Here is a 144,179-nt window from a genome sequence, read left to right on the forward strand (position 1 = left end):
TCCAACATTTGCCTAACTTGAGGAATCCTCAATTGTCCATCACCACTAGCCCTTCTTGAGGTGATCTCACCCCAAACACTTCAGATGGTTTCCATCCACTCAGTGTGGTCATGCCCAGTTGTACTTGAGGCACTTCCACAGCAATCCCCCTCAAGGCACACTACATCTCTCTTGCACCAAGGTAATCACTTGTAACCCAATTCAAGACAATGCTACATCATCTCTTGAAGTAGTTCCTCCATTGGCACTCCAGGCAGTGCCACATAAATACTCAAGGTAGTTGAAATGTTCACTATACCCACCTCCCTTTGGGACAACCATTGCCATTGCTTTCCTCGAGAAAACTAGCCCCTCCTCAACATATACAATACCACCACCAATGCTTGAAGAAATTGCTAGCTCAAGCCAATCCATTTAAACTATTGTTGCAAGCACAAGATATGCCCAACAAAAATGTATTAGAGAAATATATTTATTGCAATGCCAATCTCAAAGGACAAGTGAAGGAGATGATATTTCTTTTAAAAAATGTTTCCAAGCTCATTTACGGATGCTGGAAATGTGCCCACTAGAAATGCAATAGAAAAATGTGTTTGCAATCCTAATCTTAAAGGATAGGTGAAGGAGGTGAAGTTTTTATATATCCACCCAAAATGCTAACACACCATTTGCTCCATAGTTGATGTCTACCATGGCCCATATGTTACACTACTCTTGACACATGTATCCCTCCTCTATGCAACATGGTGCCTCAGTACCCCATCAAACCTAGTCCCCCTTCTTGCCACCCCACCATGACCTTCCCCCCTAAGGCCCTTGTCACTTTGGCAAATAATTTCTAATACTATAGTAACCATTAGTCTTGGCTCATTTTGCTCTTGTCTCTACTCTTCTTGGTATTCCCTTTGCTCTTTCTACTATTTTAGTTCTTTCTTTATGAATTTTCAAATTCACACATAGTAAAAGGTGTAGAGAATACTCTCGATTAGATCAATCATCCCCTCTAGTTTTACTCTTCGATGTCCTTCGGGCTGTTGCCTTGGTTACTCTCATATGTTTTTTATTTGCTTTGCTGAATGTACATAAAATAATAGAGGATGAAAGGGAAGAGGAGGAAGAAAATAAAAGATAATTTTTTAAAAAGATGAAATGGATGAGGAAGAGGCATCAACATATGAAATTGATTTCAAACGTGGGCATTTGTGTGGATGGAGTGTGAGATGTTTTCCTGGGTGAAAGAGGTATTGGGAGGAGTTTCACATTCCCCTATTTTCACTACCATTTCAGTGGTAGCTCTAGCCCAATGATTTCTTGTGTAGTGACTTCGAGGAATAAATCCTAGAGTCTCTTCTCCATATTTTTGCATTTGCCTTACTCCACCATGCATATTGCTACAAGGCAATGAATTTTCAGCCACTTTCTTCTCTTTTCCATATGCTATCCATTGTTTAGTAGCATCCTGCATAAACAATCATGTACTTACTTCATGCTCATATTCAACCCGAATACCCAACAAACCAGTTTCCTCTTTAAATTGTAGCAATACACTAGTGGTATCACCAAGAAACTAACGCTTCCTTTTAATTATGTAAATGATCTCATCATGAAAGTCTCGCTTGGCAATGCCAAGCACCTCTCCCAAGGTAAATTCCACTCGACTATTTAAGATCCATTCTTCAAGAACCTTCTTAAGATCTGTGGCTGTCTCAATGTCAGATTACAACTTGTATCCTGGCTGCTTGCCATTCTTTTCTCCCTCTTGCTTGTTATCCCGTTCTTGCTCCTAACTGACCTCTTCCATAACATGCTCGGGAGGTGGTTGATTTGCAGCTTTAGGATGATCCACACTTCTTCTTGTCATTCTTTTAGATGTCCCTACAATATCTTCATCTCTTTTCCTTTTTTCTTCCACAAGTACATCCGTGTTTTGTACCTTTGCTAAATATGCATACACTGAATATGCATCTACCAGTGATTCCCAACCTGTTATGCCACAAATGTCTTGCCTTGCATGTGACATTTCACTATCAGTGACCTTTCTCATTTCAGCTACATGTAAAGCATGTGTCCATATTTCAGTCTTTGGACCCAACCATCACTTGGCCATGCATTCTATCCAATTGTAGACCAAAAGTAGAAGCATGTACTGCCACAAGCATTTCGAACAGCCAAGTCTTCTAACAACTTCTACATACCTCCTTTTCCAAAATTCAAAGCAAGAGGAAATCCCGTTTCTTATGCATGGATGTTGCCATCTTTCCAAAATATAAGCTATCGTGCCAAGGCCTCTTGATAGGCAGCACAATCCTTTCTCTCGTATTGCAAGCTGTCACACCACATACATCTTTTCTCAAGCTTAGGGGCTGCTGCCCGTCCCCTTTCCTCTTGTCCTTTTTCATCCAATTTTGCAACCTTCAATTGAAGATCCCACATACCTTTGACCAATTCATTTAAGACATCTTACCTAGCAAAGGGAACAATAGCAGGTACAGCCATAGGGTTAGCCACAGAAGTAGGTGGCTTACTGGATACATCAACTGTCTTGCCCGTAACAGTAGGCAAGCTAGAGACATGCAATCTTTCTCTTCCTCTATGCTTCTTCACAAGTGCAGTAACAGCTTCCTTGACATGTCTCCACTCTATTTTCAAACCTGTCTCTCTAGTCTGATCCTCCAGCAAATCATCAAGCTTCTCGTGAAGATCAAGATCAATTGCCTGTAGAAACAATTCAATTTTCTGACTTGCAAGAGTTTGCTATTCTACAAGATCCAACAACTCAAATCGACTTTCAAATTCTCTTAACAATTCCATAGCCACAAGACCCTTATTGGGTTGTAAAACCCACTCTTGAAAAGTCTTGCTCGTAATCAAACTGGTGTCCCCAATGTAAAATTCTTCCATGAGTGTCTTCTTGAAGGCTACCTAGTCTGCATCCTACAAGTATAATTTAGTAATCCGTGCTTTCAGTTCATGAACAATAACACGTACAAAATATCAGCTCCATGCAGATTGAGCCACCCCAAAGAATTCCATTTTTTTAGCATAAGTATATACATATGCAGATACATTCTTGCCATTGAATAACTTCACCTCATGCTCAACTAGTTGCAAAGCATTCATCACAACAATTTCTGTTTGATTTGAAGCTTGCATCACTTGTTGTTGTTTGTAATATTTCTGCGCACTGCGTACCGTAAATATTAACTTCCCGCACGCCGTGTAAACCCTGTGCAAGGTTATCCCCTACATCGTATTATTGGGAGCATAATCCATACCGTGCACGCTCAAAAATGAGGCCTCCACATTGTAAATAAGAGGCTGAGATTGAAAACCGTAAAAGCCGCGAGGGAACACCCTTTTTGAAGGGGCAATTGGATAAATCCAAGGCAAATTTTTTTTTAATTATTATCCCTTCCCCCAGCCGATGCATGGCTGGAGGAGAGGGAGTGTGGGGGGGGAATGGCCAAGGAGGAGTGAGTTGGACTGCATGAGGAGGAGTCCTCCACGTGTGTGGAGGCCCTCTTCCCCACCCCCCAAGGCCTATAAAAACTCCCCCTCCCAAGGGAGAAGGGAAGGAGGGCGACCGTACTGTGTGAGGGAGCCGCCGTATTGACAACGCCGCCAAGGCCTGCCGTGGTCGCCATCCGCTGCCGCGTCCAGGAGCCCCGCCGCCTGGCTGAAAAGCCCAGGCCGCCGCCCACCCTCGCCGTGATCACGGCCTCCTTCCCAATCATTGGGACCCCCCCCCTCCTCGTCATCGCTGCTGCCCAGAAGCTTCTTAAGAAGCTTCTAAGGGGGGGCTTCCTTAACCCCCCTTCCCATGACATCTCCCCAAAGGTCTTTTCATACCCCCGGGACCTTGTAGAGGAGAAGGTGAAGCTCATAAAGACCTCCCATAAGCCCCGTTTCCACGAGCTTTCCGGAATCTTAAATCCATACCCTAAAAAGGGGTATTCCTACAGAAGGGAGAAGAAAAACATATTTTTAGTCTACTTGCCAAGACTCGGAGGAAATTTAAAGAGCCGAAAAGGGTAAGGACAAACCCCGGAGCCCAAATCCTCTACATCTACGATGGCTCCAAAGCCAAAGTCACAAGGAGCGACTGCGGGAGGTTCATCTCCGAGCATACAAGTGGATATCTCCCCGAGCCCACAAGTCCAGGTTCTTTCAAGTTTATTTTCGCTTAAAGAAATGATTAGGTGCGCCTAGTTCCATAGGGAAGAATGCATTTTACGCTTATTTTTAATGCAAGTGGCATGTAAAATGGAATAAATTATCACTAGCTGTAGTTTTGTATGAACCTCATTGTAGCTAGGAAAACGTTGCGTATTGCATAGTCATCATGCAAAAATGTCATTCATTAGGAGCCGCATTTAGGAGTCAAAGCATAAGATTCTAAGTATAGACAATAAGGTTGTAGGCATGACTATTTGATGTAAGTCCTAGTAGGACCTAGGAAAGTTAGTGTCCAGGTTATCAGGCATTTTTACCTTACCAAGGAAGGATAGGGTTATTATGAACCATGTGATGCGTAGAAGCAGTGAATCGCATGTTTACACGTATTGGTGTAATTGTAACTATTAATCTCCACTAGATCTAGTTTATTACCTTTAGGAAAGGTTCATCCGTGACGCAAGACAAGTATATTGAGTTGACTAAGTCACCTAAACCACAAGGATTCTTATGGACATGGTTGGGTCGATATGATAGGTATCTCAAGTGCTAACTAGGGTTTAGTGCAATAAGAATTCGACCTAGTTTTACACTGGTTGCCAAGTCAAAACCCGCAAACCCAAAGATCTTACACACATTCACGAGATGTCGAATCAATTGGATGCTCATGCATAAAATGATCTAAGGTTTTATCCTAAGGATCATTCGTTCAAATGATGAAACTCCGACTGGGTTAGGAAATTCCTAGGACCGTGGACCAATATAATTAGGAATGGGTTGGGTAAGAAGACACCCTAAACCCTGCTACTCGCCTGAAGTTAATTCCGTAACCTGAATACGCCATTCAATGGGTGAAATGATCCCGTGGAATAGATACAACACATGTACAAAAAGTTGCAACATCGCATAGACTTGAGATTTGTCCACGAGAGAGTTTTGTCATTTCTTGGAAATAATGTTGGCAAGTTATTGCGCTAAGTTAACCTACAAAAGGATGAGTAATCATCCTGTTACATCACCTTTCCTGGGAAATAGTTGCTAAGGAAAAGGAAAGTTAGGTATTTGCCTGGAAGCAATTGACCAATCAATAGATTGAAGCGACATGGTCGCTGGAATCTACCATAACAAAACCTAAAGTATTGGTAGGGTATGACCCTAACCCAAGAATGATAGGAATCTTGCCAAGTTGCAATTGATTCCGGATCGAATGCGGGTTGCATTCGGAGAAAAGGAGTCACTCCTTAACAGTTTGCCAGCTAAACGACCATTGGAATTGATTGTGCTTGTAACAGTTTAGAAAGCACTGTTTGCATTGTTTGCTCAATGAACTAAAGGATGAAAAGATATCTAAATACTTCAGGTTGAAGGCCTGAAGGGAGAGGCAGCTTCAGTTACCCCCGACTGCCTGCCTGACCCTAACCAAGGGGGTTGTTAACCGCGCCGGGAACGTGGACCGAACCCGCCGTGAGAGGTCTCTCCGTTGAGTTCTACTTGGAGCAGGAGGACGCTTGGGTGCCAGAGGGGGCTCTGGCCGTAAATCCCTCGCCTTCCGGGCCCTGCACAAGAGGCTAACGTGACTCGGGATTGGATCTCGAGGCCCGCATACTAGTCTACGGGCGGAAACTTGGATTAGTGATCCCTGGTGGATTACTGGATAGCCTTCGGGCGGATTATGAAAAGCCTACGGGCGGAACTCCTTGTATTTCAGAGATAAAAGGATAAAATGATAACAAAGAAGTTGTTTGGCATTGTTTTCTTTATGTCATATGATAAGATTACGTGAAGGAATCAGTGCATAACAGGGTTAATCAAAGAAGCTGTTTGTTATATGTCAAACTAATGTGGTAGGTAATTACATAACTAAAACAAACCGAGGAAAGTGCGGAGGATGGACCATGGGTCCGTCCTATGGATGGGTGGTCCCGGTTAGCCGGGAACTTTTCTCAAAGTCTTCAACGAACAGAGAGATGATCAACATCACCGGAACAAGTAATGAGAACGATGACTTGGAATTATCGATTACCCGATTCACGCTGTTTTAGGGGAACGGAATGGGACTATGCCTTATGGCAGAGAGGTCGAGCCTTGCATCCCTCTCGTTTCCCATTCTCCTTGAACCAAGTGCAGCATGAACCCGCTTCAGACCAGGCGTTTCTGCGTAAAGTAGTTCGATCAGGTCTGACGCTAGTCGCTATTAGTAAATGACCAAACAATTCCGGTCGATCCTAAGTGGGAAACGGCCAGGACACTTCCGCTACGTGGCAGATGCGGAAAGTCCTAGATTGCAAAACCCGCAACATTCCATGGGAGTGCCGGGTGGAGTTTTCTAGACAACCTTTCCGATGGACTGCTAAGATGTGTCCTAGAGGATTCTAGTGGACACGTTACATTGTTGTTGTACTTGCATAAGCATATTCATATTTTTCACCAATTGTTGCAAAACATCATTAGAGAATGTATTCGAAGATTCTCCCATCTTGTCTTTCCTTCTTCTAATGACCTTTCACGTCAGGTTCACCAATGTTGGAGGGGTTTTTGTCGAAAGGTTGAATCCACTAGGAATCAGATGTAGAAGGAAGTAGAGATAGGAGATGGAAGAGAAGAAAGAGAATACACGTGGTAAACATGACAAAGACAAAGCACAATGAATTGAACCAATATGTATTGAAAGAACCTGGAATCTTTGCACTACTCACAAGTAATCTCTAGGCATTAGTTCTCCTAGAGCTCCTTCGTAGACCAAAAACGTGGATCAGAAAAATCAGCTCCTTCTTTGCTGCTCGGAACCCAAATCTAATGGCTTCGTTGGCTCCAAAAGGGGGGTAAAACCCTAGGATACCTGATCACGGATCTCCCAGATCACTCATTCTTCTTCTTTTAGTTCAATCTGCAGTTTTCAGCCTATTTATAGTGATCGCGACGTGCACGATTTCGTCAATCTGTCCCTCTTGTGAAAATCCCCTAATTGGTTGAAAAAGCAACTAGATTTTTGCATGCCATCCTAATCTAGAAGTTTTTTTTTTACTTTTTCAAAATTTTACAATAAATACTATAAAAAATAGGCTAAAATTATCCAAAAATCTAGTATTTTTAGATAATCCATGCAACTCACACTAACACTAATGGGTCAGATCACATTGACTCTCTAGATCAATAAAGAAGTCGGATGATGATACATTCCATACTTTTTCACACTGTGTCCTCAAAACATCACAACACCATGCACAGTGAGAAGGTTTGATATGAATGTGTGTGTGTACATATGTGTGTGAGAGAAAGAAAGAAAGTTATATTAATGTCTACAAAAGGCCAAGTTGGCCTATGAGACCAAAAGTTACATATAGAATGTCTCGAAAGTTTTCCAAGTCCAGTAAAGTGATTATCTAGTGCTATGGTAAACTAAGTGAGTAGGTAGGTACAAAATGATATACAGACTAGATACAATCTCAATGCACTTCAAGTACAGTGTGGAACTACTCATGGAGTGTGGTCATCCTAAGATGTCCCGCATGGGCCTATCTAGGATAGAGAAGCTGAAGCGGCGAGATATGGCCTCCTAGTGGCGTTGTAGTATCCTTTGGATTGACACCATGTGTCTCTTGTGGGAGCGGGGGCGAGAGACAGTCGGGCATGGTCATTGGGTTTGGCACATTGCAGTGGCTATGTTAAGAGTGGTCCCCCGTGTGGTGGGGGGACCAACAAGGCTGGATGGGGTTCTGTGGGTAGGGATGGTAGTCACTACTTGGTAGAACTCTGTAATTGTGCACTAGTGGGAAAAAGAGAGAGAATATTTCAGCCTATATGGCATGTATAAATAATTTATAAATAATCACAAATTTAGCTATATGGTATGTATAAATAATTCTCGTACTTTGGCCTAATAAATCTTAAGACTTCATTTAGAAAAGCTGTCTTGGGTGCCAAGTAGCATTGATTGAATCTTTTAGAATTCATTTGCAAAGTACACAGATAATTGTTCATTCGATTGAATCAGCCCATCATGCAATGCATTTTTTCTTAGAGAAGAGAGAAAGTTGACTAGAGGGCATTTCATTTAATGATACACATGTCAATTCTAAGTGTAAACCATATGTTGTGCATTGTATGAGATGCATTGTTCAACTGTACAATAGAGAATATTCATTGCTGCAAAAGCATTCTATGTCATTGTAGGTTCCTACAAGAAAGCATCTTGATAAAGTTGCAATAAGTGAGGCGAATTAGCAAATTCAGCCTCTTCTCTTCCATCCATTGGTGAATAGTTATTGAACTTCACCAAAAATCTTCTTACAACTTTGCCTTTCACTTTCCTGTCCTTGTGTGCCAAAATTTGCTTAGGAACTAGAATCCCATCTAATTTCTCTACTTTAGGCTCCTCTTCTTGAACCATAACTTCTTACCCACCGTTAAGTGCTCTATGTGGGCAATCACGACTGTAGTACATGAAAGAAAGAGAAAGGAATGGATACGGGTATTAAGCTTATCCCATACTCAAGGGGGGGGGGGGGGGGGGGGGTTTCACTCATAAATATATGTATATATAACATGAGTTCAAAACAAAGGGGTTTTTAAAACACCATTTTTATACACTTTTTACATACAAAAGGGGGTCATATAAAGGGATTACTTACAAATTGAATAGAAAAGGGTTGTGTTTTATTTAAAAAGAATTCAAAGATTAGGATATTTATAAATAGGCCATGAATGTGCATTATATAGAGGATATAGAACCCCTAGAGATCCCATATGAGAGAGTCTGAGGGGAATTAAACCCTGACACTAGCCATATGCGGCTATCACCGCGAGACTCCCTGTCCACCCTCCCTTTTTAGTAAGAATACAATGGGAAAAAAAAATCATGACCACATAATGAAATATTAAGAGTTGGGTACATTGCCAAGTGTTGGAAATAATAAACATCCCTCGAAACTAGTTGATTCGTAGGTCTTTTGGCTAGTGCTAGTAGTCCTTGTCATCATCTCCAAGATTGATTGTCAATAGAATCTCATCATCATTATCCTTGTTGACTTCTTGAATCTCCTCCATTGTTAAACATATATTGATGTTCATTTCCGCCACAAGCTTGGCATCCATTGTTTCCTCGTCTTCAATGTTTGTAGTGTCAGAGTGCGGATTGTTGTCATTCTAAATGTCAACAAGTCTATTGTGATCGGAAAGAAGAACTCTATGACTTTGTCCAACGTTAATGCATTTTGATTAGAAGGAAAAATCGATTCATCTCGATCATGATGCACTATGTCAGGGCTATCAAACAACCATCGACCTCTAGGCTGGACATGCACAGCTTGCCACAATGGATGAGCATCTATATTCTTGTAGAAGAACACCTACTCAACATAAGCTAGCAAAATATATGGCTCCTTTGAAGCCCATATTAACTTGGAGGAATCGATGCACCAAAATCCAGATGGCTTTTGTCTCATTGTGGCATTACTAGCTTTGTACTCTGCTCGAAACCAATCCACCTTCAAAACCACCTATTAAAACACATGGATTGAAGCTTTAGAATTATGTATCAATTCAAGAAGTCTAAATGTGACGATTACACAATTCAAGATAGCGTTTTTATTTACCTACTTGAAGATATGATACAATACTTCATAAATGCCTAATATGGTTTCCACGTAGCCACGTTCACAGTCGATAAGATTTGTGTCTCTTGAACTTGCACATGAGACTTGCTTGAAAGAGATAACAACTTAGGAATCTTGAGTGAGACGTAAGTCATCGATATTTTTCACCCTTAGATGTTGTCCACAAGCCCACATGTTTGTATACATGCAACCCTCAACCAACAAATAAACCATAAAAAAGTAATTGATATAAAATCCACTTGTTTAGTTTAGAGTTCTTGAAACCTTTTTTTAACAAAGGTTACATGTCTTTCACACCTGATCATAAACTCTCGCAGTTCATTTGAGATAGGCTCATGATTTTTAATCACTTGTTGCATATGGATGTATACCCAATCCATGAAAGAAGACACATCCTTGTCTTTTTTTACATCGGCTTGATGTCTTGATCTCCTTTTTAATCTACGTCTACCAACTCATCTGTTTGCAAGTTCCACATTGTACTCATCAACAAACTGTTGCATGCATTCGATATTCTAGACTATGAAAGTAGATATATCCAATTTGTCTTGAACCTTGAGGTGGAAAGAGACTCCCTGACCAGAAAATACCTCATCTGACATGGTAGAATAAGACTCATTTGTCCATGCATGTGGAGCCTCCTCATCAATTGGCTCTAGGCATTCAAAGATGCAATACATGCATTCCTCGAGCGGCCATCCCTTGGCCATGGAACTCTCTAGTTTTTCCCTTTGGCGTACATAATTTTTTAAATCTCTCAACCCAAAACATCCATCGAGTTCTCACAACACCAGCGATATCTATCTCGTCCACTACATGGATCAGAACATGAACCTAGATATAAGAAAAGGACATTGAAAGCTCCTTCTCCATTAAACAAAGAAGCTCTATACATTCGTGCTTCTTTCGTGGAATGGACCCTTTGTCAATTTCTCTAGATGTAATCCATTTGTAGAGGAAAAAAAAATATTAGACATGTTTTTGAATGTTTTTGTAGTGCAAATTAACAACCAAACAAATACCTTGTAAGTGACACAAGTCAGTAAATGATATCTCCGATGCCTCTTGTAGTGCATCCATCAATAACAAGGGGTAGGACATGCTGCACATATGAATTCATGATAAGCTTGATGAAAAAAATAGGGAAGGTATTCAAAATTAGTTTCAAAGATCGAGAGAGATTTACCTTCAAAAAGTTATGCCAATCATGTGTTTTTAGGCCAAACAAGCTCCTGTCCTCTACTGTGAACATGTTGCGACAAGATGTGCCATACCATGTAGGCGTACGAATAGATTGAATTAATTGGTTGAGAGTTTTCGTCTCTTTCGATGTGAACACCCATGGGGCGGGCTTCGAGTTTTGGTTCATTAAGTCATTTCTTGCTACAATTGTGTCTTTCAAAGCAATGAGATGTTGCCATAAGGATTGATCAATATTCTCGATTATATGCACAGGATGAAGATGATGAAAAATCTTCAAATCCTTTCAGTATTCTAAAGCATACCATATCGAGGGACTTAGTGCCAAAGAACGTTCTCCTCTAGCTTGCATGTGGATGTCATCTCTCTCATGAGTGCTTATGGTTTCTGACTCTAGATTGATAGCGGGGCTAGCAATCCACTTTTGATACTTATCCATTGGTGTCATCTGCATGGGACATCTCCCATTCTCCACCTTTCCATTAAAATGCATGGCTTGTCCCCTGCTTCTAAATGATGATTTGCAAGAAAAAATCATCTATGCCAAAGATAGATATTTTTTTTGAGACTTTTGTTATATGTCAATCTCAACCAATTGTTGCACAGAGAACAAGGTTTATAACCCTTGGTAGATATCCCTACAAAAATAAAAAATTGAACGACTTGCTTGACAAACATTATAAAAACACACAAGACAATGTGTATATGTTGAACCTCGTACTTGAGCAAAAACCATATCCTCGAAAGTCGTGGATAGTCCATGTTACAATTCTGCGAATGACGAATTGTCTTTGACCACTACTTTTGGACATATCCATGACATCAATCCCTCTCCATAGATCTTGAAGATCATTAATAAGAGGGACCAAATAAACATTAAGGTCTTTAACTTGACATTTTCCTGGAATTAAGAGGGAGAGCATTAAATGCTCCTTCTTAATACTGAGATAGGGGGGAAAATTATAGTTAATAACTACCACCGGTCAAGTAGACCATTTACTTGATCTCATGGAAAATGGATTCACACCATCCAATCCTATGCCCATCTTAATATTGTGTGGTTCTTTTGCAAAATCTGGCCAGTGTAAAAAAAATTGCTCAAATGCAGGACTATCAGATGGAATTCACATTACTCCATCTTTTCTCTTATACTCTACTCCCCAAGACATAAGCTTAGTTAGTTTCAGAAATTGAAACATATGTTTTATATGTGGAGCCAAGGGAAAATTCCTTAATACCTTTCTAGGAACCTTACCTTTGCCTTATTTATAACAAGACGTTGGACATTTTGGGCACATCGCATCATACTTGTATTGAGCTCTATACAAGATACAATTGTTGGGGCATGCATGTATAGATTTATAGTCAAGTCCAAGATTATTTATCTTTTTTTTGACTGCATCATGCGATGCAGGGAGGGCATTTCTTGAAGGTAGGAACTTCTCAGAGCATAGTCTGTAAGTCAATTACACAAGCTATCAAGCATAGTAAATAATAAAAAGCATAATTAGACAACAATGAAATGGAATTTGCTTAAAAAATTATGTTACATAATTCAATAGCATCATAACAGATACATCACTCCATCTAAATCGATTGTGAAGATTTAGAATAAGTGAGCTTGCACTTAGATGTGTGAATTGGCTCCTTGTATAGATATGCTTTAGAGCTTCTTCTCAAAGATATTTCTCATTGTCGGGAATATCACTCACACCATCATTTTGATATCAATCATCAACAAAATCAGTCATGCCATTGTCATCGTCAAAGATGCCATCGCATGGATCAAACTGCTTGGAATATTGTCCTTTTAGTATTGCATACATGTAAGGATGACTTCTACATAGGATCCTCATACACTCTATTGACATACATGATGTGCCATGTGAAGGTTGATTTAGGACATCATCAATGTTGTGATTTGGATGCTACATATTTGAAGGCAAAGAAGACATACATCAATGACATGCTTTGACCACAAAAGGAGAGAGAGGCACACATGCAAGCACACACAATTCAATGGCTACAAATTTAAGAATAATTAGAACCACACTTTATTATACATACCCAAAGCTTTCAAAGATTGCCCAAAAATATTATAACATTAAGAGACTATAGTATAGAAGTCCAAAATTGTAGTACAAGGTTCCAAAAAAATATATAATATGTATATACTAGAGCTCCTAATCCTCATCTATAAAGGGTGCTCGTGGAGGCCTATGCCAACCATAGTTAACAAACAATCCATTGCCAACACACAATGATGTAATAGCATTCAAAACTATGTATCTTGGTACATCTCTACTCATATGTCGTGGTTCATGACTATTTTCAATCTCTACAAATGTGCAATTGGTTCTTACGCTTCTTCCTCAGTTGCTATTGATCAAACCTGCTATGTTTCCTTGAGAGTAAGGTCTCCCATCAATATAGAGTCTTTGCCCCTCTGCATGTGTGATGCCTCTCTCAAAAAGAGAGGCTACATTGAGACAGAACCCATAAGTACTCATGCTCTGAATGTAGCAAGCAAGCTGATGCCATGGTCCCCACCCATATATAGGTCCACAAAAAGACATAAGAGTGACCTCTGAATGAGGGGGCACATGTTAATTCTGTGCAATAAATAGGCCTCGTTATGCTCCACTGATAGTGGATGGAGCAATCTGTTGAGATATCGAGCTCCACTCCTGATACGCCAGGGTGACCGTTGTGCATTTATGTCACCGACGTGTTAGTTGCATATGCGGTTGGTACACCGCCCATGAATAATAGCTACATGATAGCTATCCTTATCTACTCTAGTTTGTGGCTCAGTTAGTATGCAACCTTAGTTAGTTGAGTTTGGTTTGAGACCCATATAGAGGGTTCTTCTATTTCTTTGTACTAGAGTTCTTTTGGCTTACACAACTAAGAAGAGGAAAACAGTTTTCAGCCTCCACCTCTGTGTGTATTCCCCCATTGTGCAAGCAAGAAAGCTACAAGTGAGACTCCTTCCTTCTCTCCCACAATCTTGACATGGTATCAGAGCCTTGTTCGTGGTAAGGAGCTCAAGAAAGCAAGCCAAGCTCGCGGTGTTCTGGTAAGAGGAGCAGTGTTGCTTTCATTTTCTGTTTTGGGAGCAGATCTCTGCAGGTAGCACAGCCGGAAATTGCAGGAGTGCATTGTCTCAGGTTGAGACGCCCTTCGCGCTGAAGCAAGAGGGCAGTATATGCTGCGGGTGAGAGCTTTAGCTCTCGGCGACCCTGTTTTTTTGATTTGAGGCCATTTCGGGGCCTGTTTTGGAGGCAGAAGTTTTATGCACGCACTCAGGAAAAAGCCCTGTTTTATGCTGTGCGACCACTGTTCTACAGGTCGGTGAAAAGTTACTGTAGAAATTGCATCATATGCTTATTTGCAGAGACATTGGGAGTTACAGAATCATCCTTGGTTCCTGTTTATGCAAAATCGTCACTAGGAAGTGACTGTGTGGTCAAATACCACTTTCGCCAGTTTTGCATATTTGCCCTTGTGAGGCTGAAGCTGTGTTCTTTGCAGTGACAAAATTTTTCGCAGTGTTCTGTAATGGCGTCTGATTCTCTTTCACAGATTGTAACTGAAAAGCTTGACAAGAACAACTTCCAGGCATGGAAGTTTAGAATGACGAATTTCCTTATGGGAAAAGGATATTGGGAATTTGTTGCAGGAAATGAAGAAGAACCAGTTCTTCCTGATGTTCCCAATCAACAGCAAATGCAAGCATTCAAGGCATGGCATGAGAGAGCCAGGAAAGTTATGTACTGGCTGTCTATCAGTATTTCAGACTCTATGATTGTGCATATTCAGGATGCAAGTACGCCAAAGGAGGCATGGGATACTCTGTCAAAGATGTATAGCACAAATACACAAGCCAGGAAAATGCAGCTCAAGCAAGAGTTGCACAATGTGCAAAGAGAAAATATGAGCATCAACGACTACCACATGAAGGTGAAGAAGATTGCAGATGCACTTGCTTCCATTGGGTCGCCAGTGGAAGATGATGATTTAGTTTCTGTGACCTTGAATGGTCTAGGAAAGGATTATGCACAGTTTCGGACATCCATTTCAGTTCGTGAAAGATTTCCTGATTTTGAGGAGTTGATTGCTCTTCTAATTTCTGAGGAGCAGAGAAATGGTGGTGCATCTTCTTTAGGAGGAACTTCAAAAGAAGCTGTCTTCTACTCAAATGCTGGAAGAGGTAGAGGCAAAGGTAGAGGAGGCCGATTTGGAGGCCGTGGTAGAAATCAGAATATGCAGCAAACTCAAGAAAACCAGTCCTATGGAGGAGGACGTGGTAACTCTAGAGGCAGGGGGAGCCAAAGAGGTCGTGGTGGATGGCAAAGAGGTCAAAATGCAAACAGTAATGTTGAATGCTACTACTGTGGTAAAATGGGTCATATGGCTAAAGACTGCTATAAAAAGCAGAATGACATCATGAATGGAAAACTGCAACAAGGGAATTATGCATCTTCTAGCAGACAGGGTGATGACAGAAATGAGCATTTGTTCATGGTGCAGCACATGAACAATTCTGTGACAAGTGTAGAAGAAAGCAATGATGTATGGTATGTTGACTCAGGTGCATCAAACCACATGACAGGTCATGCAGAATGGATGGAGGATGCAAGGAAAATGGAAAAACCAGGATCTGTGGAGACTGGTGATGATACTGCACATCCTATTGTGCAGATTGGAAAAATTCCCTTGTCTATGCAGGATGGGAAAAAGAAATACCTGTCCGATGTATTTCATGTCCCGAATATCACCAAGAATCTGGTTTCTGTTGGTCAAATGGTTGAACAGGGCTTGCAGGTCAGATTTAATCCTCATGGATGCTTTGTTGAGGATATGAAAAATAAAGGTCGCTTGATAGCAAAAGGAAAGAAGAAGGGCAGAATGTTTACATTGGATGCAGACATGTCTGAATTGAGTGCAGCAATGTTTGCACATGGGACCGGTGTAGTTGCAGATATTGATATCTGGCATAAACGCATTGGTCATGTTAATGTACAGCGACTTAAATCAATGCAGGCCCAAAACATTGTTGCAGGATTGCCTAAATTCAAGGTTGCAGAAATGCATAAGGTATGTGAAGCCTGTCAGTTTGGAAAACAGGCAAGGAAACCATTTCCTAGACATGTTCAAGAGAGTAAGAAGCCATTGGAATTAATCCACTCTGATGTGTGGACTACTAAAGCTGCATCTCTTGGAGGCTGTCATTATTTTGTCAGTTTTATTGATGACTATAGCAGAAAAGTTTGGGTGTATTTTATGAAAAAAGAAAAGTGAAGTTTTTGGGCATTTTAAAACTCTTAAAGCTATGGTTGAAAAAGAAACAGGCCTGCAAGTAAAATGCCTAAGGTCAGATGGAGGGGGAGAGTACCTCTCAAATGAGTTTGCAAGGTTCTTGCAGGAGCATGGCATAAAGCAGCAATATTCATGCAGTCATACCCCACAGCAAAATGGAATTGCAGAAAGAAAAAACAGACATATTGGAGAGGTGTCTCGTGCCATGCTCAATGAAAAAGACCTGCCAGATTTTTATTGGGCTGAAGCAGTTGCTACAGCAGTCTACATAATGAACAGGACTCCCACTGCAGCAATACATGGAATGACTCCAGAGGAGAGGTATACTGGTAGGAAACCAGATATTTCTCATTTGAAAATTTTTGGTTGCATTGCCTATGTACATGTGCCAGATGAGTTGAGATCCAAGTTGGATCCAAAAGCTGAGAAGTGCATCTTTATTGGTTACTCTCTGCAGCAAAAAGGGTATAGATGCTATAACCCTTCTACTCGTAAGTTTACAGTGAGCAGAGATGTTGTTTTTGATGAGATGAGTAGCTGGTATAAACCAGTAAATGTGATTGATGATGTAGATGCACAAAATGGTAATGCTGCACAGAATTCACAGCAGCAGTCACAAAATATTAGTGGACCTGGAGCGTCCTCTAGTAGTGGTTCACATTCTTCGCCATGGACAGGCAGATTGAGATCAGGAGAATCTTCTGAAGGCAGCGCAAATAGTGGTATGCAGGTATCATGAAAAGGAAAAGAGAAGGTAGATCAGCCCATGTTTGATGTGAATGCAGGTCACTCTTATGTGGATGGTGAATCCAGTGGCTCAGAACAGAGCATTGATGATGAGTTGGGTATTTCTTCTATTGTTACACCTGGAGTAAGGAAAACCAGGGATGTTTTGAGAGCACCTGGGAGTGAACCCACTTTGCGTAGGTCTACCAGAGTTAGGTATCCTGTGGATAGGCTGAAATATGATGGATTTACAGCCATTCACTATGCATATATGGTCAAGGTGATACAGGAACCAGAACCCACTTCTTTTGAGCAAGCCATGGGAAAAGAAAAATGGGAGAAAGCCATGGATGAAGAAATGGATGCCTTGGAAGCAAATGCTACATGGGAATTGGTACCTTTGCCTAAAGGTAAGAATGCAATTGGCTGTAAGTGGGTTTATAAGGTGAAGCACAATGCAGATGGTTCTGTGAACAGATACAAGGCAAGATTAGTAGTCAAGGGATATGCACAAACATATGGCATTGACTATGAAGAAACATTCAGTCCGGTTGCAAGGATGGCAACCGTAAGAGCAGTCATTGCTATGGCTGCATCAAAGGAATGGTCTTTACATCAGATGGATGTAAAGAATGCCTTCTTGCATGGTGACTTGCAAGAAGAGGTCTATATGGAGCAGCCACCAGGTTATGTGCATGATGTTCATCCTGAGTTTGTTTGCAGGTTGAAGAAAGCCTTGTATGGCTTGAAGCAAGCACCTAGAGCATGGTCTGACAAGATAGGACAGTATCTTGTCACTATTGGCTTTCAGATTTCCAAGGCAGATTTCTCACTTTATGTGAGAAAAACAGAGAAAGGTATTATGCTACTTGTCATTTATGTTGATGATTTGATTATGACAGGTGACAGTGATGAAGATATTCTTCATGTGAAAATGCTATTGAAGCAGAAGTTTGAGATGAAGGATTTGGGAGAGCTGCGTTATTTCTTGGGCATTGAGGTAATTAGATCACCAAGTGGGATACAGCTCTTGCAGAGGCAGTATGGATTGGACATGCTGTCCAAATATGGGATGACAGGCTGTAAGCCTATTTCAGTTCCTTTGGAGCAGAATGTGAAGCTGAGCGCAGACGCAGGTGAGCTTCTGGAAGACCCTACTATGTACAGACGCATAGTAGGAAGCTTGATTTATATGACTATTACCAGGCCAGATTTGAGCTATGCTGTTGGATTGGTAAGTCAGTTTATGCAGGCTCCAAGGAAACCGCATTTGGATGCAGCTAGACGCATACTCAGGTATGTGAAGTCCACATTGCAGTATGGACTATTTTATGAGACTGGGGTTCAGATACAGTTGCATGGATACACTGATGCTGATTGGGCTGGTAGCATTTCTGATAGACGATCTACCAGTGGATATGTGTTCTCTTTTGGGAGTGCTGCAGTCACTTGGAGCAGCAAGAAACAGCCTACAGTTGCCTTGTCGAGCACAGAGGCTGAGTACAGGGGTGCAGCAATGGCTGCATGTGAGGTAGCTTGGTTGCATAAGCTACTTTATGATATGCATCAGTCTACAGATGGGCCAGTTGTCATTTATTGTGACAACATGAGTAGTATACACTTGGCAAATAACCCAGTCTATCATGCTAGAACAAAGCACATTGAGGTGCATTATCACTATGTGCGAGAGAGGGTTTTACTAGGTCTTATTGATCTAGTTTATGTCAGCATAGAGGATCAGGTAGCTGACATATTCACGAAGGCATTGGACGCAAAGAAGTTGCGCAAGTTCAGAGACCTGCTTGGTGTGCAGGAATTGGGATTGAGCTCGAGGGGGAGTGTTGAGATATCGAGCTCCACTCCTGATACGCCAGGGTGACCGTTGTGCATTTATGTCACCGACGTGTTAGTTGCATATGCGGTTGGTACACCGCCCATGAATAATAGCTACATGATAGCTATCCTTATCTACTCTAGTTTGTGGCTCAGTTAGTATGCAACCTTAGTTAGTTGAGTTTGGTTTGAGACCCATATAGAGGGTTCTTCTATTTCTTTGTACTAGAGTTCTTTTGGCTTACACAACTAAGAAGAGGAAAACAGTTTTCAGCCTCCACCTCTGTGTGTATTCCCCCATTGTGCAAGCAAGAAAGCTACAAGTGAGACTCCTTCCTTCTCTCCCACAATCTTGACACAATCCTGTACCAATTGCCCCAAAAGCTGAAAACCTCTCCATCCAATGGAAGTGATCCCCTTTGCCATCCTCCATATAATCTGGGATCATACATTTGTACTAGAGTATGCAAAAACTTAGGCAATGGATGATCTGCGGTGGCTGTCTCAACCTCCAGACCAGGGGCAAGAGGTCGTCGAGAGACCTCAAACTGCAATAACTAACTAGTGCCCTGTCCATGCTGTGTACGAGGGATTGTAGTCATCCCCCTCATCAAGCAAGGGTCCCTACATATATAACATAGTTTGCATCGCATGTATAAGTCAATTATCATCACAAAAACTAATAATGAAAGTAAGAAAGATCATTCACATACCATAGGTTCATGTCACTCCTCAGGTGCTAGTGCTCGATCATAAATACCATATTGCATCTGATGTGAATGGCACTCTCGTCCTGGCCTCCGATATGTGCCTCAAAAATGATCACACCAACATATCACATGATCCTCATAGTAAAAATCATCATATGTAGGTCCATGTACCCTCTAACCTATCCGAATCTACTTATCAAGAATCACAAAAATATGAGACATTTATTGAAGGAACAATTATAGTAAAGAACCATAACACTAGTATAGCAACAAAATGTAACAGGTTTTGTGATACACACACACACACACACACACATACACACAATACACACACACACACACACACACACACACACACACATGTACATACATACATATGTATATATATATGTGTGTGTGTATGTGTGTGTGTGCGTGCAATCCTCCTTTTGTTTGTCTCTACTATATAGTAGCCCCTGCTTTTTTTTTCATATTAGAATAAGCATTAATTGATAATATGGAATTAATGCTTATGTTAGCGTGGAAAAAAAAAAGGTGCTACTGTATGGTGGAGAGAAACAAAAGGAATGTCGATATGTGCATGAAGACATGGTAGCACTTTCGCAGCGAGAGACGCCTACGAATCAGCTTTCCTCAATAGAGGGTATGTGCAATAAATAGCTTACATTTGATCTTTTTTAATATTCGTGAGATGTATTATAACTATTCTCTAAACCATGCAACTCTAATTTATAAAATTTATGTAGAAGGCTGCATGGAGACGAGTGACAACTGGTCACACATCTAGACTAGGCCAGATGGGACGGGTTGGATTTGTGGTGACATTTGTAAGCATAGACTAGTAAAGTTTAGACTTTTATGCATAATATTTACGAAGTAGGAGATGCAATACATGACGTAACACGGATATCGAGCCTTGTGTGCGACACTTCAAGAGAGAGCCGACCCACGTGTGAGTATAACCTGTATAATTTTTAGTTTTTTCCAAGCTAAATATAATACTGTTCTTATTTGATTTTACTAATGAAGTATTCTTGTTTGATTCCACTAACTAATATAGGAGCAGCATGGAGAGAGTGACATGACAAAGATGGCTCGACATGAGGCAAAGGGACGGCGTCAAGAGGTTGCTAGTGGTGGCGTTGGTGGTAGAGGGTGGTGGTGGCGGAGATGATGATAGTGATGGCAGTGGTGATGGTTGAGATGGTAGTAGCGGCAGTGAACCAACACAAAGGAGGGCTTTTTCGAGTTTTTGGAGCATGGTGGCTCTAGTTAGGGATTTTTTAAATCGATGATATGTGACATTTATTTATACATTTTGTAGATGGGAGGGTTGACATGACCTATATTGTATGCACACATTTGCACAGATTTATTGATGATATGCATTGATGTTTGTTTGTCTATTTTGTATAGGGGACGGATTATATTAGTACACTTAGACATGCATGCTTTGTATATGCACATTTGTAGATACTTCTTGATGGTATACATTGACCTTTGTTGGTTTTGCATTTGAATTTGTTTATTGTTGAACAATTATTTAGTTTTTTGATAAGTCAATAAGTATATATTTGAATTTGTTTATTGTTGGGAGTAGTATATATCCAAAAGTTTTTTTATTTGTTGGTAAGTTAATAGGTTATATCTAAAATTCAAAGTGCATGCAGGTTCCATAAGAGTACGTACCAAAATCTATTGTACCATGTTCCAAAATACATGGTTCCATAAGAGTACCTCATTTTAAAGTATCAAGTTCCAAAGTACCTCCTTCATTAGTACCAAGCTAGTGAAGTCAGACATTTGGGTCGAGACCTTGCAAAATCCCTCTCTTAGGTCGAAGATCCTATGTCCCCTCTTATCTCCATGATATGCTCCAATGTTAACAACTTTGTGGTTTTCCATGTTGGGTTGTAACGTCAACAAGTCTGTGGTTTCCATGTTTTCCACCAAGATACTAGATTCAATGCTATGGGTCAACTCATTCCCAAGTACCAAGATCTATTGTACCAAGTTCCATCCAATGTGGTTCTATAAGAGTACTTGGTTTTAAAGTATCAAGTTCCAAAGTACCTCTTTCATTGGTACCAAGCTAATAAAGTTAGACATTTGGGTTGAGACCTTGCAAAATCTCTCTCTTGGGTTGAAGATCCTACGTCCCCTCTTATTTTCATGATATGCTCTAATGTTAACAAATTTGTGGTTTTCCACTTTAGGCTCTAATGCCAACAAGCTCATGTTTTCAAGTTCCAAAGTACGTGGTTCCATAAGAGTACCTTGTTTTAACGAATGAAGTTCTGAAGTACCTCTTTCATGTCCTTTTGAGGCGTCTCGTTAATTTAATGTGCAAGTAGGTGATTTCATAGCGGGTGATTCCGCAAAATACATATTTAAATTAATAGATGTTTATGAGTTTAGAGTGTGCACTTGTATTAAATTAAGGTTAGGACAGACTTCTAACCTATTTATTTATTTTATAGTTGAAGACTACTAGGTATTCACTTTTGTCAGTTTAATTTTTTATTTTCTAAAAATTGTGAATGCTTCAGTTGATGTGTAGAGTAGGTGGTGGTGTCACTAGGAAGCATTAGGCGATAGCATGTATTCAAGTTATTTAGAAAAAATTATCATTTTTGATGGGAGTGTGTCTTAGGCGCCAATATTTATTTTGATGTGCTTATTTATTAAAGCACTGAAGAGCACCTTGCCACGGCACCATGAGAACCATGAACCAGCCAAGAGAGGCTACAAGCACACTTGTTGGCCATGGAAACGTGCAAGAAAACTCTTCTTCTCACCAAGAATCTATGCTCTCCAAACACACAGGAGAGAGGCACACAAGAGATTGATAGATTCAAACCATCCTCACCCTCTTCCTCTACCTCACTCTCCATGAGATCTTGCAATGAAAGCACAAGAGAGAAAAGCAAGAACAATAAAGCAAGTGTTGTGCCAAATGGGAGAGGAGGAAATGAAGCGTGTGAGGAGAAGATAAAGGAAGAGAGAGGGTGTAACCACCTCAACCTCCCATCTTCTCAAATCACCTGACAAGCCTCTTCCTTTTCCTTTCTTGATATTATAAAAATTGGGTTGCATACATTTAGGCTAAGGTCTAAAGACCCTTTATTTAAGCATGAGAAAAAAGGTGTTTGACCTTCTCTTTCCTTTCAACATTTTTTAATGTGAGCCTTTTGGACTACACATTTTACATTGCTTCATATTTGAAAATTTTTTGCAAAGGGGTACAATTGCAATGAGTCATTTTACAAAAAGTTGTTTCCATGTGAGCACATTTTAGTATGGCATCCTCATCTTACACACGGCAACTCTTCAACCTTTTCTCAATATATTTTTCATTTTTTTCGTTTTAATCCTTTCAATGTATAATACTATAGGTTTTAAGTATTTCATAAATAAAATCTTCTCTAAGACTTCTTCACATATATTCTATTTTCTATCCTAACATGACCTTCCACTACGATCATTCTCTTCCAATCACACAAGACTATTTTATGTTCTTTAATTTCTTTTCTTCAATAAAACTTCTTATCCTTTTCTTTTCTGAAATCCATAGACCGTGTGGAGTACGTGAATGTAATATCCTTAGTGATGGTGTACTTTATTTTCATATCCTTCTTGGGTTCCTTTTAATGTGTTTCATTGTGTGGTTGTTTTCCTATCTATGCTACATGTGAAGATGTCCTTGTGTGCAATATTGTTGGAAAACCCTATCCTTTGTGTTTTTGTTGTTTCAAGTGCTTTTTACCTAGGCTTTACAACCTAGTTGCGTTTTTCTTTTGTGTGTTATTATTTTTCCTCTTCCAATTGCAATGCCGAGATCCAAGAAGAAAATGAAGGTCGATGATGATGAAGAAAATGCCGAAATCCTAAAAAGATAGAAGCGATTTTGAATTAGCCGATACCTAAAAATGTGCATGAGTTATGCTCTTTCTTAAGTCTTTCTAGCTTTTACAAAAAATTTGTGAGAAATTTTACATTGCTTGCATTACCTTTAACAAAATTATTAAAGAAAGGTATTGTGTATCATTGGTCTGAAAATCAGCAAAAGTCCTTTGATTTATTGAAACATGCTTTAACTCATGCTCCTGTATTGCAACTTCTTGACTTTACTAGGCCATTTTTCTTAGTAGTCACTGACGCTAGTGGATCTAGAATAGGAGATGTCTTTATCCAAGATTCCCATCCCATAGCCTACTCTAGCTGCAAGCTTAAATCCTCTGAACTTAAATATTCTACCTACGATAAAGAATTGCTAGCTGTAGTACAAGCTTTACGTCGATGGAAACACTATTTAATGGGATTTGAATTCATGATTGAAACTAACCAACAAAGTATTAAACATCTCCTTAGTCAACCACAAATATCTGACTAACACATTAAATGGCTTGCATTTATTCAAAGTTTTCATCCACTTATACAATATCAACCAAGAAAATAAAATGTTGTTGTCGATGCCTTGAGTAGAAGACCAACTATTCATAATATCTGTGTGATATCTTTTTGATTATCTTATCCCTATGAAAGACACCTATGACCAAGACCTTAGTTTTCAAGTTGATTGGAATAAATTAATTAAAAATAACTGGATTCCAAATGATTCATTGTCTTATGGTGATGGAATTATGTTTTATGAGAAAAGGTTATGTGTAACTATTCCATTTAGATCATTTGTGTTGCAAAAATTCATTATCCCCCATATCAAGGCCATAGAGGTATTATTTCCACTTAAGGTACTTTGATTGAGGATTTTAGCTGGCCATAGATGGAATCCGATGTTTCTAACTTTATATCTGAGTGTTTAATTTGTCAAAGAGTTAAGCGACACCATGGTAAGTAGTATGGTTTGTTAATGCCTTTACCAATCCCTGAAAGACCATGGCAGCATATTTCAATGGATTTTATTGCTCGTTTGCCTAACACTCAAGCTAATCAAGATATGATATGGACTATTGTAGATTGATTTAGCAAATAGGCATATTTCATTCCATGCAAGAAAACATTAAGTGCATCTCAAGATGCTCAATTGTTTCTGAAAACTGTTTTCACTAACCATGGTTTACCAAAAGTTATTATTTCTGATCGTGATTCTAGATTCTGCAATAATTTTTGGACTACTTTGTTTGCTAACTTAGGAACAAATATTGATTTTTCATCTATATTTCATCTTGAAATAAATGGACAAACAAAAGCTACAAACATCACAATCTTGGATCTTTTACGTGCATACAAAATTTCAGAATAACAAACCTGGGATACAGACTTGCATTTACTTCGGTTTGCATACAATAACACACCACATACAGCTACACGAAAAGCACCTTTTGAAATCATTTATGGATATAGATTTCCTATACCTCTTACTTCATTGTCAAACAAAGTAAAGCTGCTAATGATATTGCCCACATGCATGCTACTATTTTCGATGAAGTTAAAGATATGATTACGAAAGCCCAGCAATCATATACTAAACAAGAAAACAAGAAAAGAAAAGCTGTGAATTTCACAATTGATGATTATGTCTAGTAATGAATTGAAAAGCGAAGACTACAAAGGGTTGAGAAACACCCTGTTCTAAAATTAGCTCCTAGATTTTATGGACCTTTCAAAATCCTACACAAAATCAGTGACAATGCCTTTAAATTAGAACTACCCCAACACTAGAAAATAAACAACATTTTTCATATTAGTTTGTTACGACCTTTCAAAGGCCAATTACATGTCCACCATGTTTATGAAAATACTCCTTTGTTAGAAGAAGAAACTGTAATCCTTGCACGTGAGAGGACTGTTTTAGATACCGACTTTATGACCACTAGAACTAGGCATAGATATTCTAGATATTTGGTGAAATTTAAAAAACATCCTGTTGAAGAGGCCCAATGGATGCACACTCGTGATCTAAGTGCTTACCCCTCATTGCTCGCTCCACATTGAGCTAATAGCGATTGAGGACAATTCCTATAGCACCCTAGGGATATGATGCCAGGGGGCATATTTGATGGTGGATTCTGTGAGGTTTTGCGGTGGATTCCGTAAAATTATATTATTTTTGGGGGCTCATACACAAGGTGGATTTCTTGTGTGGAAAGTCGATCGGGACACTTGTCCTTTTCGGGCATCTCATTAATTTAATGTGAAAGTGGGTGATTCCATAGCAGGTGATTCGGCAAAATACATATTTTAATTACTGAATATTGTTTATGAGTTTAGAGTGCAACTCGTATTAAATTAAGGTTAGGACAGATTTCTAATCTATTTATTTATTTTGTAACTGAAGACTGCTAGGTATTCACTTTTGTGGGTTTAACTTTATTATTTCCAAACAACTGTGAATGCTTTAGTTGATGTGTAGAGCAGGTGGCCGTGGCGCTAGAAAGCACTAGGCGATAGCGTGTATTCAAATTATTTAGAATAAATTATCATTTTTCATGGACGCGTGTCTGAGGCATGGCACCAATATTTATTTTGACGTGCTTATTTATTAAAGCACTTGACATTATTATTTTGTATGCGCATGGGCACACGATTTAAATATTCATTATTGGACATTGTATTTGGGCATAGTCCGACTCTTGGGGCGTGCAACCGCTTTATTCTTTATTTGGACAAAAGCAAACACAAAAGCTAAAGCATGCTAATTGTAAATTTGGGCTATTTTTGAGCTTGGAGATGAATAATATATTAAATACATGCTTTGTGGAGCACTCACACAAGGCATGGGGAGAGATTGTACCCAATTGGTCTTTTTATTTCATGTCGTGCAAGTCTTCTCTCTTGGTTTTTGATCAAAAAGTAGGGTTCCTTGTTCTTGGGGACCTTTCGACGCTAGCTACGTACGCATACGGTATATGATTTGTGCACCACGTTGTTTGAGCGACAATTTTTTTTTAAATTCCTTCATCTCTTAAGCAACGACAAACCTTGCTTAAGCGACTAAAGTGATGTTAAAACTTTTATATATGTACAATGTATCAAAGGGAGCCAACTCTAAATCTCCTTGCCTATATTTCATGTTTACAACCATATAGTTTAACTCAAGCAATTGCAATAGAGCTCCCTCTAGGCATAATAAGGATCCACAATTTGAGCTAGTCCTAGATGTTCCTTTAGTGAATGCCTATATCTATACACTTCATGCGCTTTACAGGATAATTGAAAAGCTTGTTCATCTTTATATAGGATTTGCAAGGAAGATGAAGCCATTATCAGCTTAGAACATATGCTATAACAAAGATTAAAAATTTATTATCTATAATTGGTCCGCATGGTGGTAATATTTTTATTGAACTAGATCTTCAAAAGTCTAAGGATGGAAATTTTGTCCCCAAAAAGTCATTTATTGGTGGAGTAAATGCTAGAAGGTTCCTAACCTTTCATAGGAGACTTGGTAAGATAAACTCTCATAATGGTGACTCAACTATTAGATACAATCAGTGGAAGTTCCTACATAATGCAGTTAAGGATCATGTTGATAGTAGACAAGCTCGAAATAGAAAATACAATGTTTGGAAGACACTAGACAAATTATTTTTTTATTGTGATAAAACTGAATGAAATGATTATGATCTCAAAGACTTCAAAAACCAATTGAACCTTTTTAAAAAGGCAATGATAGAAGTTAGGGTAATCAACACTTCACTCACTACATGGTAAGAAGTTTGTATATATATGTATCTTTATTGTCTTACTTATATAAGGTTTTGTTATTGACTTTCTTTATTTGTTAATTTTGCAGCATATTTCATACAACCATGCTCCATATTTTATCAAGAAATATGGATCTTTATCTTTTTTGTAACCCAAGGTTTGGAAAAATCACATTATCAAGCAAGAACAAAATACTTTAGATACACAAGACATGGAGGTGGAAGATACAAAGAAAATAGTTTATCAAAGGTCCTTTAAATTATGATTCTACACAGAAATTTGGCACAAATTTAAGCTCAAAGACACAACTCTGTCATGTAATGTATCATTTTTGGCAAGGACTATATAAACCGTCACACAAAGAAGAAAAGAGAGATATTTAAGCTCTTGTGCCAAGCAAAGATTTTCAAAATGGTTACAAAATAGATAAAGAGATGAAAAAATATGGGTTTCAAGAAACCCTTGATATCTTTTAGTCTGACTCTATTGCAGAAGAGTCTCTAGTTTTAAGCAATTCACTAGGTCCGGTCCTTTAGAGGAATCTTTTATTTCATCCCACTCAATGAGACCTCTACATTTCAAGAACTCTTATTTCCAATAACCTAGAACGAGCTTCAAATTCTTGGCATCTCCTACATGGGAGAGCAAATAAGAGCTAGGCACTACAAATTATCCTACCCTAGATCTAATATATGTAGTCATGAAGCCAAAAACTCTTACAACTTTGTCATTTTCTACTAAAATCATCTTATCTGGTCCTCTATTGAAAACTTGGGATCCAATTACCTTGGAGATAGCTTTCAAAGCCATCATTGGCAAGCTTGGAGAGCTTGACAACTTGCTATGATAAATTGTAAGCAATTGTTTGATTATTTAAGCTTCCAAATATAATGACCAGCCTTGACTTTCTCCAAGCTTCAATGGTCTTGAGCCCTAATTAGTTTTAATGTCTCAAAACGGCTCATTCAACTATTTTTCAAAGATTACAAAAAAAAATGTGACAAATAAAAGTTTGTTACTTGAGAATTGTATTACTTCTTAAATGGATTTTGTTAGGAATATGCATATTTTTAGCTTGTGATGCAGAAAGGATATGGTTGTGGAAGAGAAAAAAATATGTGGAAGTAAAATTTACATAAACACGAGCTTGAATTCTTCTATCTATATGTCAATAGTCACCATGCGTTTGTTCAGAAAAGCACCACACACTCATTCAAAAGAGCTCTATTTAAATTGAAAAATAAGAGGCTAAAATTTCTCCTTTTCACTCAAAAAGTGATGCCATAAAATTTCCATCATATCCAAAAATGTCAGTGACACGTGGCACAAGTTTAGAGGCAAAAACGATCGATCGCCACACTTGTCAAGTTAATTGTGAATTTTAATAGCCACACATGTGAACAAATGTACTTTTAAAATGAATTTTTGAAACAAAAAAGTGTTTTTTTGAAGACCAATCTCTTTCTTTGCTCCAAAACACCACCACAAGGCAACTTCATCACATCTTAACATTCTTCAACACCCACTGCACACGATATGATTTCATCACCCATCATAGAACATGATAAAGTCTTAGAAATTTAAATTCTTTTAAAAAAAATCTTAGTTAGCTCATTAGTGATATTATTTTCAAAAATTAATACCCATTTTTTCTTCGAAATCTTCTCCGAATTTGTCCAAATTTTCTCCAAAAAATTTTGACCAATGAAATACGATAAGACATAGGTCTCCCCCACTTTAAGTGATTGAAAATGACATTGTATCAAAGATTTGGAGGTCTTTTCCCTAATCTTGTACTACTCTACAACTAATTAAAATAGACAAATTTGATGTAGTCCTTTGTTTTTCAACTCACTGGTAAGATTGATTTAGGTAACAAAATATATTGGTTACCATGATTTTATGTTTAAGGAACTAGAAATTTGAAAGATCATGACTAGTCTAATAGAAAAATCATATTCGAATTGTTAACAAACTTATTTTTCAAGTTTTCTTTGAATCTGACCAAATTTTCACAAAAAAAGTGATGTATGAAACACGAAAATATATGCGTCTATCTTATCTAGATGACCTAGTTTGCATTTTTTACATTGGGGGGTTGCATTGTTAGATGGAAATTCAAGCTAAAATGATAGCACAACTTTGATGAATTATTGAAACTTGGTTTTATCATTTCAAAATATAACTTATGGTCAAATAGTGAATATGGGATTGAGGCTATCTGCATAGTGCTTGTTTACCACTAAATAAGTGATTGTAAATGACATTCTATCAGATATTTAGAGATCTATCCTCATTTTGTGTTGTTTTTAATTTTATCTGGAGATTTTAGATGGCTAGAACTAAGGCCACTGCAAGGAAGTAGAAAGTTGATCCTAGAGGCCTTGCTTCAAAGATCCATCAGTCCTCCAAGCCTTCCAAACTTACAAGGAAATCAAAGCCAAGGTGAAAGTTGTCACACCATGTTAGATGCGTAAAGGATATCAATGCAATGAAGGCTTTTGATAATGTAAATTTAAAACAACATTTTCAAAGGCTTGTTAGAGAAATTTGTGACAAGCATAGTCTTGATAGTTTTAGATGGACAAGGGAAGAGCTCAATTGCATTCAGGAGGCTGCATAAGATTTTTTGATTGAGTTTTTTCAAGATTCCTATATTTATCCTTCTCATGCATATGGGCTTATACTTATGGACAAAGATATGATAATTCTTTGGAGGTTGAGATACAGGTTTTCAAAGGTCCTTGAGCCAAATTTCCTTTATGATGTGAAGTCTTTCGATATTTTAAATATGCCTCCATATAGGAAAAAAAGGATGATCTAGGTCCTAAGGTTAAATATGTCACCCATGAAAGACACAAGACTACATGAGAAAGAGGACAAGGCCACAAAAGAGCACGCACATAAATGAAGGGAGTATAAAAGGAAAAAGGAAAAAGAAAAGGAAGCACAACAACAACCATCGTTTGAAGAAGAGCTATCTACCCTTCTTCAAAGGGCTAACTCTAAGGGCTTCAATGTCTGTTGCTTTTTAGCTGGTGATATTAATAAAATATCTTATATGGTATTTTCTAACTTTGACTACGTTAAAATCCTTAATAATAAAATAAGAAAAGTAAATGAGTCTATTCTTCTTGCTAGGATAAGGTATAAAATACCAAAATTTATTTTTACTCACTATACTTTTCTAGCAATAGACTTTCATGTTGATGCTCACTATCTCCATTCCTTTGCTAGGTGTGTAATGCATGGGCCCCCTTTTAATATACAACAAAAATTTGAGGTTCTTGATTCATCTATCTTATACTATATGAGGAGTGAGGTTGATGCAAGTGCATTTGATTATTGGTTTAATCCAATTGACTTTGAAACTTTGGAGGTTTCTTCTAATTCCATACAATGAGAAGTAAGTAATTTGATACTATGTTAGCTTTTATGAGATTTTTTTTGGTTAAATTATTGAAATATGATTGTTTTAAGTTCTCATTGGAACCTAACTAGAATAGACTATGTGGAGAAGTAATGTTTTCTCATCAATTCCATGAAAGGAAGCCATGCCAAGTTTTGAGTTATATAATCCATGGTCTCCTTGATATTTTGATCTTTTTTTTTATAAGTACTATAAATATTTTGGTATTTTTTGCATTACTCTAAATGTTATTGTCATTTTGGTATAGAGATGTAAAAATATTGATTGAAGTGCTTTAGAAAAAGCCTCCCATGCCTTCTGATTTACTTGTACCAATGCAATATAGACAAGTTTTAGTAAGGTCTTCATTTGAATGGTTGGAACACAATAAGAAAATTTATTCTATAAACTACCATACATAAGTTTTATAGTTTTACTTTATATTGTTGATTGGAGTGTCCTCATTAGGATTATAATGACTCTTGTAGCTGGAGAGTAATTGAAAATGCAAGAAGATTGGTTAAGTTTATTTATCTCAATGATGATAAACTTATAAAGGTCATGTGAAAGATGCTAAACTTTAAGATAGAGGTTTGTTGCAAAATAGTCCGTTGATGATAATAATATAGTCCATTGTAAAAAATAACAATGAACTAAAAATCTTTTCTTACAAAAGTATGATATTTTACAAGGGATTGCTTTATAAGTGAGCATGTTGGTATATAAGAGCAAAGGTCATGAAGTATATAATGGTCAATTGTATGCAACTGACAAGAATGGACAACAGTGGAGGAGGTGCATGCAACTACAGCAAGTGAAGTTATGGCCTCAACACCCAAGGAAACCAAAGCATCAAAGAAAGGCAAAGGGACTCTTAGAAAGGATGTCCATTCTCCTAGGAAAAGTTCTAAAAAAGAAGAAGTAGTAGATTTTTCTCTTTGCTTGTAAGACCTTGTGTGTATGAGTCATGGAAATTTACTTCAAAATTTATACATGTATTTTATATTGATAATAAAGAGACATTTACTTCAATATCCTTGCATTGTATATTCTTATCTCTCCTCATTGATATTTGTAAAAAATATACACAAAATATTTTTACATTAAAAAGTGAAACTAGATATACATCTAAGTGGATATAATATGATATAAAATCTTGCTCATTTGTTATTAAGTTGAAACACAAATGAGCATGGTAGTTCAATATCTTCATTCTGTAAATCCATCTCCACTTGATGTAGCATACATGACGATCTAATATTTAGGATTGTAATAATGTTCTCATTAAACCAAAAATCAAGATCCACTATCGGATCATTGCTAAAAGTATCAAATTTTTTGTCTGAAGCAAACACACTACCACCAACATAATGCTCTTTCATTTTCTTATCTCAAAATTAGAAAATACGTCAACAAACATATTAATAGGCATGAACAAAGTAACTTTTCTTAGCCTAGTTGAGATATTTGGTTTTAATACTCTCTGTATCTCATAAAATATTTTACATCTATAGCGCTCACTAGGAGCTGGACTTGGCAAAGGCCACTCAATGCTTGAAAAATCGAGCAAAGGAAAGGGGGATATTGATCCCCATTAGCTATGTTACATGGGGATAATATAAGAATGGTCATAAAAGAATATTCTATTCTTTGCAAGCTCTATCTTCTTTCTACCTTTGTACATTTCTTCTCCAATCGAACCATGCATAACATCAATAACATCAACAATAGACTCGACCAGTTGCCATTCCTCAATATTAGAGGGATAGACATCTACAAGACAAACAAACAAATCTTATAAGGGAAAATTTGAAGCCAAGTTCAAGAAAAGAGGGACATTAAGTGGTGCGCAGATCGGTCGTTGTATGCTCACGTAGTGAATCCCGGAAGGTCCCCAAGAACAATGAACTCTACCTTTTTGCACAAAAAACAATGTAAAAGCCTGAATGACAAGAAGCAAGAGACCAATTGGGTTCAATCTCCCCCCATGCCTTGTGTGAGCGCTTCACAAAGCATGTATTTTATGTATATTTCCATCTTCATGCTCAATAATAGCCCAATTTACAAAAATATGACAAGCTTTTAGCTTTTGAGTTTGCTTTTACAAAAATAGGAAATAAAGCTAATGGACGGTGCCCATGGAGTCTGGCACGCCCAACACAATGTCCCAAATAGAAATAACATATCCGTGCGCATAGGCGCATACAAAATAATAATAAATAATCGATGCCTCAATAGACATAACAAAATATAGGCGTGGCGCCTATCAAAATATAATCCATAGGTCGAATACTCGCTAGACTCCAATGCTTTCCTCCGCCACTGCTGCTATCTCTACACATCAACTGAAGCATTCACAATCGTTAGTAAAATAATATAATTAAACCGACAAAAGTGAATACCTAGCAGTCTTCAGCTACATAAATAAATCAACTGGTTAGAAATAAATCCTAACCTTAATTTATTACGAGTGCGCACTCTAAACTCATAAACGTTTATTAATTTAATATGCATTTTGCGGAATCACCCGCTATGGAATCACCCATGTACACACTAAATTAATGAAACGCCCGAAAAGGATAGGCGTTCCCATCAACTTCTCGCACAAAGAATCCACTTTGTGTATGAGCCCCGGTCATCTAAGTTTACGGAATCCACCGTAAAACCTCACGGAATCCACCGTGGAATATGCCTCCTGGCATCATACCCCCGGGGTGGGATAGCAATTGACCTCAATTGCTATTAGCTCAATGTGGAGCTAACAGAGTGGGGAAAGCATTTAAGTCTCTAGCGTGCATCCATTGTGCTTCCTCTACAGGATGGTTCTTAAATTTAACTAGATATCTAGAATACCTTCGGCCAGTTCTAGTGGTCATATAGTCAGTGTCTATAATAGCTTCTGGTTCAAGTATTTCAGTCTCTTCCTCTAATAAAGGTGGGTTTTCATAAACAGGGTGGATAGGTAATTGGCCTCTAAATGGTCTCAATAAACTAATGTGAAATGTATTGTGAATTTTCCAATGAGATGGTAATTCTAACTTGAATGCATTATCATTAATTTTATGAATGATTCTAAATGGTCCATAGAATCTAGGAGCTAGTTTGATAACTGGATGTCTATCTACACTTTGCAGTCTACGCTTTTCTATTCTCAGCCAAACATAATCATCAACTTTGAAATTCATAGCTTGTCTTTTCTTGTTAGCTTGTTTGGTATGTGATTGTTGAGCTTTAGCAATCATATCCTTAACCTCATCAAAAATACTATTATGTATACTAGCAATATCATCAGCACTCTGAATTCTATTAGACAAAGATGCAATAGGTGTAGATAATCTATATCCATAAATGACTTCAAACGGTGCTTTCTTTGTAGATGTGTGCGGTGCATTGTTATATGCAAACTGTAATAAATGCAAATGAGTGTCCCATGTCTGAGGTTTAGAGATAGTATATGCACGTAAAAGATCTAGAATGGTGCTGTTTGTGGCTTATGTTTGTCCATTAGTTTCTGGATGAAATGCAGATGAGAAATCAATCTTTGTCCCTAGATTAGCAAAGAGAGTAATCCAAAAATTGTTACAAAATCTAGAATCACGATCTGAAATGATAACTTTGGGCAATCCATGGTTAGTAAAAACAGTTTTCAAAAATAATTGTGCTGCTTGTGATGCTTTTAAAGTTTTCTTACATGGAATGAAATATGCTTGTTTACTAAATCTATCTACAACTGTCCAAATCATGCCACGGTTAGATTTAGTATTTGGTAAACCAGTAATGAAATCCATAGAAATGTGTTCCCAAGGTTTAGATGGAATAGACAAAGGCATTAGTAATCCATACTGTTTACCATGATGTCTCTTTACTCTTTGACAAATCAAACATTCAGAAACGAAATTAGATACATCTGCATCCATATGTGGCCAATAAAAATCTTCAGTTAACATACGTAATGTAGATATGATACCTCTATGACCTTGATATGGGGGACAATGAATTTCATTTAAAACAAAAGATCGGAATGGAATAGTAACACACAATCTCTTTTGATAAAACATAAATCCATCATTATATGACAATGAATCAACAGGAATGAAGTTATTTTGGACTAATTTATGCCAATCAGAATGAAAAGTAATATCCTGGTGATATGTATCTTTCATAGCAATCAAAGAATCAAAAGATATGACAGAAATATTATGAATTGCAGGTCTTCTACTCAATGCATCAGCAACTACATTTTCTTTTCCAGGTTGGTATTGAATGATAGGATGAAAACTTTGAATAAAGGAAGCCCATTTGATATGACGGTCAGAGATTTGGGGTTGGCTAAGTAAATGTCTAATGCTTTGCTGGTCGGTCTTTATCATAAATTTTGAACCCATTAAGTAGTGTTTCCACTATCTTAATGCTTGTACAACTGCTAATAGTTCTTTGTCATAAGTGGAATATTTCAGCTCGGAGGGTTTCAGCTTACAACTAGAATATGCTATAGGATGATTGTCTTGCATTAGTACGGCTCCTATTCCTGATCCGCTAGCATTGGTCACAACTAGAAAGAATGGTCTATTAAAGTCAGGCAATTGTAAAACAGGGGCATTGGTTAATGCATGTTTCAGTAAGTCAAAGGATTTCTGCTAATTTTTGGTCCATTGATAAACAATTCCTTTCTTGAGGAGTTTGGTTAATGGTAAAGCAAGTAATGGAAAAGTACGTACAAACTTCCTATAGAAACTAGCAAGACCAAGGAGTGAGCGTAACTCATGCACGTTTTTAGGAACAGGCCATCAGATCAATCTTATGGTCTTCTGGACGTGAAGGAGGTAAACCTGGTGGTAGGTCTTCTACAAAACAGTCCTTAAAATATGTAAGAAATTCCTTATGCCTAGGGTGCATATGATTTTCCTTTGCTTGCAATTCATTCACCCAAATGAGATATGATTTACTACTCTTGTGTAATGCACGTTTTGCTTGAGTATGCGAAAGCAGTGGAAAAATATTAGATGCATGCATACCATATAATGTAATAGATTTTCCTTGAAAATTAATATTCATTGTGTGTGTGGAATAATCTATATCTGGGTTATGCTGGTGTCGCCAAGGCATTCCTAAAATAATGTCACTTGACTGTAATGGAACAACTAAGAAATTTCTTCTTTCAGTGTATGAACCAATTTGAATCTCTAAATCTTGCACTTCTTGTATACCATTATACCTAGTGCCTAAAAATGCAGCTTTTATGCGATAATGCGTAGGTACAGTCTGTAATTTCAATTCTTTTACCAATTTTGCTGAAATAAAGTCATGAGTACTACCGTCATCATGCAAGATTGTCTTTTCCTTTCCATGCACCAAACATTTCATAGTCAATAATGAATGTGGAGTAGGCATACCTGGTAAAGTGTCGGAAGTAGTAGTAGTGTCATCATCATCTTCAGTGAAATCAGGCATATCCTCATGCTCGTCTTCGTCCATGGCTCCAAGATAGTTGATATGAGCTGGTGGCTTCTTTGAATGACAATTTGCTGCGAGATGTCCGGGCTGGTGACATTTATAGCATACTATTGGCTTGGCTTTGGTTACATTATTTGCAATGGCTGGAAGTCTGGGTACATTTGGATTTGCTTGTGGAATAGGCTTAGGATTTGGATTGACATTGGATGGTAATGCAGATGGTTTAGCCCAATTCTTGCGAAAAGATGGTGAAGAGAAACGACCTGGATTAAACCTTCTAAAATTGGAATTGAATTGTTTAGATCCATAATTACCATTGGCTTGGAATTGCTGTGGTCGTCTGTCTCTACCGCGTAACTTATCTTCAGTGTCATGAGCTAGTGAAATGGCGTCTTCAAGGGTAGCAGGCTTGAACATGTTCACTTCAGCGTAGTAATGTCCAAGAAGTCCAGACATATACTTCCGCTTATGTGTCGTCTCTGGTACATCTTCAAGCATGCGTAGCTGTAGGAGTGCATTCCAAAAACGCTCTGTATACTGTGGAATAGGCTCACGATCCCGTTGTTGAAGTAGATCCCATTGCTTGATAGCTTTCTCATGAAATTGCGGTGGAAGGAAATTCTGCATGAACTTCTTCTTGAAATCTTCCCAAGTAGCAGGACATTCTATGCTCTTGCGTACTACAGTCCACCAAAGTGATGCTCTGTCTACCAAATAATTAGTAACACACTTGATTTTATCTTTTTCTGGATAGGTTTCCTCATGGAAATAGTCATCAAACTGGCTAATGAATGATAAAATAGTCTTTCCTTCTCATATGCCATTGAAAGTGCGAAATTTGAAACTTCGTTTACTTATCTTTGATTCCTTACGAATGGTTTGAGCTTTAAGAGTGGCGTCGATGGTACGTCGAATCAAATCTTCAGCTTGAGGTTCTTCTTTGTCGGTAGACGCTCTTTGTAATTTTGTCAATTGCGCTTGCAATGCTTGCCTAGCCCTTTGTTCTTCTTCCAATTGCAGCATGATTAGATCCAGCTTTTGTTCCATGGTAGGCTCAGGTAGGTCGTCTTCAGCCATAGGATCATCCATATGTGGTGTCGTCATCCTGTAAAACTCAAAAGACCTTTCTCACTCAAAATCAGGTTAGCGGGATGAGCGTAGCTCAAATTCGGGGTTACAAGGCTATGTATTTTTGGGTATTTCTTTCTCAATTTTTAGAAAATCTGCAATATTTCCTTCTTCGTATGCTGAAAATACTTCAGCGAACCTGTGGATGGGTAGAATACTTTGCCACGAACAACTTTGCAGTTCGGAGTTTCGGCGCAGGAACAACCCTTCTAGGAGTTTTGAGCACTAGTCAGTTCTGACTCCAGTTGACTAGTCTGACTTGCAGAGTTGCAGACTTAGCCGACTTGCAGAGTTACAGACTTGCAGAACTTAGTGAACTTGCAGAACTTGATTACAGTCGACTTGCAGGACTTGATTTTGGAAGTGCAGGACCTGGAGTTTATGAACTTGATTGTCTTGTCTGACTTGCAGAAAGCTTAGTGTCTTAAGCTTATGGAACTTATGGCTTACCAAGCCAAATCTGATTTTTGGGTATCGTAGTATGTTGACGACGGGGTTGATCTCGACGAGTTTATACTGACGCTGCCCGAGATGAATTTTCGAGGTTAAGATTTATTAAAGCTTAACTAAGCTTTAAGATTTTTGATTTTTTTAAGCTTTTAGGCTTGTAATTGAAACTTAGCTCTGGTTTTTGACGACTTGATGAAGGAGATGAATGCGTGGTCCTCCGCCTGTATAGCCTGGTCCTTCGCGATCTGAGAGTAGAAACAGGGGTTCTTGATCGCCAGAAGTCTGCCTGTATCGACGGTTCGCGACGAGATTGACCGTAGAGCCCGATCGTTCCAGGAGCTCCGCCTTCGCCCGAGATGGGTAGCGATTGGAAGCTCTTGATCTCAGCTCCACTCTGATACCACTGGTGCACAGATCGGTCGATGTATGCTCACGTAGTGAATCCCGGAAGGTCCCCAAGAACAATGAACTCTACCTTTTTGCACAAAAAATAATGTAAAAGCCTGAATGACAAGAAGCAAGAGACCAATTGGGTTCAATCTCCCCCCATGCCTTGTGTGAGCGCTTCACAAAGCATGTATTTTATGTATATTTCCATCTTCATGCTCAATAATAGCCCAATTTACAAAAATATGACAAGCTTTTAGCTTTTGAGTTTGCTTTTACAAAAATAGGAAATAAAGCTAATGGACGGTGCCCATGGAATCTGGCACGCCCAACACAATGTCCCAAATAGAAATAACATATCCCTGTGCATAGGCGCATACAAAATAATAATAAATAATCGATGCCTCAATAGACATAACAAAATATAGGCGTGGCGCCTATCAAAATATAATCCATAGGTCGAATACTCGCTAGACTCCAATGCTTTCCTCCGCCACTGCTGCTATCTCTACACATCAACTGAAGCATGTTACAACTATATATATCATCTCTCACTTGACTTGGGTCTCACCTATATATACTAACTCTACATCAATATGAATCATTCTTTGGGAGCATGTCTTGTGTATCTCTCTCGTACTCTCTCTCTCTCAACATGGTATCAGAGCTATGGATGCGTAGCAACAACAAGGAAGATAAGTTGTTTCATTGTTTATACTTGATTGAATTCTTTGCACAAGTGATGATTTGATACATGAACTTGTTCAAATTATAAGTATTAGTTAATTTTGTCTTTAAAAACAAAACTAGTGTGTAGCTCTCGAATCCTGTCAAAACCGCTTGTCAATCGAAGTTCTGGATCAAAAGTTATGACAGTTCAGGATTCAAGACAGCAATTCTGCTCAAATCTGCGATTCTTTATTTAAAACTGTATTTCCAATTACAGTTTGTTAATCCCCAATTACAGTTTATTAATCGCTCGTCTTCGTTAATGATGTTGATTACAACAAGCAAACATCTTGCTATTTTTAGCGATGTTTTATTATCGTTCACGTTCTTTGCTCGACCGAAATAGCACTTTTCTTATATGCGTCATCTCGTCTTGCATGTTACGCCTCTCTATTTCGGGCTTTCTTTTTAGTCACTCAATACTTTTCGTTGTTCTTACGTGCATATCCCTACTTTGATTGTCATGTGTCTCAACTACGCTCGTCTTGATCATGGTTTGCAGATTCTGCGATCTCATCTTATTTGTTTTCTCTCGACATACAGGCATGGCCAATTGCGTAATTGTTAACAGATATCCGTCTGGCCAACATTCAGTTCCCTTCTTCCAAGGACAAGGCTTTCCTGGGTGGAAAGCAAAGATGATGCTAATTCTTGAAGGTGACGAATTATTTGATATTGTTTTGGGTGACTTGTCTTGCCCAGTTCAACCTATTGATGTGATGAATAATGATTCTGTGATTACTGATGGTCCATTATTTGAACAATGGAAAATTGATCATACTGATTGGATTTGTCGTGACAAAGCGGCTCGTCGTTATATATTGTCTGCACTTCCTGACTCACTTATGTTGGATGTCTTTCATCTGGAAACCTCTCGTGCTATTTGGGAGTATCTTATCTCAACGTTTGAGAAGAAATCGGTCACCGAAATTTTATATCTCCAAACTTGTTTGAAGAATCTTCAATATAAGGTTGGTACCTCTATGCACTCTCATATCGAGGCTTTTAAAGACATTATCAATCAGCTTGGTGCTGCCGGCGCTCCTGTTACTAAAAATCAGATTGTTACTCAACTTCTTCATACCATCAAAGATCCTTTATATGACAATATCATCACTATTTTGTCTAACAAGGATGATATCCACTTTGACAAAGCATGTATATCTCTTATTGAATATTCTCAATGTCATGAGTATCATTTGGAAAAATCCGATGCTGTTTTGGTCACTCGGGAACAAAGGGATTTTGATGCTGCTTTTGTTGCTCGCAAGCGTCCTGCTTCACGTTTTCAGCAGGGTGGACACCCTAATCCAGATATGATGAAGAACATTCTCGAGCTTATATTGTTCAACAAACTACGATTGATGATGATCATACTCATCAGGAGCTCAATTTCGTCCATTATATTCATGATGGTTCTCTATTCATCGTTGATTCAAGTGCCACTGGAAACATGACATACCAATCGCAGTGGCTTCACAATTATCATTCTCTTCCTGTCAAGAAGTTTGTTTACCTTGCGGATGATACGACTTGTCAAGTCAAAGGAGTGGGTGATTTATATCTGGGGACTGTTTCATCCACTAGAATATTAAGAGGAGTTCCTCATGTTCCAGATTTGCAAAGAAATCTTCTTTCTGTTGCTCGTCTAGTTGATCTTGGTTTGTTTGTTGGCTTTGATCATAATCAATGTCGTATAGAGAAAGACAGGCATACTATAGCAGTGGCTCCTCGACATGGTAATCTATTTGAGCTATCATTGAATGATACAGTTGCAAATGTTGTTACTGCCCCTGGAGATGCAGATTGCAAATTATGGCATCAACGATTTGCACACTCCGATTTTGCCAAAATTCTTGATCTTCATCGTCATGGTCTTGTGCAAGGTATGGATCTTAAATCTCATCCATGTATGGGAATATGTGAGTACTGTGCACTTGGAAAACACCATCGTTCGCCTTTCCACACTTCTACTTCATCACATTCCTGTGCTCTCTTGGATTTGGTTCATACCGATATTTGCGGTCATTTTCCTGCCTCAAAGTCTCAATATTGATATTTTATAACTTTCATTGATGATTTCTCACGGTACACACATGTCTATCTTCTTCGACATAAGTCTGAGGCTTTATCTATATTTAAACAATACAAGATAAGTGTGGAGCTTCAAACTGGATTCTCTATAAAGACGCTTCGCAGTGACAACGGCGGTGAATATGTATCCAATCTATTTGATGACTTCTGTAAGGATCAAGGTATTCATCATGAGTTTACAGTTCCTTATTCTCCTCAGCAAAATGGTGTTGCTGAGCGCAAAAATCGCACGATTCTTAATGCTATACGTTGCATGCTTATACACTCTGGTTTGTCTCAAAAGTTTTGGACTGAAGCACTTCTAACAGCTGTTTTTATTCAAAATCATCTTCCAACTACTGCACCTGCTGGTAAAATTCCTATAACAATTTGGACAGAGAAGACACCTTCAGTCTCTCACTTTCGCACATTTGGCTGCATTGCTTATATTCATGTGCCCAAGGACACTCCTCCAGGTTTGAAGGTTATTTTTCTTGGTTATTCAGATCATTCCAAAGGTTACAAATTTTATGATCCTTCTTCTCAAAAGGTTATCATTAGTCGTGATGCTATATTTGATGAGAAGACTATGGGTGGCACATGGTCGTCAGATGTTTCAGATGATACACAATCTTTGCTTAGTGCATTTCCTTACTTGCTTTATGATTCTACTAATTCTGATGATCATAAACCTCCTTTACCTCCAAAGAAGATTGATGAAAATTTGGAGATCTATGTTGATCTTCCTATTGAGATAGAGCATGGATTCTATTCTATTGAATATGATGTCTTTGATGATGCTATGTCTGTCCAAGAGGATCCCATATCGTATATGGAAGCTATCAATTCGTCTCAAAGGGATCAATGGCAAGAAGCTATGCAAGCTGAGTACGATTCTTTAATCTCCAAAGGTACATGGATTCTTACTGAACTCCCCCCAAATCGTGTTCCTATCAAATGTAAATGGGTTTATAAAACCAAGACCAAAGCTGATGGCTCGTTTGATAAGTTCAAAGCACGACTTGTTGCAAAAGATTACTCACAGATTGCAGGAGTAGATTATCAAGAAACATTTTCTCCCGTTGTGCGCTCCACAACTGTTCGTATGATTTTGGCTTTTGCAACACTATTTGATCTAGAAATTCACCAAATGGATGTTAAAATGGCTTTTCTCAATGGAGATCTTGAAGAAGAAATCTATATGGAGCAACCTGAAGGTTTTATGATTGCAGGAAAGGAGCATCTTGTATGTCAGCTTCATCATGCATTATATGGATTGAAGCAAGCCTCTCGTGCTTGGTATATTAAGATTGATCAGTTCCTCACATCTAAAGGTTTTGTTGCATGTTTTGCTGACCCAAATCTTTACATCAAAAGGGAGGACAAATATTTTATTATTCTTGCTCTATATGTTGATGATACTATTCTTGTGTCAAATAATATTGCTTTCTTGGATGCTATGAAGAAGCTTTTATCGACTGCATTTGAAATGGTGGATCTTGGTGAGATACATTCTTGTTTGGGTATTCAAGTTCAACGACACCGACAACAAGGCATTCTTCTTCTTCACCAGACAAAGTTTATTAATGATATTGTTAAGAAGTTTGGGTTGACAAATGCGCACTCTGCTAACACTCCCATTCTTTCAAGCTCTACCAAGGGTACATCTACAACACGCAATGAAGAATCAGCCATTCATCAACCTTTTGCTAATCTTGTTGGTTGTCTTCAATTTATTGGTTTAAACACAAGACCAGATATTTTATTTGCAGCTAACTTTTTGGGACAGTATCTTTCTTCCCCTTCCACTATTCATTGGAGTGCTGCAAAACGTATTCTTAAGTACCTCAAGGGTACTAAGGAATTTGGTCTTATTTATCATCATCGAGAGGATTCTTCTTTATCTTCTTCAACTTCTCTTGATCTTATTGGATATACAGATGCTGATTGGGCAAGTTCACACTTATCCATGCAATCTACAAGTGGGAATTGTTTCTTTGTAAATGGATGTTTGGTTTCTTGGTCCAGCAAGAAACAACGATGTGTTGCGGTTTCTACAACTGAAGCCGAATATGTTGCTGCATCATTAGCAGCTCGCGAGCTAGTTTGGCTTCGACAACTACTTGCAGATTTGGGACATCCTTCATCCTCTAGTACACCTCTTCGATGCGATAACCAAAGTGCTATTAGTCTTACCAAAGACTATATACAACATAGTAAATCAAAGCATATTGCTATTCATTATCATTATGTTCGACATGAAGTCAAGAAAGGTTCCATTATGGTGGAGCATTGTCCCAGTTATCAAATGGTTGCAGACATCTTCACAAAAGCTCTTAGTGAAGCTCGCTTTAGCTCATTAAGACATGAACTTGGTATTGTTCCAAGTTCTTGTCTCACTGATTGAGGCATGTATCATTGTATTCAAGAAAACTTTATAGTAAATCATTTTTGTATCGTAGGTATGTGTAGGGGCTCGGGTTTTTCCCTTGTTCTCCCCAAGGGTTTTTTCACTCGCAGCCAGAGACCTTTGTTTGAGTGGGGATGTTACAACTATATATATCATCTCTCACTTGACTTGGGTCTCACCTATATATGCTAACTCTACATCAATATGAATCATTCTTTGGGAGCATGTCTTGTGTATCTCTCTCGTACTCTCTCTCTCTCTCAACAAAGCATTCACAATCGTTAGTAAAATAATATAATTAAACCGACAAAAGTGAATACCTAGCAATCTTCAGCTACATAAACAAATCAACTGGTTAGAAATAAATCCTAACCTTATTTTATTACGAGTGCGCACTATAAACTCATAAACGTTTATTAATTTAATATGCATTTTGCGGAATCACCCGCTATGGAATCACCCATGTACACACTAAATTAATGAAACGCCTGAAAAGGATAGGCGTCCCCATCAACTTCTCGCACAAAGAATCCACTTTGTGTATGAGCCCCGGTCATCTAAGTTTACGGAATCCACCGTAAAACCTCACGGAATCCACCGTGGAATATGCCTCCTGGCATCATTAAGAATCAAATTCTTACAAGTTGGTCTATGCATTGGAATATTTGAAGTTCCAAGCTCCAAATATAACTCTCCATGTATAAACACAAGTTGCACTAGTATCTCTTTTATGCTATTCTTATTTACTCCAAGCTTGAAATATCAGATTCTACCTTTCCAATCAGAGATGAATGAGCTTTCAAATCTTCATCTTTTCCCACATTTTGCATGCTGCATGGTCATCCAATTGCCTTTGCTAATGATTGTAAGAATCCATCTTCCATCTTTTTGGAACAAGTTAAACATTGATATGGATGTGATTTTGGAGCTTGGATGCCTTGTTGAAGGTTGTTTTATGTATCCATGTGCACACAGACACACACACACAAAGTGTGCATGTGTGGCACACAAATAGAGAGAGAGAGAGAGATGCTACCACAAAGGAGAGGGAAAAACACAAGAGGAATAAAAAAAGAAGGAAAAAAAATCCAATATTTTTACTAATTTTAATTTAGATTATATTGGTTATTATAATTAATCCATGCATACTATTAAATAAAAGTGGCCAAGACTATACATCATTAATGCAAAGAATGTCATAATCATGAATATAAGAGGCTAAAAATAGATATTGATTATACAAATTCATAAATAAATAAATAAATATATATATATATATATATATATATATATATATATATATCTTTTTGTAATTTTTTTTTCTTTTTTAAAATAGAAGTTTTGTTACGAAGGCTTTGCTTCTATTGGTCTAGAACACACTCTCTCTATCTCCTAAAAGGTATTTTCGAGACCTCAAAGCTCCCCTAATGGCTAGATTGTTAAGGCAAAGTTCTATATGTTTCTCCACTCCTTATCAACTTGGAAGAAGACTAGTAGCTCTATATCCATTGGGATAGGAGAGTAGAACCCCTACAAGACTTAAGAGGAGTGGAACTTCTCTACAATGTCAAGTTCTCACCCTTTCGTGATGCATGTTACTTATGCCATTAGGCGAGTCACTTTTCCAGGGAGAAAGGAAAGTAAAAAGTGATTGCTACCCCTCAAGAAAACCTAGTGCCCGCAAGTTGTGAGTAAAAGGACACTACAAAGGTGGATGATGGAGGTAAATTAAAGTCCCTTGCTATACCAAGGAACCTCAACCAATTGCTCATAGTCATCAGCTGCTACAACTGCAGGCTAGAAATTCTCGCCATACTTTGAGCCCTCCCAATAAAGAAAACTAATTCACCAAACAAATGGATCACCAATGACAGGAAAGAAAAATCATAATGCAAGGAGAAGTATGGAGTAGCTATCAAGAAGGTTTTGACTTGGGATACTCTTTGAAAGTCTGGGCCAGTCATTTCAATTTGCCCATTATGTCATGTAAAATATGAGTCTATTTTCCATCTCTTCCAAGGGCATAATGTGTGAGACCTATTTAGAAAAAGACTCAAAAATGACTTGCTTGTATTGGTTTCTATGATTCGATTACTTGGAAATATGCCTTTTTGGGTGTAAAAGGTAGAGTGTCCCATGTCTTGATTCCTTTTTGGAATGTCATTAGAGGTATGATCTTGTTGTTGACATGGAATGCTAAAAATTTCAAAAAAATTAAAGGTGCTACTTGGGTTTTGGTCAATTTTGTTTGATTGTTTTGATAAAGTTGTAAACTAGGACTTGAAGTTGCTTGGCTATTTGGGCAACGAGGACACTAAAGATATTGCTATCAAACATAACAATGTTGCCAAGTTTTCGTAGATTGTCATATACCTATCTTATTTCTTAGTATAAAATTAACTCCATTATAAAAATAGTTTTGATTAAAGAATTATAACAACTCATTCGAGGATATCATGGAATCTAAGATGGAAGGTTATATCATTTGCTTATGAGCATTAAAATTTTCAAGAGTTTACTTGAGTATATTCAACTAGATAATGTTTCATGCTGCCACATTCTTGCATACCTACAAGTAGGTGTATTCTCATCCATTTGATTCATTGCTACTCTCACCTCTCTTGACTATCTCACTTATTTGTGACTTATCTACCATCCATGAATGAACTTCTTTACATTCCATAGACTTATGGCTCCATAGTTATCCTAACAAAGGGATCTACATTCAACCAGTAGCTCTTAAGTGAGTTGTTAGTCACTTATAACATAAGCCTTTTATATTTATGAACAAGCCATAGTAACTCTTTAGAGCTTAGCTAGATTGAGGCATATGCATGAGAGAAAAAAACCCATTCAAGGACATGAACAAAGCAATAAAGTCATTTACCCAAAACATACATGGAATGTCCAAAAAACATTTTTCTCCACTTTTTTATGTGTACGAGTATGTATATTGATTATGTTAATGACCTCTTACATTTCGTTTGTTGCAAGTTTTGATAGATGTATAATGGTTCAACTCATTCTAAAGGATGTCAAGGAATTCATTCTAGAGTTCAATTTGCATGTAATATCCCCACGCGTCGCATGCAAACCACCCCCCCAAAAAAAATTAAAGTATCTCAACTTTTTTAACCTTTCCCCCCGTCTTCCCTAACACGTGGCGAGAGGGAAAAGAAGGAGACAACATGAGGACGATGACGTGGATGGAGTGAGTGACGATATTGAGGAAGAAGGAGGAGTCAAAGAAGATTGCAATGATGATGAAGGAGGGGACAAAGTCGACGATGGAGTCAATGAGGGGAAGGGGCACACGTGTGCCACCTCATCCCCCCCCAATACTTGCCCCCCAACATGTATAACACCCCCTCCCTGGGGCTGCGAAGGAGGACTTCTTCCCCCTCCCCCATCACAAGGAAAAAAGCAGCAGGCTGGCACAAAGAGAGAGAGAGAGAGAGAGAGAGAGAGAGAGAGAGAGAGAGGAAGAGAGAGGGTGATAGAGAGGGAAAGAGAGAGGGAGGTTAAAAGAGAGAGGGGAGGAATATTCCAGGGTTCTTCCTTCTCTTCCCCTCCTTAGAGGGTGTCCACACGTGTTCTTTCCTTCACTGTTGGCCGTAAGCACGGGGGATTCACTAGTAGTAATAAGGAAATGTCACCTATGTGCAAGAAATATATGAAAATACCCCTTATCTACCCCCTATTTATGGGACCTTGCCTTATAAAATTTACTTTTCTTCCCTTAAATAACCTCTCTCCCTTACACTCATGTGGTACCATATGGTAAACCCTAGTGGACCCCCCTAGGGTCGTAAGCCTATACCTTTTTTGCAAGATTGTCCTCCACCCCGCAAGCTCAACTTTTCCCCAGTTGGCCCCCACCTCATCGAGTACAAGGTGCGGAGGTCTAGTCTGATTCACGTCTAAGGGAGACTAAGATCGAGAATGGCCCCCAAGAAAAAAATGTCCTGCCTGGATGGAAATCCCTCAACGAGCAACGAAGCCTCATGTACATTAGATGCCACACAATAATAGGTTAACTAAAATGATAAAGTTAGTCTCAAATATTCAAGGATAAAGTTTGCAAAGTGCTTGTATCAAGGGAAGATAACTGCCCCTAGTTCCTATGCGACAAATCCATGCATAGTATAAGCACCATATAAGACTCTTAAGTATTCAGTATCGATGAGTCTTGGATTAGTCTTCACCTAGGACAATATTTTTTAGGGTTTTGCAAGGTTACCCTAAGGGTTATGCACATAGACAGTACATGCATGGGAAAGATCATATGAAACTTGAAACGATGGTATACAAATTGATCTTGCATTAAAGTCTTGCATCCATCCTATGAAGTGTTCGCATTAAATATGAGTTAAAGGGTTTACCTTGTGCTTCCAAACCATGAATTCATTACAAATTGTATAATAAATTGGAAAATGATTTTATATCAGAAGATAGCCTTTCATCGTTACAAATTTGTCTCACATTCCTTGCCTTTGGAGAAAGGAAGATAAGCTCAAGTTTAAAGTTCTGCATAGTATTGTGCTAGGGAAAGACTAAAAGATAAAAGCCACTTAGAGAAGAGGCATAAAAGCTCTTGCCAAGTTGATTATCTCACAATGAAATAATAGGACTTAAATCTTATACAGTATTTGAAACCTTAGCATATTCCTTAGCCGAAAGAAGGAAGTGCTAAGTAAATAGAATCACTCTTTGATCCCAGTGAAAGGTGAGAAGGATCAAAGCTTGCACTCAAGAGCTATGGCGGGAGAGCAAGAGTAAGAAGGAGAGAGACAAGAAATGGGAACTCCAACAGTCACAATGTGTTACCGGGCCTTCCTGTATTCAATAAAGAATAATGTGACAATGATAGGCACCCGCCACCTGCAGTGTGCAGTGGTGGTGACTGTCAGTGTAGTAATACACGGGCGGCTAGGCAAAGGCGCCTTTACCCCCAACAACCTCCCACTTAAATGCAAATCTGCCCTAGTGAGGAGTGAAAAGAAAAAGGAAAAGACACTAAGACATGTACACATGTACAACAGGATGAGGAAAGACGTCATCTCATCCCACGCCCATCAACCTCCTGAGGACGGCAAAGAGTGTTAGATTTCATGGAAGCAGGAAGGAGAGCAACACGGAGTGAAGCAACATGCTTACACTCTCTATTCTTCTTCTTATTCATTTAGCACATACACATAGTGCATATACAACCTAAGGTCATAAAGACCATTCACACTAGAAGTAACACCGACTTATTTAATACACCTAACTGATCTAGCCAGACTAGCTGTGTCCAGCTCATGTCGGTCAAACACACATGTACGAGCTTGATATTCTAACACTCCCCCTCAAGCTCAAGACAACATATGTACTCCAAGCAGCTGTCTAAAACCACAAAACTTATCTTTACCCAAGGACTTGGTAAAGATATCCGCTACCTGTTCATCAGTCTTCACATGCATAAGATCAACTCGTCCTACAAGAACCATCTCTCTGATGAAATGGTAGTGTACCTCTATGTGTTTCGTCCTGGCATGATAGACTGGATTCATAGCTAGGAGTACACTACTCAGATTGTCACATAGCAACTTCACTGGAGCATCTACCTGTATGTCCAAATCAGCCATAAGCTTGAGCAGCCATGAAATCTCGCATGCTGCCAATGCAGCACCCCTGTACTCTGCCTCAGTACTTGACAAAGCAACCATAGGCTGCTTCTTGCTGCTCGAGCTAATCATGCTGCTACCAAATCCAAATGCATATCCACTCGTAGATCTACGATCATATGAGCAACCTTCCCAATCTGCATCCGTGTATCCAGTCAATATCAAGGGCTTATCTCTGACATAGAACAGTCCATACTCTACAGTGGACTTAACATATCTCATAATGCATCTAACAGCATCCAAGTGCGGCTTTCTAGGCTTCTGCATAAACTGGCTAATGAGCCCTACAGCATAGCTCAAGTCAGGCCTAGTTATGGTCAAGTAAATCAAACTGCCAACCATCTGCCTGTACATAGTCACATCCTCTACTTCAGCCCCAATGTTCATGTCTAGCTTGACATTCTGATCAAGAGGTGTATCCAGCGGTTTGCACTTAGCCATGCCATACTTCTTCAGCATCTCTATGGCATAGTGCTTCTGCATCAGCCATAACCCATTGTCAGCTGGAATTACCTCAATGCCAAAGAAATATTTCAGTTCTCCCAGGTCTTTCATGTCAAATTCAGATTTCAGCATCTTCATTACATGCTGTATGCCCAAGTCATCATCACCAGTGATTATCAAATCATCAACGTATATGACCAGCACTACTAAACCACTGTCAGTCTTCTTTGTAAATAGGCTATGATCAGCCCTACCAACAGCAAAACCCAATCTCTGCAAGTAGTTACTGATCCTAGCATGCCAAGCTCTCAGAGCTTATTTCAGCCCGTACAATGCCTTTTTCAGCCTGCATACATAATGCTGAAAATCAGGGTGCACATACCCTTCCGGCTGAACCATAAAGACATCCTCTGCTAGGTCACGGTTAAGAAATGCATTCTTAACATCCATCTGCTGCAATTTCCAGCCTTTAGTAGCAGCCAAGGCAATCACAGTGCGTATAGTTGCCATCTTGGCAACATGGCTGAATGTTTCCTCATAATCAAGTCCATACTGTGGGCATACCCCTTTGCAACCAGCCTGGCTTTGTATCTCTCCACACTACCATCTGACTTGCATTTGATTTTGTAGACCCATTTGGTCTTTTTCCCTTCAGGCAGTGGTACTAAATCCCATGTTTTATTTTCAGCCAAGGCATTCATTTCTTCATCCATGGCTACACACCAATTCTCATCTTTCACTGCTTCAGCATATGTACTTGGTTCTTTGACCTCCATCACTTTTGTCATGTACGTATAATGCTTTGCAGAGTAGCCACTGTATGTCAACTTGTCAACAGGGTATCTGACCCTCTGCGAGCGTCTAAGCTGTGGTGCACTACTCGATTCCCCTCTCTCATGAGGCGGAATGTACCTGCTCTGCCTTGTGCTAGGCGTATAGACAGTCGGAATACCAAGTTCGCTGTCTAAAGTATCACTAGACTCATAGCCCGAAGTCATTCTGCCAGGTGTCATCATACCAGATGCATCCTCAATAACTTTCTCTTTTCCTTTGTTGTCCAAGACATCATGTCTCCCCCTCACTGACATACCAGTGCCAGTGGACGGTGAGCTTCTCAATCTCCCTGTCCATGGGGATACTGTCTGACTACGAGGTCCTATCATAACAGTACTCTGCTGTAAATCAATTGTAGAGGCATGAGTGGAAGGAGTATCCGCTGGAACTGCAACTGGTGATACATACCAAGAACCCATCTCATCAAAGATAACATCCCTGCTTACCAAAGTCTCCCTGGTAGAGGGATCATAGCATTTGTATGCCTTCTTCTCCTGCGAATATCCAATGAAAACACACTTATGTGCTTTGGGATCCAACTTCTTCCTTTTCTCATCTGGAATATGCACATAAGCAAGAGAGCCAAAGACTTTCATGTGACTTACATCCGGCTTATAGCCATACAACTTCTCAAATGGGGTCATCTCAAGAATACCTGCAGTGAGAGTCCTGTTCAAAATGTATACGGCTGTCATAACAGCCTCTGCCCAATAGTAAAGCGGCATATGCTTTTCATTCATCATAGCCCTAGCAGCTTCCATTAGAATTCTATTCTTCCTTTCAGCTACTCCGTTTTGCTGCGGAGTGTAGCTGTAGGTGAGCTGCCTACGAATGCCATTTTCAGCCAAGAACCCATCAAATTCATTTGATACATACTCCCCACCACTATCAGATCTCAAGCAAGAGATGTAGCATTCAAACTCCTTCTCAGCCTGTGCTTTAAATTGCTGAAAAACAGCAAAGACCTCATATTTTGTTTTCAATATGTAAAGCTAGGTATGTCGACTATAGTCGTCAATGAAGGATACATAATATCTAGAACCTCCCATAGATACATTATGAGCTGGCCCCCAAACATGAGAGTGCACTAACTGCAATGGACGTGTACTCTGTCGTACATGCCTGACAAATGGCAATCGTGACTGCTTACCAAACTGGCAAGCCTTGCATACATGACCAATATCTGAATATTGGAACTTCGGTAACCCTGTAACCAGCTGTTTCTTTTGCATAATTTGCAGCCGTTGCAAATTGACATGCCCCACTCTCTTGTGCCATATTTCCAAATCCCTAACAGTGCCAGAACCATGGGCAAACATAGCTGAATTCAGCTCTGGCAAGGAAGCATCAAGAGTAAACATTCTGCCATTCCTGTGACCACGAGCTATCAACTTGCAGCCATTTCCAAATTCTTCAATAAAGCAGCCATGCTTATTGAATCTAACCTGCAAGTTCTGCTCCATCATCTGACCAACAGATAACAAGTTCTTCGTAATTGAAGGGACATGCAATACATCATGCAAATTTTTCTTTCTGCCATTATGGACCACAAGGGGCACTTTGCCTTTATGCTCAATGCTATGCTGCGTGTCATCACATGTGCATACATAGCCATGCTTTTCAGCCCAGTATCCTTTGCCTATCAGAAAGTTCTCCATGCGGAACTTCCATATTGCATAATTGTTGCTATCAAGCTTTTCTCCCACAATCTGGGTTACATTATCAGTTCTATCAGCATTTGCCATGTTGCAGACCTTGCCTGACTACCTGCAAACCAAGATCTTCTTAACAGTTCAACATCAGTCCGGAACTGTTTATGACAGTTTTCTACAATTAATTGCAGTAAAAACTAGGGTATTTCAGCCCACTGACAGTCCAAACAAGCTCACAGCAAGTGGCTTAACCTGTGAGTAAAGCAGTCAATGAAAATACTATGTATTCACTTCAGTTTGAACTCCTGCAACCTCACTGCCAGGGTACATATATGCAGTCTGAAATCTATAATTCTGTGAGTGACCAGCAGTGATTTCAAGCCCAAAACTGAGTAGTATACATGGCATACATGTCCCAAACCTTCATAGACATCTGCTAGTACATGTAGCAAACCGAGCATAACCAATGGGGCACAAATCAGTGCATAGATAGCAAGTATAAGTATCAAGCCTTCTGCTTACAAATTGCAGTTAGCAACTTCTCAGTAAACCACAGTCAATCCAGCTCCAAAAACAGCCTCAAATCATGTCAGACATTCACTTTGAAGTTTTAGGTTCAATGCATGAGCATTCGGGTAACTATAGGCATCCTGTCTTCATGAATCCAATTTATATATTGCATTTACTGCTTGCAACCACTGAGACAATGTCACTGCAGTAATCACCAGCCTTAGACTTCAACTTCCATGATCCCTTGATGCTCAACCCAATCCATAAACCTCCAGCATACATATCCCATGTCATACATATGGTAGATCCTAGCCAAGTGTCAAGTAATGCTTCAGTGAAAGCTAATGCTTGCTGCCCACTGTTCTGAGATAGGTTTCCAGCCTATTTACACTTCCAGATCTGAGTATTTTCTTCAAGGAACTTCAGCTCAAAGTCTTGAGAACTGATACTTATGTCTTCTAGAAAGCTCCTAGGCTCCAGTGAGGTCCATAAAGCATGTCAGAGAGCTTCAAGGCTCTTCCAAAGTATTGCATATGCTGTATATACATTGTATACAGCAGTTCAGCCTTCTGTCCCAGGTCTGTGTACTCTGATTTTAGCTCATAACAGAGCTCCAACACAAGCAATGGCTTCTTGTAACCCTGAACTACCTTCCAATGTCTGCTCACTAGCATTTGATGACTTCTTGTATAGTGCTCATGTCAATTTTGCTTCAGCAGAAGCCATGCCTTCATCAGGCGCAAACACGCAGGTCTACCAGGAGTGTACAGCAGTACCATTTGATGATAATAATCATGACAGAGCCCACACTAATACTCAATCAAGCCTTTGAAGACTCTTCAGCAAGCTACAAGTCCTCCTTCAAGCAATAGGAATCCAATACTTCACAGTACATACCTCTGTGTGACCATTGATGGAAATGATAGTCAGTCCTCTTCCTTTTCCAGCTCTTCAGTTCACTCTTCAAGTCTTCTTCTTGAGTGCATTCCACCAGTGAGCCCATTCATGGCTCTGATACCATGTTAGATTTCATGGAAGCAGGAAGGAGAGCAACACGGAGTGAAGCAACATGCTTACACTCTCTATTCTTCTTCTTATTCATTTAGCACACACACATAGTGCATATACAACCTAAGGTCATAAAGACCATTCACACTAGAAGTAACACCGACTTATTTAATACACCTAACTGATCTAGCCAAACTAGTTGTGTCTAGCTCATGTCGGTCAAACACACATGTACGAGCTTGATATTCTAACTAATAGCTCTGTAGAGGGGCTTTTCTTGAGCAGATCTACAGGATTCTGGTCAGTCGAGATCTTGAAAAGATCCACACACTTGTCCTCAATGACCCCACGTATGAAGTGAAACCTCACCTCAATGTATTTTGTCTTCGCATGGAAGACCGGATTCTTGGCTAACTGAATAGCACTCATAGAATCCGAATGCAGTGTAAGGATAGCATCAATACCAAGGTCAGCAACCAAACGACCCAACCAAATGGCCTCCTTGCAAGCCTCAGTGGCTACAATATACTCAGCCTCTGTACTAGAAAGGTCCGTGCATTTCTACACCCTGGATATACCTCTAGCATATGTGAATACATAGCCGGAAGTGGACTTCCTACTATCTGCATGTCCTGCATAATCAAAGTCAGTGTACCCCACGACTCTTGTATCCTGGCTGCCATAGCATATGCACATATCTGTAGTGCCCTTCGGGTACCTCATGATACCCTTCATGGCATCCCAATGCTTCTTGCCAAGTGTAGCCATATAGCGTGCCACAATACCAACTGCAAAGACAATATCTGGACGAGTGGCTATCATGGTATACATAAGACTGCCCATTGCAGATGCATAGGGAATCTTGGCCATCTCGGCCGTCTGCTCATATGTCTACAGACAATCAGCCTGTGATAACTTCACATAAGAAGGCAATGGACAACCAATAGGATTTATATCCTGCATGCGCTGAATGTACTCCATCTGTGACAAGTAGAGGAGTCCCTGATGCCTGTTGCGTCTAATGCGCATACCAAGTATGTGAGCGGCCTGTCCCAAAACTTTCATCTCAAAGCTCTTCTTGAGCTGAGCCTTAAGAGCATCTAGCTCATCATGAGCTTTCCGTGCTACTATCAGCATATAATCCACATAGAGGATCAAAATCAATAAAGAACCATCACAGGCTTTCTTCGTGTAAAGACACGGATCCATAGCACTCCTGTTGTAGCCCTATGACTGCATAAAGGCATCAAACTTATGATACCACTCCCTAGGTGCCTGTTTCAAGCCATAAAGACTTTTCTTCAATTTGCACACGAGGTGATCCTTGCCAGGTTCTGCAAAGCCCTTAGGCTGCTCCATATAAATCTCATCATGCAAGTCCCCATGTAGGAAAGCCGTCTTGACATCCATCTGGTATAAATCCAAGTCAAGCTAAGCAACCAAAGCCAAGATCTTAACCATAGGAGAAAAGACCTCATCAAAGTCCACACCATGCTCCTGCTTAAAACCCTTTTCTACCAATCTAGCCTTGTATGCCGGCTTGGGGTGTCCAAGGGTACTTTTAAGCTTGTACACCCACTTGCATGGCAAAGCCTTCTTTCCCTTAGGCAAGGAAACCAAATTCCAAGTCTCATTCTTATGCAAGGAGTCTATCTCAGAATGCATAGCCCTCTCCCAGCAGTGACTGCCACTCTTGCGCATAGCCTCATCATAAGTGAAAGGCTCTCCTGCATCTGTAACCAAGACATAATGCATCGAGTGCTGAAATCTATCAGGTGGATGTCTGTCTCTAGTAGACCGTCTCACGGAAGGCTCTGTTGCCTGCCCAGCTGCCTATCCAACACCCTGACCATGAGCATCTGCTGCAGCTATAGACTGTCCAACTAGCTATGCGGGAGCTCTCGGATCCTCCTGAAATATGACCCTACGGATCTCAACAACTCTCTCAGGCTGCCTATGCATCTTGACTTTGGAAGACTACATCATGACTGTGGATGACTTTCCACACATGTGGATCCCAGAGACAATAACCCATCTCGCCTGCATCCCCATAACCAAGGAAAATGCATTTAACACTCTTAGGATCTAGCTTACTTCTCTTGTCTCTGGGCACATGGCAAAATGCCTCACATCCAAAGACACGGAGATGCGCATAAGAGGGAGGCTTTCCAATCCATACCTCCTCTGCAACCTGGAAATCCAAACCACTAAAAGGTGATCTGTTTATGACATGCACAGTTGTACTAACTGTCTCAGCTTAAAAGCTCTGTGGTAGGCTTACGTGGCTAAGCATACTACCTACACGCTCTTGGATGGTTCTATTCATCCGCTCAGCCAAACCATTCTGGGGGGGTGTAGGGGGTGGTCAACTGACACTTAATACCCCTCTCATCACATAACTACTCAAAAGAACATGAGACATACTTACCCCCATTATCTGTCCTTACGCATTTTAGCCTATACCCAAACTGGTTCTCAACCAATGCAAGCCATCTCTGAAACACAGCCAAGACATCGGATTTCAGTTTAATGAGATAAGCCCAAACTTTTCATAAAAAATCATTTATGAACGTAACAAAATACTTTGCACCACCCATAGACTGACAAGCATAGGCCCACAGACATCCGAATAATGTACCAATGCTAAGGGCTCACTCATGCATTAATGGGACCTGAAATGGGCCGGCACTGGCAATGGCACTAGCCGGACCTCATGCTCATAATAGACAAACACACCCTCATGGCCTCGCGGACCAGGAGCGTCTATCTATTTCTAAAGGACAAACTTCCCTAAAGCCTAATCTATGCGTTTATAGTTTCATCGTTTTGTAGTCCAATGTTTCCCTTTCCATAAAATCCTCAGAAGGAGAACCCATACACATTGGCAATGCCATGATAATGGCTGACGTTATATATCGGCCTGCTATGGGCTATCACCCGTAGATAGGCCACGTGTCGGTGACCCTGAAATTTTTAGGGGTCACGTATTTTTATATGATATATAAATTTAACAAAACTCTATTCTTTCAACTGTGCGCACGCAGGTGAGATGTTAAGGGAATTGCCTATCAGGTGGGTGGTGCAGGTTCAACCCTTGGTAGCAACAAAGTCGTGCCCTTTTGGTCCAAAGAGAGGGCTTTGCACTCTCACTGGATGTGACCGAATGCCACGTCACCAGGCAGGCCGAGATTTTATGTGAGCCCACGATAATCACATACATGGAGGCAACCTCTCGGTAGAAACACCGTGGCTCCACTGCAACTCTCCTACATCGCAGGGATTGGCCCCTTGATGCGCTGCTTAACATATAAAACAAACGAAAAAACTCCACTCTTCATTTCGAATCCAGGAGATATACCATGTGTCCTTACTAAATAGTCCCTTAGAAAACCGACCCTCTATCCTATGGCAAGGGATAACCTTACGCTCTCAATCGTGGGTCAAATTCCTTAGAAAACAAGTGTTATGTAGTCCAGGAGCCTTTCCGTTGATACCATGAACTATGCATAGTGCATAATGTGAACGGTTTAGTGCACAGATAGAAGAAAATCAACATTGTGCATCGTGTGAAACAATTGTTTTCATGATTTCCATGCTAGCATTTATGTACTGAGAAAGTACATCGAGCCTTACGCTCATGTTGCCTTTCCCTTTATTTTAAAACAACGTCCTATAGGCATGATGCAATACATAAACCAGATTTTAGTTTACGTTTTGACGCTCAACCTCCCCTCTCACCCTACCGTTTAATGTTTTGCATTCGTTGATAAGTGAAAGGGTCGTTTTATGTGTGATTCCTTACAAAGAAAGTAATAAACATGAACGAAAATATAGAAACGAGGGTAAACCGAGGCCAACCTCATGCTTTACCTTCATTATACACTGCACAAACACACATGTAATTTTTTGGAATTTTCCTTTTACCGTTGCCTAATTTTCTCCCATTTAAAACCCATTTTTCACCATTTTTTGGTATTTTTCCTCTATTTTCTTCAATTAAAAATGACTAGAAATTTAGATTGATTGTGGGATGTGGCCCTTAGGCTCCTTGACAGCAAAATTTCAGGTTTTTGTAGGTATTATGTCTCATATTTTCCATTTATTTTGCAAAAAAAACCCATGTTTAACCCTTAAACACGTGTTTTTTGGATTTTATAACATTAATTTCAACCATATCACTTATGATTTTTCTGATTTTTTTATTATAAACTATTGAAACTCATAGAAAACAACATTATAATGCATATTCAGCCCATGGGAACAATATTTCATTAAACAAATAGCATAAAAACTCATTTTTCCTTCATAAAAATTGAATTACCGCTTAGGCTCCGTGTTTCGGGATCTCGGTTTTGGTGCGGGACTGCGTTTCAGCCCACATTCAATGTTCAGCATCTTCACAATCAACAATTTTCATGTCTACATTGATCGAGAAGCAATCCGGTCCCAACTGGACAAGCTTTCCTTCACCATTCTTCATTTTCCTTCTTGCACACAAGAACAGCCCTTTAGGGGAGAGAGAGGGAGGAGAGAGAAAGACTAGATCTCCATGGCATGAAGCGCAATTTTTGACGTGCAGATGGTACCTTCTTCCTCATGCTTTCATCCTCTTTCACTCTCCATGATTTGTTGGTTGCATAAAATGTCCCAAGCCCCAAATGTCACAACCCCAATTTGGCCAAACTTTGGTTCACCTTTTCAAATCTTGCCCATCTTGTGGCCATTTCCTCGTCCGGCATCCGATTCGAGTGCTGTAAATTTTTGCGTGTCCAGCTTGACATCCCGCATTGACTAGCAACTCCTGAAAACCCACATGACGGTCTGAAAATTTATCAAAAATCGACAAGTGTCACTCGGGTGCCTTTTAAAAGTCGTCTTTCACTTGGTGCTTAAAATCGTCCTAGCTGGAGCCGCCGCCTTCGATGTTAAATATTTTTCCCTAAATTGTGGATTTTTTGGCGAATTTTAGGCACATCCCGGGCTCAAAACTCCGCTCTCATTGGCGACCACGGGATAGGGCAGCTCAGCCCGTGGGATCCCACAAAACAGATCTGTACAAAATAGCGAGGTTGGAGGGGGAGGACCTCTCTGTATGCAAGGAAGGGGGGAGGACGGTGCCTTCCGCCACCTAGGGGGCTACATGACCCCCCATAACATTTACTTCACTCACACACACACTCTCTCTCTCCCCGCCATGCACATCGTAGGGGAGATAAAAAATTTCAAAAAAAATTAAAAATCTAAAGGGGAGAGGCACAGGGGACATGGGGGGGGGAGAACATTACATCCTCTCCCCCTTAAAGGAATCGAGATGTCCTCATCTCGAGAAGAAACTGGGAAAGACAAGCACTAGTGGGGCTTATCACTTGTGGGTTAGGACCCACCATGCCTCCGCTGCGCAACTCTAGTCATGCAACACTCAGCCCTTTAATGTTTTCGCTCTGATACAAACTGTAACATGCCCGCTCCTCAATTCGTGGGACATGTCTTAGTAGTCCATCAAGAGATATATCTAGAAGATGTTGCCCGGAACTCCCAAGGAATGACACGGGTTTTCCAACTAGGGTCTCTTGAGTCTACCCTGCAAACAGAACTTATCCGGCCATTCCCACTAGGATCGACCTGAAGTCCGACTTCGCCTAACGTTTCTTGTTAACATTTCCTTTGAGGAAAGCTCTCGGCTAAATGAGACCACCCTTCTATTGGACAGGCACATTGGTCACATCCACCACACTTCCCTCGAGGGTTTTTTTAGTTATCTAATTACCTACCACATTATGTTTGACACATAAAAGCAGCTTTCTTAATTAACTTATTAATCATAGGTTCCTTTACGTAACTTAGGGAACTGACACGAAAACAAGACAAAACAAGATCAAACACTTGCTTAACTTATCTTCCGATTAATTTTTGTCTCCCGCCCATATAGGAGAATTAAGTGTTCCTTTCTGCCTCCGCAGAAAAATCCTTCTGTCTTCTGGCAATAAAAACCCAAAGGTTTATCCTCCCAAGATTCTGCCTTCTAACTAGTATCAAGGCCTCGAGATCCCATCTCAAGTCACGTAGAATACTTGTGTAGGGCCCGAAGGCATTGGGATTTACAGCCAGAGCCCCCATTGTATTGGCACTCAAGAGTCCTCCTAGGCCAAGTAATTTCCACGGAGAGACCTCTCGCGGCAGGTTCGGTCCACATTCCGGGCGCGGACTCACAACCCCCTTGGTTAGGGTTTGGCGGTTCGCAAGGGGTAGCTAATGCCATCCTTCCTTAATTATCCGTTTAGAAAATCAACCACAGCTGAAGCAACCAGCTTAACAACAATTACTAGGGAAACATCCCCTTTGTTTCCATGGCAATCAGTCATCTCAGACCCGGCCATGCAATCATCAATCACACCCCACTTGGGTTAACATCCAAAACCACATTAACAAAAAATTGAATGCACAACCTCTTGCTTCAAGGCATCGTAATCCCATTGCATGCACAACCAGAATTTAACTTAGATGTGTCAAAACACTTTTACAACCTTTTTAAACAACCAAGCATAACTTGGGTGAACGATCCATCTTTAACAAGATCGACCTTCCTCTAGAAAGCATTTCAACAGTTCCAAGCAACATGCTTAGCATGAATCAACTATCCTAAACTTCGCTGTCCCCCTTGTGTTAGGGCTTCGCAAGGTTAATTTAAAATTTTCCTTCTAGATCCTCTAAATGGTCTAAGTGATTTCACCTTGATCTTTATTAATCATGGCCACCTATTTAGGGTAGATATCAATCCAATTCCTAGAGTAGCTATCTAATATCATAGGTCACCAAGTGCTAACCCATATTGCTAGTACATCACTAAGAGCACATTAACGAGATTCCTACCTAATTAGCCATATGTTATCCAATCTTCATCTATCGCCTAGAGACAAGGATCTCTAAACGGAATTACTTTTGGAACAATGTTTATCGTGCAATCCCATTGTGTGTGCAAGATAACATATATCGACATGTGCATGATCTAACTGTTACTTTAATGTATTCTATCATCCTTGCGCATGAAAACCTTATCATTTCATGTGCATCAATCCATGCAGCTTCCATTCTATTTATCCCCTTGACTCCCATGCAATCATCCTCTATTTGCAAGATTTTGTGTGACAATATTTCATGTACTAGGCTAGTCGATATTTCATGCAACTCATAATCATGCACTTTAAGTATAGAAGAGAAACCATGAACAAAAAGAAATAAGTATGGTGGGAGGGTTAGAGGGCACCATTTTCGATGGGGGTGGTCAATGACGTCCTCTGATGTCCCTTCAAGTTCTTTTCTTTCTCACCTTCTTCTTCTTCTTCTTCCTCTTCCTCTTCCTCTTCTCTCTCTCCTTCTCTTCTTCTCTCCCTCTCCTCTTCCTCTTCTACCTCTTTTCTCCTCTTCTCCTTCTTCTCTTCCTCTCCTCTTCCTCTTCTACCTCTTTTTCTCCTCTTCTTCTTCTCTTCTTCTTCTTCTTCTTCTTCTTCTTCTCCCTTCTCCTCTTCCTCTTCTCTCTCTCCTTCTCTTCTTCTCACTGAGCATACGAGGGGGGGGGGGAAGGGTTGCCGATCTGGACATCAAAAAGGGGGGGTGCATCATCTATCACTAGAGGGGGGGGCCTGTGCTGCAATGGAGGGAAGGGGGACGCTATTGCTGCTAGGGGCCGAGCTGGAGGGGGGCCGCTGCCTACCAAGACTTGAGGGGGAGCGCCTCTCTATACGCAAGGAGGGGGGGTGGACGGTGCCTCCCGCTAGGTGGGGGCTGCATGCCCCCCCACCTTAACATTTACTTCACTCGCTCTCTCTCTCTCTCTCTCTTTCTCCCCGCCATGCACCTGACAAGGGGAGAGAGAGGGAGAGATAAAATAATTTCAAAAAATTTTAAAAATCTAAAGGGGGGGAGTTCTTATGGGGGGGAGGCACGGGGGATACAGGGGGGGACATTACACATCTATATTAGTTGACAATTCATTTTTATTTATGTGCCTCTCACATAAGCTACAATATTCTATCCATATGTGGATGAATGAGGGATGAATTCTACTCCAGCATCTCTCTTGAAATATCCTCATTGTGATGGTTGTTGCTCTCATGCATGGCAAGTCAACTTGAATGACTAAATAGCAAATAGAAAGTCTAGTTGATTGATTAAACAATCAACAATCCAGAGCAAGTCCACTTGAATTATGAAACAATAAAAAGTTTCAATCACTTAAAATTTTTGTAAGTTGTAATGAGCTTAGGGTTGGGCCATGCTCTTGCACATGTCCATGGAGTCAAGTTGAGGGGAATGTGGCCCAATTTCCTGATTTTTGCTCTAAAAAATATGGAACTCCAGCAAGTGAAACTAGTCTAACTAGAATTGGACATACTCTAGAAACTTGCACGTTTTATTATGTGGTAGCAAGATCACTCACACATGCATGTGCATGCACACATGCACACACACACACACACACACACTCTCTCTCTCTCTCTCTCTCTCTCTCCCCCCTTTTGGAAATACTTTTTTTATTATGCAAATTCTGTGTTGGACCACATGGTACACACAAGTCTCAACTTTTGTGTGGCCTCATTGCTTTTCTATCAGAGCCCCTCCCCACTATGTACATGAACTTAGGTGTGGGCTCTTATTAATGATTGCTATGAGGTTCATGATAATGATGATCAAATTAATATCCTTCATTGCTACCCTACTAAATAGTAGAATTGTTTCCATCATTTAGAACTTTATTTCTACCACACCACAATCAAGTTGTGAGTTTATTCGAGATGCTTGAAGCCCATTGCAATGGAGAACAAGAGGCAAGTTATGAGGATCACCTTTTAACATATGTTTTTAATCTTGGTTTCTAGAACAACATTATTTACATACAAAGTTATAATCTTGATTTGTTTCATTATAGCTTCTTTCTAGGACTTCAGAAAAATAAGATATAAGAAATGTAGTATATACTTTCTTACATGATACATTTTTACACACAATAGGCATCCCATATTCAACACTTGGATTCCAAAAATTTTGAACTTCTCTACATTTTGACCTATCCCAAAACTCATTTATGTATTGAGAGTACTTATATATCTCTTTACCTAACCACCTATATTTTTGATGCCACATTGTTTGCCTGTCATGACAAAAAGTTTTACTTCGAGCTAAAATTTTGATTTCTTTTTGTATTGGTAACTAATCAAAAGCTAGAGTATTCTTTCTAGGCTTTAAACATTTTTTACACTTCCCACAACAAGTCAAGCAATCACTTTTAAGCTTACAATTTTCTATGCCATATTTACATCCACATGTGACAACATTTCCATAGTACAAGGGCCTCATTGCTAGGTAAAAAGTACTCGCCTTATACATAGCCTACAATGTTGTAGTTGGACCATTCCAAGTTCATGAAACATTGCGTTTAATTGTTCCCAACATGTTAGAATTCTCATACAATCTAAATCACCATCCCATGTCTCCGACAATTGGATCAATAGTTTACATAAGCTTGGCTTTACTTTTTCTACATTACATTTTCCAACTCTTTTTCCACCCAAATCCCCATATAAGAGTTGAAGCATATTATCTTGAGCTGTGATTGAGATTTGTGTTTGTCCCAAAGTGACACTCTCTGTAATTTGATGAGCTAATGATTTCATAGTATGGTTAGTATCACTATTATATTCACTCTCATCATCTCTAGTATGGCAATTATAGTTACTCTCATTGTGTTCCTCTTGCAAAAGGCCATTGCTATTCTCATTAAGATTCTCAATGATAGAGTCACATGGTGGGGCTTCATTTACATTATTATTGTCACTACTATCAGTAAGGCCATTGTTATTATTATCATTATTACTTTGTATAATGAGTTTAATCTTGATGCAAAGATTGAAGTTACTATATTTATTAAGTGAAAGTATGAAATTCCAGGTCAAGAGATAACTTGCTCCAAAGATGTGATGGAGGACACATAGAAGTACCTCCCAACTTCCCTTTTTGGAGACTATTTATGAAATAAAACAATCAAAATGATGATTATAATTTCTAATACAAGAGCCTTTATATATGTTTAGAGAGAGAGAGAGAGAGAGAGAGTGTGTGAGAGAGATGTTTGATATGGCCAAAAATTTTACACAACTCCAAACTCCCAAGTTACAAGAGTATAATTAAATTTCAAAAAATCACGTGCCTATACAAAACTCCCAACTTGCATATGGGTTCTACAAATTACTTTGCAAATTAGGTTATGAGTTAACATGTGGGATATTGTTGTGGTGGTTTTGCATATTGCACTTGACTTGTAAATACCCTCTCTCCTAATCTTGACTTATAAAGCTAGGATCATCAATGATGGAGACCTTACAACCTTAAAACTTTTGAGGAGCTCAAAACCTTACAAATTAATACCCGTAATTGTTTCTAATCCAACTTATCAAAAGCATTAGAAGATGTCCAAATAACGTTTGACTGGTAAACGTAGACTTGTGGCACAACTACATTAGACTGTTAGTGTACTCCCAATACACTAGTTGGGACTAGTTGCATGCTTCGACTACTTGTTCTCTTTGATAACTATGTAAGTTTAGAGAACACTAAGATCCACAGTCTAGACTTCACATTAAACATTTGTGATCATATGAGCCTATTAGACTTGTGAATGCAAGTTAAGGAAACACTAGTAGTTTTTGTGATCGGATAATACGTTGGGATGTCCTCTATGTGTAGGGAGAAAATGAAAGGTGTTTAAAAAAATTAATTACACACCAAAAAGTCAAGATTATATAATATTTATCACAAGTAGAGATGCATCCATCCAAGATAGTCATTCTATATGGGTCACAATAGCATGTTGTTAGTTATTGGTTTACAATGTAATCTAGGTGATTACACATAGGCCCAGATGGATACTTCACCTTGAAAAGTAGAGGAGTATGGAGATGACATGTTAGCAAACAATTGATGCTACAAAACCCACATGACGGACGGATCTCAATGAGGGAGATCCCCCACCCAAGGGACTAGTGCATGGATAATTCATAAGAGCACAATCACTTTTCACTTTATTATTTTAAAAAATGTAGAGGATCTAAAAGGCCTTGAACCCACAATCTATAAGGTGCAAGTCCCAAGCTCTTACTAGTCAACCAAACACACCTTTTTGAAATATTGATATGTGTCTTGTGTGTAAACAAAAGTGCAGACTATTTTGACATCGAGAGGGGGCATTTGCCTGGTGTGTAACTAGTCTTGAAGTGTTTTTCTCATGTCGATATGTATTGCACACTGTAAAACTAGTCATAATCTCACATGGTGGTTTTCCTTAAAATGATCCAAATGTCTTATTAGAAATTTGCTACAATTAGCTAGTTTTTATATAGATAATGTAATTCCTAGTTGCAAAGGCTTCATTATATGGCAAATGGGTCTATCTATCAGGAAGATTGTATTTTACTATACAAAAAAGAATCACTATATAGGAAAAGCAATAGGTTTACTAGTTATATGTATGATGCTTTTGAGTTATATGTAGTAAAATTTTGTAGGAGCAATTTTTCTAGTTATAACTAGGAAAAAGGAGGAATTTACTAGTTTGGATTAATTTCACTATATAGAAAATGGTTTAGAGTTCCTTGTGCTAGAAGCTGGTGGTGGTGGACATGACATACAACAAGCAGCTAGACTCCCCCGACGACATAGAGTATGATGAGGTGGTTGGCAACGACAATGATGATGAGGACAACATCGATGTTGATTTTGATATTGAGAAGAAGGAGACCATCATCTATGGTGTGCTTCAATGGTGGCATTAACTCGTGTGAAAACCACTACAAAACACAATCCCACGGCATCTTTTGCATGCTTGACTTTATCCATTAGGCAAACTTCTAGGCAGCTCTACACACTTGATCTGTCCATCGAGTTGACTTCCAACTACCTGGAGGATGCTTTGTTGTGGCATAAATGACTAACATGACATTTATGCTCACCCACTTGCATTCATGCATTTGTAACTAAAAGCTGGACTAGGATGAAACACAAAATGGTCAGTCTAATAAGTGTGGTCATGGTTTCAAACTTTCTTATATGGGGGAACTGAAGCCAACATTTGGACATGAATAGATTTGTAATGTGCCTTAGGGGATGTAGAATGCATGGATTCAACTCATGCAATATGCCATGACCCCATTAGCTCAACTTAAGCTAACCTCATTCCAATGTTTGTATTCACAAGAGTGGACCTAACATTCCAACATTTGTGCTCACAAGAGTGGGTCTAAAATTGTGGTACTAGTTGGGGGCAACCTAGAAGTGGAAATAAAAACCCATGCCAATTAAGAGATAAAGAATTCACAACTATAAATGCATCCATAAAAAACATATTGCGTTCATTTGTGGCAATCTATGCAACCTCTTTCACAACCTTCAACTACCTTTCATCCATTATATAACTAGCCAAAGGATAGATCCTTATGTAAACTCAACTCATGTAAGAGTAATTTTGTCATGCCCTCTTTTTTGGTTGTCATTAGAACCTAGAATAATGCGGCATGGTGTGAAAGCCATATAGCCTCATGTATGTGTAGCTCAACAAGTCAAAAAATGTATATAATCAATCAACAAAGCAAGCTTGTGTCTTCACATTTTTAAAAGTCATGTTTCCATCACAATCTAGTTAATTGATAAAGTTGCTTGGATATGTGAGACACAATCCATGTGTGACCCACTATATAGTCTTAATGTTTGAGATTAAGAGGTTTTGTTTGTGTGGTACAACCATCATGTAATATTGATCACATTTATATGATATATTAGAAAATGATACTCCATGTTTTGGAAAATAATAGACTATCTTGAAGAATCTTTGTAAGAGGGTTAGGGTTTGTGATATGCATGGAATATCTTGAGTTTCTTTGTAAGGTTGAAGTTCTCTTCAATGAGGTTTGTGAAAAAAAGCTTGATGCTAATGGCTTGAAAACGAAGATGAATGGGATATAAATTATGGCATAAATATTTTATCTAATAATATTTATCTACAATGCATAACATACTCTAATATACACCACAATGGATATCTTAGAATTATCTTCTATACCTTAGGGTTTTCATCTTCTTCAAGAATACTATCATCATAAAGATCTATTGAACTTTTTGGTTTCTCTTCTAATGGAGACTTCAATTTCTCTTCATACCCCATGTCATCAATACTAAGTCTTTGCTGAATTCGTAAGAACTCTTTCTCTATAGGTAGCTGCACCTTTTCACATTCCACGATCTGATTAATACATGAATCCAAGGCTACAAAGTTGTCTTGAAAATTCTCTACCTCAACATCAAGAGTTGCTAGCAATTCCTGTTCTTAGCCTATAAAATTCTTATCATTTTGATCCCATGCTGCAAGGATTTCCAAGAAATAATCATCTTTGAGATAAAAAAGGTGTTGAATATCATTTAGCAATACATATCTCTTTTTGTTGATGAGGTAACTAGGAAATGTTGGGCCACATTCAAGAGGACCTATTTCAATATCTGCACTCAACTCTATCTCATTTTCTTCCACCTTTGTAATGTTCTCGCTTTTAAACAACATCAAATCCTTGCACTAATTGGTTCTCAACATCCTCTTGAAAGATTTCTCCCTTCTCTTTAACCTCTTTATATTTTCTTGCAATATGCTCTATCTTCTTCTCTTGTATTGTATCTAAATAACAACTATCCATAAATTGAAAATATACAAGAAATCCAACATCCTTGTGTATAAGAAGACATTGCTACTGATTCCAATGAAAAGGGCAATCTACTTTCCATTTCTTGAATTCCTCATCAATAAGGCTAAACCTTGTTTGCAAAGTTATTCTAGCAGTATTGGTAGCTTCCAATATATCATTGTAATGGACAAATCCCTCAATCTTTAGGCCTTCCACATGTCTATCATAAAACTCCCTATAATCCTTTAGTTTGTCTTCAAGATCCTTCAAGAGCCCTTGCAAATCAAAGGGAACATTGAGCATATCTCTGATGAAAACAAAATTGGATGAATTTTTATTTGCATGGAGGAAATCAAAGATCTTCTCATCATAGGTATCCTCCACATTCTCTTTCTCTATTCCCTCTAAAGAAATATTCATTTTAGTCATCGTGATTACTCACAGAACCAAAACCTAAAAACAACAAGACAAGTTTAGGGATACAATATACCAATCCACAATTTCTCACATCCAAAAAAATTGTCTAAGCTACCGTCAAACTCTTCATGCCATTTTTGGTTTTCTGATATTTTATGAGAAACTCACTCTTGGCTTTGAAGTTTACACTTCTGATGTATGGCATGCTCATTAAGGGAGCTTGAGCAAGGCTAGTTGGAGGACTTATGAAACATGACAATTGGGGTCAGAAACCCTTTGTAGGTTGATAATATAAGCTTTCATAAGGTAATAAACCGCTTTAGAGGAAAAATAACAGTTTCATCATTTTTAATGTCTCAAAATGGCTCATTCAACTATTTTTCAAAGATTACAAAAAAAAAAGAACCAAATAAAAGTTTGTTACCTAAGAACTGTATTGCTTCTTGAGAATAAATGGATTTTGTTAGGAATATGCAATTTTTCGCTTGCGATGCACAAAGGATATGGTTGTGGAAGAGAAAAAAAAAAGTGTGGAAGTAAAATTTATATAAACACAAGCTTGAGTTATTGTATATATATGTCAGCAGTCACTATGTATTTGTTCAAAAAAGCACCACACACTCATTCAGAAGAGCTCTATTTAAAGTGAGAAAGAAGAGGCTAAAAATTCTATTTTTCACTCGAAAAGTGGTGCCATAAAAGTGCCATCATATCGAAAAATGTCAGTGACACATGGCACAAGTTTAGAGGCAACAATAGTCTACCTGCCGCACGTGTCAACTTAATTCGTATTATAACAACCACATGTGTAAACAAATGTTATTTTAAAACCAATTTTTGAACCACAAAAGCATTTTTTTGAAGACCAAGCTCTTTCTTTGCTCCAAAACACCAGCACGAGGCAAGTTCATCATAGCTTAACATTCTTTAACACCCACCACACACGGTAAGATTTCATCACCCAACATACAACGTGCTAAAGTCTTAGAAATGTAATTTAAAAAAATATTAGTTAGCTCAATAGTGATATTATTTCCAAAAATTACTACTAATTTTTTCTTTGAAATCTTCACCAAATTTTTCTAAAACTTCTCCAAAAAATTTTGATGAATGAAATATGATAAGGCATAGCTCTCCCCCTAAGTCTACCACTAAGTGATTGAAAATGACATCATATCAAGATTTGGAGGTCTTTGGCCCAATCTTGTAGTACTCTACAACTAATTAAAATATCCAAATTTGATCAGATCCTTTGTTTTCTAACTCACAGCAAAGACTGATTTGGTAAACTAAATATACTAGTTACTATGCTTCTATGTCCAAGGAACTAGAAATTTGAAAGATCATGACTAGTCTAATAGCAAAATCATATTCGAATTGCTAACGGACTTATTTTTCAAATTTTCTTTGAGTTCGACCAAAATTTTCACAAAAAAAGTAATGTATGAAACATGAAAAGGTATACATCTACCTTATCTAGAAGACCCAATTTGCATTTCATACATTGGGGGGTTGCATTGTTTTATGGAAATTCAAGCTAGAATGATAACACAACTTTGATGAATTATTGAAATTTGGTTTTATCATTTGATAAAATAACTTATTGACAAATAGTGAAATATAATCGGTGTGGAATTGAGGCTATTTGAATAGTGTTTATCTACCACTAAGTGATTGCAAATGACATTTTAGCAAATATTTAGAGATTTTTCCTAGTTTTGTGTTTTTTTTGTTTTATTTGGAGATTTCAAATGGCTAAGACTAAGGCCACTGCAAGGAAGTAGAAAGTTGATCCTAGAGGCCTTGTTTCAAAGTTCCATAAGTCCTCCAAGCCTTCCAAACTTACAAGGAAATCAAAGCCAAGGAGAAAGTTTTCACAGCATGTTACATACCTAAAGGAGATTAGTGCAATGAAGGCTTTGGATAATGTTATTCCAAAACTGCATTTTCAAAGGCTTGTTAGAGAAATTTGTGACAAGGATAGTCTTGATAGTTTTAGATGGACAAGGGAAGCTCTCAATTGCATTTAAAAGACTGCAGAAGATTTTTTGATTGAATTTTTTCAAGATTCATATATTTATCATGCTCATGCATATAGGCTTATACTTATGGACAAAGATATGATCATTCTTAGGAGGTTGAGATATAGGTTTTCAAATGTGCTTGAGCCAATTTTCCTTTATGATGTGAAGGATTTTAATATTTTAAATGTGCCTCCATATAGAAAAAAGAAAGGTGATCCAGGTTCTAAGGTTAAAGATGTCACCCATGAAAAAGACACAAGACTACATGAGAAAGAGGACAAGGCCACAGAAGAGTAGGCAGATAAATGGAGAGAGTATAAAAAGAAAAAGGTAGAAGAAAAGGAAGCACAACAACACCCATCTTTTGAAGAAGACCTGTCTACTCTTCTTGAAAGGGCTGACCCTAAGGGCTTTAATGTTTGTTGCTTTTTACATGGTTCTATTAATAAAAGATCTGATATGGTATTATCTAAATTTGTTTGTGTTAAAATCCTTAATAATAAAATGAGAAAAGTAAATGACTCTAATATTCTTGCTAGGATAAGGTATAATATACTAAAATTTATTTTTACTCACAATACTTTTCTAGCAATAGACTTTCATGTTGATTCTCACTATCTCCATTCCTTTTCTAGGTGTGTAATGTACGAGCTCCCCTTTGATATACAACAAAAATTTGAGGTTCTTGATCCATTTATCTTATACTATATGAGCTTGATGCAAGTGCATTTGATTATCGGTTCAATCCAATTGACATTGAAACTTTGGAGGTTCTTCTAATTCCTTACAATGAGAAGCCAATAATTTGATATTCTATTAGATTTTATGAGATTTTATTTTGTTAAATTATTGAAATATGATTATTTTGAGTTCTCATTGGAGCCTAATTGGAATAGACAATGTGAAGAAGCAATGCTTCCTCATCAATTCTATAAAAACAAAGCCATGGAAATGCCAAGTTTTAAGTTATATAATCCATGGTCTCCTTGATATATATATATATATTTTTTGCAAGTACTCTGAATATTTTGGCCTTTTTTGCATTACTCTAAATTTTATTGTATTTTTAGTATAGAGATGTAGAAAGATTGATTCTCACTCTGAGACCTAGAGAGTAATTGCAAATGCAAGAAGATTGGTTAAGTTTATTTATCTCAATGATGATAAACTTATAAAGGTAATGTGAAAGATACTAAACTTTAAGATAGAGGTCTGCTGCAAAATAATCCATTGATGATAATAATATAGTCCATGGTAAAAAATAACAATGAACTAAAAATCTTTTCTTACAAATGTATGACAGTTTACAAGAGATTGTTATATAAGTGAGCATATTTGGTATATAAGAGCAAAGGTCGTGAAGTATATAATGGTCAATTGTATGCAACTGACAAGAATGGACAACAATGGGGGCTTGGATATTGAAGAAGAGGAGATGCATGTAACTATAGCAAGTGAAGCTATGCCTCCAACACCTAAGGCAACCAATTAACCATCAAAGAAAGGCGAAATGACTCTTAGAAAGGATGTCCCTTCTCCTAAGAAAAGTTCTCAAAAAAATTAGAAGTAGGTTTGCCTCATTGCTTGTAAGACCTTGTGTGTATGAGTCATAAAGATGGCTGACAAAAATTTTCTTCAAAATTTATTCATGTATTTTATATTGATAGTAACGAGATATTTTCTTCAATATCCTTGCACTATATATTCTTCTCTCTCCTCATTGATATTTGTAAAAAATATGTTACAAATGTTTATTAATTATTAGGAAGTGAAACTAGACATACACCTAAGTGGATATAATATGATATAAAAGCTTAGTCATTTGTTATTAAGTTGGAATACAAATGAGCATAGTAGTTCAATATCTTCATTCTGTAAATCCATCCTCACTTGATGTGACATACATGATGATCTAATCTTTACGATTGCAATAATGTCTTCATTAAACCAAACATGAAGATCCACTATAGGATCTTTGCTAAAAGTATCAATTTTTTTGTCTAAAGTAAACATACTACCACCAACATAATGCTCTTTGATATTCTTATCTACATTAGAAAAGAAGTCAATAAATATTGCCATGACTAAAGTAAATTTTCTTAGCCTACTTGAGATATTTGGTTTTAATGCTCTATGTATCTCAGAAAATATTTTACATCTATAGTGCTCACTAGGAGCTGGACTTGGCAAAGGCCACTCAAGGCTTGAAAAATCGAGCAAATGAAAGAGAGATATTGATCCCCATTAGCTATGTTGCATGGGGATAATATAAGAATGTTCATAAAATAATATTCTATTCTTTACAAGCTCTATCTTCTTTCTACCTTTGTACATTTCTCCTCCAATCGAACCATGTATAACATCAATAACATCAACAATAGACTCGATCGGTTGCCATTCCTCAAGATTAGAGCGATAGCCATCTACAAGAAAGATAAATAAATGTTATAATGGAAAAACTTAAACCAAGTTCAAGAAAAAAAAGACTTTAAGAATCAAATTCTTACGAGTTGGTCTATGCAATGGAATATTTGAAGTTCCAAGTTCCAAATATAGCTCTCTATGTGTAAACATTTGTTGCACTAGTACCTCTTTTATGTTCTTATTATTTACTCCAAGCTTGAAATCTCCGATTCTACTTTTCCAACCACAGATGAATGAGCTCTCAAATCTTCACCTTTTTTCATTTTTTCCTGGTGCATGGTGATCCAATTGCCTTTGCTGCTAAATGATTGTAAGAATCTCTTCCATATTTTTGGAACGAGTTAAACATTGATATGGATGTGATTTGGGAGCTTCAATGCCTTGTTGAAGGTCGAATTTATGTATCCATAGCACACACACACATAGGAGAGAGAGAGAGAGAGAGAGAGAGAGAGAGAGAGAGAGAGAGAGAGAGAGAGAGGACTAAGCTACCACACAGGAGGGAAAAACACAAGAGGAATAAAACAAAGAAGGAAAAAAAAGTGCCAAGCTTTCTACTAATTTGAAATTAGATTAAACTAGTCATTATCATTAATCCAGACATATTATTAAATAAAAGTGACAGAGACTATAAATGATTAATACAAAGAATTTCATAATCATGAATATAAGAGGCTAAAAATAGATATTGATAATAAAAATTTGTAATAATAATATTTTATATATATATATATATATATTTGTAAAATGATTTTTTATTAAAAATAGAAGTTCCATTTCTCCTATTGGTCTAGAGCACTCTCTCTCTATCTCCTAAAAGGCATTTTCGAGATCTCAAAGCTCTCCTAATGGCTAGCTTGTTAAGGCAAAGTTCTATATGTTTTTCCACTTCTTATCAACTTGGAGGAAGACTAGTAGGTCTATATCCATTGGGATAGGAGAGAAGAACCCCTACAAGACTTAAGCGGAGTGGAACTTCTTCACAAGATCAAGTTCTCACCCTTTCCTGATGCATGTTATTTATGTCATTAGGTGGGTTACTTTGCTAGAGAACTCTTGGAGAAAGGGAAGGAAAAAGTGATTGCCACCCCTCAAGAAAAGCTAGTGCCTCCAAGTTGTGAGTAAAAGGACACTACAGAGGTGGATGATGGAGGTAAATTAAAGCTCCTTTTGATGGGACCTAAAATGGGCCGGCATTGGCTATGGCACTAGCCAGACCTCATGCATACGACAGACAACCCCACCACACGGCCTCACGGACCAGGAGTATTTGTAATAACTAATGCATACTAAATGAATTTAATATTGCATTTTTGGCTAGATGATAGTCCAACAACACCTTTGGGAGGAGTAGAGGGAGTATCCCACATGTATTGGTAATAAATACCACGTATCACATACATAGGAGGCACCCCATCAGCTGATTGCCATGGCTCCACTGTAGCTCTCCTACATCGCAGGGATTGGCCCCTTGATGTGCCGCTAGACATAAATAACATTCGCACAAACTCCACTCTTTCATAATTCCGTGTTCCAGGAGATTTTGATTTTCCTCACAAAACTTTCCCCAACGGAAGCGCCCGTCTAACCGATGACTTAGGTTTCTTGTCCTCTCAACGTTGGTCAAAGTTTATCAAACAATTGCAATGCATTCCAAGAGATACCACGTGGCATGATTGATGCAAGGTGTATGACGATTGTGCACAACCATTTTATAATTAAAAAAAAAACCAGCCATGTAAGGTGCAAAAAACAACCCTTCCATGAATCGTAACTAAGCGTTACATGCTGCGCTGCTTTAGGGCACCGAAACTTTCGTGCTACTAGTCGCCTATATTTAATTATGGGACGATTCCTAAATGCTATGCACAAAGAGGGAAATCAAAATTTGTATCTTTTCAGCAATTAGATTGTCGCACAAACTTCCTCCCCCCCTTACCGTTTAGGTGTTGCTGCGTTACACAACTGTAAATGGTTGTCTTCTATCATTTTTATATGAAAAAAAATAATAAACATATACTATAACACAAATGACAAGGCCAAACTGAGGCTTGACCTCATGCCTTAGCCTTGCCAAATATTCACGCACATAAATCTCATTTTTCCATATTTTTTTAGTGCGAAAACCCTAAATTTCTCTATTTTTTATTATTTTTTCTTATTTATTATTCATGAAATAATAGGTATTTTCTGATTTATTTGTGTTGGCTTATTATTTTTACTGAAACTTAACATTTTTCCTAATTTTATCCGATTTTCACTCCTTTTTTCCAACTCAAAATCGGAAAAACCACTCATTTTCATTAAAAAATGATATTTTGCGCGTTTTAAAAAATTAATAATGGCTCAAAATCATTATAGATTCTGCATTTTTGTAGTTGTGTCCCTCAAACATGATGTAAACAAGATTGAAAAAAACATTCATCGCATATGAACAACATTTGGACCATGAAACAACAAAAACAAGCAAATTTCGTTGTAGAATTGAAGCATACCGCGTGTTTTGCGTGTTGTGGGTTTTTTAATAATTATTTTGGGAAGCCCATGGACCACCGACCAGCAACCATTCTTCAGTGCTAAACCTCTTTCCTCAGCCTTGTCTTCATCTTGGAGCAATCCGATCATAGTCGAAAAAGCATCCTTCAGCCCCTCTTCTTCTTGATTTCTTGCATGCAAACCACTGCTTAGAGGAGAGAGATGGAGAAGAGAGAAAGACTAGATTCTGATCGCCCTGAGCGTGCAACCATTTGACAGGCAAAGGCAGGCGATAGAAAGTGTGAAAAATCTTTAGTCTACTACTGTCTTCCGATGGTATGGGTATATGGAGGCTCTCCTATGGCTATGGAGCCCCCCCCCCCCCCCTTCATTTCATCGCTTGCGCCTCCCTCTCCCTTCATTTTTTTTCACCACCCAAAAAAAATGCCCTCCCCCCCTTCATTGCAAAAATTGTTGGGGCTTCCCAAAGGGAGCCCCTAAGGGTCACACCCTTTGGACTCTCCTAAAGTCCTTTCCCACTTGGCATTTTGGCCTTTGGCCTTCCGGCCACTCTCTCTCCCACATCCGGTACCCGAATCCTGATCTCAAAAATCCTAGGTGTCCCTCTTGAAGTCTTCCACTGTCGGGCATCTCCCAGGGTCTCGTTTATCATGCCAAAAAATTATGAAAATTCCCCGACCACTGTCCAGTGGCTCTTTTAAGCACTTTTCGGGCATTGCTACTTAAAATCGTACTGATTGTCACTGCCGCCTTCGACGAAGTCTATTTTTCCCCTGAAATTCATAAATTTTGGAAAATTTTAGGTACATCTCGGGCTCAAAATCCAGCTCTCATTGGCAAGCACGGAATAGGGCGACTCAGCCCGTCGAATCTCACGAATAGATCTGCACATAAACAACAAAAAGGAGCATCAAGTTTATACAAAAAATACACAACACAACACATCACACACTACAACAAAAAGGCTCCATAGATGCGCTTGTAGACACAATATTTGAATTGTGAAAAAAAATATCGGGCACGTTTATTAACGCGTCTACAAAATCGTGTCTAAAAGCGCGCTTGTGATCAGAGTTACAGCACACTTAGACACGCCTATAGACGTGCGTATAAACGCGCTGCATAAATATATAATCATATTTATAAAAAAGTGGACATATTCATATTGTGCGTCTATACAAGCGTGTATCTACGCGTCTAAAACCGCATTAACTTTGAAAGTTTTTGATGAGAATAGACGCGCATTTATCCTGTAATTTAGACGCGCTGATAGACGCGCAAAACAAAGGTATGAAAAAAAAACCAGAGAGCAACATGCTCTCTGGTTTTTTTCCCCCCATCAACATCAAATTGTATGCTTAGGGAAAACAGAGAAAGATTATTTTGAAGATTGGATGCTGAAAACAAAAAAATGTATGTAGCACACAAAATTTCATATATATAGATGAAACATTTTTACATTATGAGTTCTAGTGCTTGTGACATCATGGTCGCAAGCACTAGCTGAAAGTAATACATATCAAAAATGAAAATTACAAGCCAAGGGGAGGCATGCATGCATGGGGCTCCTCTATATCTCCTCAGAAGAGGCATCATCATCGCTACCACCACCGCTGCCTGTGCCACTGCTGTTGCCGCCACCGCTACTGCTAGTCCCCCCTTCACTATCCTCAACTGCATCAGGGTTCACCTACACAAAGGATTAAGGTATATAAATACCATTACAAACAATAAATTAGAGTTATCTATACTTTTCATGTAAAAAATAAAACATACATCTTCTGGTGGTGGAATCCTCATGGCGCGATTATATTGCTCCTCCGTGATGAGTCCCTCCTCATAGAAATGCTGCCAAGTGGATGCCCGGTTATGACCTCGATGGTAGCCTACCTCTCTAGGAGTAGGCATCCTACCAATGATATGATACTACAAAACAATTTGAACATACAACGTATTAAAACACACTATATAATGAAGTGAAACAAATTACAAATTTTAATTTAAAAAAAGAAATCAAATAATACTTACAAACTCAGTCTCCCATGACTCCCTGCCACCCGATCCATAATGCGACAATCCCATGGTTGCCATCTGGATACGTCGCGCCTTTGCATGCTGGCAACTTGTCATTTTCTCCGCTGCTCTCTTCTTGGCCTCTTTCCACTCCTTGCGGTGGCAATTGGGTGGTTGGCCATATCCATGGCGCCCCTGCTCTTGTCTCCGCAATGACTCCTTGGCGCACGTCATAAGGTGAGACCTCTTGTTATGAAGCGCGTCTCTCACCTTTGACCGTCCCCAATCATATGAGAATCGTGAATTCTCGGGATTAGGGTACCTTTTATGTACTGCCCGCAGCACCTCTTGCCACAAACCATTTTTTTGGTGCTTGAAGGGAATCATGCAATCTTTGTATGTGGCATGCACGATACTCCTCAAGTAGGCTATCACTTCCCTCCCCTCAAAGTCATGCAAGATACCACCAACATTAGTGATAGAGTAGTACATTTGTGGAGGCTCACCTCTCTCATTTTCCGGTGAGGGTGATCGAGAGCCACCACCTAGACAACCCCCACAAAGCCCTCGACCTCCTCGTCCTCCCGCACCACTCTCCCTCCTCCCTCCACGTGCACTACCCTCTACCTCACTCGATACACGTGCTTATGCATATGCAGGTGCTTCGGCTGATCCATGTACCTTAGCTGATCCCTGTGTAGGCAAAGATGTGATAGGTGTCCCAGACATCACACTGAAAACCTCCTCTATAGTGGGAGGGCGACCAAGATAATTGGTCATCTCCCCCATGAATTGCTCCTTGTTGAATGGGGTGCTGGAGGATCCAGGATTCCACATCTACACAAGAAAAATCATATTACCCTGTGCAGATAAAACACATTACATACAACGTCTATACCAGTGTCTCTATGTGCGTCTACACCTGCGTCTCTGTGAGCATCTGTCAGTGCATCTCTGTAGGCGTCTGTCAGTGCGTCTATTTCCGTGTCTATAGCTGCGTCTACACTGTCATCTGGACGTGCTGACAGAAACGCACAGTCCACCATTTCTTCTCAAACTTGCTTAAAAAACAAAGCTAAAAAATCTCCATAGATGACAAGATCCAGCATGTGAAGAGAGAGAAGAGAGAGACAAACAAATAGAGAAAGCAAACAAGATTGAGAGAGAGAAGAAGAACTCACCTTCTTTGCTTGTTCCAACGGGTGGCGGTAGCTAGGTTGCAAGCTCCTTGTCCTCCTTCTCCCTTCCCTTGGTAAGCTGCTTCTCCTTGTCGTCCTTCTCCCTTCCCTTGGTAAGTTGCTTCAATCTTGTTCTCTTCCTTGCTGTTTGGCTCTTGTTCTTTACTCTTTGGCTCTTCTTTCCTCCTGTCCTCTTTTTACTCTTATTTCCTTGCCTCATTGTCTTCATGAAGTGATAGATAGACACGAGTAGTGATGTCGAGCTCGAACTGCAGAAAATGCGCAAAAAACGCAGGAAAGCACAGGTTTGAAAAGAAAGCCACAAATTTTTTTAAAAAAATTTCTATACTTGCGTGGCGCGTCTGTCAGTGCGTGTAATGGCACGTGTATATGCGCAGATAATTCCTGTTACACACGCTTACAGACGCGCAGGACCAATTTAAGGAATCAATGCATGCATTTAGGGAATCAATTGACCTATGTGGTGACATATTGCAAATGCACAAGTCAACATTTGATTTATATATACATCCAATCATCATGCCCTATCCAATCACATTTGTAGAGGGCATGATTGGATGTATATAGGGCATGAAATCACATATATGTAATTAGCTTTCAATAATTCGATGTATATGTGTAATACTCAGAAAGAAGTAAAGTTGGTAATGTATATCATGTCCTATGCATGTATATGCCCTATACATGTATATCATGTCGTATATACATGTATATCATGTCTGTATGATCCTATACATGTATATCATGTCCTAGCGTATGATCCAGGTGTAATTATGTCGTATATACATCCAATCATGCCCTATCCAATCATGCCCTATTCAAAAAAATACTAGCTATTAAGAGGTTTGGTCATATTCAGGTAACCTCTTGCTTGCATGATATGTTTTAAACTACTCAGAATCTTGGGAAATTTAAAGAAAAGATAGGATTCTTTGCCACCCAAGCCTACCCTACTTACTCTATTGTTGCTTGAGAGATTGTTGCAGGGGCTTCCCCCAATTATGAGGTCAATCTTTCCCACTGCATCCACAATCTCAGCCAACTTATCATCAGTAAGATCTCTAACATCATCCTCCATTTGAAATCGGCCTATTTGTAAGGTTTTGTTCCACTAGCTGGCTATTATGTTTTTACATTTATCATTGATCTCCACAATAACAACAGCCTTCAAAATTATACCCAATTTGTGCAATGCCACTTCTTTCCCACCAAGGCTCGAGAATAAGGACAGAACTGTTAAACCTTGCGGATATAATTCTTTCAGTGGTGAAAGACTGTACGCAATAGTATTGACCTGAAATGAGTTGCCCAATGCATCATACCGATTTGAAAGGGCAGAGCAGCCTCAAGTGTGGTCACGATCATATCCAAGCACCAGCTCAATCTCATGGGGTTAAAGTGGGGTAGCTTGGCCTGGGCTGACCCAAACCAAGTTCCATATTTTGCATGCGAGGACAATCTCATGTTGAAGATAAGAAGGTATCTTGCTTTCTTTGTGGGAAGAAAATATTTTTCTGATCAATCCACATATAGTGCTAGGGGCACCCCATGTGTTTATGCAATTCAACTTCTCTCTCGGATCCCATGGGGGCCAATACTTCTTTGTTTTCGGAAGCACCTCAAAGATTGTCATGGGAGCAGGGGGAAGGATCAACCTTCTTCCATCTATTGGAAGGTTATAAACATAACCACCTCAGCCTAAAGCATGCTGAAAAATATCTAGAGTCTGTGAACTCTGGATCTATGCCATTAAAATGCCATTTGATGGTCTCTCCTCTGAATTGGGAACGTTCTCAACATTTTCAAAATAGAAAAAGGGAGGGCCTTCCATCAAACTATTCAATGGTTTTGGCTTGCCTTTAAAAAAGCCAGGAATTCCAAACCCCATGCCCTTTTTGAACTTGAAGGGTGGGATAGAACCTAGATGTGGACGTGATGTTTTTCCATTCATAGATTGAGTCTCGAGCCATAAAACACTCGAGTCTTCACTGACACTTTTATCCAAGTCTAGAGTAGGAGTAATGCTGATCTTTGTTTTAAGGCCCAAGTAAGTGTACCATAGCTTAAGGGCTCTTTCATCTGCCCAATATATTTTGCTACAGACACCTCGTGAGGGTCCAGCATGTCTAGTTATTTGAACACCTCGTGAGGGTCCAGCATGTCTAGTTTGATCTTTTATCTTTTAATACTAGTGCACATTATTCAATGCACTTTGGTGTGAGGGTAAACATCTTCGAACTCAACGTATAGATGAAAAGAGAAATACCCAAGATTGTGGTGTCCTTGCTCATTTCGAGGATGCCAATGGTACCATGGAAGGTTATTGTGGCTTGATCCAAGATATTCTGAAGCTTGACTTTAGACGATTCTTTATATATGTACTGGATGTGAAGTGGTTTAAAGAAGTGGTAACAAATGGTGAGCATTGCACAATCAGACATAATCCAAGTGGTTTTGTAATCATTGACTCTACAAAATTTCACCAAAACAAGAATGACACATTAGTACTAGCTCAATAATGCGAGTAGGTATATATGCAAAGGCTAATTTTTTTATATGTATACATGTGATACATATACACAATATAATAAGTACTTAAGTTTTTTGCTTTTATTTTTCAAATACAGGTTGTGTATCATCCAATGGTAAACAATAACCGATGGCTGTATGTCATCCCTATATCTAATCGTTCAAAACCAATATATGGTAATATTACCGACATGGAGATAGCAGATGACAATCCAACAATTAATGATGATGTGCATGATGACACCATAATGGATGATATGCATGATATAATACAAGATGAACCTCGCGAGGATGTTCAAGGAAACGCAGAAGAAGACAATAATGTGATTGTCGATGATATTGATGAAGTTATTGAGCAATATAGCAACACATGATAGTGGGATAGACTTATTTGTTTCGTTACCTCTTGGTAACATAGACCTAGAAGTAGATAGTTTAGCAAGGTCTGATCTCATTGAAGATGAGATGGATCATTCACTGTAACATACTTAATTTGCTTATTGATTCAATGTGTTTTCCTAATTCTATGGTTTTTATCATGCGCACACGTGCATACTCAAGAATCAATTTCAGGTGGTTAAATAATTATTAACTTTGGTTTTTTAATTATGTGAATTGCAATTTTAGGTGGTTAAATAATTGTGCGTCTACTGGTGCGTCTATATTAGCATCTATTTGCGCGGATATATAGATGCACAATTCGCGTCTATTTACACGTACGTTTACACGCACTTATAGACGCCATGATAGATGCGCATGACTTTGCGCGTCTAACATGCGCGTCTATGCCTCGTTTCTATTGTAGTGATAGCTCATACACTACCCCATGACAAAACAAAGGTATGAAATCCACGAGGAGTAGACCCAGCATAATCTGATAGAAGGCCCAAATCTAGTCACTAAACGACTGCTCCAACACAACCAAACTATAAAGAACTATCAAAGAGGTCACCCTAAGTGGTGGTCTGAACTACCTTCTTGACTAAGAACAACTCAACCAGGAGCTCCCACTAGGCGAGGAATCCTATAGCCTAATCAAGAAATATTTTCTTTTAGCACATTTTTTCTTTTAAGCTTTTATTTTTCCACACTTGGGCGTGTAAAAAGGAGGGAGCTGAGTGTAGTGACCCAAGGAGAACAGGGCATCGGCCTCGGGTCCTGTCTCGATACCCAAGAACCTACCAAGCCCTCGCTATAGGCGACACTTAATCCTTTTCTAATGCTCACTTGTATTTTCCCTCCAATCTTCCTTTCTTTTCTTCTTTTATGGCAAGATATCACCCCAACCTTCCTTTCTTTTCTTCTTTTATGGCAAGATGTCACCCCAAGGAAGGGCAAGGCATCGGCCCTGGGTCTAGCTTGTCCCTAGGAACCTACCAAGCCTTCGCAAGGCGATAGACACTGTACTATAAATTTTTATTTTCTTTTTCTATTTTTAAAGGGATTAGAACCCCTTTTTACACACCTTTTTATATACATACTTTCTTTGAGATATTCAAGGTTTTTTGTTCTTTTTAGCATCATCATTTTTTTCTAGCAGGCTTCTCTAACTGCCTCACAACTAAGCAAGAACTCCTAGAACACCTACCTAGCGGGCTGGCAGAATAAGGTCACTAGAACTGCCCTCTAAAACAGGTCTTTCAATGCCTGGCAATGTCTTTATAGAAGCCAACAACTACTCAGACCTCCCTCAAACATACCTAACCTAAACCTAGGACTTCATGCCTTGATTGCCGGTCCCCAACAAGAAAGAAAACCCCCTTCAAGTACACAGATACATATAACATGAAAGAATAGGCACTCATAAAGGAGAGATATCACCTGGATAGGACCACAAGAAGCTTCCACACGACAAAGGCTCCTTCCAAGCTCTTCTTTGAACCTGTCTAGCATAGGACTAAAACAAGAAACCATTAACTGCACCCGTACTAAACAAACAACTGGCCCTCTTGGCCTAATGACATAAAGAATTTCACTGCAAAAACTAATAGGCCCTCTTAGCCTAACGGAATTAAACAAAACAGCACCTACACATCCCTCCCCAAAATAGTACAGATATACAATAATATGCTCCCTTCCAAGGAGAAAAATAGGGCTCGCAGCCCTAAGCTAAATGCATAAGATTGTGACCCATCCCTCTTGTATATATAGCAAGAGGCATACGCGTAACATGGTGTCTAATCAGCCTATGGGTCTAAGATAACAACAGTAGATGGGTCTCGGCTACTCTTTGCATTACCCATATCAACCAACACCTGCCATGTAACACGTGGTCTGATAACATTCCCCACAAGCGACCAGGTCCTGTCTCATTATCAATAGCAACATCCGGACTAGGACCACAATTGAAAAAGAGGTCCTCTTCATAAGCAAGGTTTTCCAATGAATCTACAAATTGGTTCCAATAATGTGGAATTAGCTGAAGAGACACTCTCTCAAACTCCTCATGTAGGGTCCTAGCAGTTCGATGATACATGCAAAGGATGGGATTCCGCACTGTGTATGTTCCATCTAGCTGATTCAAGATCAACTGGGAATCCCCTTTTACTAACAACCGCCGAATACCAGCTTGCTCGCAATATGCAATCCCATAATCAGGGCTTTATACTCGGCCATGTTGTTAGTAAATCCTACCTCGAGATAAGCAGTTGATTTCATTATATGTCGGGGATCTTGGATAACTACTCCAACACTTCCTTTTCTATTAGGGCCCCTAGACGCTCCATCAAAGTATAATGTATACGTCCATAATGGGTTTACACAAAGGACGAGGCTAAGGCATGAGGTCAAGCCTCAGTTTGGCCTCGTCCTTTGTGTTATAGTACATGTTTATTATTATTTTACATACAAAAATGACAGAAGATAACCATTTACACCTATGCAATGCAGCAACACCTAAACGGTGAGGGGGGAGGAAGTTTGTGTGACGATCTAATTGTTGAAAAGATACAAATTCTAATTTCTCTCTTTGTGCATAGCATTTAGGGATCATTCCATAATTAAATATAGGCGACTAGTAGCATGGAAGTTCCGGTGCTAGTCCCTAAAGCAGTGCAACACGTAATGCTTAGTTAAAATTCATGAAAGGGTTGTTTTTTGCACCTCACATGACTGGGTTTTTTTTAAAAATCATAAAATGGTTGTGCACAATCGTCATACACCTTTCATCAAGCATGTCACGTGGTATCTCCTGGAATGCATTGCAATTGTTTGATAAACTTTGACCAATGCTGAGAGGACCGGAAACCTAGGTCGTCAGTTAGACGAGTGCTTCCATTGGGGAAAGTTTTGTGAGGCAAATGAAAATCTCCTAGAACACTGAATTATGAAAGAGTGGAGTTTGTGCGAATGTTATTTATGTCTAGCAGCACATCAAGGGGCCAATCTGGTGCACAGATCGGATGCCGTATGCACACATAGTGAGCATCATCAGAAGGTCCCCAAGAACAAAAGAACTCTACTTTTTGCACACAAATCAATGTAGAAAGCTTGCACGACATGAACAAGAGACCAATTGGGTGTAATTTCCCCCCATGCCTTGTGTGAGCGCTCCACAAAGCATGTATTTCATATATTAATCATCTTCAAGCTCAAATAATAGCCCAAATTACAAAATAACATGCTTTAGCTTTTGAGTTTTCTTTTGTGCCAAATAGAATTAAAGCTAATGGGCGTCCAAGAAGTCAGGCGTACCCAAATATAATGTCCAATACAAATATCTAAATCGTGTGCCCATGCGTATACAAAAATAATAAATAAATATCAAGCACTTTGATAAATAAGCGCGACAAAATATAGACGCCATGCCTAAGACACGTGCCCATCAAAATAGTGACGATAAATTTGAATACACGCTATCCTCGAATGCTTTCCACTACCACCGCTGCTATCTCTACACATCAACTGAAGCATTCACAATCCTTAGTAAAATAATACAATTAAGCCGACAAAAGTGAATACCTAGCAGTCTTTAGCTACATAAATAAATTGGTTAGAAATCAATCCTAACCTTAATTTATCACGAGTGCGCACTCTAAACTCATAAATATTTATTAATTTAAATATGTATTTTGTAGAATCACCCACTATGGAATCACCCATGTACACACTAAATTAACAAAACACTCGAAAAGGATAGGCGTCCCCATCGACTTCTCACACAAAGAATCCACTTTGTGTATGAGCCCCGGTAATAAAATCTTACGGAATCCACTGTAAAACCTCATGGAATCCACCATCGAATATGCCTCCTGGCATCATACCCAAGTAAACTCAAAAGCTAAAGCGTGTCATTTTGTAATTTGGGCTATTATTTGAGCTTGAAGATGATTAATATATGAAATACATGCTTTGTGGAGCGCTCACACAAGGCATGGAGGGAGATTGCATCCAATTGGCCTCTTGTTCATGTCGTGCAAGATTTCTACATTGATTTGTGTGCAAAAAGTAGAGTTCTTTTGTTCTTGGGGACCTTCTAACGCTCACTACACGCACATAAGGCATCCGATCTGTGCACCAAGATAATTGATATGGACAGGTGGCTTTTTGGTTTGGCAATTGGCTGCTAGATGTCCAGGTTGATAGCATTTGTAACAAACTATGGGTTTGGCTTTAGATACATTGTAGGTAATGGCAGGAAGTTTAGGAATGTTGGGATTTGGCTGTGAGGATGGCTTAGGGTTTGGATTGGTATTTGATGCAAAGTAGGTGGTCGTGTCCAAGACTTACGAACTGAAGATGGAAGAAAACGACTTTGATTGAATCTTCGAAAATTTGAATACACGCTATCCTCCAATGCTTTCCACTACCACCGTTGCTATCTCTACATATCAACTGAAGCATTCACAATCGTTAGTAAAATAATACAAATAAACCGACAAAAGTGAATACCTACCAATCTTCAACTACATAAATAAATTGGTTAGAAATCAATCCCAACCTTAATTTATCACGAGTGCGCACTCTAAACTCATAAATGTTTATTAATTTAAATATGTATTTTTTAGAATCACCCACTATGGAATCACCCATGTACACACTAAATTAACAAAACGCTCGAAAAGGATAGGCGTCCCCATCGACTTCTCACACAAATAATCCACTTTTTGTATGAGATCCAGTAATAAAATCTTACGGAATCCACCATAAAACCTCATGGAATCCATCGTGGCACAGAATCCACCGTGGAATATGCCTCCTAGCATCACAATCCCTGCAATGCAGGAGAGCTGCAGTGGGGCCATTACAATCAGCTGATGGGGTGCCTCCTATGTATGTGATATGTCGTATTTATTACCAATACGTGTGGGATACTCCCTCTCAGGAGTCTTAGGGAAGGTGCCATTCAAGCCACAAATGCAATATTAAATTCATTTAGTGTGCATTACTTATTACAGACGCTCTTGGCCTGCGAGGCCGTGTGGTGGGGTTGTATGTCGTATGCATGAGATCCGGCTTGTGCCATAGCCAGTGCCGGCCCATTTTAGGTCCCATCACCTTTCTATTAAGGGACCTTAACCAATTGCTCCTAGTCATCGACTGCTACAATTGAAGGCTAGAAATGCTCACCATACTTTGAGCCCTCCAAATAAAGAAAAATAATTCACCAAACAAATGTATCACTAATGAGAGGAAATAAAAATCATAATGCAAGGAAAAGTGTGGAGTTTTTATCAAGAAGGTTTCCACTTGGGATAGGCTTTGAAAGTTTGGGCCAGTCACTTCACTTTTACCATTATGTCAAGTAAAAGATGAATCTAGCTTCCATCTCGTTTGGGGGTATAATGTGTGAGACCTATTTGGAAAAATACTCAAAAGTGGCTTGCTTTTATTGATTTCTATGATTTGATTACTTGGAAATATGCCTTTTTCTTGTAAAGGTAGAGTGCCCCATGTCTTTATTCCTTTCTGGAATGTCATTAGAGGCATGATCTTGTTGTTGACATGAAATGCTAAAAAATAAGTAAAAAAATTAAAGGTGCTACTTGGGTTTTGGTCAATTTTGTTTGATTGTTTTGATAAAGTTGTAAACTAGGGCTTGAAGTTTCTTGCATATTTGGGCAACGAGAACACTAAAGCTATTGCTATCAGACATAACAATGTTGCCAAGTTTTGGTAGACTATGATATACCTATCTTATTGCTTAATATAAAATTAACTCCATTACAAAAATAGTTTTGATTAAAGAATTATAACAACTCATTTGAGAATATCATGGAAGCTAAGATGGAAGGTTATATCATTGGCTTATGAGCATTAAAACTTTCAAGAGTTTACTTGAGTATATTCAACTGGATAGTATTTCATGTTGCCATGTCATTCTTGTATACCTACAAGTAGGTGTATTCTCATCCATTTACTTCCCTTGCTACTCTCTCTCGATTATCTCACTTACTTGTGACTTATCTACCATCCATGAATGGACTTCTTTACATTCCATAGACTCATGGCTCCATATCCATCCTAACAAAGGGATCTACATTCAACTACGAGCTCTTAAGTGAGTTGTTAGTCACTTAATAACATAAGCCTTTTATATTTATGAATAAGCCATAGTAACTCTTTAGAGCTTGGCTAGATTGAGGCATATGCATGAGAGAAAAAAAAACCATTCAAGAACATAGACAAAACAATAAAGTCATTTACCCAAAACATACATGGAATGACCAAAAAACTTTCTTCTCCACTTTTTGGTTGAGAAATAGACAAATGATGTATGCTCTAGGAAAAGATGTCCTAAATCCCATATGCAGAGTGAGGAGAGTGGAACAATCCAACTACTATAAAGCATTGTACTTGCAAGATGAGTAAAGAGACATGATGGTAGTTTTGTCCTTTCAATTGAGAGTCTAAGTCATTGTCCAACCACACAAGACTGTGTTTATGAGTCCAAGATAATCAATCTTGGAACCTAATTCACTTGTGTGACATTCCATCTTCAACTCTATGTCTTCATGAGTTCACTCTGTCTCTTCAAGCCACCATAGCCATGCTCTAGATCTGTTCTTTTGACATGGTATCAGATCTTAGCTGAGCATGGCCCGGCTCAATCCATCTCTCCTCTTTGGTCTCTCAAGCCTTCTCAACTTTAGTTCAACTCAATGCTAGGTGATGATCTCATTTTTCATCTCTATCTCCACTTGACAATTTATAGCAGCCATAGTGAACAGCACCCTACCTTTTTGGAGGCCTTGGATCTAGCTCAAGAAGAGGAGATAGCGCATGCTTTCAACTAAGAAAATATTCTCCTATTCAAGGCACTTCAGGCCAGCATATTGAACCTTGACATTGGCATCCTCCCTACTCGACATTGTGCGTTTCCCAGGTCCTTGCCCAAAATTCCATTGATTTTAGTTTCTACAATCAGTTCATCCTCCACGCGGAACAATCTACCCTATTGTCATAGGGATTTTGGAGCCTATGTCATAGGCTATCCCCCCAACAATTATTGTCTTGAATAATTGAGTGTACAATTTGCTACATCCCAAAAATCAGTGGCTTGTTCCTGCAAACCCTAATTCCACCATAGCCACTTCAACTACAAGCTCATTTCTCATCTCATTTTGTCACTATTTATAGTACACTGAGGTTAGTACCACTTAGATTTATTTCTCCAGCAAGGACAATATCCAAGAATAAGATTTGGAAGTTCAAGCATCAAACTTCCACTACATAGTATCTCTTGATACTAGCTAGTGGTATTTAACACTATTACATGTGTCTCTTGACACATTGAGGAACAACTCCTTTGCTAGCTGAATTGCTACTAATAAAAAATGGCAGAGCTTGAGAAAATAACTAAATTCAATGGTAAAGGCTTTCATGCATGGAAAGAGACAACCATGTATCACCTTATGTGAAAGGACTTGTGGGACCTATTTGAAGATGATGTAGATAGCAAGAAGGAAGATGACGAAGATGGTGTCGCAATGCGTAGGGTTGAAGGTAACCACAGCGGTTTGGCAAGAGTGTATGGGGGTTCAAGAGCTTAGACTCCAGAGATGGTAGATATAAGAGAAGGGTTGAAGGTTTCAAGCCAAGTTCTTGAAGATAAGTGACAGTAGGGTGAAGGTAGATTCAAGGAGAGGAGTAGATGGAAGAGAAGGGGTTCGAGGAGATTGAAGATGTAGAACAATAATTCAAAAAATAATTAGAAAATATAGAAGAATACTAACAGAGATGAAGCCTTTCCGTTTCTTTCAGCATTATGAGAAAATATAACTCTAATAGACAAAAACATGTACAAAATAATACCTTCCTCTATGTTGCTCAGATAGCCAATCTGATCCTTCCAATGGCTCCAAAAGGGGGGTTAAATACCAGGACACCAGGACACTTGGCAATAATCCTGCCAGATCACTCCTTCTTCATCTCCCACTTTCGCAATGCTGTTCAGTTCCTGAAAACAGTGATCGCGCGTCACACGATTTCGGTAATCTCTCTTTTTATATAAAATCCTCTCAAATTAGCTAAAAGCTACATGCTTTCTTTTACATGGCATCCTAATCTAGAAGTTGTCTATAGTTTTGTAGATTTTTTTATAAGAGAATATTTAGAATATTAAAATTTGACTAAAATCTAATATTTTTGAACCATGGATACTAACACTAATGTCTAAAATGGCATTGGTTCTCTAAATCTAAAAGGAAGCCACACTCTAGATTTTTTTACATGGTGTGCACGTAGCGGCGTAGCGGCATGACATTCACCCCCTCCTAACTTGCACATCCTCTGGCATGTGCCAAAGTCTTATGGATTTGTAGAGTTAGAAGAAGTATCTTCTGCCATGCCAATGTCTTCATCTTTTGCCTCTTCTTCTTCCTCTATGTCTTCATGCTCGAATTACATTGAAGTCTTCTAGCTCATATGTTGAACTTTCTCTTCGTTTGAAGATCTTGATTCTTTTTCCAGCTATGGGTATCTTCATGCTTATTCCATCCAATTCAGCCAATGAATATGTGGCATTATCATGAACGACCTTTACCACATATGGGCCAAACCAACGCTTCACCATCTTCCTAGAAGAACTGTATTGATTGTCTAAGCTACTTTCATAGACAAGCACCCAATCATTTTCTTGAATTGCTCTTGGCCGAAGTTGATGTCGCTTATCAAATCTTCTTTTGTTCTTTAGTCGATGTCTTTAGCTTCTCAATAGCTGCTTGAACATCTTCAAGCCTTCTTTTTAGCTGCCATATGCACAAAGTCAACAACTCTTCTCTACTGATGCCTTCCTCCCAAGGTAGAAGAATCCATGTGAGAATAGATTTTTCAATTGGCATAATTGGTTGTTGTCCATGCATAAGTTCAGCTGGCATATAGCCAGTCACTAAACTGTGAGTCGGCCAACCCATATGTCATGAAGGAGACCTAGGAGAGAGAAGGAGAGAAGGGAGAGACTGCAGAGAGGAGAGAGAAAGAGGGTGATGAGGAGAGAGAAACACTAGGAGTAGAGAGAGAGAGACAAGAAGAGGAGAGAGAAATGGCTGGCAGCCATGGAAGGACAGGGAAGAAGGTGAAAGGACAGATGTATATTCATAAAATGGTACCCTAGCCAGGTCCTTGTACACCTTAAATACCCCATCCGTGTAACTGGGTATTCGCATGTGCTATCCCTGTGTAAGACCCTCTAATCCCATTCTTTAGATTCCATCCCGACCCGGAAGGTTTTTGCCCTCAAAAACAAAAAGAGGACGTATTGGTATGGCAAGTCCTTCAGCCAATGTTTCTGCCTCAAGGTGAGGGGACTGCATCGAGGGATTGCTGATGTAGATAGAGCTTTTACTTAAACCCCATGATCAAATGGATAACCTGCATGGTAAGCATCACCAGCATACATGTCATCCATGCAAGCGTGGGTCTCTACATTGCCACCGGGGTCAAATGGAAAGTGGTTATCCTTTCCATGCATTGGGTTACCATCCACAAGTAAAGCTAGAATGGTCACAACCACTAGCTGTTGGATCGAGTCTACCATAAGCATCATATGATTAAGCTCGGTCTGCGCTTGGATGTTGTTAACAACACAGGAGGTTTCATAAGCTAAAAAGTTTGCTACGTCAGCCCCTAAGTGTTGCATATTCATGGACCCTGCATTCTTAGTGATGTCCAAGCATTCAAATTGCATGTCTATGGACTAAAGGGGCTCCCGCATGGGGTCATGATCATCCAAATCCACATGCTGTCCATGATCTTCTTTCTTGAACTGAAGTTCTTGTTGTGGACCCATACCAAAATGGTCTTCAACAAGATCTTTTCCATCCTTTGCATCATAATACTCTAATACTAAGAGTATTTTGGCAGTCTTTGCCCTGCATGTGGCTTGATGATTACAAGATATTGGCTTAGCACATCGATAGCATAAGCCCGTAGCATACAATTCCTGTATTGTATTACTAGTAAGGTGTCTAATGCATTTAGCCTTACATAGAAATTTACACACATGCTCATCACCATCGGGTCAGCTCAGTAATAGTTCTGACATGCTGCTCATAGTCATCTTACTGCTCATGTACAACAGATGGCTGTCCATGCTCATGACCATAATGCTCATGCTGTCCATATGGATGGTCATAGCAATGTGGCTGCTACTCATAATGATACTCATGCTGTCCATACTGCATGTGGTGATAATAGGCCTACTGTGCATCACACGCATAACCGTCATAATCATGCTGCCTTTAATCATTGATCCCACAGCATTGGTCATGCTGTCCATAATCTCTATGAGAATGCATGTCACAAAAATGTTCATGCTACTGCCCAAATACATCTATTTGTTGTTTCCTACTACCAAAACCTTGGCCATATTGTTGCCCATAAACATGATGCCCAAGATTGCATGATGAGTGTCCAACATGACTACAACAGTGCCCTTGCATCCTAGGCTAACCATAAGTATGATGATTGGCAAGTCCATGAGCACAGGTATCGGCATGATGTCGGTCATAATCACTTGCTTGCCACTCCTACATTGCATCAAGGTCTCCATGAGGTAGCTGCCCATATGGTTGTGTGGCTTAAGAATCTCCATATGCATGATGCTGACCAATGTTGTATGAGCTACCATATACATGTCCATGATCATGACTTGCATAAGAACTATGTTGTTGAATAAAGGAGTGCTTGTAAGCATAATCATGCTATCCATAATGGCAATAATCATGTTGCCCATGACAGCCATACTGTTGATCAAATCCATTGGAGTATGATTCACCCTCATGACAAGGTACATAGCCTAGGTGTTGCCCAAAGTCGTATTGTACAATACTTTGGTTATCAAAATTGTTGCCATCTGACTTTTGCATGCTAGGCCCTTCCATCTTCCTAAAATCATTGCCACGATCTGCATTAACACTGAGGCCTTCTACTCTTCTAAATACATCATCAAGTTCAGGACTAGGAATCCCAGTCCCTTCCATTCTCCTCAGAGTATCATCTTTGGGTTGTGGCATACTAGGTCCATCCCTTCTCCTAAGAGTCTTATTACTAGCAGGTCATAGTATCCCATGACCATCTATCCTCCTAAGAGCATTGACATTTTCAGGGTGAAGCACATCAAGGCCTTCTCTTCTCTACAAACTGTTGTCATCCCCAGGGTGAAGCATAGGAGCACCATAAATCATCCTTAAAGTGAGATCCCTTTCAAGGTGCAGTATACTAGGGCCCTGGGGGTGTAGAATGCCAACACCTTCAAGGTGCACTAAACCAGGGCCTTCCATTCTCTGTAAAACATGATTGCCCTGCGGGCATGGAAAAACTGGGCCATCCATCCTTCTAGGCATGTTCTGTCATCAGTATGCAACAATCCAGGTCTATTAATACGCCTCTCAACCCCGATAGGCATGGGGATGCCCATGGGCCGATCTGCACCTCGCAGTCACTACTCTCTGTCATACATCGTTAGTTCCATCATTGTCCTTAAGGAGGTTCACAAATCTGCTCTCAAATATGTCTATAAGCTAGTAATCAACTCAATTCATTCACAGACATCATAGCTATGAGAGGAAGGCACAATGTCTTCCAGTTTCCCATGCATTCCTGTAGGCTACATTCTGGGCTCATGTTGTATTAGCATGGATGATTTCTCCCGGATAGAGATGCAATCTACAACCCTGCAATGCCTTCAATTTTATGTGTTTTGATGAACAAGGAGTGACATGGGGAGACAATGTCTTCTTGATCAAGATTGCTGTCCAAGCAAGTGTATTCTTGTATGAGACAATTCATGGGAAAACATCTCCCACAGCATTGCAGTCCTGATGATGGTCCTGATGATGGGAGTGGAGGAGGAAGCAATTCTTGCACTTGACAGAATCAATGCTGCCTGTATGCGCAAGGGAATCCTAGAAGGTTTTCTTTCATCACCCTCTATAGGAGAAATCGTCTCTGATCTTCTATCTGAACCCCACTGTGTGATCTACTATCCAATCCAGCTAGGTGTTCTGACCTTCTCTCATTACCAGTCTCCGATCTCTTATCAGATACAACCTTGGAATTACCCAAGCCTTTGCCAAGTGCACTTTCTAACCATCTGTGTGCTGGAACCTTGTTGGCTTCAAAATCTCTCTCTACTGGCCCTTCCATTTAATCTTCATTTCAATTCCAGACTTATTTGAGCTTAACGAATTCACATGTCGAATGCCAATTATCGTTTCAACTTCAAACTCACCAGGCTCAATATCTGAATTATCACTCTCATCATCTGATGAACTGACTACAGAGAGTGAACGTCGCCGCCTAATGGGCCTTGTTATCTTCAACATCCTCATCCTTGCAATACTTCTCACACAACTTCTTCCATTCCCTTAGCAAAGTGAGAAAGTCCTCAATAGCTTAATTGCGCACCTCAATCTCTGGATGGTTGTATTTCAAAATTTTGCATGCATACTCATTCAAATCAAGGGCCCATTTGTGACAAGCTTTACAGACAACAATGTTGCACCCATACACATCCCCGTTGTCATGCCACCACAGCGAGAGTAAAGATCCAAGAGACTGTATTCATTTGAGCTTCCAAAGCTCACTTCATTCCCAAATATTTTTTTTTGCAATATGATTGGGGTTATCCCTATCTGGAACTCCCTCATTTCTTATGTCACGTCACTATAGAAGTCTTCAAATGGTTTGCCACACAAAGCACAAGCATTTTGATTCTCATCTGCCAAAACAGCTAGAACTTCATCGTGCTCCTCTGGATTTACATTCGCATCTTCAGCAAGGAAAGAAGGCGCCCTCTGGCAGATTTGCATGAGCTTCTAAAAGCTCGCCTCTGTCATCCCCAAGCAGTGAGGTACCAGTAAGTCTTAAGATGCCTGCAGCAGAAAGAGCATTATCATCACGTGAGACAATATCACAACCGGATGGTGAATTAGTGCTTAGAGATGGAAGGCCTATGGCACAGTTATCCTGATGCCAGCATGGAGGATAAGGTGGAGCTTTGGAATTCTCATAAATTGAAGAAGGAATCCCAATTTTCTGATGGATCCCTCCGCAAAGGAGTGGGGATGGTCTTGCCCAGTGCTATCAGTAGTGGCTACCAATAATGAGCATGTGATTGGTGGACTTGCTTGTTTGCTTACAGAAATTAGTCAAGCAGCATTGATGCTGATTGTTGAAGGCACAACTGAAGCTCTAAATCTTACAGATGCACTTCTAAGATGCATAGCATATCAAAAGTCAAGAAATCTTGGTGATCTACTGAATCTGGATGAACCTACGATGACATATGAAGAGCATGAAAACAAACTGGACCTGGCCCTTTTTCCTAACACTGAGATAAGGCCAATTCAAATTGGGAAACATTTTCCTCTTCTACTGCAGATCAAGGGACAACGACAGGGAATGGTAGTCAGGCTGCTGCAAATAGTAAATGCGAGCTTCAAGGAAGAATGGGCTTGAGCGGCAAGCACTTCAAATGCTACTGTTCAAGGGAACAAGGCAACGCATGACTCAACTGGCTCCTTGGATGGATCTGCAAGCACTATGTTGGGGCTTCGTACAATGTGCCGAGATGGCTCCTAGTGGGACTGGAGTGGGTGCTATGGCTAGTGGAATAGTGTAGGAGGCTTGGTTAAAAGTCCCCCTCGACCTACATTTGCTGAATCTGGTGGATGCGCAGTTGCATCTGGAATAGGGCATGGTTCTAATTATGGTGTGGCTCTTGGTTGGACTCGAGTGGGTGCTATGGCTAGTGGAATAGTGCAGGAGGCTTGATTAAAAGTCCCCCTCGACCTGCATCTGCTGAATCTCGTGGACGCCCATCTTCTGCTCGTAGATTTTCCGACTTTGGGTTCTGAGAAAAACCCAAACCTTCGACCTCAGCAAAGGCCACTGGAGGTAGGTTGGCACACCACCACCTATGGCAAAAGAAAATCCTCTGGGCTATTTTTCTCTATATTGTCTGTGCCCTCTATCAGGCAGCCAGGCGCAATCTCTTGTTCTTGCTCTTCTTGGGTCAAGGCGGAAGCACTCGAGTGGGTGCTATGGCTAGTGGAATAGTGTAGGAGGCTTGATTAAAAGTCCCCCTCGACCTGCATCTGCTGAATCTGGTGGACGCCCATCTTCTGCTCGTGGATTTTTCGACTTTGGGTTCTGAGAAAAACCCAAACCTTCGACCTCAGCAAAGGCCACTGGAGGTAGGTTGGCACACCACCACCTATGGCAAAAGCAAATCCTCTGGGCTATTTTTCTCTATCTTGTCTGTGCCCTCTGTCAGGCAGCCAGGCGCAGTCTCTTGTTCTTGCTCTTCTTGGGTCAAGGCGGAAGCTTCTTGCTCACTAATGTCTTCTTCATTGGTGTGGGAGAAGTCGAGCAGGTCATCTTGTAGAAATGGCCAGCTCGTTTATAAGCATAGGCAATCCTAGCCTTGTGGACCTCCATTATCCACAACATGCAGTGGTAGCGGAGAAATGGTCAGTTTGGTGGTTTGCTTCTAAATACATCCAAAGCTTTTGTGCAAACTCCAAGAAGGCTGCCATCTCTAGTACCCCCCTGATTTCTGTGGCCTTTCAATGTTATACCCGTTCTAATGTACCTGTGCACCTGAGTAACTAGGGTTCTTGAACTAAAAGAAACTAAAACTAGAGGGAGGAGAAAGAAAGGAGAATCAAAGACCGGAGCTCTAATACTAGCTATCATGAAGGAGACCTAGGAGAGAGAAGGAGAGAAGGGAGAGACTGCAGAGAGGAGAGAGAAAGAGAGAGAAAGAGGGTGACAAGGAGAGAGAAATACTAGGAGTAGAGAGAGAGAGACAAGAAGAGAGAGAAATGGCTGGCAGCCATGGAAGGACAGGGAAGAAGGTGAAAGGACAAATGTATATTCATAAAATGGTACCCTAACTAGGTCCTTGTACACCTTAAATACCCCATCCGTGTAACCAGGTATTCGTATGTGCTATCCCCGTGTTAGCCCCGTGTAAGACCCTCTAATCCCATTCTTTACACCATAATGCAAAAGGTAGCATTTTAGGTCATTCTTTGATGTTTCCTCTACAAGACTTTGCTAGAGATTTGGGAATAGGTTGATGACTTCTCTCACTCTTTCCATTGACTTCAAGGTTGTAGACTGATGTTAAAGCCAACTTAATACCCAATTGAGCAAAGAAATTGCGTGCCTCATCAGCATCCAACTCTCCTCTATCTGCAATTACTTTACCCACACAACCATATCTACAAAACACTTCTTTAAGTAAAAAATGACAAACAGCTTGAGTGGATTTGGTTGTTACGGCTTGCCTTCAACTTGATTGGTTAGATACTCTTTTGCAAGCACTAAAGGGCATGGTTATAAGATCAATAACCCATCTATAATGTATAGACAAGGGATAAGTCGACTGCAACCCATCTCGATGCTTAACCATAGAATACATTTGACACACATAACATGTTTCAACAAAATGTGCTATGTCCCGGTATAGATAAATTTCAATCTCCAAATTGATAGAAATTATTTTATGTGAATCTTTCAATGGGGACAAATGCTAGCATATCAGATGAGAAAATGGGAAGAAATGCTTTTATGTGAATCTTTCAATATGTTAGCATCAAATCAGTATCACATAAGCATATCAGATGAGCAATAAGCACTTAATACAAGTGTTGCCTTATAGTATCCAGCATGCTATCACATAGTATTTTATTAAATTTAACAGAAGAGAGAAATGTATCTTATTTTTTATTAATGGTTGTTTTAATATGCAGGCATTGTGAGTGACCGTGGCCATAGAGTGAGGCTGGTGACCATAAATACAATGCTACGAGCTGGTGGATCGTCACGTGATGATTTGCATGCGGCCATGGCAGACTACGAGGAGTTGTTTGATGGAGCATTGGACAATGTGATTGAGTTACTCGGGAGGACATTGCAGCCCGTGCACCTTGGGGAGGGCACATCATCTTAGCCACCTACGGGAGGAGGCACCTCTTCAGCTGGTAGTATCGCCATAGCATATTCGTAAGCATCTCAAACAATAAAATAGAAAACATCTCAAACAATAAAAATAGTCATCTAAAAATCTTAATTTCTCCTTGATGTCTGTGTATGCATTAGGTCTCCTATATCTTTGCTAGGACCATTGAGCTAGCTCGTACCTCCTACTGCACCTCCTATTACTCAAGAGACACAGAGATATATCCTTTACGATGACAACACATTAAGTTGAGTGTGTTTTTCAATAATTAGGAATTCCCTATCTTATTCTTCTATTGTATGCATGAGTCGACAAAGCAACACACTGCCCGATCACTTGACAAGCAATGACGGAGCCCAGTAGTCTCAACCACCGTTATTCATAGTAGCTGGAGTCCCGCTGCACCCTTGTATCAACACCTAAAGTGTTACCTACTACATTGTGCCTGACGGTTCCATTGACTACTCAGGAGCAAGCATTGCCTTTCAACGTCCGATGGGAGGACTATGCTACTCCTATATACCACGTATCCACATTCCATGGGGGTGAGTATTAACTAGCATAAAAATGATAAATTATATTTATTTAAAACTACTAATGGGCCTTTTTTTTCAATGCAGCGATCAACACAAGGGTGACAAAAAATATGTCATTAGTGATCTGGAGATATAGTACGGGATAGGATGGAGCCATAAGTGGCTTTGTAGGGCGATGTATACTCATATGGGCCATCGATGTGACCGTTGTCGGAGGGGTTTTTGTCAAAAGGTCGAATCCACCGAGGATCAGTGGTAGAAGGAAGTAGAGATAGAAGATGGAAGAGAAGAAAGAGAATACACAAGTGGTAAACACAACAAAGACAAAGCAGAATGAATTGAATCAATATGTATTGAAAGAACCTGGAATCTTTGCACTACTTAGAAGCAATCTCCAGGCATTAGTTCTCCTAGAGCTCCTTCGTGGACCAAAAACATGGATCAGAAAAATCACCTCCTTCTGCCCAGAACCCAAATCTGATGGCTCTGTTGGCTCTGAAAGGGGGGTAAAACCATAGGACACCTGCACACCTAGTCACACGGATCTCCCATATCACTCCTTCTTTCAGTTCAATTTGCAGTCTTGAGCCTCTTTGCGGCGATCGCGACGCACATGATTTTGTCAATCTGTCCCTCTTGTGAAAATCCCCTAATTGGCTGAAAAAGCAACTAGCTTTTTGCATGTTATCCTAATCTAGAAGCTTTTTTCATAACTTTTTTGGATTTTTAGAATAAATAATATAAAAATTAGGCCAAAATTATCCAAAAATCTAGTATTTTTGGATAGTCCATACAACTCAAACTAGTACTAATGGCTTAGATCACATTGACTCTCTAGATCAATAAAGAAGTCTGATGATGCATTCCATACTTTTTCACACTGTGTCCTCATAACATCATGACACCGTGCCCCTCTGAACCTACACATCCTCTGGTATGTGCCAAAATCCTAGTTGTCACCAGATTTTGAGTCCTCCTCATCCTCTGCAACCATATCCTTTACTTCTTCATCTTCCATATCTTCCTGGCTATCCCTTGTATCATGACCACTATTTTCTTCCAATTCTGGCAACTCATAGGTAGTAGATTCCTGCCTTTTGAATAATTTGATTATTTTTCCTAATACCAGAAGTTTGATGGTTGTCCCATGTAGCTCATTTACTGCATAAGTAGCATTATCAAACACATGTCTTAGCACATAGGGTCCAAACCATCTTTTGGAAACTTTACGCATGGCACTATGCTGGTTATCTAAACTGCTATCATAAACCAATACCCAATCCCCATCTTGTATGGTTCTTAGTCTCAGCCTATGTCTTTTGTCAAACCGTTTCTTGATTGTATCCTTGCTACCCTTAACTTTGCAATTGTTGCCTCTATGTCTTTTGACTTTCTTTCCAACTGTCTAATGCGTAAGGCCAACAACTCCTCTCGATTCAACTCCTCCTCCCAAGGTAACACACTCCATGTTACTGCCATCTCTTCTATTGGCATGATAGGTTTTTGACCATACATCAATTCTGCAGGCATATATCCTGTAACATCACTATAAGTTGTTCTGTCAGCCCACAAAGCATAAGAGAGCAATCGTGGCCAGTCTTTTACCTTCTCTCCACATGCTTTTGCCAATGCCTTCACAATAGGTGGGTGACCTATTTCACTTTTTCCATTCCCTTCAAGGTTATAGGGGCTAAAGTGAAAGCAAGCTTTATCCCCAACCATGCAAAAAAATCATGAGATTCATTTGCATCTAACTCACCCCTATTTGCTGTAATTTTTCCCACACAGCCATACCGACAAAAGATCTCTTCTAAGAGAAAAGTACACACATCATTTGTTGTCTTAGTAGGTAAAGCTTTCCCTTCCACTTGATTAGTCAAGTCTTCATGAGCAAGCACAAGATACCTCATTTGCCAAAGACCTGTAGGCATTGTGACCAAATCCACCACCCACTTAAAATAAAGAGACAATGGATATGTGGGTTGCAATCCATCCCGATGTCTTACAGTTAAATACATTTGACATGTTGTACATGTTTCCACAAAGTGAGCAACATCCTTATACATATCCTACCACCGATATCTTTCTTTGATCTTTGTAAAAGTACGCCCAACACCTCTATGACTAGCCCACAAGCTTTCCTGAAATTCTTGCATTACTTTCACTTGTGAAGCTCTGTCACCCAAACTTGCAATGGCATACTCTATTTCTTTTTAGCATGTTTCCATAAGTATCCATCTTTTAAAAAAACCATACACTTTCTTCTTGATTTTCTTAAACTCCTCATCTGACCATTCATCTCTCTTTGTTAATGTACAGAGGTATTGACCAATACTCAGCCACTCCTCTATATATTTGTCTTTCAAAAACACCTACACAAGATACAAAACATCTAAAGTGTCTTCTCTTTTGTTTTCCAAGCTTCTGTTAATGCTGTAGCAACATCTTGCATTGCTAAATTCACTCTTGCAACATCATTTTCAGCCATAAGAAAGTTATCTTCTTCCTCCTCATCCATCATCCCATCTTCATTCTCATAACATGCTTGAGATAACATGTCTGCCACCCCACTGGGTTATCTCTTCATGCAATATACTGAAATTTAGGGTTTAAATATTTGATGTATGCAATCCACCGGAGCATAGCAATGTCCGGAGTAGCACAACTAGTAATCATACCCAATATCGGCAAACAATTGTTGTCAATGACTACATGAGCACCCATAAAATACTCCTTATCACATTTAAGGGCTATTACAATTCCCCATAATTCTCTTTTAACCTGTGGATATCTTCTCTGTCGTTCAATCAATACACCCTAAAATAAAGAATCAAATTATGACCCAGACCTCTTGTATATACATCAAGAGGTATATGCATAACATGCCATCTAACGAGCATATGGGTTCAAGATCATAACAATAGTTGAGTCTTGGCTACTTTCTACATCACCCAAACTAACTACCACTTACCATATAAAGCGTGTTCAGATAATAGTCCCCATAATCAACTAGGTTTCATCTCATCATCAAGAGATATATCTGAGCCAGGAACACAATTGAAGAAGAGGTCTTCTTCATAAGCATAACTTTCTAATAAATCAACAAACTAGTTCCAATGTGATGGAACTAGCTGAAGAGATACCCTTTAAAACTCACTGATTAGTTCTATAGTAGCATGATAATGCATATCTTTGTCCTTCCTCATCATCTTGCCCAGTTGCCCACCCAATCCCGATTGGGCTTGTATCAACAGTAATAATGATAGGCTTTCCATGTGAGTAGACAGCCTTTCTCAATGTAGGAGTAGATTTTAAGAGTTGCTTCAATTTCTTCATTGCTTGTTGATGCTTCCTTTCCCAATGAAATTTCTGACCTTTCCTTAGAAGTTGATAAAGAGCATCGACTACATGTGCAAAGTGAGGAATCGATATCAAATAGAAAACACATGCACCCAAGAATCTATGCACCTCTGACACATTCGTACATACATCTTGCATTCTCTCAATCCCATCTATTTTTGCTAGTGATGGCCTTCGCCCATAAGGCCCACACATATGCCCAACAACAATCAAAACCTCTTCAACTCCAAAGACAGACTTTTGTCCAGAAGGAGTTAAATGCACCCTCTTCTAGACGCGTCAAAATCCTCTCACAATCCACAATATGGTCTGCAACAAACTGTTTGCATCCATGAGCATCCATCTCTTCATTCTTTTCATCCACTACACACCCTTTGATTGGAACATCATCCAAGAAGGGCATAGTCAATTGTGGTATAAAATCCCTAAGTACCCTATTCATAGCATTTGTCATGTGTGCCACTGAGTTTGTTGCACCCTGTGGAAGAGTACACATTCGTACTAACCCGAAAGGAGTCTTCATGGTTGTGATATCCTTGCTTTCAATTGCGGGCTAAAACTGATCATAACCCAAGTAAATATCACCCAAATAATAGATTGCTCTACCTGCAAAAGCCTCTACAAATTCTTCAACCAGAGGACCTGCACCCACATTTCTTATGGTCATCACTTTATTGACTAGTTGTATGTCTTGAATAAATCTCAAAGCCCCATTCTTTTTGGGCACACTAAATGAACGATTTGAGTACGGGGCTGAAGAAGGCTCCAAGATCTTCATGCAAATCTTTTTGTTTAACAAATCCATTAGCTTTGGCAAGTAAGCTTTAGGCACTGGAATAGCCTCAAGTTCCATGGTACATGTGGCACAGTAAATATGACTATAGCAGAGACAACATTTGGATCCACACAACCTATTTCACTTGGCTAAAATGCAAATGCCTTCCCATGTCTAGCCAACATCTGCATAAAATAGTCTCTCTTCGCAGGCAAAAGAAACCGTTCTACACCAACTTTCAATTCCTGTAATGTTTTAGATGTAAACTGATGACCTATATCTTTAGGATCTCGTAAGCTTGGCTGCCTTGACACTTTTTCATACATATCCTCACTCTCTGGTGGAAGTGGAAAAGCAATTGGCTTCACCTTTTTGTCAACTATCTTATACTTTGTCTCCACAAGTGCTTTAGCCCATTGTAATCCTTCTTGCTGAGCAAACAATGCTATAACATCATACATATCCAAAGACCATACTAACAACACTCTGTTTTCAGCCTCATTTTCTGCATGTAGAGTTGCTGAAATTTCAGCCATAGTGTCAGTAATATTCAGCCCATAAAAGATTCCTGAAATGCCATCATTTTCAGCTAACAACCCCAATGCTCTCTATTTCTCAGTAGCCCATTTAATAGATATGCGTTGAGCCCTACACATAGCTTCCATAGGCTTAAACCAACATGAATTGTTTGCTGTAAATTGAGAATTACCAATAGTAAATACATGCTTCATTTCATCAAGAGGTGAGTATATCCACTGAATAGCACTACTATAGCCCCGCATTATAGCAGTGCTTAATGAAAATCCACGTCTTCGAATTCCCTTGAATTTGGAACCAAAGGAGACTCTCAAAGCATATCCCAATTTCTAGGATGATTAACACAAACAATTTGAAATTGAACTGCTTTTCTCCCATCCTTGCTTCTGACTCTTGCATAAGCAGAACCATCATCAAGCACCTTTATTTCCATATGCACGCCTGTAATATAGAGCTGTCCCAAAATCACTGCATATGAGGAATTATCTTGCACAAAGAAGTGTTGCTATTCCTATACATTACCAATTGTCACTTTTACATTAGGACATGTAGCATAGAGCTTCCTTGAAGAATTATTTGCAGCCCTCATTCGCCAACCATGATCAGTGTCTACAGGCTATGCACCATTTTCATACAATCCCCGCTCAATCACTACAAGGATTTAAGCCTATAGCGACGGCGGGTAGCGGCGCAAGTAGCGGCATCGCTATTTGTGTCTCCACAGGGGAAAAAAACAGGCCGAAACCGAGCGCAGGTTTATTTGCATTTTTGCGTCTACTATTTTGAGAGCGAGAGTGAGAGAGAGAGCGACCGTCATGAGAGAATGAGAAGAAGAAGGCTTGCCGCCACCACCACCGCTGTTGTTCACGAAGGATAGGAGGAGCCTTCATCGCGAAGAGGAGCTGCCCCACAGTTGCCATATCTCATCGATGAGTCTATTCTCTCCTTCTTTTGCTTGTTTACGATTTAAATCACTTTCTCTTTTGCTTGTTTAGGAGAGGAAATGAGAGAGAAAGAGAGGGAGAGGGAGAGGGAGGGAAAGAAAGAGAAAGAGAAAGAGAGACGAAGAGAAAGAGAAAGATAAAGAGAGAGAAAGAGAAAGAGAAAGAGAGGGAGAGGGAGGGGGAGGAAATGAGAGAGGGAGAGAAAGAGAAAGAGAGGGAGAGGGAGAGGGAGAGGGAGGGAGAGTGCATTCTCTCTCTCCCTCTCCCTTTTGCTTTTGGAGAGTGTTAGGATATATTGTGAGAGGGAGAGGAAATGAGAGAGAAAGAGAGGGAGAGGGAGAGGGAGGGGGAGCGAGGGAGAGGGAGAGGGAGGGAGAGGGAGGAAATGGAAGAGGTTGTGGGCAAAACTCTCTATTCACTTTTTTGAAGTGTTCAAATTAACATAGGATGCATGCATAGATCATTCTTGTGTTTGCAAACTTGAGAGCTCTCTTCTCTCTCCTTGTATCCTATCTTCTTATGCTTCACATTGAGGGTGAGGGTGAGGGTGAGGGTGAGGGTAAGGGACAGGGAGAGTGAGAGAGGAATTAAGCGAGGAACTAGAAGAGTGAAGCTTCTCTCCTATCTTGCATTCTTCTCTTCTTCCCCTTCTTCTTCGACAATTTGGAGGGTGAGAGGTGGAGTTGAGATGAGGTTGGGATATCCCTCTTTCTTTTCTATGCTTCCTCTCTTTGTTTGAGTACTTGAGGAATGGATGGATTGCAAAATGGAGTGTGTAACCAATTGAGGGAGCCATGCTTGGATTGTGAGGATGAATTGATTTGAAATGATGATTTGATTGGTTGAGTATATTAGAGTAGATAGAAATCAACAACTCAATTTTTTATTAAAAAATTGTCTAATCATTTTTAGTAGAGATTCGAATTGCATTGATTGATGATTGCTATGGAGGATTAGTTATGTCCAACGTTTATCAATTGCATTAGGAAAGAAATTAGTTACGTCTACTGTTATGTCTAATGATTGCTATGGAGGTTTAGTTATGTCTAATGTTTATCAATTGTATTAGGAAAGAAATTAGTGAAATTTTTTTGCTTACGACATCTAAATGCAACTCACAATGTAACTCATCTAAATACATTCAAATTGAACTCACAATGTAACTCATCTAAATGTAACTCATTGGAGAGTGTTAGGAGCATTTAAATGGAAGGACCTCTTGAGTGAAAGCTAGCAGGAAGAGAGGGAGATATTTTCCAAATAAAACATTTAAGGAAAAAAATGAAATGAGAGAGGGAGAGGAAGAGAGAAAACGAAATGAGAGAGGGAGCAGAGAGAAAAAGAGAGAGAGAGAGAGAGGAGAGAGAAAAGGAAATGAGAGAGGGCACTAAGGCTCAATTCATAACCTAGAAGCATATAAATACCACTGACAACACTATGACAGATAGAAGTACTAGATCCAAGACAAAACATCAAACCATCCTACGATAGGGGTACTGCATCCAATGAGTATCAAGAGAGCATGTACATGTCACAAATAGTCCTATTGTCTCACTATAATATATCTAACAAATGGTTCATGTATCATCCAATGGTAAGAGGCATGAAGTGTCTTAAATTAATGCTTGATGTGAGAAGTGACAGTCAAACTCAATGAGACTAAGCTTCAATCTCAATCCAAGTGCATTCTAGAAGCATGGCCAAGTATATGCCATCAACCATAGACATTAGTGTAGCATGCAATGTAATCAATAAGCATCAACAAGAAATAAGCATGAAGTTTCTCTGACAAAATAGCATTCAACCCTACTAATTACAGAAGTGAAAACCTCTATAAAATTGAGTAAATGTGTGCTCAAATTAGTCCAATAGCATGCCAAGACATTGACATAGCATCCCAAGTGATCTCACATCAAATGAACATCTCGAGAAGCATAAGTGACCTCCAATAAACAATGAGTGAAGGGTTTTTCCAAATTGTATTACAAGTCATTAAATTTTTGTTGTAATGTAGGCAAGATGGAAACCGAAGAAGGTCCTGTTGTTCAAGATCGCGAGGCGTATCTTAATCAGCGTGTCCCATGTCCTTGCTCTCAATGCAAGTTGGCAATGAGACAAAAACGCCGATTGTCTTTAGAACACATACGACGATTTGGCCAGTTTCAATATGAGATCATTGATCAGGCGATTGCTGATTTACAGCAAACATTAATTTGAAGTTAATTTCAATCATGCATTGTACTTGCAAGCTAATTGAATACCATATACAATAATATTGGGTCTTGCTGGCAAATTTTCTATCCAGGGTGGTGATGTCTCCTCCAAAGGGGGAGTGCACCCTTTGCGGCCAATTAGAAGAGTATGTGGGCGTGCGATGGATGGAGTGGAGGAGCCAATCCACCACTCGCAAGGCCAATCTATACCATCAATGCCAGAGGAGACACGCAACCTTCTAGACATACCTACAATCTTGGAGCCTGAGATGGAGGCAATGATCGATGCATTGATTCCCATGGATGTTAAGACTTCTCATCCGCTTAGAGAGATGGCATCCATACCATTATATGATGGGTGCCGAGTATCTCGACTGAAGTCACTACTTGCACTCTTAAGTGTGCAAGCAAAATACGGGTGGAGCGATACAAGTGTGACCGAGTTGTTCAGGTACCTTGTACATACGCTTCATTTATTACAAACATTTGTGCTTTTTCAAGGTGTTTTATGATTTTTTAAAGGTTATTGAAATATCATATATTATCACCTACAAATACCATGCCTGAGTCTCGTGATGATGCACGACATGTTTTACGGAAGCTTGGCATGGACTACAATAACATCCATACATGTATCAACGATTGCTGTCTATTTCGAGGAGAATATGAGACTATGGAGACATGTCCAAAGTGTGGTTCTCATAGGTATTGACAGGACTTGCAAGGGCAAACCATCCCTCAAAAAGTTCTCAGACACTTTCCACTCATCCCCCGCATAAACCACATGTTTCGTACGTCCGGCATGGCGAGCTTGACAATGTGGCATGCGCAGAATAGGTCTACGGATGGAGTTCAACGAATATCAACGGATTCGCACACATGGAGCCACATTGACTCTACCTTCCCAAGCTCATGAGATTAACATGGGACCATAGGATACTTCATACTTGGAGCATTCACTTACTCAATTCGTTGACCAATCGCTTATAAGGGTACATAAGACATGCATTTTAAGTGATATTTTTTTAAATGATTTATATTACTGTGCTTTGTATGATTTAAATTGATTATTTTAACATCATTTTTTGTCTATACAGGTGACATTTTCAGGATGAGTCGAGGGATGAGCAATGAGAAGTTACAGGACATCTTTACACGCATGTCTCCAGACCAGATTGCCAGATTCAAAGAGATGGCAGACCAGGAGCTGTCTCGGTCTTCGTCAAGGCGCTCTGCTAGATCTGCCTCAGCGCAATCGGATGCTTTAGCTTCGAGCAGACGATCTCGACGCTCACGACTTGGGACAGAGGGAGGGAGTGCATCGGGATCAGGGGGATGCTGCAGAGATATAGAGGTAGTGATCCGGTGGTCGACACGGGATACAGGTGCGACTCCTGGCTCTCGTGGCTCAGGTGGATGCTGTGGAGACATGGACGTGGTGTCTCCGTCTCGTCGTTCAGCTGGAGTTGCGTCACCTCCAGGATTTGTCACACCTGTGGGAACGTCTACTCCAGTTACTTTGGCTTTTGCATAGCCATAATCACAGCAGGTGGCATCCCTGTGGATGCCACTTTGAGAGAGATTACTCCCGTCGGTACACCAGATATAGAGGGGTCTGCTGGATATTCCCAGGAGCATGGACACAGATGGGAGAGGACCCATCTTAGGTAGACTCCTGGGGGTTATGGATATCTAGTCGATAGTAGGTCAGGAGCCATCATCATGAATGATGAGGGGAGGAGGGTGATGGCTCGCATGAGAGAGTTGTGCCAATAAGTTTTTCGACACAATGTCTTGGATCATTGGAAGAACATACCAGAGGGGAGCAAGGATTACATAGTAGCATCCTTGCACAAGGAGTTTTCGGTGCCAGTTGCAGTAGATAGATTCTCTACAGTCTAGATGATGGATTGCATGCGTGCATATATGTCACATAGACGATTCGACACATGCAAGGCAATCAAGAGTGGGGCTGCAAAGCCTGAGTGGTTAGATGCACATGACTGGCACCGACTGAGGGAGGAGGCTATAGATTCTCCAGGATGTTGGAGTCAGCAGTGCGAGGCGGCGAGGGCACGACTCGAGGTCGGAGTGGTCCATCATCTTAGGAGTGGCGACCACATGATATATTTTGAGGACTTTGTAAGTTTTTCTTTTTTTTTTTTGAAATATTCTTTGTACTGACAATCATATTTCTAACAGTTAGCATTTTGTTTTCTTTGCAACACTCCATTACAAATTGCGATCCGACTCACCTTGAGACTCGATATGCATAGAGGCACGGTCTTAGGGCATTGATCACTTGATTGTATAGACGCAGCGGCCTTGTAAGTCACTCATCTTTCTTGTCCGTAGTTACCATGAGATATTTGAATGCATTATTGTATGGTTGACTGATGTGTTGTTTCTTTTTCTTCAGAGTCCGTTCGATGCTCCTTTGCGGCGGGACAAGCTTTCAGGGGACGAGGATGCGTAGCTCGCCCTTGGATCCCTGGAGCTCACACACCTTTATTTTTAAGTCGCCTGATCTATGTAGACATTTTCTATGTATTAGTGATATCCTGTCATGATTGTACCAATCGCTTTTTATGCGATCATGTATTTATTTCATGTATCAGTTTTATGATTTCAATATACATTGTTTTTGTTTGCAAGCGCATTGTACAGAGTAGTGCAGAACCACAATTTTTTTTCCCCTGTTACCATCCCTATTAGCGTCGCAAATTTTACCACTCGCGTCGCTATTGGCGTCGCTATGCACGTCGCAAACCGTCGCTATGCTGATAGCGACGGTTTGCGACGTGCATATGGATGCTAATAGCAATGCAGATAGCGACGCCAATATCGACTGTTCTATGGCGTCACCAATAACAACGCTTTTTGCGACGACGTGGGGCAAATTTTGTTGTTTGTATTTTCGTCGCTTTAAACGTCGGTATAAGGCCTATATCTTGTAGTGAATGACATTTATCTTAGACCCATGGTCAAGTAAAGCAACACAAGGGACATAATTGCTAAAATCGTTTAGTGGAAGGGCCTTTGGAGAGATGTGAAAGACTTTGTCTTGGGCTACATACCTTGTCAACAAAATAAGGACAGCACCTTAAAACCAATTGGTTTACTTCAACCATTGCCTATGCCTAAAGGCAAGTGGACACACATCACTATGGACTTTATTACTGGCCTAGCGGTGACCAAAAAAGGTTGGGACAGCATCTATGTAGTTGTGGACAGACTCACAAAGGCAGCCCATTTCATTCCCAGAAAGACTCAGTATAATGCTTCTCAAGTAGCCAGCCAATTCATGGAATATGTTTTCAAATTACATTGCTTACCACAGGTCATTGTGCATGACTGAGATGCTAAGTTTATGAGTAACTTTTGGTAGGAAATTTTCAACTCTATGGGCACTCAATTAGCCCCTTCCACTACTTACCATCCACAAATAGATAGTAAGATAGAAAGGGTTAACAAATGGTTAGAAACTTACTTGATGCATTTTTGTCATGATGTGCAGCATGCTTGGGATTCATGGTTGCATTTGGCTGAGTTTGTGTATAATAACTCTACACATGCTAGCATTGGAGTTTCACCTTTTGAGGCCTTGTATGGCTACAAGGTGCCCCTTCCTGTGGTTATCTTCAATGATAAAATAAATCCACAAAGCAAGGAAGAATTGGATAGAATGCAATCCGTACTGCTGACTCAGTGTAAAGCTAACTTGAAGAGAGCTCAAGATCAAATGAAGTTTTATGCTGATGACAAAATACGGGATGTGGAGTTCCAAGAAGGGGATTTGGTGCTCTTGAAAGTGCCTAAGTCTAGATATGCATCCCTTAAAGATGGGTCCAGCAATAAGTTGGCACATAGGTTCCATGGACCATACCAGATTATCAAGAGAGTGGGATATTGATTGGCATTACCCCCATCTACGAAGATCCATAATGTCTTCCATGTGAGTCAGTTGAAGCCCTTCATTGTCTCAGCAGTGGACTATGTTGAGGAACTCCCACCAATAGATGAAGAATACATGATTCAATACATACCCAAAAAAGTCATAGGACAAAGGGAAAAGAGGCTTCGCTCTTGCTCGATCATGGAATACTTGATTAAATGGAAAGGTTTACCACTCAAGGAAGCTTCTTAGAGACCAGCTTCAGTTTTGGAATAGTTCCCATACCTTTTAGAAGCAGACTTGGCTGAAATCTAGCTAACTATGGCCCTGTTTTCCCCGAGACAGACTGCAGACATCACTCTATTTTAAAGAAGATTTTATTTTTCACTATGGATAGAAATGCACACCATACATGGTTGAAAGTACTTCTTGAGAGCTCCGTTTTGATATATAGCACACCCCGTTCGGAGCCTCCCACATAAAGTTATGACAGATTCAATATAGCAGGGTCCTGTAGTAAATAGCATACTGTCCACTGTCTGCACCCCACATTTACTCTAGATATTTGGGTCAAAACTCATGTTTATAACTCTCCAATAAGACCCATGTACCGTACATACCCCATGACCTATCATACACAATAATACCTCTTCATCATCAGTATACCCTTATAATAATGTCGTAGAGTAGTACTTTGATCGGCCCCTCCTAGTTACCACATGTGCCCAAATTGTTTTTTAGTGCAAAAACCTTCGGGTGGGGATGGAATGTAAGAGAGGGGGACTTAATAATGGGGAAATAATAGCTACACTAGCTGGTATATAAGGTGAGAGAGACTTAATTTTTCATTATCAGATAATTAATATAAGTCTTCTTTCTCCTTCACCTTGCTCTCCAAGCTTCCATGTCTTCTCTCCCTCTCTTCCAGTCTTTCTCTCTCCATTTCTAATATTTCTCTCTCCTCGTAACTGTATTTCTCTCTCTTCTGTTCTTCTTCTTCTTCTCTTCTGCAGTCTTCTCTTTATTCTTTCTCTCCGAGTCCCTCTCCTTGACACTTTCAGCCTTAGTCATGGCCAGAAGAGACTTATAATAGCCCATACTATTGGCTGTACATACATACAAATTTTCTAGAGACACAATTTCTGTAGCATAAGGAGGTTCAATATTTTTACATGATGCCCTACCATAGCCTCCTTTTATAGTAGTGCAGCCCGAAAACCCTTGAATTCTCACGCATTAGGAGGCACATAATAATCACGCAATCGATCTCTGTTTCGATGATGGTTAACACACACTGTAAGAAATTGGACAACTCGTTTATTATCCTTGCTTCCGATTCAAGCATAGGAAGAGCCACCATCAAGAGCTTTTGTTTCCAAGCAAGCTTCAAAAATGTGAAGTTGCCCAAGAATGATAGGGTAACTACAAGAGTCTTGAACAAAAAAGTGAAAATTGTCTTTTATGTCTCCAATAGTTACCTGCACATTAGGACAAGCAGCATATAACTCTCCAGAAGAGTTGTTTGCAACTCTCATTCGCTATCATGGATCAATATCTATGGGCTATCTGCCATTTTCATAGAGACTCCTTGCCATGACGTTTATCTCCAAGCCATGGTCTAAGAGTGCAATACATGGTGTTTCTTTTTCTCTAATTTTGACGATTGTCTCCGTTGTTGCTCTTGCCCAATGCGTATGGGAGTAGTGACTACTTGGAATGAACTCAGCCTCTTCCTCCTCATGCATGTGCTATAGACGGCCTTCTTTTTGAGAGGTGGGCTACCCAACTAGTTTGGACCACCCAACCATTACATTTTCAACTTTCACTTCTTTAATTTTTGCATTCATGTTTTCTTTATCTTCAGCTTCAATTTTTGCAATTGATTCTTTAACTGCTTCAAGATGAATTCCTTATGAAGTCAGCTTCTCTTCATTCTGCATTGTTTCTTCAGCTTCATCACCAACATATTGTATTTTCCTTTTAATTACATTAATAATTACATTATGGAATTCACATTTGGCAATTCCAAGAATTTCACCTAAGGTGAATTTAATTTTTCTTCCTAGAATTTGTTCTACTAGGACTCGTTTAAGATCGGTTGCAAATGTCAGACTGCAATTTATAGTATGGCTGCATGCCTTTCTTCTTTCCTTCAGTCTTCTTTGTTTGTGGCGCATCTTCCATCTCTTGATTTGGGATTATATATTCAGCAAGCTTTGGTTGTTCAAGCATTCTTCTAGTTATCCGTTCTGGAGGGCCAGAAGAGGAAGGCCCTGGTTCATATTCTCTTCTTCTCTTTTCTTCAATCAAGACTTCTTTATGATTGACATCAGCCAAATGCGCAAAGGCAAAAAAAAATCTACAGGATCTTTCCAACCACTTATTCCTCGAATGCACTGACTGGCGTTAGCTAAATCTTCTTTGGATGCTTTACCATGTTCCATTTGATCTTGTGCCTGCATCCATACTTTAGATTGCACATTAGCTTTACATGCTTTCAAACTTGATTTAGTTGGCTCAATTTGCAGCCCATAGGTAGCTGCATCAATTGCTACATAGGCATTCTTTACATCTAAATCTTCTAATCTTTTCTTCATTCCACCATTGCCAAAATTTAGTTCGAGTGGAAAACCAATTTCAGCTGCATGGATTTTTCTGTCTTTCCAAAAGATGAGCTTCTATGCTTTAGCCTCATGGATGGCAAAACACTCCCTCTTGTCATGTTGTTGGCTGTCGCACCAAATACAGTGCCTCTTAAAGCCTTCTCTCATGGGTCTTTGAGTTGATGATCATCCTCGTTCTTCAACTTTGACATCCAGCTTCTCTACTTTGGAACTAATTTCTATTAGATTCAATTGAAGGTCACACATGCTTTTAATAAGTTCATCCATGACATCATTTTTAGAAGTAACAGAAGAAGAAAGAGTTGATTCATTAATCAAAGGAATAGGGGATTTTGAAGGTGGAACAAGCTCCATCAATGGAGTTGTTGAATTTAAAGTAGAGTCCAATCTTAGTTGCATCCGCTCTCTTCGAGCAATCATGTTAACTGCATCTATAACATCTGTCTAGGCACTCTTGACTCTTGATTTGGAGGTAGCATCTTCTAGGAGATCAGCAAGCTTTTCTTGCAGAATGGGATCTGTAGCCTTAAGGAATAAATCAATCTTCTGACCTTCCGTACTTTGTTGGTCTTCAGCATCAAGTTGTCCAAATTTACTTTCAAATTCATGGTATAGAGCTGTTGCACCTAAACCTTTTTTGGGTTTTTCAACCCATTCAGTGAAACTTTTCTTCGTCATAAGGCCAGAGTCTTCTAAGAAGAATTCTTTGCGTAGGGCTTTTTTGAATGCAGCCCAATCCGCATCTTGTTGGAAAAGACCATGGATTCTTTCTTGAATACCATGCTTGACTAGTCTGGCAAAATAACGGCTCCATGCATGTTGTAGTACACCAAAGAAGAGCATTTTCTCAGCATAGAAATGAATGAAAAAAAAGACATTTCAACTATTATATTGTTTTAATTCACACCCAACTTCTTCTAGGGACTTGATAGCTGTGGAATCAATATTCTCTTCTTCTTGCCTTTGTTATTGTTGTAGCATTTGGATTTGTTGTTATTGAGTCTACTGCAGAATGCGCACCAATTGTTGTAGAGTATCTCCTGAACAATCCCCCATCTTGGAGTTCTCTAACACCGACCTTCACGTCGAGTTCACCAATGTTGTAGTGCGTAGGGTTGAAGGTCACCACAAGGGCTTGGCAAGAGAAGAATGTATGGGAATTCAAGAGCTTAGACTCCAGAGATGGTAGAGATAAGAGAAGGGTTGAAGGTTTCAAGCCAAGTTCTTGAAGATAAGTGACAACAGGGTGAAGGTAGATTCAAGGAGAGGAGTAGACGGAAGAGAAGGGGTTAAGAGATTGAAGATGTAGAAGAATACTTCAAAAAATAATTAGAAAATATAGAAGAATACTAACAGAGATTAAGCCTATAAGTTTCTTTCAGTATTATGAGAAAATAGAACTCTAATAGACAAAAACGTGTACAAAATAATACCTTTCTCTATGCTGCTCAGATAGCCAATCTAATCCTTCCAATGGCTCCAAAAGGTTGGTTAAATTCCAGGACACCTGCCCAGAATTCTGCCAAATTACTCCTTCTTCATCTTCCACTTTCGGAGTGCTGTTCACTGCCTGAAAATAGTGATCGCGTGTCGCGTGATTTCGCGAATCTCTCTTTTTACATAAAATCCTCTCAAATTAGCTGAAAGCTAGATGCTTTCTTTTACATGTCATCCTAATCTAGAAGTTTTCTATAGTTTTGTAGATTTTTTTACAAGAGTGAGAGCAAAATTTTTGTGCCGAGAAGTGCTTAAAAATAGCTAAAAATTATAAATATCAAGGGAAAAATATTCAACGTCAAAGGTGGCGGCTCGATCTGGGACGATTTTAAGCGCCAAAGTGCTTTAAAGGCGCTCGAGCGACACTTGTTGATTTTTCATAATTTTTTAGACAGTCGTGCGGGTTGACACGAGTTACTGCCAATGCGGGATGCCAAGCCGGACGCCTAGGATTTTTCAGAGCTCAATTCCGAGTCCGGACGGGGAAATGGCCAAGAATTGGTCAAGATTTGAAGAGGTGGACATGAGTTGGGCCAAATGGTAAGTGACCCTTGGGGTCTTGGGAGGCATTTATTGCCACACAAAATCGTGGCATGAAGAAGAAGGAAAAAAAACGTGAAGAAAAGGGAGAGGAAACTGCGCCCGAAAAATGCGCCATGTGGGAGGATGAGGGTGATGGGGGGCTGCAAGCAACCCACCCAACTGATCATTGGCCTTGTCTTCCTTCTCCCTGCTGGTCATATCACCGCCTCTCGCCCGTCAAATGGTGGCCTGAATGTTGAGATAGAAATCTAGTCTTTCTCTCTTCTCCGTCTCTCTCCCCTAAAGGCAGATTCATGTGGTGAAGAGGAAGAAGAAGAATGGATGATGGATGCTTGTCCAATGAAGACCGGATTGCTCCATGGTGTAAGAAGATTGAATATTGCTGATTGTGGACTGTCATGAGAAGTAATGGTGGTTGGAAATCAGTCCCAAGTTATGGCAAATAAAAACCCGCAACCCGCAAAGAACGGTAATCTCATTTTACAAAGGAAAATGGTGTTTTTATGCAATTTGCTTCATGAATTCTTGTTCCCATGAGATGATTATGCATTATAATGTTGTCTTCAATGTTTTTCAACTGTTTATGCTCAAAAATCAGAAAATCATAAGTGTTGTGGATGAAATTAGTAGTGAAAAACCTGTAAATATGTAAAATATGGAAAAATTGGGTGTTTTTGAGATATCAATGGAAAATATCATAAGACACACCAACTAAATTTTTCTTTTTGCTGCAAATGAACCTAAGGGCCACTATCCACAACTCATTTTGAATTTTCAGTCGTTAATTATTGTAAAAAATACAAAAAAATAGGGAAAATAAGGCAAAAATAGGGAAAAAATGGATTTTGAGTGCCGAAAATTAAGGAAAAATAAGATTCATGTTTGTGGATGTATGGGGGGTCTGAAGTATGAGTTTTAGCCTCATTTCAGCCCTACCTTTATGTGCTAGTGAGTTTTTATGGCTTTTATGCAATAAAAAATGCGGAAAATGAACCCTAAACCTATGCAATATGCACAACGTAAACGGGTGAGGGGGTGGAGTGTATGAAAGGTGTGTAAATGCTGAATGAATGATGAAAAGATTGCTGGTTTTTTATGCATACAATATAGATCGATCGATAATTAAAAATTAAGAACCTAGTAGCACGAGGGTTTCTCGGTGCTAGGTTCATGCAACGCTGCATACGAGCAATAGTCAAATTCATTGAAAGAATGCTTTTGCACTAAGCACCAATGCTGATTTTCTTAATTTTTTGAGCATATGGACATTCACAATTTGCATGAAGCATGAAATTGAAAATGTATCAGACAATACCTCCTGGATGCATAGCAATTGCTTTTTAGAGGAATATGACCAACGTTGAGTGAGTAAGGTTGTCCAAGATGTAGGCTAAGCATTGGGTCAAAGGGAAAAGAAAGTGAGGAAGCATGGTATATCTCCTGGAAATACGAGAAATATAAAAGAGAGGAGTTTGTGTTCATATGTGTTATATATGTTTAGCGATGCATCGAGGGGCCAATCCCCAAGGTGTAGGAGAGTCGTAGTGAGGTAGCGGTAGTCAGCCGTGGGAGGACCTCCTATGTTTGTACTTCGTGCTATTTGGCAATGTGCTGGGACTCCCTCTGAGGAGTGTTGATTGGGTTAGAGTTGGACAACAAGACGTAGTACAAACACAAGATGTTTAGGAAGATGATGTATGTATCATCCACGCTCCTGGCCGCGAGGCCGTGGGGTTGTTGAGTGCATGATAGAGGTCCGGCTAGTGCATGAGCCAGTGTCGGCCCATTTTAGGTCCCATCAGTGGTGCGTCTGCCGGGAGCCGCTTAGAAGTGGCGGTCCTCGAATCCTAGTTGTCTAGGGACCAATTAGCAGTTTATGCCAAAGGATACTGAGATTGATCCGTTATTTATCGATAAGCATCGTCTAGCAGAAATCCAAAAGCAAGAGAGAGATGAAAGAGCTAGGCGACATGCTGAAATTTTTAGGAGATATTCCCCTAAGCATTGCGGTGCTGAACCCTTACGAGGGAGTGGATCTAGTGGTCTTGGTGCCACAAGCAGTAAGTTAGGAGAAGGTGGAAGCTCTAGTGCTCCCCTTTCTTCCATAAGCCAGTCTACATCAAGTGCGGGAGGTGTAACCCCACCGTCCCCTATTTCTAGTGCAAATCCAATTTCCATCATGGCGCAGCCTATTGCAATTCCTGCAGGAACGACGGATTTGTCGACTCTAGGTTACCCACTACCCATTTTTAATGGGCTAGTTGAGGAAGATGCGGAACTCCATATCAGGGAGTTTCAAAAGCTGATGTTTAACTGTCGCATCCTAGAAGCAGGACATTTAATGATGTTCTTCAATATGACTCTCAAAGGAAGAGCTGCCATATGGTATCATGGTTTAGAAGCCAGAACCATATTGAATATTGATGCATTTTATGGAGCTTTTCGAAGGGAGTTTGCCCCTGAAAGGGGTGGGCAATATTGGTTGTGTGTACTTAACGTAACCCGCCAAGAACCACACAAGGATATTCGTGCTTATGCAAAGAAAATAAAAGAGGTTTTCCGTAAGTTGAACACCTCTATCCCTATCCCTGCAGCTGCCCAATTGCAATATTTTTTGCATGGTTTGGACTTTAATATCCAGTTGCAGTTGAGTAGTGTCCCTTTGGGGGATATAGATACTGCCATTACACGAGCACAAGAAGTGGAATCTCGACTACAAGCAGCCTATGCCTCTCGAGGCAATTCGAATATGGGTCTAGCATTGGGAAATAATATGGCAATGGCCAATGGCAGTAGTAGCCAAGGGATAGCGATGGCTAGTCCTAATGGGAGAGGGAACATGATGCAGAGTGTGCCTTTATTACCAGCTCCCCCTAGCATGACGATGCCTACGAGCAGTCAAATGGCTCAAAATGGTGGAGGCCAGGCAATTAATCCTAATACCATGCATGTGGTTCAACAACCAGTGCCTAATCAAATTGTTAGGCCGATGGAACGACAGGGTAATGATCAAGGCTACGAGTCGAGTGCTTCCAATGTTCTTGGCGAGGTTAAGGACATGATGAAGCATTATACCAACATGATTACGGAGCAGTATTGACAAATAGCCGTTGATGTCAACTTCCTTAAAAAACAACAAAATTTGATAGGAAGTAGATACCCAGATGAAGGTGCACCTTCAAGGTTTACCTGCAAATGGTGTGGTGGACAACATTATCCATAAAATTGCCCAAATGTCAAGTGCAACATCTGTGGGAAATCCGGCCACTTAGCAGCCACTTGCTGGAGTAAGATTAGTTCTTTCCAGCGAGGTAGTCGGCAACCAGGGCCTGTTAATCATCGTGCGCAAGGAAATGATTCCCAGTGAGAAGACGAGCCTAAACAAATACTCCAACGACCAAAGACTACAGTAGAGGAGCTGCTTAGTGGTAGTGGGGTTAGTTTGATTGAGGTTGTGCATGTTAATGATGCTGAAACCTCTAATCTGTGAGCTATCCTTACAAGAGGTCAAAAGGGTAGAGAAGCCGACAAGGATAAGCCTGTCGACGGAAACCCTAAGCAAGGTGACAAAGGAACACAAGTTTTGGATCCTACCATGGAAGGGGTGTCAGAGAGAGAACTAGGGAGAGAAGAAGAGGAGAGAGAAAGACTGCAGAGGAGAGAGAAAGACTGCAAGAAGAGAGAGAAATAGAGTGACGAGGAGAGAGAAAGACTAGAATTGGAGAGAGAAAGACAGGAAAGATGAAGAAGCCATGGAAGCTTGGAGCAAGAAGGGAGAGAAAGTTTGTAAATGTATTGATATGTCAAAAGATGTGGAAAATTACAACTTATCTCCTTATATACCAATGTCAGTGTGACATGGCATATTATCAACATTTTAACTATTCCCAACTTCTTACAATCCATCCCTTCCCAAAAGTTTTTGTCCTCAAAAACAAACCTAGAAACAAGCTAAAAAAAGAGATCATGGATAGAACAGAGTACTACTCTGTACAGCATTACAAGGGATAAAAGAAAAGATTACCTAATACTCAATAGTAGTACTAATCTATACAGGAGGTCAAAATCAGCCTGTAGCCTCCCGGATCAAAAGGAAAAGTTGTATCTTTGCCATACATAGGATCAACTTTCATAAGATCGAAATCAAATACTGCTGGAAACACGATCATCATGATAGTACTCACTAACAAAGTCTCCATTGCATGATGATCTTCCAAGTCCACATGCTGTCCATAATCTTCCTTCTTGAACTGAACTTCTTGTTGTTGAACTTCTTGTTGTGGACTCATACCAGAATGGTCTTCAACAAGATGTTCTTCATCATCTTCAACAAGATGTTCTTCATCATTTACATCATAATATTCGAATAGCAAGATTATTTTGGCAGACCTTGCACTACATGTGGCTTGGTGGTTACAAGATAGTGGCTTAGCACAACGATAGCATAAGCCCGCAGCATGCAATTCCCGTATTGTATCACTAGTAAGGTGTCTAACACGTTTAGCTTTAGATAGCAATTTACACACCTGTTCATCACCATTGGTCAGCTCTATGATAGTTTTGACATGCTGCTCATAGTCATCCTGCTGTTCATGTATAACAGATGGCTGTCCATGCTCATCATGTACTACAGATGGCTGTCCATGCTCATCATGTACAACAGATGGCTGTCCATACTCATAACCATATTGCTCATGCTGTCCATACTGCATATGGTGATAATAGCCCTGCTGCACATCAGAGGAACAGTTAGGTTGAGCATATACATTTGCTTCTACTGATATTTGCTGCTCATATACATAAGCATGTTGCCTTTGATCATTAATCCCACTGTATTGGTCATAATCACTTGCTTGCTGTTGATCAAAGCTAGAAGTGTACTGATAAGCATAACCATTTCTGTTACATCCATAAGAACTATTTTGCTGAAGAGATGGATGCTCATAAGCATAAGCATGTTGACCATAATAACCATTCTGCTGCCAAGGTTCAATGGGATGATACTCTGCATTATGATATGGTACATCATATTTATAAGCATTAACATGCTGTCCAGATGTACTTGCATACTGCTCATATTCATTTGCATATTGTTGCTGTTCATATTCATAAGATGCATGTGGATCATAGTGTGTACCATCAGCATATACATGCTGTCCATAAGCATAAGCATTTGATCCAAGTGTACCATCAGCATATTGATGCTGGCCATGAGCATAAGCATTTGGTTCAAGTCTTGCTATTTTTTTCATATATGCCTTTATAAGAGCAATACACTGTTCATTCGAAGCTACAAGTTTGTCAATATTAGCTTGTGTTTGAAGCCAACGTTGTTCACTATAGCTGGAACTATTGTTCTCAGCTGCCATTGCAGAAATATGTTGTTCCTTGAAAAATAGAAGTCCAAATAAGGTGTATGATAGCTTGACTCGAAGGTTAGGATGTCTAGTATCAAGTAGAAATCCTGGTTTGAATTTAGGAGTAGCAATACCCCTCTCTGTTTAAGAATTTCCAGAACTGTCCACAGTAAACTGCTAGTGAACTGCCGGTACCAAATAGGCTCTAGCTCGAGAAATATGTGTCCAAATGAGACGTTTGATGGCTCCACTCGAAGCTTATGATAACTAGTATCACTTCCAATTGTTCCTTTGTCGTTAGAATGATGCTACTAATTTCTGTAGCAACTTTTCCAAATCTGTCCCTGTTTGGACTGCACCCTGTTTTAGCCCTGTTCCAAGTGTTTTAAGTACTTCTTATCCAACTTGAGTCAATACCCAATACCTATACACTCAAATGAGTAGGAGAGAGCATTCCATGAATATGGCACTACAACATTGCATCCCCAAAGCATCATGCCCTTGAGAATGCTCCATCAATCTTCCATAGGCACTAGGTTGATGACGAGGAGTCAAGTGGCACAAGATTCTTCAAATAGATCATTGCTGAGCCTTCAAGAAATGGTTCAATCTCTTCAATGTTGGGGAAGAACCTTCAAATGTTGTCGGTCACTAATGCTAAGAACATTCAGGAAGTGTTGAAGAGAAAAAGCCCCATGAAATTCTTCAAAATTTTTGAACAATTTTAGTGCTGTCCAAAACTGTCAATCCTAGAGTTCCAGATATCATTGATGATGCTAATGCAATGTATGAATCTGGATCTCCAGTGAGCCAAGAGACAATCAGATTCATCCCATTGTACACTTGATGACCAGAGTGATGCAAAGATGATGCTGCATGCAAGTACAGCCTGCAATCATGTCCAGTTCAAGTGATAGGTCTGAAGGCTAACTGTAATCTGAAGGCTAACTGTAATTCCTCCAAGCCTCAGGAGCCTCGTCATACACTTCCCAATCATTCTTCTGTACTACCGGTTGTAGGAGACTACCTGTCTAGTGCTACAGGGCTAAGGGAAGGTGCTTATGCCTCATCACTGTATGGTGGCCGGCCAGGAGCTGGATATGCTGTACCTCTCGGTGGCATTGGTGGTGGTTCTGCATACTATTGACTCGAAGAATGGGGTGAACATCGTTCTCTTTCTCAGTACATTGTGTCATGGTCCAGCTGAGGATAAATGAGAGTTGCAAGTGCTGTCTTGTATTTTCTGAAGGGAAATCTGGATATGGAAGAGCCTCGAAATAGTTTTTCAAGAACTTCTCATCCTAAAACTGGCAGCAACCACATGGATACACCACAGGAAAGAGTTTTGATGGAAGAGAGTGCAGATCTGCTTGCACTTACTTCAGCATTAGAGGTAGAGGAATGCAGCAAATGGAACGTCTAAAGTGACTAAGCTTTTCATCTCCCCTTAAAATGATGTCATAACTGCCTTCATAAAACATCAGGCCAGGTAGCTCAGTCACATGGAAAGCAGACTGTTCGACAACACCTATTGTTGCTATGGATCGAACTGGGACTGTGTTCTTTAGACGTCTTCCTCATGAGTTGGGCAAAGGTGGGAATCCATCTGCCTCAACAACTGACCGCTATACGGAGGCTCATCTTCGGAGGATCGGCTCCAAGTCTGGCTGGTGAACTAAGGATTTTCAAACAGTTGCAGCTCCTCCTGAGCATGTAGACTCTCTGCATCTACAGTTAGATTCTGGCAGAGTCCTTGTAGATGAACATGTTGGGATGGCAGTGGTGCTGTTCTTCGGATTGGTTCAAGTAGTTCTGGTAATCAGTCAGATGCAGGAGTTTTGCCAAGCAATGACTGTGGGGAGGTTCTATGCAGAATAAAAGATCTGGATAGTGGCCGAGAATTTGCGGTGAGTGAGGTTGGGGAAGATGAACTGTGGAACAAACTGAAGGATATTGCCTATCTCCTAGCACTTGTCAATGCAAAGAACCATCCTGAAGATATGTCTTCTGGAAGAATTCTGCAATAAGCTCTTCTATAGCTCCCTTTCTAGTTCAATGCAAGGTGATCTTGAGTAAACTCAGTCCATTAGTACAAGTCATTCTGAACTTCTATCAAGCATTTCTTCTGCAACTGTAGCTCCTAATGTAAGCCTGAACTCAAGGCCAGCAAGGATGTGTTTATGTCTTGAATCTGAAAATGGAAAAGTCTGCTACGCTAGCATCACTTACATTCCGAGCAACAGTCTGTCATCCAATAATGTATCTCCTCTTGATGGGCACAACATGAGTTGACACGGGTGGGAAGCTTAAGAGTCACTTAGATTGTTGTAGGCATGGAGAAGCCTCAAAAGGTTCATGAATAGCATCCTTAGATAGAAGCTCTATGTCATCGATGGAGTGCAGGTCCAATACTTCACTGCAGAGTGAGGATTTCTCCTGAAGGCCTGCTCCTGTCGATTGTTGGGAACTCTGGAGAAGACTACACCCTCGACACTAACAGTGAAGCCTTCTCATTGCGCCTCCAAAGCTCCTGCCGCTTCACGGAGTGCCTTTGCTATATCCATGTGGCGGTGCATCAGGAAGTGGACGCACTGCAGTAGATGCAACATCAGTTCACGTATTGCAGGAGACGGATCCTGCATCTGGAATGCGACCCTCCTGAGAGCATGCACGGATCCACGACGAAGAGCAGCTTCCGCCTAAGAAACCTCCACAGAGAATGGGGTGTCAATGGCTATGGATCTATGAATGGGCTCATTCGGCTTCGCTTGGTAGGACTGAAAGCCCACAGGGATGACACAAGTGAGTGTGAAAGTGATGTGGAGCAATGCGTACAGTCCGTGCAGTAGCTGGAACAGAGACTGGATCCATCAAGTTCTGAGAACATTGGCTCAAATCTTAGCTTTTTTCTCTCCATACTCCATTTTCGAATTCAAAGATTTATCGAACACTTTCTATCTGTGAAGAGATCCTGCGGATATTTCCTCAACAATTGTGCAGTTATGTAAGAAGCCTATTTTTGAATATCTTCAGAGCAGCAGGACAAACGTTGATGATCGCTCCATTTCAACTTCTCTCTCTTAGCAGTGAGAGTCCGCATGTTGGGAAAACAACTCAAGGTCTCATCCAAGTTGCTCTGCGTACTTGAAGGTCGAATCTGCTAGTGCAGTCATGATGCATGTTGAAATCACACAATTACTCTTCAATGCTTCACTCTCAGCGATGCGGATGGTTATATGCATATTGCAAGTAGCACTTGACTCAGACCGTTGCCAATGTGTTGCGGAAAAGCTAGGTCAAGAGGATGGCCTTGGAGTCCATCTCCTACAATAGCTTCACAAAATTAGACGATGACCGGTTCAGGGTCAGGATTGATCCTCTGGATGATTGTTCCACTTCTCCTCTGTTCGTGGAAGTGATTTTGCCTCACCTTTACCTTTGATGAAAATGTCAACGAGGCCTAGATCCAGCAAATGAAGCACAGGTCCACAACCTCTTCTCCGCCTGAGGCCTTTTTGAGCTCTCTCTCTCCCGTCTTGCACTCCTTTGTACCTAGGACGGCAAGGCGGAAGAAGAGCTCCCTCTCTCTTGGTCAGCAAAGATGCAGTGATGTTGATGCTACTGATAGTGGCCTACACGGTCGAGTAATGTGGCCATCTCCACACCATTGTTGAGCTCCCTACCTGCCCCCCCTTTTTCATCATGGGACTCTTACATAGCAACCATTATGTCTCTGTGGAGCCAGCACGAATCTCTCTGAGAATGTCTCCCACCTCAAAGTTGAAAACAAGCTTCCATTTTTGTCTCCTTGCCTCCAGATTTGGCCAAGCCTCCTACCATAGCTCCTGTGTGTCTTCCAAAAAAAAAAGCTGCCATCTCTGCTTGTGTACCTGAAAAGTAGGGTTTATTGTTGGAAAATGAGACTAGATTTGAGGGAAAGGAGAGAGAAAGGAAGGATCTAAAAAGTAGGCTCTGATACCACTTGTCAGAGAGAGAACTAGGGAGAGAAGAAGAGGAGAGAGAAAGACTGCAGAGGAGAGAGAAAGACTGCAAGAAGAGAGAGAAATAGAGTGACGAGGAGAGAGAAAGACTAGAATTGGAGAGAGAAAGACAGGAAAGATGAAGAAGCCATGGAAGCTTGGAGCAAGAAGGGAGAGAAAGTTTGTAAATGTATTGATATGTCAAAAGATGTGGAAAATTACAACTTATCTCCTTATATACCAATGTCAGTGTGACATGGCATATTATCAACATTTTAACTATTCCCAACTTCTTACAAGGGGGACCTTTGAAGCCCATGGAGAGTAAAGCCGATGTTAAGAAGGATAAGGAATCACCAAAGAAGAAGGTGAAAGTTAAAAAAAGAGGCACTAAAGCTGGTTCAGCGACCTAAAGAGCGGATGGTTTGGCGTGAAAAGAGAACTCTATCGAACTATCATGAATTCGATTTGGCGAGCTCTCTTTGCGAAGTCAAGCCGGATGTGAACCTTTTACAGCTTATTAAGCTTTCTCCGGGAGTACGCAAGGAATTTAGAAAGATCCTGCGTACCGGGTATATCGTAGAACCTTTGGTTATTGTGCAAGTTGGTGATGATTGGTTCGAGCATGCTGAGAAGCATTGCCCAAGGGTTGCAGCCTATCTCGATGGGATATTAGTAGATTATGCTATTGTCGACACGGGATCATCTGTTAACATTATGAGTTCTGAACTGATGGAAAGGTTGGGTCTTGCGATCTAGAAGGATACCTCCACAATTCTCAGAATGGCAGATGATAGTTTGAGGAAGCCGGAAGGCTGCATTATTAAGGTCCATGTCACTGTTGCAAATGTAGAATGCCTATTGGACTTTAGGGTGATTCATTTTGCAGGGCGTCCAAGTTACCAAGTATTACTTGGGCGACCTTGGATCTTGCAAGCGGACTGCCAAGTGGATATACCCGCCGGTCGGCTGATATTCGGTAGAGATGCCCAGCGTGTGGTGGTTGATGCCTACCCTGAGTCTCCGCAGAGTGAGAGAGCTCCTCTATCTTCTACAGAATTGGAGACATTGGAGGATTTATCCACTAGTGAGACATCATCGAGTGATGAGTCCAAAGAGGGATCCACCATGGAAGACATCTATCAGATCACTTTGAACGAGCCAATAGAGGCCCAAGATCGTATAAGAGATGCAGATGTTATCGAGCTAGACCTTGGTACGCCTGATGAGTCGCGACCAATCAAATTAGGTTCTATGCTCAGCACAGCAGAAAGGGAGGAATATGTGTCCTTGATTCAGGAATTCCGCGATATCTTTGCCTGCATTTATGATGAGTTGAGAGGCATCCCTTTTAGCCTGGCTGTGCATACAATTCCGTTGAAGGAAGAAAGTCGTCCTGTGCGTCACAAAGTAAGGCGTATGCCTTTTGAACTAAGGGACGGGCTGTTTGAAGAGTTACAGAAGCTTCGAAAAGCGGGTTTGATTTTTCCTGTGCAACACACGGAATGGTGTTCGCCAATTGTGATCAGAAAGAAGAAAAATAATCAAATCCGATTATGTGTAGACTTTAGGGAGCTGAATAAGTAGATAGTTAAGGACTACTACCCGTTGCCATTTATTAACCAGATTTTGGATCAATTAGCGGGTAGGGAGATATATTCGTTTATGGATTGCTTTGCAGGGTATAACCAGATGGCAATTGCAGAAGCAGACAAGTTGAAAACAACTTTTATTACTATCTTTGGTACTTTTGCGTACCATGTGATGGGCTTTGGTTAATGCAATGCGCCTGGTTCGTGGCAACCAATAGCAGATAAGACATTCGGTGACATATCCCCTGAAGAGTTGAAGGTGTTTATTGATGACTTAGGGGCCACCACCGTGAGAGAAAGGCAGTTGGTCATTTTAGGGAAATGTTTTGAGCATTGCAGACAATTTTGCATCGCCCTAAACCCACGGAAGTGTGTTTTTGGAGTACCTTATGGGCTATTGCTAGGCCATCTGGTCAGTTCGGTAGGTATTGCGACAGATCCTGAGAAGGTCAAAGTCATAGTTGCCATGGGTCCACCACGCACTCTGAAAGAAGTTCATAGCTTTTTGTCTTCGGTTGGTTATTACCGTAGATTTATAAACGCCTTGGCTGAAAGAATGTTGCCGCTTACAAATTTATTGTCCTTTAGCTGTTTGTTTGTATGGAGCGACCCTTGTAAGATAGCATTTGAGGATGTGAAGTAGGAGCTAGTAAAAGCACTTGTTTTAAAAGCACCTAGAAGAGGTGAGGTGTTCTATATATTCTCAGCAGCCACCATGCATAGTATTAGCTGCTATTTAGCCCAAATTTGGGAAGAAAAGTGGTATCATCCGATAGCCTTTGCTAGTCGGAAATTGGGCATTTCAGAGATCAATTATACCTACATGGAGAAGTTGTGTCTGGCGATGGTCTTTGGGACCAAGAAATTCAGGCACTATATCCTCTATGAGAAAGTTGTGCTTTATACGAAGGCGGAGGGGCTTTGATTATTGATGAATAAGCTGCAGCTGCGTGATTGTCTAGCGAAGTGGTTAATAACTTTGCAAGAGTTTGATTATGAGATCAGGAGTAAGCCACCAAGGTTACAAGGTATTGTGGAATGTCTTGTGGAATTTGGGGAGCCGAAAGAATCGGTGGTTGAAGGTAGTAACATGGAGTTGTTATTTAAAATAGATACGGCATCTATTCCCTCCTGGTACGCTGCAATAACGCATTATTTATCGACAGGAGAGGCTGGCTCCGAACTATCTAAAGCTGAGAGAAGGAAAATTAAGCAGCAGGCATTAAAGTTTGCCTTGATCGCAGGTACATTATATCGGCAAGGGGTTGATGACATCCATTGCCGATGTGTGATGCCTGACGAGGTGCCATTCATTTTGGAAGAGTGCCATGATTCCACTTGCGGAGGTCATTTTGCTGGATGGCTTACAGCACAAAAGGCTTTAAGAGCAGGTTACTGGTGGCCTGCCATCTTCCAGGATGCGTTTGTGTATGTTAAGAGATGCGATATTTGTCAACGACATGATAGTCGAGAGAATAGGAAAAGACCACTCACCCCTATTATGGCGATACTTCCATTTGAGAAGTCGGGAATAGATTTTGTGGGTCCTATTACTCCGTCGTCGAGACTGCGCAAAAGAGGTATATTATTGTAGCAACTGACTACTTCACAAAGTGGTCAGAAGCATGTGCAACAAGGAAAGATGATGCTAAAGAAACTGCTAGTTTCCTTTTAGAGCAGATAATATGTCGTTTTGGTCTGTCGAAAGAATTGGTGTCGGACCGTGGAACCCATTTCCTGAATAAGGTGATCAAAATCTTGACAGAGGCTTGACAGATCAAGCATAACAAAACGACTCCTTATAATCCGCAGGCGAATGGGCAGGTTGAAAGTACCAACAAGCAGCTTGTGGGTATCCTATCAAAAGTCGTGTCTGAAAAGAAACGCGACTGGGATAAGAAGCTCTATGTGGCAGTATGGACATATAATACCACGTTCAAGCGAGCCACTGGCCACACGCCGTTCAAACTAGTTTATGGTGAAGAGTGCGTTTTACCCTTGGAAATTGAGTTGCCAACCATTAGATTTGCAATAAACCATTCTTTGGGTAATAAGGACGCCCTATTAGAGCAATTTATGACCTTAGCACACCTGGATGAAATTAAGTTGCAAAGCCTATTACACCAAGAGGTGGCTAAACGTCGCATGAAACAGTTGCATGATCTAAAAGCAAAGAAGTACACCTTTAAGAAGGGACAACTGGTTTTATATTATGATGCGCGTAGGGAGCTTTTCCCAGGAAAATTGGAGCCTAAATGGGATGGACCCTACAAAATCGTTAGGTTAGGGAAGAATAAGTCTACAGCCCTATTAGCTGATTTACAGGGAGTGGAGTTTAAGAATAAGGTTAATCTTAATAAGATTAAACCTTATTATTTCTAAGTCTGCTAATACAAAGAAAATGCATTGCAGTTCCATGCTAGGAATGATTTGAGACCTGCGGACGAGCTTAAAAGTTGGTTGATGGGTGGATTAATCCCTTATTTGGAGCACCCATATCTGGAGCAAAGATACCATCAGGGGAAACTCATTTGGTGGAGCAAAGGATATAAGGTGATTAAGCAAGAAGACGGAAATTTTGTGTGGGAGATTAAAGTCTTCTGCCATCACTGTCTACGACTGTTGATGAGTATCCCTGTTGAGTTCAATGAAGGTGGGATGGAGCCGTCAGTTCATCCTTTCAACATGCTAAACTTTGATTATCATAACTACGAATAGAGGAGTTCGCGATGGCCGGCTGTGTAAACCCATTATGGACATATACATTATATTTTGACGGAGCGTCCAGGGGCCCTAATAGAAAAGGAAGTGTGGGAATAGTAATCCGAGACCCCCGACAAAGAGTTACGATGAAGTTAGTTGCTTATCTCGGGGTAGGATTCACTAACAATATGGCGGAGTATAAAGCCTTGATTATGGGACTGTATATTGCCAAGCAAGGTGGTATTCATCGATTGTTAGTAAAAGGGGATTCCCAGTTGATCCTGAATCAGCTAGATGGGACATAGACAGTGCGGAATCCCATTCTTTGTATGTATCATCGGACTCGATGACCCTACTTGAGGAGTTTGAGAGAGTGTCTTTTCAGCTGATCCCACGTTATTGGAATCAGTTTGCGGATTCATTAGCAAATCTTGCTTATGAGGAAGACCTCTTCTTTAATTGTGGCCCTAGTTTGGATATTGTGATCAATGATGAAACAGGACCCGGTCGCTTGTGGGGGATGTTATCAGAACATGCAATATATGGCAGACGATGGTTGATATGGGTGATGCAAAGAGTAGCCGAGACCAATCTCCCATTATTATCTGGGACCCATAGGATGATTAGACATCATATTATGCGTATGCCTCTTGCTATCTATGCAGGAGGAATGGGTCATAACCTCATGCATTTAGTTTAGGGCTACGAGCCTGTTTTTCCTCCTTGGGAGGGAGCCTATTATTGTATATCTGGATTCTTCCAGGGAAGGATGTGTAGGTGTTATTCTGTTTGATCTCGTTAGGCCAAGAGGGCCAGTGTTGCAAGGTTTTGAATGCTTTATTTTGTTGGGCCAAGAGGGCCGATTCAGTTTTGTAGTGAAGTGTTTTATTTCATTAGGCCAAGAAGGCCAGTCGTCTGTTTAGTGCGGGTGTAGTTAATGGTTTCTTGGTTGAGCTCTGTGCTAGACAGGTGTGAAGGTGAGCTTGGACTGAGCCTTTTTGTTGCGCGGAAGCTTCTCATGGCCCTATCTAGGTGATATCCCTCCTTTATGAGTACTGTGGTTTTTATGATATATGTGTCTGTGTACTTGTTAAGGGGTTTTTCATTTCTTGTTGAGGACCGACGTCCAAGGCATGAAGTCTCGAGGTTTAGGATTAGTATGCTTGAGGGAGGTCTGAGTAGTCGTTGCCTCCTGTAAAGACATTGTCAGGCATCGAAAGACCTGTTTTAGACGGGAGTTATAGTGATCCTGTTCTGCTAGCCTGCTAGGCAGCCGTTCTAGGCACTCTTGTTAGTTGTGAGGCAGTTAGAGAAGCCTGCCAGAAGAAAAATAATGATGATAAATGGAAAAAAAACCCTGAATATCTGACAAGATAATAAATATATACGAAGGTGTGTAAAAAGGGGTTCTAACCCCTATCAAAGAAAAGAAAAGGAATGAAAATGTATAAGCAGTTGATCATTGCCTAGCGAAGGCCTGGTAGGTTCCTGGGGACGAGTCAGACCCGGGGCCGATACCTTGTCTTCCTAGGGGTGGCTTCTTGCTGGAAAAAAAAAATTAAGGAAGGTTGGAGCGAAAATAAAAGTGAGCGTTAGAAAAGAATTAAGTGTCGCCTTGCGAGTGCTTGGTAGGTTCTTAGGTACCCAAACAGGTCCTGAGGCCGATGCCCTGTTCTCCTTGGGTCACTACGCTCAGCTCCCTCCTTTTTACATACCCAAGTATGCCACTCAAATAAAGCCCTAAAGGAAAAGGTGCTGCAAGAAAATACTTCTTGATCAGGCTATAGGAGTCCTCGCCTAGAAGGAGCTCCTAGTTGTGTTGTCCTTAGTTGGTAGATAGTTCAGACCACCACTTAGGGTAACCTCTTTGACAGTTCTTTTTAGTCTGGCTGTGTTGGAGCAGTTGGTTAGTGACTCGCTTCGGATCTTCTATTAGATGATGCTAGGCCTACTCCTTGTGGATGTCATGCCTTGGTTTGTCAGGGGGTAGGGTGAGCATTGTGTTAAGTTTTATTGCATATTTGTTTTGTATCAGCTTGATGCTTCTTTGGTTGTTTATGTGCAGATATGTTCGTTGATTCGACGGGCTGAGTCGCCCTATCTCGTGGTCGCCAATGAGAGTGGAATTTTGGTGCCGAGAAGTGCTTAAAAATAGCTAAAATTTATGAATATCAAGGGAAAAAAATTCAACGTCAAAGACGGTGGCTCGATCTAGGACAATCTTAAGCGCCAAAGTGCTTTAAAGGCGCCCAAGCGACACTTGTTGATTTTTCATAATTTTTTAGGCAGTCATGCGGGTTGACACGAGTTACTGGCCAATGCAGGATGCCGAGCCCGACGCCTAGGATTTTTCAAAGCTCAATTCCGAGTCCGGACGGGGAAATGGCCAAGAATTGGTCAAGATTTGAAGAGGTGGACATGAGTTGGGCCAAATGGTAAGTGACCCTTGGGGTCTTGGGAGGCATTTTATGCCACACAAGAATTCCGAGTCCGGACGGGGAAATGACCAAGAATTGGTCAAGATTTGAAGAGGTGGACATGAGTTGGGCCAAATGGTAAGTGACCCTTGGGGTCTTGGGAGGCATTTTATGCCACACAAAATCATGGCATGAAGAAGAAGAAAAAAAAACGTGAAGAAAAGGGAGGGGAAACTGCGCCCGAAAAATGCACTATGTGGGAGGATGAGGGTGATGGGGGGCTGCAAGCAACCCACCCAACTGATCATTGGCCTTGTCTTCCTTCTCCCTGTTGGTCATATTGCCGCCTCTCGCCCGTCAAATGGTGGCCTGAATGCTGAGATAGAAATCTAGTCTTTCTCTCTCCTCCCTCTCTCTCCCCTAAAGGCAGATTCATGTGGTGAAGAGGAAGAAGAAGAATGGATGATGGATGCTTGTCCAATGAAGATCAGATTGCTCCATGGTGTAAGAAGATTGAAGATTGCTGATTGTGGACTGTCATGAGCAGTAATGGTGGCTGGAAATCAGTCCCGAGATATGGCAAATAAAAACCCTCAACCCGCAAAGAACGGTAATCTCATTTTTACAAAGGAAAATGGTGTTTTTATGCAATTTGCTTCATGAATTCTTGTTCCCATGAGATGATTATGCATTATAATGTTGTCTTCAATGTCTTTCAACTGTTTATGCTCAGAAAATCAGAAAATCATAAGTGTTGTGGATGAAATAAGTAGTGAAAAACCCGTAAATATGCAAAATATGGGGAAATTGGGTATTTTTGAGATATCAATGGAAAATATCATAAGACACACAAACTAAACTTGTCTTTTTGCTGCAAATGAACCTAAGGGCCATAGCCCAAAACTCATTTTGAATTTTCAGTCATTAATTATTGCAAAGAATACAAGAAAAATAGGGAAAATAAGTGAAAAATAGAGAAAAAATCAATTTTGAGTGCCGAAAATTAAGGAAAAATAAGATTCATGTTTGTGGATGTATGGGGGGTCTGAAGTATGAATTTTAGCCTCAGTTCAGCCCTACCTTTTTGCTCTAGTGAGTTTTTATGGCTTTTATGCAATAAAAAATGCGGAAAATGAACCCTAAACCTATGCAATATGCACAACGTAAACAGGTGAGGGGGTGGAGTGTATGAAAGGTGTGTAAATGCTGAATGAATGATGAAAATATTGCTGGTTTGCATAGCAATTGCTTTTTAGAGGAATATGACCAACGTTGAGTGAGTAAGGTTGTCCAAGCTGTAGGCTAAGCATTGGGTCAAAGGAAAAAGAAAGTGAGGAAGCATGGTATATCTCCTGGAAATACGAGAAATATAAAAGAGAGGAGTTTGTGTTCGTTTGTGTTATATATGTTTAGCGACGCATCGAGGGGCCAATCCCCAAGGTGTAGGAGAGTCGCAGTGAGGTAGCGACAGTGAGCCGTGGGAGGACCTCCTATGTTTGTACTTCATGCTATTTGGCAATGTGCTAGGACTCCCTCTGAGGAGTGTTGATTGGGTTAGAGTTGGACTACAAGACGTAGTACAAACGCAAGATGTTTAGGAAGATGATGTATGTATCATCCACGCTCCTGGCCATGAGGTCGTGGGGTTGTTGAGCGCATGATAGAGGTTCGGCTAGTGCATGAGCCAGTGCCGGCCCGTTTTAGGTCCCATCAAAGAGATAATATCTAGAATATTAAAAATTGACTAAAATCTAATATTTTTGAGCCATGGACACTAACACCAATGTCTTAAATGGCATTGGCTCTCTAAATCTAAAAGGAAGCCACACTCTAGATTTTTTTACACGGTGTGCGTATAGCGACATGACAAGGGTTCGTTGAAGAAGACCTGCTCAAGACAAATAAGTGGAAAAAGATGAACAACAATGCTCTAGGCATCATTGCTTGGGGACTAAGTGATGATGTGCTACATCATATCTCTAGCATCAGAGATGCTAGAACTACTTGGGAGGAACTTGACAGAATGTTTGTTACCCAAGCAAATAATTCAAAGGTAAAATTACTCATGCAGTTTTATAAACTAGATATAAAAGATATAGCTTCCATGACCATACACATTAACAAGTTCAAGAGCCTAAAAACCTAGCTTTCAACTCTTAAGAAGAATATTGATGAAGATGAAGCAATAGCCATACTACTTGCAAGTGTAAACAAGGATCCATATGAGAATCTTGTATCCACCTTAAGTAATGTTCCAAGTCTCTCACTTAAAGATATTGAGCTCTCTATTCTTGATGAAGAGAACCAACAGAAGAACAAGAATGCAAAAGATGGTATTCCATCATCTAGGGAAAATCTCTTATACACTCAAGGAGCTGCTGGACCTAAAGGAAGAGGTCGAGGATTCAACATTGATAAAAAAAATCGGATGTCATGTCATTATTGTGGTAAGACTAGCCATATAGCCAGTGAATATTTCCACAAGAAAATAGCATAGTAGATGCAGAGTGATCACCACCAGATACAATTCACGAATAAAGAAGATGCTTCCGTTACCATCAACAACTGTGACAAATTGTTCTAAAGGAAAATTTTGTATCTTTTATATGTTTTTCACATAGTGGACCTCTATGTTTCCCTTAGTGGATTTTCTTTGTAAAAACCCTTACCAAAGATGTAAAGTTTCAAGCTTTAACTTTACTAGGCTCTCTATGAGCTAGTCTCCAGGCCATGTTATCATGTAGGGGGGGGGCAAAAGCCAGCAAGTGTAGGAACTCATCATTTGAGGGGGGGTTTTGAGAAATAGAAAAATGAAGTATGCTCTAGTAATAGATATCTTGAATCCCATATACACAGTGAGGAGAGTGGAACAACCCAACTACTATAAAGAATTGTACTTGTAAGATGAGTAAAGGAACATGATGGTAATTTTTTCCTTTCAGTTGAGAGTTTGAGTCATTGTCCAACCACACAAGACTGTGTTTATGAGTCCAAGCTAATCAATCTTGGAACCTAATTCACTTATGTGACATTCCATCTTCAACTCTACGCCTTCGTGAGTTCACTCTATCTCTTCAAGCCACCATAGCCATTCTCTAGATCTGTTCTTCTGACATTTTGTATGTGCACGAGTACATATATTGATCATGTATATGACCTCTTACATTTCATTTGTTGCAAGTTTTGATAGATGTACAATGGTTCAACTCATTCTAAATGACATCAAGGAATTCATTCTAGAGTTCACTTTGCAATTGAGCAAGCATCTTAATGATAGTTTTGGTTTACGAAGCTTATGATGAAACTACAAATGTTACATCATCAATTATCTTCCAATGTTTACTAATAAAGTTTCTTTCATGGACAAAAATGTTTTTGCTTCATGTGTGTGTATGTGAGATTTGTGTGTGTGTGTGTGTGTATGTGTGTGTGTGTGTGTGATAGTTCTGGTTTACAAATCAGCTGATGGAGCTAAAACATGTCACATTTCCAAATCTATTCCAATGTTTATGATAAAGTTTATTTCATGGACACAAAATCTTTGTGTGACTTATGTTGAGAGAGAGAGAGAGAGAGAGAGAGAGAGAGAGAGGGGTGTATGTGTATGTGCCACTATATATGCATTTCATATGCATAAGGACTCCAAATAATAGACACTTTGAAAGTATTAGAATCTCAAACTATCCATGAATTATTTTTTACGTGAAAAGTCTCAATCATTGATGACAGATATGTAAGCAACTACCTTCGTGATTTACATCCCAATCATAAATCATTTTATTAACTCTATATTGTATACACATTCAATTCTTGAAGTTTGTCATATAAGTTTGACATTGTTTTTGTAGGAAATTCTGATGTGTGATCATATGCTTCAATATTCTACTCCTTCTAAGTGGTGCTTATTGACTAATTCTCTCTTGAGGCTTCTTATCAAAATATATATTAAAACCTCAATGATTTGGTACACATTATAATTTAAGGTAAAATGAGTAAGTTTGGCCCAAGTTATCTCTCCTAATAAATAAATTCAAAAATTAAAACTAACCTCCATAATTATGGGCCCAAATTTTTCATTATCTTTGGTAAACACATGTTTAGACTTACATATATACTTGCATAGCATGTGCATGCGTCTTGGGAAAGTTACTATATGTATATCCTCCACATCACGTCCATTCAATGCCTATTTTTAAATATCCTTATCTCTGAATTTTTCATGAATAAAACATAACCCTTTTCTATTCAATTTGTAAATAAACCCCTTATATATTACACCCTTCTATATGTAAAAAATATATAAAAATGGTATTTTAAAGATACCTTATTTTGAACCCACGTTGTCGTGCCACTACATGGACATAGTGTGAAAAACTCTAGAGTGCATCATCATTCGACTTTATTATTGATCAAGAGAGTCAATGTGATGTGAGTCATTAATGCTAGTGTCCGTGGCATAGATGGTCCAAAAATACTAGATTTTTGGATAATTTTAGCCTATTTTAGATATGCTGGATATTTTTCATTGTAAATATCTAGAAAAGCTAGAAAATCTTCTAGATTAGGATGGCATGCAAAAAGCAAGTTGTTTTTTTTAGCCAGATATGGGATTTTTTATAAAAAAGAGAGATGGACAAAATCGTACGTATCGCAATCATTGTCAACACGCTGAAAACTGCACTTTGAATTGGAAGAACGAGTGAACTAGGAAATTCTAGATACGGCCTCTTGGGGTTTTACCCCCTTCTGAAGCCAATAGAGCCATCAAATTTGGGTTCTAAGTAATAAAGAAGAAGCTGTTATTTTGATGCACATTTTTGTTCTATGAAGGAGCTCTAGGAGATTTAATGCCTGGAGATTGCTTTTGAGTAGTACCAGACAAAGGATTTCAGGTTCTGTCAATGCATCTTGATTCAATTCATTGTGCTTTGTCTTTGTCGTGTTCACCTCTTGTCTATTCTTTTTCTTCTCTTCCATCTCCCATTTCTACTTCCTTCTATCTTTGATCCCCAGTGGATACGACCTTTCGAGAAAAACCCCTTCGACATTGGTGAACTTGATGTAAAAGGTCTTCAAAAGGAAATACAAGATGGGAGAACCTTCGAGCACAATTTTTAGTGATGTTTTGCAATAGTTGGTGTAGAATATGAATATGCTTATGTAGGTACAACAACAACAACAAGTGATACAGCCTTCTGCTCAAATAGAAACTCTTGTGATGAATGCTTTGCAAGTAGTTGAGCGTGAGATGAAGTTATTCAATGGAAGGAATGTATTTGCATATATACATACCTTTGCTCAAAAGATGGAATTATTTGGGGTGGCTTAACTTGCATGGAGTCAGTATTTTATACGTGTTACTGTACATGAACTAAAAGCGTGAATTACTGAATTATACATATAGGATGTTGACTCGGTAGCTTTCAAGAACACACTCAAGGAAGAATTTTACATTGAGGATACCAGTTTGATTAAGTGCAAGGCTTTTCAGGAGTGAGTCTTACAACCCAATAAGGGTCTTGTGGTTATAGACATGTTAAGAGAAATTGAAAGTCGATTTGAGCATTTGGATCTTGCAGAATAGCAAGCTCTTGCAAGTCAGAAAATTGAATTGTTTCTAGAAGTAGCAGCTCCTGAGCTTCAAGAGAAGCTTGATGATTTGCTAGAAGATTAGACTACATAGACAGGTCTAAAAACAAAGTGGAGACATATCAAGGAAGCTTTTATTGCACTTGTGAAAAAGCACAGAAGAAGAGAAAGATTGTATGACTCTCACTTGCCCACTGTTGTAAGCAAGAAAATTGATGTATCTAGTAAGCCACCCACTTCTGCGGCTAACCCTATGACTGTACCTACTATTGTGCCCTCTGTTAGGGAAGATGACTTAGATGAATTGGTCAAAGGCATGAGAGATCATCAATTGAAGGTTGCGAAATTGGATGAAAAAGGAGAAGAGGAAAGGGGACGGGCAGCAGCCCCTAGGCTAGGAAAAATATGTATGTGGTGTGATAGCTTGCAGTATGAGAGAAAGGATTGTTTTGCCTATCAAGAGGCCTTGGCATGACAACTCATCTTTTTTTGGAAATATGGAAAGCTCCATGCAGCACAAGAAATAGGATTGCCTCTTTCTTTGAATTTTGGAAAGGGAGGTATGTAGAAGTTGTTGGAAGACTTAGCTGTTCGAAATGCTTATGCGATGATACATGCTTCTAATTTTGGTCTACATTTGGATATAATGCATGGCCAAGTGATGGTTGGTCCAAAGGATGAAATATGGACACATGATGTACATGTAGTTGAAAAGAGAAAGGTTACTGATAGTGAAATGTCTCATGCATGGCAAGACATTCGTGACATAATTGGATGGGAATCACCAGTGGAGGCATATTCAGTGTATGTATATTTAGCTAAGATACAAAACACGGATGTACTTGTGAAAGAGAAACAAAAACAAGATGAAGATAATGCATGTACATCTAAAATAGTAACAATAGGAGGTGTGGATTACTCTAAAGCTACAAATCAGCCACCTCTTGAGCATGTTATGGAAGAGGTTAGTCAGAAGAAAAAATAGGATAGCAAACAAGAGTGCAAAAAGAACGGTAAGTAGCCAGGATATAAGTTGCAGTCCGACATTGAGAGAGCCATGGATCTTAAGAAGGTTCTTGAAGAATGGATCTTAAACGGTTGGGTGGAATTCACCTTGGGAGAGGTGCTAGACATTGCCAATCAAGAATTTCATGATAAAATCATTGACATAATTAAGAGGAAGCATCGGTTTCTTGGTGATACCGCTAGTGCATTGCTGCAATTGGAAGAGGAAAATGGTTTGTTCAATCTTAGGATTGAATATGAGCAAGAAGAAAGTACTAGATTATTTATACAGGATGCAGTGGACAACATGTGGAAAAGAGAACAAAGTGGCTGAAAATGCATTTTCTTATAGCAATATGCATGGTGAAGTAAGGCAGATGCAACAATATGGGGAAGAGACTCTAGGATTTATTCCTCGAAGTAATTACACAAGAAATCATTGGGCTAGGGCTACCACTGAAATGGTAGTGAAAATAGGGGAACGTGAAACTCCTTGTATTGCTTTACTTGACCACATTGGGTCTGAGATAAATGTCATTGAGCATGGATTGTATGAAAATGGTGCATGGCCTGTGGACACTGATCATGGTTGGCATATGAGGGCTGCAAATAATTCTTTGGGAGAGCTTTATGCTACATGTCCTAATGTAAAAGTGACAATTGGTGATGTATAAGAAGAGCAACACTTCTTTGTGCAAGATAATTCCTCATATGCAGTGATTTTGGGACAGCCCTATATTACAAGACTGCATATGGAAACAAAGGTTCTTGATGATGGTTCTACTTATGTAAGAGTCAAAAGCAAGGATGGGAGGAAAGCAGTCCAATTTGTTACTATTTGTGTTAATCATCCTATAAATCGTGGTATGCTTCGAGAGTCTCCTTTGGCGCCAAATGCAAGGGAATTCAAAGACATGTATTTTCATTAAGCACTATTGTAATGAATGGCTAGAGTAGTGATCTTTAGAGGATGTACTTGCTTGTTGATGGAATGAAGCATGTATTTACTATTGGTTATTCTAAGTTTATAGCAAATAGTTCATGTTGGTTTAAGCCTATGGAAGTTATGTGCAAGACTAAATGCACATCTATGAAATGGGCCACTAAGGAATTGAGAGCATTGGGGCTTTTAGTTGAAAATGAAGGAATTTGAGGCATCTTTTATGGGCTAAATATTAATGACACTATGGCTAAAATTTCAGCAACTATACATGCATGAAATGAGGCTCAAAATAGAGTGTTGTCAGTATGTTCTTTGGACATGTGTGATGTCATAGCATTGTTTGCTTAGTAGGAAGGATTACAATGGGCTGAAGCACTTTGAAGAGACAAAGTGTAAGACGGTTGAAAAAAAGGTGAAACCAATCGCTTTGCCATTTCCACCAGAGAGTGAGGGTTTGTATGAAAAAGTGTTAAGGCAGCCAAGCTTACGGGATCCTAAAGATATAGGTCATCAGTTTACATCTGAAACATTACAGGAATTGAAAGTTGGTGTAGAAGGGTTTCTCCTGCTTTCTAAAAGAGATTTTTTAATGCAGATGTTGTCTAGGCATGGAAAGGCATTTGCATTTCAGCCAACTGAAATAGGTTGTGTGGATCCAAATGTTGTCTCTCTCATATGGTAATATTTACTGTGGCACATGTACCATGGAACTTGAGGCCTATTCCAGTGCCTAAATATTTGTAATATTCCGCGTTAAAGAAATCAATGGGATTTATGGAATTTTTTTTATATATTCCCCCCTTATCCCTCCAGCCGACTGACGAGCTGGAGGGGGAGGGGAATAGAAGGAGCTATAAGCTCCTTGGTGGAGCCTTAGGAGGGAGGGGGACCATGCGTGATGACACGCCGTGAGGAAATATCCCCCTCCCTTCCACTATTTAAACGAGGGGGGGGGGGGCTGTACAGGGGAGAGGCTGAGCCGTGAGAGAAGAGGCCGAGCGAGACAAGGAGAGTGCCGCCATAACTCTGAGCCGAGGGAGGAAGACGAGAGGCCACTGCCATCCGCTGCTGTTCAACCGCCATCTGTTGCCGTCAGCCACCATTTCGCCACGCAACCCCTTTCACCCCCCCCACGTGCCTTTGTGAGGCTTCCAGAAGGCTTGGAAGCTTCCAAGGGGGCTCTCTAAGCCCCCTTTCCCCCCCCTCCCCCCCCCCCCCCCCCGCCCCGGGGTTTTAATCCCTCTAAGCCCCTTTTCCCCCCCGGGTTTCAAAACTTCCCTTAGCCCTCCCCATGGGTTGAAACCACACACCCCCTAGGTTTTTTTGTCCCTTTTTCCCTTAAGCCCCTCCCTTGGCTTTGGGAACCTAACCCCCGTGTTTTATTCCCCTAAACCCTTTTTTTCACCCCCTTATAACCCTTTTTAACCCTTCTTCAACCCCCTCATAACTCTCATTTTCCCACAACTCCCTAAGCTTTCTTCCTAATCCCCCGTATCCCCATTATTATTTTCCCCCCGAACCTAACTATCATCATGGCCTCGGATGGTACCCCGTAAGGGAAAAATAGCCGTGAGATAAAAGATAGGGAGGGAAAGAGAAGGGAGTGAAAAGAAGGAGTGAAGGAGGAAGAGTGGAAAAAAAAGACAAAAGAAAGGGAAAGAAGGAGAAGACGGTGGAATTCCAGAAGAAAGAGGAAAAGGCTATCTCACATTCGATCTACGATGCCGCCGAAGAAAGTCCAAGGTGTAGCTACGGGAGGGTCATCTCCCGGTATCCATGTGGATATCTCACCTCAAAGCCAGGTTTTTTCTTCTTGGTGTTAATTCGGTTTTAAGTCGATCATGCAAAGAAAAATTGTTAAGGATAGGATATATTTGTTCGAGTTATTTTTAACGAAGGAGTTAGCTTTTGAATGACAATGTATACAACTTAGCTTTCTTCAAATTGCATCAAGCATTATAAAATTACAAGCAAGATTAACCATTTACTATAGTAATATATTCCTAAAGTGTAGAAATTATATCTTGCACCATTAGTCTTATTCCTTTCGCAACGATTCATGGTAAATAGCTAAATTCAAGAAAGGTTTCTTTCGATGCTCAAATTACTAGGGAGTTATCTTTGCTAGTTGCACATCTTAGCAAGGAAATTGTTGTTATTTGGCATGAGTTCATCTTTAAAGAAAACGAAAGTTAAATGTTAGGAATTAACAAGTATAAAAATTAGATATACGAACTCATTTGGAAAGAAAATGTAAAAGGGGACTGCTGGATGACAACTCTATTAACACTTTTCCCCTGCTATTTGAGGACTTGGGACTAATAAAGTGTGTATACACCAATTTCACAGCTAGGCCTTTTTGTCCCAAGGAGTATTGTCGCTCTTTGTATCACCTTGGCATTAGGCTATATGCCAAATTAAACTGTATTGATTGGGAGAGTAATTTGTCACAAGGATAGTAAAACTGTAATAAGACGATTAATATTACCTTCCAAAAGATAATTGAACCAATCTAAACATAGAAACATTCATACCCTAAACACTTGACTACTTTCCTTACCGTAGGTACAATAAATTCATAAAGATAAGAAACTAGGGTTTGTCCCTAAGGTTCTTAAAAGAAGAAACCCTAGGCCTGACATACGTCAGCTTAAAGAATCTAAACAGATTATTCCATCGCAGGACTTGCGCAACATGTATGAAATCATTTAGTCTTGTGATTGATTCACAAGGAGAAAAGGGAAAAACCCTCATCAAGGACGGCAGATCCTTACGCAAGTTATCTTGCAAAAAGACGTATTTTTGGATATCCTTCTAAATAAGAAAAGTTGTAAACCGGGAACTAGCATATCTAAAGCACTTTAGGGTTAACCAAGTTGGGTATGCCCTAACACCGGAATGTAAAAGGATCTTGCCAATTTACAAGACACCTTGGGAACGAGTGCTGATACACTCAAAAAGGAAAGAACACTTCCTTAGCGGGTTGCCATACAACTGGGTTGATTAATGGAAATGTTTGTGCTTGCTAGAGATTTTAGGGCTCTGTTTGAATTATGAACTACAAATTAAATGAGTACCTATATTTTAGGTTAAAAAGGCCTGAAGGGAGAGGCAGCTTCAGTTACCCCCGACTGCCTGCCTGACCCTAACCAAGGGGGTTGTTGACCGCGCCGGGAACGTGGACCGAACCCGCTGCGAGAGGTCTTTCTGTTAAGCTCTAGTTGGAGTAGGAGGACGCTTGGGTGCCAGGGGGCTCTGGCCGTAAATCCCTCGCCTTTCGGGTCCTGCACAAGAGGCTAACGTGACTCGGGATTGGATCTCGAGGCCCGCATACTAGTTGACGGGCGGAAGCTTGGAATAGTGATCCCTGGAGATTACTGGTTAGCCTTCGGGGAGATTATGGAAAAGCCTACGGGCGGAACTCCTTGTATTTCAAAGATAAAATGATGAAATGTTAAAAGAACTTTCTTGATGTTGTTTTTCTATGTCACGTGATAAGATTACATGAAGGAACCAGTGCTTAACAAGGTTAATTAAAGAAGCTGATTGTTATATGTCAAATTAATGTGTTAGATAATTACATAACTAAAACAAATCGAGGAAAGTGCGGAGGATGGGCCATGGGTCCGTCCTACGGTTGGGTGGTCCTGGTTAGTCGGGAACTTTTCTCAAAAATCTCGAAGAACAACGGAATGATCATCATCATCAAAAAGAATGAGAATGATGACCTAGAGTTACGTCTTACCCGATTTACGATGTTTTAGGGGAAAGGAATGGGACTATGCCTTATGGCAGAGAGGTTGAGCTTTGCATCCCTCTCGTTTCCCATTCTCCTTGAACCAAGTGCAGCGTGAATCCGCTTCGGACCTGGCGTTTCTGCGTAAAGTAGTTCGCTCGGGTCTGACGCTAGTTGCTGTTAGCTAATGACCCATTAGGAAAACCCTAATTCCGATCGATCCTAAGTGGGAATGGCGAGGATACTTCCGCTACGTGGCAGACGCGGGAAGAACTAGATCGCAAAACCCGTAACATTCCATGGGAGTGCCGGGCAGAGCTTTCTAGACATCCTTTCCGATGGACTGCTAAGACGTGTCCTGGATGATACTAGGGGACACGTTACAATATTACTTGTCAAAGCTCATGGATTTGCTAAATGAAAATATTTGCATGAAGATCTTGGAGCCCTCTTTAGCCCCCTACTCAAATAGCTGGTTTACTGTGCCCAAAAAGTATAGGGCCTCGAGATTTATTCAAGACATGAAACGAGTCAATAAAGTGACCATAAGAAATGTGGGTGCGGGTCTTGTGGTTGATGAATCTGCAAAGGCTTTTGCACGTAGAGCAATCTATTATTTGGGTGATCTTTACTCGGGTATAATCACTTTCAGCTTGTAGTTGAAATCAGGGATATCACTGTTGGAAACTGCGAGGAAGACGAGAGACGAAAGGAAGAGAGGAGAGAAGATAGATATGACACACTGGAAGTGGAACACCAGAAGTGTATCAACTGAGCATACATAATAGGAATATATAGAGGGGACCTGGGGCGCTATATATAGACAGACTATATACAGCTAACAATCACAACCATGAAGACTCCTTTCCAGTTAATATGGATGTGTACTCTCCCACGAGGTGCAACAAACTCAGTGGACACATGACGAATGTTATGAATAGGGTACTCATGGATTTTATACCACAATAAACAATGCTCTCCTAAGATGATGTTCCAATCAAAGGGTGTGCATTGGATGACAAGAATGAAGAGATGGATGCTCATGGGTGCAGAAAATTTGTTGCTAATGGGACCTCGAATGGGCCGTCACTAGCTATGGCACTAGCCGGGACCTCATGCTCATGACAGAAAAACACACCCTCACGACCTCGCGGGCCAAGAGCGTCTATCTATTGCTAAAGGACGAACTATCCTAAGCCTTAATCTATGTGTTTATAGTTTTGTAGTCCAACGTTTCCCTTTCTATAAACTCCACAGAGGGAGAACCCATACACATTGGCAGTGCCACGATAATCAAATACATGGGAGACAACCTCTCGGTAGAAACACCGCGGCCCCATTGCAGCTCTCCTACATCGTAGGGATTAGCCCCTTGATGCGCTGCTCAACATATAAAACTAACGAACAAACTCCACTCTTTCATTTCGAAAGTACTCCAGGAGATACCATGTGTCCTTTCCAGATAATCTCGCAAGAAAGGAACGTCTATCCTACGGCTTAGAATGCCTTTCCACACTCAAGCGTGGGTCATTGTCATTGAAAACAGGTGCTATGTATCCGCGCCTTTTTATTCTGATACCATGATCGTCATGCACATGCAAAAGTGGATGATCCTAAAGTGCTCAAACATAATTTAAAATCAAAAACACGTGGTGCACAACCAGGCTTTCCAATGCATTTACTAACCCGTTGCGGCGATGTAAGGATAGCACCGAGACAACACTCGTCCTACTATCCTCTTAATTAAAATACAAATGAAATCTATGACATGATATGCATCAGACAATTAGCAACAATCAGCATGCAAATCACACCATTCAAACCTTCCAACCCCCTACGTTTAGGTATTGCTTTCGTTGCATAGGTGTAGAGGTTCATTTTGTCATGTTTTGATGTATAAAAAGCGATAAATCACAAACTTTGACAAGGAGATAGGGAAAACTGAGGCTAAACCTCATGCTTTTCCACTACCATACATCCACAAACAATCATTATATTTTTCCTTATTTTTGTGAGACGTATTTCTATTTTTTCCTTATTTTTTCCATTTTCTTGATTTATTTGTCAATAAAATATGCTATTTTCTGATTTTTCTCATTCCAATCACTTCAGCATTCTCACATTCAATTTATCTTTCAATCACTTCAGCATACTCACATTCAATTTATCTTTCATTTTTTCCCCCTAGGAACACCTATCACCCACCCGAAATGGAAAAACTACCATTTTACCGCTTAAAAACCGCATTTTGGGTTTACGGGAATTAAATAGAGCATGTAAATCATTGCAAAATCAAGATTTTTTGATAAACAACAATTACTCATGATGTAACTAGCACACAAATAAATTTTCATCCAATAAGAACATAATTATCATCATAAACTATAAAAAATCCTTCATTTTCCTTCATAAAAATGGTCATACCGTGTTTTTTACGTAACCCGAGACGTCTTGAATGACTGCATAACCAGCAGACAAAGCCTCCATTGCTCTCAATCCAATGCTTCCCATCAATCTTTAGCATCTCCATCAATGTCCATCACCATTTCCTTCATTCTCCCTCCCCGGTTCCTCCTTCAAGATGGTGCACATGAACAACCCATAAAGGGGAGAGAGAGGGAGGAGAGAGAAAGACTAGATTTTGATCTCTTCATCCAGACAGCCATATCTTGCATGAAGATCGGCAATAGAGTCAGCTAAGAGGGAGAAGTTTCCGAGTAATCTCTATTCCATGAGATACTTGCAGCCTCCAATCATGATGGGGGGGGATGATGGCGCATTTTTCGGCCGTTTCCTGATCACGCCATTTTTCCATGCCATGTCCATGAAATCTTCATCAAAAATGAAAAGGGGGGGGGGGAAGTCCCAAAGGGCACTCCCCCTTTGGCCCTCTCAATGTCCACCTTTTCAAATCATGGCCAATTTTTGGCCTCTTCCTCGTCCGGACTCCGTTTCAGCCTCTAAAAAATCCAGCGTGTCCGGCTCGGCATCCCGCACTGACTGGAAGCTCTTGACATCCCGTATAGCAGTCGAAAAAATTATCAAAAATCAACAAGTGTCGCTCGGGTGCCTTTTAAAAGCCATCTTTCACTTGGTGCTTAAAATTGTCCTAGCTGCAGCCGCCGCCTTCTATGTTAAATATTTTTCCCCTAAATGTTGGATTTTTTGGCAAATTTTAGGCACATCCCAGGCTCAAAACTCCGCTCTCATTGGCGACCACAGGATAGGGCGACTCAGCCTGTCAATTCCCACAACAAATCTACACAAAACAACGAAAGGAAGCATCAAACTGATACAAAAT

The 144,179-nt window shown here is 39.9% G+C and overlaps 2 pseudogenes; both read right to left on the bottom strand.

The window, feature by feature from the left end:
- Positions 1 to 13,171: 13,171 nt before the first annotated feature.
- LOC148040304 (uncharacterized) lies at positions 13,172 to 77,542 on the bottom strand (annotated as a pseudogene).
- A 982-nt stretch (positions 77,543 to 78,524) lies between these two features.
- Positions 78,525 to 79,583, bottom strand: LOC148040305 (DNA (cytosine-5)-methyltransferase DRM1 pseudogene; annotated as a pseudogene).
- Between the last annotated feature and the right edge of the window lie 64,596 nt (positions 79,584 to 144,179).

This window comes from Lygodium microphyllum, chromosome 2, assembly GCF_053477565.2.
Source record: "Lygodium microphyllum isolate KBCC chromosome 2, Lygodium_microphyllum_v1.1.10, whole genome shotgun sequence".
Classification (NCBI taxonomy): domain Eukaryota; kingdom Viridiplantae; phylum Streptophyta; class Polypodiopsida; order Schizaeales; family Lygodiaceae; genus Lygodium; species Lygodium microphyllum.